The sequence below is a fragment of the Nyctereutes procyonoides genome, unplaced genomic scaffold, assembly GCF_905146905.1.
Source record: "Nyctereutes procyonoides isolate TBG_1078 unplaced genomic scaffold, NYPRO_anot_genome, whole genome shotgun sequence".
Lineage (NCBI taxonomy): Eukaryota > Metazoa > Chordata > Mammalia > Carnivora > Canidae > Nyctereutes > Nyctereutes procyonoides.
The window spans coordinates 26,949-171,127 of record NW_026575151.1 but is presented as its reverse complement, the minus strand read 5'-3'; the positions used below and the strand labels follow the sequence as shown (position 1 = coordinate 171,127).

At 35.4% G+C, this 144,179-nt stretch overlaps 1 protein-coding gene across 3 annotated transcripts; it reads left to right on the top strand.

The window, feature by feature from the left end:
• The first annotated feature begins 34,589 nt into the window (after window positions 1-34,589).
• MMRN1 (multimerin 1) lies at window positions 34,590-96,562 on the top strand. 3 transcript variants are annotated; one of them, XM_055313147.1, is made up of 8 exons: window positions 34,590-35,384; window positions 55,621-55,740; window positions 58,791-58,897; window positions 72,942-73,046; window positions 74,354-74,527; window positions 80,651-82,639; window positions 94,340-94,500; window positions 95,730-95,892. In XM_055313147.1, exons 1-8 carry the CDS (start codon window positions 34,810-34,812, stop codon window positions 95,766-95,768), a joined length of 3,270 nt encoding a protein of 1,089 aa, XP_055169122.1. In that variant the 5' UTR covers window positions 34,590-34,809; the 3' UTR covers window positions 95,769-95,892. The 3 variants fall into 3 exon arrangements, with proteins under 3 accessions (XP_055169122.1, XP_055169120.1, XP_055169119.1); XM_055313145.1 differs by having other exon boundaries at window positions 34,592-35,384; window positions 58,821-58,897; window positions 94,340-94,492; window positions 95,730-96,562; XM_055313144.1 differs by having other exon boundaries at window positions 34,592-35,384; window positions 94,340-94,492; window positions 95,730-96,562.
• Window positions 96,563-144,179: the final 47,617 nt, after the last annotated feature.

Below are 144,179 nucleotides of genomic sequence, written 5' to 3'. Positions count from 1 at the left end.
ACACTCGCCCCGGCCTCAGCCCGGCTCCTCGCGGGGCCCCTCCCCCTCGGAGGCCTTTTGTTTCTTTATTTCTTTTTCCCCGTCTTCCTACCTTGATAGAAGCGCGAACTCTTCTCACTGTAGCATTCCAGCTGGTCTCTCTTTAAATCTCAGGCCGAATTCGTAGATTTTCAGGATGATTTGAAGGTTATCTAGGTAATTTGGTGGGGACAGGTGACTTGGGGACCCTACTCCTCTGCCATCTTGCCCCTCCTCCTGTTTAGATCTTTAAATTTTATTTTCATTACTCATTATGAAAACAAAATGACAATTTAATTAAATCAAATACAATACAGAACTGCTAAAGATGTGTCAAATTAGTCAAAACTGATTTTTGCCAACTAAGAAACAAATATTCCTTTATACTCTGGCTTTTAGGCAAATTCTGCAGCAATTTTATTTAAAATACATGGTTAGAAATGTATCATTTATGCCGTGAAAATAATGAGTGCATTTCAACCATTCTAGTTACCATAACAACAGAGTAAAATTCATTTCCTTTATTTTAGTTTCAATCAAATTCATTTGGATTGTCACAATCAAAACTGAGAAAGACGATTAATACAGCATTTGTACTTTTCTACTCAGTTAAAGGCCTAGGTTTCTATATACACTAACTTTTTAATGTGGGTTACATAGATCTCTGTGTTGAGAAATGTTCAGGGATAACATCCAGGTAGAATGGAGAAAGGCACATTTTCTATAATCTCTTACAGTTTTGTGGGATATGAGATTAAGTTTTGGCCAATTAAATGTTAACATAAGTGTCACCCTCCTGTAAAGACATCTGCTGCACAGCTTTTTGTCTTCATTTCTTCTCCATAGAATACTTTGTTCTACTTCCTGAAATAGAGATATGGTGGGGAAAGGTCTTATTGCCATGTTGGACCTTAAGGACATGGGACACATACTGAGGATGGCAGAGTAGTAGATTAGATGTAGTTTTGATCTTTGAAACCTTCCAGAATGTAGTTATCATCCCAGCTCCTGACAACTTTGAATTTCTCCAAAAGAGAGAAATTGTTTTTAAGTGATTGCTATTTTTCATTCTTCTCCTTTTTTGCAATTGAAACTAATCATAACATACCACATGTCTATGAATAGTGGCAATAGGAAAGACAGCACTATGTCTTTTTCCTGAAAAATGAATCTTCCTTCATTCGTGTACGCATTTATGTGTCACCTGCAAGCACTTGTTTGCTCCTCCCGCTCCTACTCTTATTCTCTTGGTGGAAGCCAGACTGTGAATAGGACCCCAGCAGCTCTATCAGTGATGCCAGTCCTACCCTTCCTGAACTCCAGACACCACTGAGTTTTATCTTGGTTTATTCGTAGGTTTGTTTTTTAAAACATCATGACCTCCCAAGATAGTAACACTCCGGAGTTCTGCAACCAGGAATGGAAACTGATTTACTTAAGGCCTTTTGTTTTTATATCCTGGGAAAATAGATAAAGACAATTAAATCTTATTCTTGATGTTACTAAATCAGCAAAACAAATGCACATTGTTTATGGTAGAGTCAAAATAGATGAACAAGCCATTTATACAAACTTAGTAGAGAAGTGGCAATAGTGAAAGTGTAAACCACAGTGTGGGTATCTTCTGAGTTACACATGAGGGATATTCTGTAACAGAAAAAAAAGTATATTATTAAATGGGATTAAAACAGTTACATTCAAAATCCATTTTATGAAGCATAATCAAGAAGTTGAAAAGAATGAGGTAGGAGGGACCCCTGGGTGGCTTAGCGGTTGAGCTCCTGCCTTCCACTCAGGACATAATCCCTGGGGTCCAGGGACCAAGTCTCACATCAGGCCCCTTGCAGGGAACCTGCTTCTCCCCCAGCTACTGTCTGCCTCTCTCTGTGTGTCTTTCATGAATAAATAAGTAAAATCTTAAAAAAAAAAAAAAGGGGAATGAGGTAGAAAACATGGAAAAAACTAAATCTTTAATATTTTGCTAAGTAAGGAGAAAAAGATATATAATTCACTTTTGAGTGACAAACAGAAAAAGTACTTAAAAAAGATATAAACAAGAGAAATGGGATAATGATAGATCAAGAGAATATTTTAGGCTCAATTTCCAAAATGTTGTTCTAAGAAAAACACTTGGCACAACAGAATGATATATCACTGGCATTGCTGAAAGTGGGACAAAATACAACACATAAACAGATGAGCACTTGAAGTTGGCAACCCTACCTCTGGCCCTACTTGGCAGAGCCAGGATGGACCAGAATAAGAATAAGAGAATCATCAGGATAAAGTTGCTAACTAAACTCTTCAACCAAAGAACTTGTGTTTACAGCATAGTTTACAATAAATAAATCTGTTCTTCCTATACCAGACTGGAATATCTCTCTTCTGTGAGAATGAACCTATTTTTTTCCCATCTTTCTTCCTTCTTCTCAGCTCTTTCCCCATATGTTCTTCCCTAGACTATACTTCTTGAGGGAAAGAAAATAACAGTTTGGCAAATTTTATTGGTTTATTTTAATTTTTAGTGTTTATTTTACCTTTAGAATCCATGTGACCATCAGGCCTTGCTTAGGCTTCCTGATGGCTACCATGTTCTAGTGTACTTCAACGCAGGCTTTTCCCTCACAAACCATCATAATCTCTGCTCAGAGGAGATTATTCTAGGGGATTTTTTTTTTGTTTATTTTTTGTTCATTCTTTTTTTTTTTTTTTTTTTAGATTTTATTTATTTATTCCTGAGACACACACACACAGAGAAGCAGAGACACAGGCAGAGGGAGAAGCAGGCTCCACGCAGGGAGTCTGACGTGGGACTCGATCCCAGGACCCCAGGATCACACCCTGGGCTGAAGGTGGCGCTAAACCGCTGAGCCACCCGGGCCGCCATAGCTTTGTTTTTTAAGAGAAAGAGGGGGGGCAGGAAGAGAGGGAGAGAATCTTAAGCAGTTTCCATCCCTACATGAGCCCAACTCAGGCTTAAGCCCATGACCTTGAGATAATGACCCAAGTTGAAATCAAGGGTCCATCACTTAACCAACCAACTGAGCCACTCAGGTGCCCCCAGATTATGCTAGTTTTAAAGTGGAGTGTTCCAGGGTTATTAGCGTAATCAATTGAATTAAGAGTTTGATTTCCTTTGTTTTGATGTTAATGCCTCCAAAATTTAACCAATTGGCCTTTCAACTACTATCAGATATTAATTCTGAAAAAGCAGTTCTGCAAACGTTTTTCCTCAGGAATTAATGTCAGTAAAACTATATTGTTGAATTAAACCTAATTGTGTTTCTGAGGTTAAGCCAAGCATTGCATTATGAGTTTAAAAAAAAAAAAGTTTAAGAAAAAAAAATATTGTAAAGTGAATCTAGAATTTGATACTGCCATCTGCTGTTTAGAAACAAAGTTGCATGTACTTTAAAGCTACAATTTCTTTTTTAGTTTCCAAGAAAAAATAGTATAAGACTGATTTATCCTATGCTATCAATATGTTAAAAAAAGAGAAATATGTGGTGTTTTATTCATACTGTATTTCTTAATTTGTATTTAAGAGCTTATATCATTTCTTTTATATTGTATAACGTGTTATAGCTTTGAAATTTTTATAAATATAAATATTACATAACTATCTACTTAAAAGTTAGCAATGAGGGGTGCCTGGGTGGCTCAGTCAGTTAAGTGTTTGCCTTCCCCTCAAGTCATGATCCCAGTGTCCTAGGATGGAGCCCCACACCTGGCTCTCTGTTCAATGGGGAGCCTACTTCTCCCTCTGCCTGGTGCTTCCATTGCTTGTGCCCCTCCTCTCTCTCTCTCTCTCTCTCTCTCTCTCTTTTGCTTTAAAAAAAAGCAAAAACAACAAACAAACTGAAATCTTGCCATTTGCAGTGAAATGGATGGAGTTAGAAAATATAATGCTAAATGATATGTCAGTCAGAGAGAGACAAATACCATATGGTTTCACTCATATATGGAATTCAAGAAACAAAAACAGAAAAGCAAAGGGAAAAAGATAAAGAAAAGGAGAGAGAGACATATCACGAAACAGACTCTTAAGTACAGAGAATAAATGGTAATCAGAGGGGAGAGGGGATGGGGAGATGGGCTAAATAGGTGATGAGCACTAGGTGATGTACAGAAGTGGTGAATTACTATATGGTATTCCTGAAACTAATAAAACACTGTGTTAACTAACTGGAATTGAAATAAAAACCTTAAAAAAAAGAAATCTTCAAATACTTTATGTAATTAATCTTATGGATGCACACAAAACTAAGATTATCTTCACTGATTCACTAAAAGTATTTGGAGCTTTTATATAAAATCATTTCTATAAGAAATATATAAATATATTTTTAGTTATTTGAATGATACAAAAATATTTTTATTTTATTATCTTTAATTGCTATGACCTTTGTTTTTACTTTGCCAGAAGATTTTAAGTATTGATAATAGCAAATCAACTAATTAAATATTGTTATTCATGAAGAATATAATTCAAATCATACATCAACTGTGATTATTTGTTACTAAAAATTCTGAGTTTGTTAAAAAATAAAATAATTCCAGCATAGGATCTATATTTTGGATAAATAAGCAAATCCAAAGAAATGTATTAAATTCTCTGTTCCATTTTCCGTTCATAACTAGCTAATAGTCTTCATATGTAAATTATCTACTGCTTAATCTTTGTCATATTCATCTCCCCATTTAGTCAAAAAGATATTTTATATAATGAATTTGTTAACATATGAACAGATAAAAGAAAATCCAGGGAAGTTCTGAGCAATTTAGATTTGTGATATTATAAAAGGATCATTCATCTGGGCTACATTTCAAATGACTTTATGTTGTTCACAGAGGTAGTTTAACATTTACATGCTAAGTCATTTCAATTTAGTTCGTGTCAGGGTCTTTTCTAATGTTATTAAATTTACAAGTAGAACTGTAAAACTACTTTTTAGAATTGGATTCTCTTTAATAATTACTCTAAGAATACTCTAGAATGGTAAAAATAGAGGATTCCCAATTTTTTCCAGAATGTGCTAGACACTACTATAGCTTACATAAGGAAAGAGTTCACGAAGATTATATTCTTCTGTTATGTTTAATTCTAAATGAGATTCATTAGTAATAACCTCATTCCAGGAATAAATTTATTTTAGAGTATTTTAAGTATAACCTATCAGACCAGTACATGAATCCAAACGTTTAAAAAAATCTTCCATCCCTATCTCTCCAGCAGATAAAAACCCCAAAAGAAATTGAATTAGGAAACTTCTGCTTCTACCCAAGTTGGAGTTAATAGGGAGTGACTCTATCCTCTTGCTTGATACAGCTACAAAAAATCAGGAAGGATATATAAAATAATGGCTTTTTAGGCATTGGATATCAGGGAACAGTGATTGCTGACACAAGAGCAATTACCAAGGTGAACCTTGTGGCTATCCTAGATTACTGCCTGGAGAAGGTGCCCAGGCCATGGCACAGCAAGAGGATCCTAAACAGAGCACTGCATTCTCTTCAAGTTGGTGGATAGAATTGGGAATTGGAAAACCAAAGGTGCCTAGAGCTTACAGGACAGCATACTGGAGGGAAGAGGGCTATCCAGAGAGAAAACTGCAGAGTTCTGCAGAGGGCCACTTTAAAGTATTTAGTTGGATACTGCTGAATATAAACATATGAGGAAATATATGGGAAAGGACCATGGAGAAAGTGTGAAGGGGACAAACTCCTGAGATCACATAGGACCAGGAATAGTGTCTGTTCCTCATACCCAGAGTAGAAAACCACATATTTCACAAGGCATTGGAATACCAGGAATTATCTTGCCTCAGTAGTCAAGAGAAACTAGCCCTTAATTAAATGCTTCTCTGGTTCTCCCTGACAAAAATTAAAAGTGAGAATTAAAATGAGCACACTATTTCCGAGTAATTTAACCATATACCAGAACAACACCTAATATTTAAAGGAATACAAATATATCTCACACTCAACAGGAAAAATTTGCAATGTCTGGCATACTATTGAAATTTACAAGACATGCAAAGATAAAGGAAAATACAACTCATAATGAGAAGAAAAACAAATCAACTAAAAATGACCCTGAAATGACACAGAAGATAGATTTAGTAGACAAGGATATTGAACACTTTTAGCTGTATTCCATTCAGTCAATAAGGTAGAAATAAGGTTAAACATAGTAAGTGTGAACAGAGAAGATATAAAAAACACTCAAACAATGTCTAGGATGGAAAATACACTGGATGGGATTATTAATGCAGATAAAACATTGCAAAAGAAGATTAGTCACCTTGAAGATCTAGTACTAGAAATTGCCCATGATGAGACCTAGAATGAAAAACAACTGAAAAAGAAATAACACATTACTAGTGAACTGCGAGATAACTTCAAGTAGCCAAATATATATGGAACTCTCAAAAGTGGAAGGAGAAGGTATCCCTGGGTAGCTCAGCAGTTGAGCGTCTCCCTTCACACCCAGGGCATGATTCTGGAGTTCCGGGATCGAGTCCCACATTGGGCTCCCTGCATGGAGCCTGCTTTTCCCTCTGCCTCTGTCTCTGCCTCTCTCTCTGTGTCTCTCTTGAATAAATAAATAAAATCTTAAAAAAAAAAAAAAAAGAAAGAAATTGCCTAGGAAAAACTCTCAAAAGCAGCCAGAGAAAAAAGACACATTGTGTAGAGGGGAACAAAGAACAAAGATAAGGATGTCAGTACTTGTTTTTTCTTGCTTTCTTTCTTCTTCTTTTTTTTTGTCAGAAACAATGCAAACTAGACTTTGGAGTAACATCTTTAGACCACTGGTGAAAAAGACTACTACTTAGAATTATTCACTCAGTCAAAATATCATTCAAAAGTAATAGTGAATGAATCAGTAATTGCAAAATAAAAATAAAATAACAATAATAATAATAGTAATAGTAAAATGAGGCTTTGTTAGACATGAAAACTGAAAGAAGTCATCAGCAGCAGACCTGCACGATAGGAAATGTTAAAGGAAGCTTTTCAAGCAGAAGGAAAATGATACCAGGTGAAATTGCATTCCTATAGAAAGGAATGCAGAGCACGAGAAATGGTAACTACGTGAATAAATATAAAGGTTCTTTGTCTTATTATTTAAATCTCTTGAAGAGAGATTTTTTAAAAAAAAAAATTTATTTATTTATTCATGAGAGAGACACAGAGAGAGAGAGAGGCAGAGACACAGGCAGAGGGAGAAGCAGGCTCCATGCTGGGAGCCTGACGTGGGACTCGATCCTGGCACTCTGGGATCACGCCCTGGGCATAAAGGGAGGCGCTCAATCTCTGAGCCACCCAGGGATCCCGAAGAGAGAATTAATTCAAAAAAATTAACGATGATATTTTGTGTGGTTTACAACGTATGCAGAAGAAAAATATATAGCAAAATAGCACAAATTGTGGAAGAGCAGAAAATGCAGAATACTTTTGTAAGGTTTTTCTACTTTACAGGAAGTAGTATAATATCCCCTAAAAGTAAGCAGTGATGATTTAAATATGGATAATAACACTACAGAAACCAAAATGATGGGCAGCCCCGGTGGCGCAGCGGTTTGGCACCTGCCTTCGGCCCAGGGCGTGATCCTGGAGTCCCACGTCGAGCTCCCTGCATGGAGCCTGCTCCTCCCTCTGCCTGTGTCTCTGCCTCTCTCTTCGCTCTCTCTCTGAATGAATAAATAAATAAATCTTTAAAAAAAAAAGAAACCAAAATGATATTATAAAGAATTATTGCTAATAAGCCAACAAAGAAGAATCATGAAGTATATCTTAAAACATACTCAATCTATTCAAAAGAAGACAGGGCAAAGGAAAAAAGGCAAGGGTGGGGGATGTGGTGGCAAGGAACAGATGGGATGAATAGAAGACAAATAGCAAGATGATAAATTTAAATCCAACTATATAATAATCAAACATAGTGATGAGTCTAAACATCCCGATTAAAAGGCAGACATCAGATTAAACAGTAACTATATGCTGTCTATGGTAAATCCAGATTAAATACAAAACACAAGCAGATTACAAGTAAAGGATTGTAAAAGACATTCTATGCTAACATTTATCAAAAGAAATGTAAAGTGGTTTTACTAACATCAGACAAAGTAGATTTCAGATCAAAGAGTATTACCAGCAGTAAAGAAGTTTGTTTCATAATAATAAACCTTCCAATTAATTATGAGGACATAGAAATCTTAAATGCTGCTTTGCATAACAAATTACTTCAAATGTAATGACTTTAAAACACCTATATGTTAGGTCACAGTTCTATAGGTCAAAGTCTGGGCACAGTGTTCTCTACTCAGTTTCAGATGGTTGAAATCAAGGTGTCAGCTGGCCATGTTCTAATCTGGAGGTCAGTGTCCTATTCCAAGTTGACATACTTCTTGCAGAATTTACTATCTTGTGGCCACAGGACTAAGGTCCCCATTTCCTTACTGAATGTTATTGAGAGGCCTCTTTCAGCTCCTAGAGGCCCTCTGAATTCCTTGCCACATGGACCCCACCACCTTCAATGCCAGGAACAGAGAGTCTCCCTCATCACAGAATTCCTCTCATCCTTCAAATCCCTCTCACTTGAACACTTGTCCCCCCCCTTTTTTTACACTTGTCCCTTTTAAAGCTCACCTGATTAGATGAGGTCCACCAAGGAAACACTCCAAGGATTTTATATAGACAGGTACATCAGGGGCAAGATCCCAGGTCTTAGAATCTCAGAATTTCAAGGACTAATAGACAAATCCATAATTATGGCTGTAGACTTCAACAGTCTTTCCTCAACAATTATAAAATACCTAGACAGAAATTTGGTTAAGGATATGAAGGACTTAAATAACATTACCAGTAAACTTGACCTAATTGATATTTTTAGAACTCTCTTCTCCGAATCAGCTGCATATACACTATTTTCAAGTACATATTGAAAGTCTAACAAGATAGACCATATCCTAAGTCATAAAGCAACTCTCAACACATTTTTAAAACAATTAAACTCATACAAAGCATGTTCTCTGAACATAATGAAATTAAATTATAAATCAATGACAAAAAAGCTTCCCCAGAAAGTCCCTAAATGCTGGGAAATTAAATAATACATTTCTCAATAACACATGAGCTGAAGAAGAAAGAAATGGGATATTTAAAATATCTTTAAGAATGAAAATGAAAACACAGCACATAAAAATTTGGGAGTACAGATAAAATAAGGACATACCAGCACTAAATGTCTATATTAGGGGCTCCTGGTATGCTCAGCGGTTGAGCGTCTGTCTTCAGCCCAGGGCATGATCCTGGGGTTCTGGGATCGAGTCCCACATTGGGCTCCCTGCATGGAGCCTGCTTCTCCCTCTGCCTGTGTCTCTGCCTCTCTCTTTGTGTCTCTCATGAATAAATAAATACAATCTTTAAATAAGTAAATAAATGCCTATATTAGAAAAGACATAAAACCAGGAAAATAAGTGCAAGTAAAACCAAGATTAAGCAAAAGGAAAGGAAATAATAAAATCAGAGTGAAATCAATGAAGTAGAAAATAGAGGAATACATTTCAGGAATAAAAGAGATGACATTACTACATAACCTACAGATATAAGAAGGATAATAAGAAAATATTCTGATCAACTTCTTGCCAATAATTTCAAAAACCTAGATTAAATAAATGAATTCCTAGAAAACCATCAACTGCCAGGTCTCACTCAAGAAAAAAGTCACATCAGTAGATAACCTAAATTGCTCTATATTAATTAAAGAAATTGAACTGAAATTATAGTTTAAAATCTTCTGAAAAGAAATCCCAGGCACAGATGACTTCACTGGAGGATCCTATCAATCATTTAAGGAAAAAATAATATCTATACTACACAGACCTATTCAGAACATTGAAGAGATGTGGATGCTTTCTATCTATTCTGTGAGGCCACCACAACTCTGATACCAGAAACAGACAAACATATTTAAAAAGCTAACATAAACAAACATATATGTAAAACTTTTAAAGAAATAAATCTACAAGTATTAAACTCTTGTAGTATATTTTTTGATATTTAAGAATATCTACAATTTAAAAAGACTGACCAAATCAAGGATGGTCAATAATGTGGAACAACTGGAATTCTCACACATTTTTGATGAAACTATAAAATGATGCAACCATTTCAGAAAATAGTTTGATAGTTTCTTAAAAGTTAAATATACATCTGCCCAAGAAAAATGAGAGCATATGTCCATACAAGGACTTATATATGAATATTCAGAGCAGCTTTATTTAATAGCCAAAAAAACTTGAAACAATCATATGTATATCAATAGATAAAAGATTAACAAATTGGAGTGCATGCACAGAATAAAACTGTACTCTGAAATAAAAAAGAATGAACTACTGATACATGGATAATTATAAAAATAATTATGCCAAAGGGTGCCTGGGAGGCTCAATCAGTTAAACATTCATGATCATGATCTCATGGTCCTGGGATTTGAGCTCCGAGTCAGGCTCCTTGTTCAACAAAGAGTCTACTGGAGATTCTCTTTCTCCTTCTCTCTCTGCCCTCCCCCTGCTCTCTCTCTCTCAAATAAATAAATAAATCTTTAAATTAAAAAACAAAAAGAAAATCCAAGTAAGAGAATCCTTTTAATGAGTATCATTGTGTTCATCTAATCAGTTTTTCTTATCTTTTTGCTTTCTCCGTCTCTATACACTTTTGCTATTAAACCTCTCTTATTTAAGATCTGTTTCTGGTTCTCATATTTGTTGAAATGGGGACCTGACCCCATTTGTGCAATATTATACATGATGAAAATATTGTCTCAGCATTTAGGTACAAGATAATTCAAGCATATATTCAGGTGAAATTTCAGGGGACGCCTGGGTGGCTCTGCTGCTGAGCGTCCGCCCTCGGCTCAGAGCGTGAATCCGGAATCCAGAATCGAGTCCCGCATCGGGCTCCCTGCGAGGAGCCCACTTCTCCCTCTGCCTGTGTCTCTGCCTCTCTCTCTCTCTCTCCCTGTGTCTCTCATGAATAAATAAATGTTTAAAAATTTTTTTCAGAAAATATGAAAAAACATAGAGAAATAAGGATATTTCAAAGACTATTTCTGTGAAGTACAAGATCATATATGTGAAGTACAAGTGAAGTACAAGATCTGATATTTATTGGACCAGCACTTTAAAATTAGGATAAAGACCTTGGTTTCAGAATTTTTTATCCCCTCCCCTTTTTTATTTTTTATTTTAGTTTTTTTTTTAAGATGTTATTTAATTATTCATGAGAGATACAGAGAAAGGCAGAGACACAGGCAGAGGGAGAAGCAGGCTCCCTGCAGGGAGCAGACGTTCAAGCAATGAACCACTCAGGTTTCCTCCTCCTCCTTTTTTCAATAGTGATTAAACAATTCCATATATCACCCGGTGCTCATCACGCGAACACTCCTTATCCCCATCACTTAGTTTACCTATCCCATGACTGACCCCCTCTGGTAACCACTAATTTGTTCCCTATAGTTAAGAATCTATTTCTTGATCTCTCTCTCTCTCTCTTTCTCCTCCCCTTTGCTTGTTTGTTAAGTTTCTCATATTCTGCATGTGAGTGAAATCGTACAGTATTTGTCTTTCTCAGACTGTCTTCTTTCATTTAGCATTATACGCTCTAGCTCTATCCATGTCCTTGAAAATGGCAAGATCTCATTCTTTCTGATGGCTGAATAATGTTCCATTGTAAATATAAAAAGGCCTTCATCATTCATCATTTTCACATGAAAATATTTGTCACTGGGATGCCTGGGTGGCTCAGCAGTTGGCTCAGAGCATGATCCTGGAGTCCCAGGATCGAGTCCCACATCGGGCTTCCTGCATGGAGCCTGTTTCTCCCTCTGTCTATGTCTCTGCCTCTCTCTGAGTCCCACATGAATAAATAAATAAAATCTTTTTAAAAAAGAAAATATTTGTCATTTCTTGATTGTCACAGAAATCTTTTCTAAGAAATTCATCATAAAGTCTGAAAAAATAAAAGATTTAACTTTCTGAAGATGTTATTTTAAAACATAACTTTTGACCCAAGTGGAATCTTATGGTGTGGAATGTTGTATCAGATATTTTTGAACAAGAAGATGGTTTCTGTGCTTTCTGGTGACTTTGAGCCAAACCACACTTGAGTTGAACCACACTGCTCTTCTTCTGATACTCCCTCAGTCTCAGAATCCTTGCCTGGTAATCACAAATGAAAGTATAACAATTGCTGTATTTGTACCATTCTATTTTTAAAATCTGCCCTATAAGTTTATTTAGCAAGTACTTGAAATATTATAGAGATTGCAATAGGAACAAAATTCTGCCTTCATGGAATTTACAATGTTATGGAGAAGGAGTGGGCAACACATACAATTATGAGTTTATTGTAGAGTACATGATGCAATAATAAGTGCTGAATAAGAAAAATACAGCAGGGAAACAGATACAGAATATTGGGGCAAGGCAGGTGGGTGTTCCCATTTTGAAGAAAATGATCAGATCTGATGCATAATGTGACTATAGTTGATAACACTGTATTGCATAGTTGAAATTTTCTCAGAGAATAGAACTTAAATCTTTTCTCTCTCTCACACAAAGATAACTATGTGTAGTGATGGATGTGTTAATTAACTGGATAGAAGGAATCCTTACACATACACATATCAAATCATCACCTTATGCACTTTAAGTATCTTACAATTTTGTCAATTATACCTCAATTCAAAAAATAAGTAAATAAATAAAATAATCAGGGAAAGCCTCAATGAGCCAACATTTAAGGAAAGACCTAAGAGAATGAGGGGGCAAGCATGAGGATCCCTGGAAAAGAGTGTTCCTGATGGAAGAAACAGCTTACGTAAAGGCCTTGACATAAAACCATTCAGGGAGGCCAGCATGCAGTTTACAGTGAGCAAGAAGTAGTCATGGTCAGATGTGGCTAGACCAGAGCTATATGGCCATATATGCCATTCTAAAAAGGTAATCAAGTGATCTTGAAACAATGACACACAACACTCATCCCTATGGAGGGATTCTTCTGTTGAAATCATTTTCTGCAAGAGCATAACATAAATAAGCAAAATGGATGGCATTTAAAAACTATTAAACATATTTCTTTTTTAATGCATTTCCTAGCCACCAATTTTTCATTGCTTTTACACTCAATTATCCTTGTAAAAATGTATTAGAAAAAGAGAAAATAATAAAATAAAGTCCAATACCAAAACCAGAGAATCAAGATTTTTATAAAATTATGGATATTTTATTCTTTTTCCTCTTTCCTGAAATATTTTAAGGCAATTCCAGATCTACTCATTGCACCCTTATACATTCATTTGCATTGCTAAAAATAGAACCATATTCTCATGTAACTGTAAAACCATTATCACAGATAAGTATATCAGATTATTCCTGTTCATTTAAAATAGTTCATTACCAAATTTCTCTGATTTTTCAAAATGTCTTTTTGTGACTTGTTTGCACCAATACCCAAACTCAATGGCACTTCCTAAAGAGTAATGACAATTTTACTGTCTATGCGGTCTCACCTTAAATCATCTTATTACTAAAATATTTTTGTCTTCTTGACTACTAAATTAGAGAATTAAGCAGTTAATTATAATTACAAGCACAAATTCTATACTGTGTGTGACTTTAAATGAAGATGTTCAAAATTAATGCATTAGTATTAATTTTATTGCTGCTATTACTAAATCAACTAATTCATTATACTATTACCTAAATTGTAGATCTGTTGTTTTATTATTATTTTTTTAAACTATAGAGGGCTTAGCTTACATACATATAGCTTAGATATATTCAAACTTTATGCGAAATCACTACAGGAAATAAAATAGGAAAAGCAGTCCAGGTGACAACAGCATAGAAAATAAACTGGAGAATATTATGCTGAGTGAAATAAGTCAATCAGAAAAGGACAATCATCATATATTTTCACTCATATGTGGAATATAAGAAATAGTGAAAGGCATTAAGGGAAAGGAGGGGAACTGAGTGGGAAAAATTAGAGAGGGAGACAAACCATGAGAGATTCCTAACTCTGGGAAACAAAGGGTTGCGGAAGGGGAGGTTGATGGGGGGTAGGGTAACTAGGTGATGGGCACTAAGGAGGACACTTGATGGGGTGAACACTGGGTGTTATACTATATGTTGGCAAATCGAACTTAAAACCAATGTAAAAAAAAATAAAGCAGAGGTCTTGAAGTGACCTCCAGGTTAATACTTCTAATTAATTAATTAATTAATTAATTATTTTTTAAAAATGGTCCCAGTAGGGATAAGTGGAGGCCCAGTGTCCTTTCATTTTTTTTTAATTTATTTATTTATGATAGTCACACAAGAGAGAGAGAGAGGCAGAGACACAGGCAGAGGGAGAAGCAGGCTCCATGCCCCGGGAGCCCGATATGGGATTCGATCCCGGGTCTCCAGGATCGCGCCCTGAGCCAAAGGCAGGCGCCAAACTGCTGCGCCACCCAGGGATTCCCCCAGTGTCCTTTCAAATAAGGATTTATTTTGCATATTACTATTAGGAATGTTAAGCCTTAGTTCCAACATTATTGCAATACATTTACAAACCAGCATTTGATTTAGGTCATACGAATCTGTAGCAGAATTTTTACAAAGCTTCAATTTCCCCTTCATATATTTCTCTGAAGCTTACTCATGCATTTTTATAAAAAAATAAAAATTTCTCTCCTGTTTTAGTTCAAAATCAATGATAGCATCTCTCTTTTGCTTCATGTATTTGTTGAGTTTTGGCCTTCCTTTATTAAATATTCTTCAGTAGCAGATCACTTGGTGTAAAGAATGTAGAAAATGAGTTGATACTGATGGCCCCATTTATCAAATACCCGGAAAATATGATTTTGTGTTATCTTCAAGTATACATTATTGAAACTTAACTGAACAAAGGACACAACTTTAATTAACTCTCCTCTCCTTTCCCAAAAATCATATACTGACTGATGGTAAACTTTCCGGTGTCCTTCAAGTTCGAAGGAGAGGGGATTTGAAAATTCTAACATATTAAAGTCACACATGTAAACTTTTCATAATGGAGGTTGATCTCTGACTGACATTGAGTACCATGACATTAACTTCCCACAACTGGAATCATTTTTCCACCTTCACAAGTATGCCTTTTTTAAAAAATATATTTTATTTATTTATACATGAGAGACACAGACTGAGAGAGAGAAGTAGAGACATAGGCAGAGGGAGAAGCAGGCTCTCTGAGGGAATCCTGATGTGGAACTCGATCCCAGAACCCTGGGATCACTACCTGAGCAGAAGCTGACGTTTTACCACTGAGCCCTCAGGTGCCCCCACAGGTATGCTTTAAATGTAAAATATAGTGTAGGTTTTCATTGAAGTTTAGGGACACAAGGTTGAAAACATGGGTTATACTAGTCTCATTATTTTGTAAATAAGTAGTATGATCTCAAGAATTAGGAAAAACTGAAAGATCCAAGTTAACTTATGATAGGTTTGATATGTTCTCCCATTATCTCTCAATCATATTAGTTTGCCTAAAAATGATCACTTTCCTATAATTATTGATTGATTGATTCAAATTTCAAAACAATGTTTGAAGCTCTGTGTAATTTACTCAGTTAGCACTTAGGTTGGATGCCAATCACTGGAAATCCCCATTAACTGTGGCTTAAATTGTATAGAAGTTTACTTTTCTCTCTATTCAAAAAGTCTGGACATGGTCAGTCCAGCATCAGAGAGATATACCACAATGTCAAGGACCCAGGCCTTCCATGCTCATACTTCTCCCCACATGGATTTTGTTTCCAAGCTATTCTCTTGATTCAAGGTGATTGTCAGAACTCCAGATATTTCATCCAAAAAGAAGGAAGGGGCAAAGAAAGATGCAAATGCAATTCTTTAAGAACATTTTCTGGCAGATCGACACAATCTCTCATTACAACCCACTAAATTTAGTCACATGGCTGTAGTAGACTGCAGGGAATACTAGGACATGTGGCCTTCATTCAGCTAAAATGAGGGGTCCTTTACTATGGAAAAGGGGAAATTAGATATTTGCAGATGTTACAGTTCAATGTCTCTGGGAAACAGATTATAAAATGCAGATTAGGGGATCCCTGGGTGGCTCAGCAGTTTGGTGCCTGCCATTGGCCCAGGGCATGATCCTGGAGTCCCGGGATCCAGTCCCACGTTGGGGTCCCAGCATGGAGCCTGCTTCTCCCTCTTCCTGTGTCTCTGCCTCTCTCTCTCTCTCTCTCTCTCTGTGTCTATCATAATAAATAGATAAATAAATAAATAAATAAATAAATAAATAAATAAATAAATAAATAAATCTTTTAAAAAATGGAGATTACTTCTAAGGGTGTATTCCTGAGAGCAACAGTTATGGAAGGCTGAGGGAGTAGTTGTGGGCTGGGAGACAAGTTGAGATGCTTTTTAGTCCCAGTAAAGACCTAGGTCAATCTATTCAGAATTATCGGTAGTCAGCTTGAGGAAGCTGAGTCTTTATATTTCAACTTTGGTCACTTGCTGTGGGCTACAGTTGGGAAAAGGTCCAGCCCTGAGCAAGGCAGTTATTTTCAGCTGAGATAATTCCCAAAGAAAGTTGAGTTTCAGGCTTTCTTCCAGCAGTTGGGGGAATAAATTCGTTATTCCTGAAGAGGAACCTCGGTGGCATCTACCACAGCTGACTGCAGATTGGTGCTATGGACAACTGAAAAAAAAAAGAAAAAAGAAAGAAAAGAAAGAAAGAAAGAAAGAAAGAAAGAAAGAAAGAAAGAAAAGAAAGAAAGGAAAGAAAGAAAGGAAAGAAAGAAAGGGAGGAAGAGCACATCCTGCCCTGTACACTTGAGGACTTAATGTGCCAGTTATATTCCAAATAGCTCTAACACAAGTAGGAAGGATTAAATCTTTAAAGAGAAGTACAAATAAAAAGCTATGGGAATTCAGAAGTTACTTTTCATCTACTCAGTTACAATTCTTATCAAGAACCTACTGTATGTTAAATCTCATGCTAGGCAATGAGATAAAACAAATGAATGCGATTAATGTGTTCCTTTGCCATCATGGAATTTCTCCCTTTGGGGGAGAATGATTGAAAACAAATAAGTGAAATAACAGCTAATTGTGATATGTGGTAGGAAGGAAATGAATATTAAATAAACAACTAATTGTGAAATACATATTTGAAGGAGATACTTGTAAGGGAGAAGGAACAGTTGAGAACTAATTGAGAATTGATGAGAATAAAGCAGCCTTGGGAAGACAGATTTCTAGGCAAGGGGCTCCCAAATGTTCAATGACAAAGTAGCAAATTTGAGACCAAAGGAACATCGGCATGACTGGGACACAGTAGGCAAGGAAAAGAGTAGTGTAAGGTGAGATTGAAGTAAAATCATTAGTGTCCTGAGAATCTGGGTTGCATTTTAGGCATTGTAGAAAAGTCAAGAATTGAACACAGGAACACACCTGATCTGATTAGACTTTTATGTAAATTACCCCTGGCTGCAGTAGAGAAGGTGGTATTTAGGGATTGAGAAGGCTTCAGAAAACTTAACATTACTTTTTTTTTTTTAAGATTATTTATTTATTTATTTGAGAAAGAGAAAGAGCATGAATAGAGGTGGGGGGAACAGGGGGAAAGGGAGAAGCAGGGAGCCTGCTTCTGAGTCCTCTGTTGAGCAGGGAGCCCAATGCGGGGCTTGATCCCAGGACCCTGATATCAGGACCTGAGCAGAAAGCAGACGCTTAACCCACTGAGCTACTTAGGCACCCTAACTTGACATTACTTTGGAAAACTGCTTTCAACAATTATTCTGGAGATGCAAAATAATGATGAGATCAAAAGAAAAATTTTGACTCATGAAGTTTCTTTTCCACAAGGAGATTCCCTCTCTCTCTCTCTCTCTCTCTACTTACATACACATACCAGCACATAAATTTATGAAAATCAGTATGGAAGAAAAGTAACCTCTGAATGACTCCCATGTCTCTTTATTTTCTATTGGCTCTTTAAAATGCTTATTCCTTGGGGTGCCTGGGTGGCTAAGTCAGTTAAGTATCTGACCTCAGCTTAGGTCATGATCTCTGAGAACTGGAATTTAGCCCCACCTTGTGGCCTGTCAGACTTTGCACTCAGTGGGGAGTCTGCTTCTCTCTTTCCTCTCCATCTGCCCCTCCCCTGCTCATGCACCTCTCTCTCTCTCTCAAATAAATAAATAAAATCTTTTTTTAAAAAAATGAAATGCTTATTCCTTTACTTTGTATTAGAGCTATTTGGGAGATACACACACACACACACACACACTCTCTCTCTCTCTCTCTCTCTTTCTCTTGTTTATATATATATATATTTCTTTCTCTTGTTTATATATATATAATTATATATTCTATATGCTATACATGTACTTATGCATATATACATATATACATTACGCATAGATACGATATATACATAACACCACATAGACATTACATATAATATACTATATACTAAATTATGTAAAAATAATGAGTTTTCATGTTTTTAAAAAAAATTGAGTAAGATACTAACTTTATTAGAATATTTTAAATAGTAGAATCTCAATTTTATCATGCCTAATGCTACACATATGCTCACACGATGTTTTCTGTTGAATTCACATACTTCTGTTTATATATTTCTGTGAAAATAATTTTATATTTTTCTTGTAATGAACAATTATTGTTTTAAATGCTTTTGCCTCTTTTTCAATTTTATGTGAAATTATATCCATCCAAGCATAATTTTTTATTTTACAATGCAATGTTTAAGTCATTTAGTGACAAAGCAAAAATATTTTTATTTATCTATGACTCATGATTCAATTCATTCTATTTGTGATGAGATAATACATTTATAAGGTATTTCAGGAGTTTTCTACCCAGACTATAAATAGGACAGGCTTGGGGAGCATAGAGAAGAGCTAGATACAATATTCCTCATGACATTGTATTCTTATAGAATTCTGGATAGAATTTTGAATTACTTCATGTGAGAGATTAATGATAGTATTTTATGGTTCTACCTACTTCTCAAAAGTTAGATAGCTAATGGAATACATGCCTCATTAAAAAACAAAACAAAACAAAACAGAAAAAAACCCACTGTGTTCTAGTTATTCCTTTTTTCTCTAAAAATGTCTTTGTTTATATTCTCTATATAATAGATATATAATTTGTCCCTCAAAAATAGACACTAAAGAACTCACTGAAATTTAGTTATAATGACATTTCCACCCATGTGCATCTAAACTTTCAAAAATGTTTCACACAGACACATTTGAATGCCCTAAAATCTGGAGACTCCTTTTTTTTTTTTTTAAGATTTATTTATTTATTCATGAGAGGCACAGAGAGAGAGAGAGAGGCAGAGACACAGGCACAGGGAGAAGCAGGCTCCATGCAGGGAGCCCGATGTGGGACTCCTTCCCGGGACTGCAGGATCATGCCCTGAGCCAAGGGCAGGCGCTCAACGGCCAAGCCACCCAGAGATTCCTGGAGACTGTTTTTCAACAATGAACAATGTGTTTGGTTAGGGAATCTCAGCTGACTGTAGAGAAAAATCTCTAAGGGAGCAAAATATACGTGAGGAAGAACTCAAACTTGTGTCAAAGCTTCCACTGCTTTTAGCTACAGAGGCAGGCACGACATATTTATTGATCACCTACCCTGTGTAAGATTGGTTCTGAGGATTTAAAAGACAACACAGAGCAGGGGTCCTCCCTTGGCTTGCATAAGATTTGTTTACTTTATAGAAGAAAGGTGACAAATGCTAAAATAGGCAGAAGCTGAACTGAGCGGATTCAGTTGACTGAAATCTATGTTCTAGAAAAATTTTGTCTGAGATGCAAACTTCGAAGAACTCATTCTCCTCCCACTTACAAGAGCTGTAGAAGAAACTATAGAATGTTCTAGCAAAGAATTAGATTTATCAGTGAGGTGTGGCTGGCTCTGAAATGGTCTCAGGAATGCAGCCCAGGGCTGCAATAATGGTGTTCATCAGAAAGCTAGAGCAGTTTACCCTAGTTTCCATTACAGTTTTTCTTGTTTCTAAATGGGATAGAATTCAAAGTCTAACTCTTAAAAACGATGATTTACATCTTATGCCTGCTTTCGTACAGGCTTAAATATTACAGATTAACGAAATATATTGCCATCAAGAAACTGAAGAAAAGTCTTAGCCTTGCATTATTTGGAACACATTAATCACAGCGGTGACTAAACCTTCATCTTGGGTAACACTTTTTAGTAAGAATCTAGGATTAAATGCAACACTGAAAGGACAGGAGGCGGGCCGGGGTCAGTGCCCTCAGGCATCTTAGTTTCTTGGTCTCTGGGCTTCTGTTGCTAGGCATTCACAGAAAGAATAATGGCAAGGCCCTCCTAAGGGTGCTTCGCCCCCTGCTCTTCTTAAGCTCCTGTTTCTCTGCTTCAGCAAACAAGTGAATATTTGTGGAGACAGCCTAAAGAGAGTCCCACAGAAGTTTCCACATGTATATATCCTGTGCAAAGGATATTAAGGTAAGAACGACCCATGATTTCTTTTTTTAATCAACATTCTGCCTGAAAGAAAAAAATCCTAAAGATAGAGAAGTTTGCTATTTACTGTTGCTTCTAACAAGATTACTGGTCACCTTTGAGTTATTAATAGTGTTAGCACTTCTGTAACATACAATGAAAAAGAATTTTACAGCATTTTTCCTTTAAAATGTGTGACACATTGTAATCCAGTAGGAATGTGTGTAGATAAAATCTTCTGGTCAAATTTCACGTTATTTATGAAAATAGCCTGAAGAAAAGCATTTCATTGGAAACTGTTGTAAGGTTATTATCACTCATGGTACAGTCAATTGCATGGCTATTCTTTTAGTTGATAGACTAACTCATCTACTAAATCAATAGTCTTTGTTTCATGAAACTGTTACTTTTTTGGTAGTCGTGTGTTGCTGCTTTAATTTCACAGATACTCTGCTCTGGGTGTAGAAGCCATAGGGAGAGACAATTAGTATGTTTGCAAATACGGCTGCTTTCTTTTGAAACCAAGCTCTGTGTTCATTGTTTCTACTATTTCCCTAATGTAACAAGAAGTTGACTTCTATTGTTAACAAAAGTTAAGAATCTAAATTAATATGTGAGATTAGGTTAACCTGGGAGAGAAGGTTTAGTTTAAGCTGTAGGCTTAAAGGATCTGGATTCAAATGGCAGTTCTGTCATTTTCCAGTAAATACCTTGGCCAGTTACTCGATTTCCAGGTAAAATGGAGATTGTGAGTCACATGTCACATGTCTTAGAGAAATTGAATAGGATTAATTTAGTTTATGTGGCACTCGATGCAATGCTTAGCACAGAATCAGTGCATAATGAGCTAACAATCATAATTGTCAGGAGAAGGCAAATCAGTGTTAATCTGTTCTTCTATTGGCCTAACATGTGTCCATTGAGAGTTAATAGAACAGGGGAGCCATACAGAAGGCTTTCTAGTGTGTAGAGTGAGAATAAGGTTTAAAACAAGCAGGGATGGTTGGGTCCAGGCTCTTGTCTTGGTAGGAGGAGAGGAAATGTAATGGAAATTAAACAGAGGATTGGTAAAGTATAGCTCTGGTTTTGTGAGATAATAATATTCCAACTTTTATTAATATATGACTTTACATTGTATAAAATGGTCTCATAGGCCCTGAGCCATGTAATCATTGGAGGAAGAATACAGAGGAGGTAACTGAAGCTTGTCTAGACCAAGACACATGTCTAAAACCATACCAGCGGTACATGACGGAATGAGATGAGAAAAAGATCCTGGGTTCAAACCTGCAGCCATTTGACATGCTGCCTTCTTTCTATGCCCCCTACCTATGGTTCTAAAAAGAATAAAGGATTTAGAAAAAAGCGGTCCATGAAAATATGAGAGAAACATTGTGTTTTATTAGGCTAGATGTATTCAGGGGGGAGATTATTATCTCTTGGGATTTGGAGGCAGCAGCACTGATAAAATTAAGGGAAGGTTATTTGTTGGCTTTTTCAATGAAAATCTGGAGAATTTCTGTGCCTATATTCCTAGGAATGTTTTGAGCAGATAATACCCTTTTCTGGTTCTTTAATTTAACCAGTGATACACAGATTTGCATTCTGTAAGATAAACAACAAACTGTAACTACTGATAGAGGTAATTTCGTAATTTTATTGTTGTGTTGCTAGCATCTAGCTAAATTTAAATCAAATGTAAATTCTAATCTAGCAGATACATACTTCCAAACTAAAAATTTCATATGTAAATTTGAAGCAATACATTTATAACACATTTCTTAAATTTAGGAATTGCTTATTCTAAGGTACTAAAGGTCTCCAAGAGAATGTCAAGGTTTCTAAGTCATGACATACAAAATCTCTAAAATTTGAGAATTAATATCGGGTGTACTTGTTTTGTTAAAATGAGTTCTTCTAACTCTAAAAACAAGTGTTCTCGTTTTGTGTGAATGATAACATATGAATAAATTATATATGCCTTTTCTTTTCTTTTTTTAATGAAGGCCTGAAAAAGGAATATTAATGAAAGGTGTTTTGTGTTTGTCAGTGTTGCCCAGGGCGAATGTAAGATGTCATTCTAATCAGCACTGTTACTACAACTTTAGTAATGGTGGATCTAGCATTGATACATAATCCCACCCAGTGAAGTATTGTACACCTTCTTCCATCTACTGATGTATTGTTGCAAATTATATATTGAATCAATTTCCACAGGGCTTCCTTTCAATTTATAATTTTGCTTTTGAGAACTGAACAGTAATGATACAACTAATGAAGGAATTTGGTATAATAAGTTATGTGTCAAAGTTACTAAGAATACTTCAGATGAAAATGAAGTGTTTTGTGAGCTATTTTTGTTCTGATTATAACACTTCTTTACGACATCTGGCCATTTCCTAAATTTATTACTAATGAGGGTTTGTCAGCAGCTGATATATCTCCAAATTTAAGTTAAATTTATTTAAATTGAGGGGTTATATTAACCACTTTCCTGCTGGTTAAGAAAAGTAACCCTTGCAGAAAGATTACTTTCATATTTTGATGATATCTATATGTTACAGTGACATTTCAGTAGAACAAGCATTCTCCTTTAATTTAATTCTATAATACGGAGAAATATTATTGGCTTTTCATTTTTCTACCATAAATGGGTTTTGTTGTGATAAAAAACAATAATCATAATTGTTGGATTTATCTTCAACTACTTAGTATTAGGTCTTTTTGTTATTGCTGTCTTATTACAAAGTCATGCTCTTTAAAAAAAAAAAGATTTCATTTATTTATTCATGAGGGACACAAAGAGAGAGGCAGAGACATAGACAGAGGGAGAAGCATGTTTCTTTCAGGGAGCCTGATACAGGACTCAATCCCAGGACTCCTGGATCACAACCCAAACCAAAGGCAGGTGCTCAACCACTGAGCCACTCAGGCATCTCATAAATTAATGATTTTGATATTTAACCATTTTTACCAATATTTCGGCTTAACAGTAAATATAAATATGGATATATGTAATTAGACATGTGCATATATATGTATGTGTATGTGTGTGTAAATATATGTTATTGAAATGGTACTTTAACATTTTCCCCCATTAATAAAATTAGAACAAGTCTAAACTCTAAATTTAACTGGGCTTATGTGGTTTTAAGAGAATGTATTATGAAGACAGAGTTAAGTATAGAAAGACTACTGACTTGGTTTTAGAAAACCTAAATTTTAGTCCTGGTTCTAACACTGAAGTTTCCTTAATGTCCCACTGTATTCTTATCCTCCATTTCATGTCCCAGGCATATGAAATTTTTGGTAAATATCAAGCCAACTTAAGATGACTTTCTGTCCTAGAAATCATCTCTGCTTCACAGATGGATGTAAGAATTAGATTTGTTTTATTTAGAAAAGGAAAGATTGTATACTTAAAAAAAGATCAACTCGCTGCTGAAAAGAGGCAAACATTCTGGATTTCAAGCTTATTAAGTTATTTTTCTTACACTTAAAAAATTAATGTGTAGATTACATACCATAAAATGTTCAGCTCTTCAGTATTCAATTCATTGATTTTGACAATTGTATATACTTAGTACCCACAACCCAAAGCAAAATGTAAAATATTTCCATTATCCCAAACAGATCTTTCATGTCTGTTGCTAATAAATCCTCCTACGCCCACAGGAAGCTACTTTCTGATTTTTACCATAAATTAGTATTTCCTGTTCTTCGATTTCACATACACAGAACTGTAACATAGGTACTCTTTTCTGCTTCAAATCTCTCACTCAACATATTAATTTGGAAGTCATTCATGTTATTCACATACATCCGCATTTTATTCTTTTTTATTGTAGAGTTGTATTTTACTATTAGACATTTCACTCTTCATTTATACCTTCTCTTGATGGACATTTGAATTGTTTTCAGTTTGGGGTTACTACTACAAATAAGACTTTTCTAAATCCTCTTGAACGAATGTTTTTGTGGACATGTTTTTATTTCTCTTGGGTAAGTACATCAGTGTAAAATTCCTTGGTCACAGGTGAGGTACCTGTACTTTGTTGCAGGATTTCAGGGTTCTTGTCCCACGAAATCCAAGAATGAATCTCGTGGTCACGAAGGGTGAAGTGAAGTGAGAGTTTACTAAGTGCAGGTGAGAACAGAGAAGAAAGAAAAAAGCTCTCTAGAGCAAGAGGGGTCCCGAATGGGTTGCCACTGAAGATTGTCAATGGCAGTCTTTTATTGAGAACTGACTAGGAAACTTGTGGCCTTGAGACTTTTGTGCCATCTTGGTTTGTTCCCTTATCTCTATTCCCCTCTGTCTTACTGTCTTCACCTGCCAGGAATAGTTTCCTAGGCAGTCAGGGTAGGCAGGGGCCTCCTCTCTCTCCTGCCTACCACTTACCCTCTTCCCTACTCACGGGACCACATCTGTGGGCAGAAAGAGCTATCCTGGGATTGTGAGAAGTGATTGATTATATACTTTTTAATTAGTGTCGGTGAGGGATAGTCCCAGTCTCCAAAGAATATGAAAGCAAGGCTTTCAGGACCTCGAGGGGCCAGCTGCTGCCATGGTAAGGTTACTTTTAAACATAAAGGCACAAAGGCAGCCACAAATTCCTTGAGGAAAGTTATGCTCTTCATGTCTCAGGGACCTCTCAGTGCATGGCCAGCTGTAGGAGATTTTAGTTTAAGCTACATTTCCTTTGCCTTTATTTCCCACATCACTTTCAACTTCATAATTGCCACACAATTCTCCAAAGTGGTGGTACCATTTTATATTTCTACTGGAAATATGTGAAATTCTGATTACCTTATTCCCTTCCAGCACTTGGAAACAAAAACCTTGTTTTTGTTTTTTACTTTTAGTTTTTCTAATGTCTGAGAAATGGCACCTAATTATAGTTTTAATTGCTTTGCTTTGCTCTGATAACTGAATATATCAGGCACCTTTTCAGGTATATGTTGGCCATTTGTACATCTTCTTTTGTTATGTGTCTGTTCAAGGGGCTTTTGCCAATTTATTAATAGGATTGTTTGTCTTTTTATAATTGATTTATAGGAATTTCTTTTATATTCTGGATGAGTAATTTGTTTGAATATATAAATGCCTATGATTTTTATTCAGTGTAGGGCTTGCTATTCATTTTCTTAATTGTGTTCTTTAAATAGCTGAAGCTTTTAGTTTTGAAGAGGTTCAATGTATCACCTTGTTTATGGTGCATACTTTCTGTGCCCCAACAAAGAAATCTTTTTTAAGATCATGAAGCTATTCTGTTTGCTACTTAAAGGTTATGATTAGTTTTTATTTAGTATTTAGTATATGATCCATATTAAGTTTAAGTTTAAAGTGTATGAGAGGTGAAATTTCAGTTTTAAAATTTACATATTTATTTGCTCCTGTATCTTTTGTTAATAAGATGTTGGTGGGGGGCACCTGGGTAGCTCAGTGGGTTAAGTATCTGCTTTCAGCACAGGTCATGATTCCAGAGTTCCGCATTGAGCTCCCTGCTCAGTGGGGAGTCTGTTTCTCCCTCTCCCTTTAAGCCTCCCCCCCGTTCCTGCTCCCTCTCTCTCTCTCTCTCTCTCTCTCTCTCTCTCTCTCTCATTTTCTCTGTCTCTCAAATAAAATATTTTTTAAAAGATTTATTATTATTATTATTATCATCATTGAATTGACAGTGCTTTTTCTCAAAATCATTGTGGATTGATTCCTTGGCCCACTCTTTTCTTCAAGTGTTCTATTTTAAGAGAAAACTCTCTTACCCTTACATTATTTGAAACACCGATATTACACTGTTCTGATTATTACAGACTAAATCTTAAAATCAGATAGTGTGAGCAATTCAATTCAGTTCTTTTAAAAAAATTTCTGGATTATTTTGCACCCATTATATTGTGAACTTGCCTAAATTCACTGATTTGTAGAATTTTTTTTTGAAGATTTTATGGAATTTCTGTGTGCATAGTTATGCCATCTTATAAAAGCATTTCACTTTTTCCTTTCTAGTCACTATGCTTGTTTCTTTTGTTTACCTTGTTGGAATGGTCAAGATTTCCAGCACAATAGTGAATAGAAGTTGTCAAAGCAAACATTTTTACTTGTTTTTTATATTGGAGGAAAAACATTTAAAGTTTCATGATTAATAAAGATGTTATCAGCACATGTCTTGTTGATGTTTTACTATTTCTAGTGTGCAGAGGTATTTAATATAAACCAATATTTAGGGCAGCCCTGGTGGCGCAGCAGTTTAGCGCCGCCTGCAGCCCAGGGCGTGATCCTGGAGACCGGGGATCGAGTCCCACGTCAGGCTCCCTGCATGGAACCTGCTTCTCCCCCTGCCTGTATCTCTGCCTCTCTCTCTCTGTCTCTATTAATAAATAAATAAAATCTTTGAAAAAAAATAAATAAACCAGTATTTAATTTTGTTCAATGCTTTTGCTGTACTTATTTAGACACATAAACATACTTTTTAAAAGTTAACTTATTTTCTTTTGCTAATATGGTGAATTACATTGCTTGATTTCTAATGTAAATCAACTTTGGATTCTTGGAATAATCTCCATGTGGTTATGATATATTAGCCTTTTGCATAGTGCAATTTAGTTAGAGTATTTTGTTTTCATGTCTGGGAAGGATATTAGTCAATGGTTTTATTTTTATTGAAATATTTGGTATTGTAATAGTTGGTTTTCTTGTTTTTCTGGCTGCATAAATTGAGCTGGGATATATTATTTCCTCTTCTATGTTTGATAAAACTTCGTGAAAACTTGTGGTATTTCTTCCTTAAATTTTTGTTAGAATTTGCTAGGGAAGCTATTTGGGCCTGGAGTTTTCTTTGTTGGAAAGTTGTTTTTATGAATGGAGCTTTTTAGATTTTTGTTTCTACATCTCTATCACTTTTAATGATATACATTTCATTTAAATTGTCAATATATTGGTATACAGGTCTTCTGGAGACTAATTCTTTCAGGGTTTGCCTAATAAATATATCTTTATTTCCCCTTTGACAGATATTTTTATTAGATGTATAATTCTAAACTAACAGATTTCATTTTTCTTTGAAATCTTTAAAGATGTCATTTGGCTTCATCTCACATTGACTATATTTAATGAAAAGTCAGCCATAACTGTTTCACTCTTTATGTAATGATTTTTTTTTTTAATTATCGAGTGCTTTCAGTATCTTCTTTTTATTCTTGGTGTTTCAGGATTTTACCTGTGATATGCCTAGGCATAATTTCCTTCCTGGGGTTTTCTGAACTTCTTGATGTTTGAATTGATGTGCTTTATCAATTTTGGAGAATTTTTATCTATTACCTTTCAAAATTTATCTTTTGTCCTAATTTCTCTTTTCTCCTTTATTTTTGTCTTTATGTACTCCAATTATATGTATGTCATACTTATGAAAGTGTCTCACAGATCTCCAGCACTGTTCCTTTCTTTCATCTACACATTTATCTTTTTTGTCTTTCAGTTTGGATAATTTTTTTTGACCTGTCTTCAAATTAGCTAATTACTTTCTTTGATATTTCCACTGTGCTATTAAACTTATCAAATGAGTTTTCTATTTCTGATATCATGTTTTTTTATATCTAGCATTTCCATTTAATGTTTTTAACAATTTTGTCTCTGCTGAAATTCTCTTTGTGGTCAGACATACTGCCTGCATTCGCTACCACATTCTGTCATAGTTATGTTAACTTGTCTTTCTAATATACCTAATATCTCAATCTTTCCAGAATATTTGTCTGTGGATGTTTTCTTTCTTGACTACGGGTCATATTTTCTTATTCCTTCATTTGTCTCATAATTTTGAGAAGCATTACGTGTAAAAGATCAGTAGTAAATAAACTTTGTCTCAGATAAGAGCATAACCTTGGTCCTGTCAGGCCTTTAGTGTGGGGGCTGAGTCATCAATTTGTAGTTGAGCTAGATCTAATCTAGACTAAAGTTGTTTTATCTTTTATTGGTTTTAACTGAACATAGTCTTTAAATACTTTGACAGCATGATCAGGATTTTCCTTCAAACTAAGCATTCTGAACACAGACAAAACTCCAGAGAGTTCTTACCCTTACAACACAGAAAAAAGGCTCTCTGAACTGTATGTGGTATAAGGTCTAAAATTAAGGTGCAATATTATGTACTGCCTTGACATATGAAACCCAGAAGGCCTTAGATGGCCTAACCACAAGTTGCCTTCCCCACTTTGCTCTGGTGGATAAGGGACTCTGGTTAAACAATCCTCCTTATCAAAGGGACCAAGCACATTTCCTGCTTGTCTCTAAGTAGTGGGTTTCAATTCCCTGCCAAGCTGTAGAATTATTTAAACAAGCCAAGTGCATCCTCCCATCAAAGCCAGGAGACAGCCCACCCCTTCATTTTTACAAAGCCTGTTTCATATAGCCCTAGTTGTTCACTCTGTTTCTGAGTGCTACCTATGTGTGGGCCTGTTTGATAGATGATGTTGTCCTCTCCAGTGTATGTATGAACTGCTGCCAATCTCATACATCCGGTGTGAGCTACCGCCTTAACCCTAGGGTGGGAATTCCTCCCTCATCAGTGGGGTGAAGAAGAAGTGATTATTACACGGGGGAGACCTCATACTTTGTAGTAAGAAGCCACTTTTTAAAAATCTTTGGTGGGTTGTCTTATTTTTCTAGATATGCCTATGAATTTTTTCACCATGAAGATATCTCTCTGAACTTTTGCCTTATCTCCAGTCTTTTGGGGACCGTTGAAGTGTACTTAGTGAGGACCTGGAATGCCTCAAAGCTTTTTTTCTTTTTTTTCCCCAGCCCTCTTGCCCTTTACCCAGCCCTTGTAGGGTGATAGCACTGACTAGTCAATAGAGCTCCTTCAATGATGAAATTCCTGGCTTCTGTATTGGCCTTTTCTGACACCCAAGGGAGGGATGGGAGCTGACACCTTATTGCAACCTTATGAGGGTAGAAGTCTAAGGCTCTTCGTTCAGTCTTTGCTGGCAAGGGTGGAGATGGGATCACATTTTTTCTGTGGCGTTTGGTGGGGGTAGTGCGGCTATTGTCTGAATAGATTCCTGTCTTTCTGAGCTGGCCGTTTTTAAGTCCTTTTTGGCTTTCTTGGGGCTTTTGTTGTTTGTGTCATTGGTGTTTCTAGTTTGACAAATTCTCCAGCACTGGAAAAGAGACAAAAAGAAAATTCAGAGAACTCAGTGTTGTGCTGTTCCTGGGATCATCCGAGCCAGTCTACCTTTATTTCTCTACCTTTCTGAGTCTTCCTATGTTTGTTTTATAACTACTGTGCAGGATTTTTAGATGTACTTAGCAGGAAGAATAATGGAAAATTATATCTATTCCATATTTTTGGGAGAAGTCACTCAACAGATGTAAATTGGGAAATGAAATATTTTTCTTTCTAAAATTCTCAAAAGAAGTTAGTCTTAATTCATTTGAAGTGTAGTGCTCTACCTAAATGGGTAATTTAAAATAAGCATTAGGATAATGTTGCAAACTATCAATATAGACATTTGCTTATGAGGGATATTTGCTCTTGTTTTATCAATGTGTTTTTTATGTTCTTAATTATAAAGTTAAAAATCTAATATTAAGACAAACTATGTTTTCCTACTGACCCACTAAGACCTAAATTTTGTTCTTCATTTTAATTTGTTCACATACCTTAGATTGTTCTCTGGTGTTACCACTGCTTCATTATCCTTTATTACACAGCTCTTAGGGTTTGCTTTGATCCTCATTTGCCTGTGATGGCTTCAAAATAACCTACTTAAAATATATTTTGAAAACAGGTGAGGTAAAAACAATGGGCTTTCTAAATTTTATGTAGGACAGATTTACAAAAGACAATCTGGTTGAAGGGGTATTTTAGGAGACTTCTGAAATTCTATTTGTAAAGTAAGTATATCGTGCTCATTTAGACTGTTTTTTGTTTCTTTTGTGTGGCTATGATTTAGAAAAATAGATCCCCTTTTTAGCCCTCTGACAGGTGCTTTTACTGAAGTACAGTCACAGTTTCATCCATTCATTCATTTATTTAACAAATATTTATTGAATGCCAACTAAGCACTGTTCTAGATGTTGGGGAGGTTCCATTCTAACAAATAAAAGAAGTGTAGTATTGTGCTGCCGAAAATAAGGCAATGTCATCCCTTACAATACTGCACAGAAATTGAAAAAGGCACCCAACCAAAGAGAAAAAAAAGCAAACAAACAGAAAAGTTTAGACTAAAAGCAAACTTATAAAAACACAAAATTTCCCCTCTAATTCCTTAAACTCAAACTAATTGAAGTCATTAAATTATTAGTGTACCTCAATATACATTTTAGCTGTGAGATAGAAGCAAAAATAAAGAAGTTAAAAATCATTGAGGATTGAATTTGAGACAATGGCAATTATTTTCCTCAAATTTCTGTGAATTTAGAAGTTTTCTACTTCTTTTATGGGGTGTATTAATAGATGGTGGAAAGAATCAGAATAAGACATAAATATCTGCTCTGTCAATTACCAGTGTATTACTCTAGGAAATTATTTAACTTCCTTAAGCTTATTTTTTTATCAGCAAAATGAGAGTAGAATACTTACTTACCTATTAAGTATTCTATCTAATAATTAAATAATATGCCAAATTTAACTTATCTAGTACATTGTATGGCTTATCAAAATCTCACTTAAATCTGTTTCTCTCCCTCCCCTAGTCCATGGACAACTCCGTTTGTCTATATATACATTCAACAGATTTTCAATATTTTCAAGCAACGTAAAATTGAAAAAGGCTTAGAACATTGTTTTCTCTGATTATTTTTTGACACTGACAATTTATGGAAGAAGGTTATAATGAAATATTATTTTAAAAGTTTTAAACTATTTTTAAAAATAAGAATTTCTCATGTGAAAAGAAAACAAAGAAGCTGCTAAGAAATCCTATTAATCTAGTTACTCTACACCCCAACATTCTACAAGGAATAATACTCTTACAGCCATGTGCTGAGTGAAACAAGTCAAATGAAGAAGGACAATCATCATATGTTTTCACTCATATGTGGAATATAAGAAATAGTGAAAAGGACTATAAGGGAGGAGTGAAACTGAGTGGGGAAAAATTAGAGAGGAAGACAAACCATGAGAGCCTCCTAATTCTGGGAAACAAAGGGTTGTGGAGGGAAGGAGAGTGGAGGGATGGGGTGACTGGGTGATGGGCACTAAGGAGGGCAGTTGATGGGATGAACACTGAGTGTTATACTATATGTTGGCAGACTGAATTGAAATTTTAAAGAAAGGAAAAAGATACTCTTACACCCATAAAAGTGGCTTTAAGTAATATATAACACCATGTACAATGAAATCCTTAATCTAAGATTCTCTTTTAACTCATTTATATTTTTATTTCAACATAATAAACTTTTTTTTGTTTTTTTTCTAGTGATTAGAAAATTGACTAATGCATATTATAAGGGAAAAAGAAAAACACAATGAACCCAGTATCTCATTATCTAGAGATAACTCATTTTGCAATATGTATTCAATCCTATGTCTATGATACAATGAAAAATGACCAAAAAAATCCTCCTAATAGCATATAATATAATGAGTTTCATAGTTCTTTTCTTATAAAATTACTCAAAGTGAATAAATGGCAGTAAGGTAAAACATACTATAAGCAAGCTAGTGGTCAATGGGGAGGTGTAGCAAAATGATGGGATACATGTATATAAAACTCTGATGGTATAGTTTAATCCACAGATAGTATTTAAAATAGCTAGAAGAATGGATTGAGTACTCTCTAGGCAGTAATCGCAGGGATATTATTTTTCTTAATTGTTATTTGATGAGTATTAATGAGTCTGAGAAAGCAGAATTTGAGGTTAGGCCTCTGACAGTCTCTGGAGTACAGATATTTTATGTCTCCAATTACAGGATGATCCATACACCTAAAACCTCTAAATGAGCTCGGGATTCTCGGGGGAGTTACATGGAAAGATGGCTTGGTGGATTGATAATGAGATACAGAACCTTTAGCCTTTTGATCACAAGGTCATTTGTAAGCTAGGAAGAGGGTAACCAAAAGTCATTATTGGTCAATACCTTACAAGAGCAAAATGAATTGCTTAGCTCGGTTCAGTTTTTATTACCGTTTGAGAGCTATTTGTTACCAGTTATAGATCCAATGAGTGACCCTCTACCACTGAAGTTCACTTGTCCTGAACAGGATCAAGATGTGTTTTACAAACCATGAAAGAAGAAAAAAAATCTTTGTGTGCCATTATTCTGGCTGTTTTTTAAACTTCAGGATAGTCTATTCATCTACTTTTCCTAATCTAGAAGAATGGATTTAAAATTGTACACTAAGTAGAAAATTTTTAATTGGGTTTTTCTGAATTATTAGTTTGCTCTAAGCCAAGGCTAGTTGTTTGTGTCTTTTACAGATAGAGATGCTGTATTGTCTTTTTCTTAGTATTGAAAAAAACATGTTGTATCATGAAAATTAGGCAGTTTCGTTGCCCTTTTTAGTGATGAATTGCTGCCTGGATTGTCTGTGCTGGAACTATTTGCTCTTTTACTAATGCAAGGCTTGTAGGATTGTTTTGTAGTATATCCAAGAAACAGAGCCTTGTAGTTCATACCAAAGTTAATTGGGGTTGCTGCTGATTAATATGTGTCTTAGTTTAAATAACCTCATATTATGTGTCTCTAATTTGACAACAATTTACTTGTTTGTAGAAATAAATGGCAAAAACTAAGAGGAGAAAAAGTATTAAGACCAACTAGTTAATAATTCAGAGAAAAATTAGGCCTGGTGCTCTGTATACAGGATTAGGGACTGAAGTAATTATCTACAATAGTATATAACCCAACAGGCAAGAGGTTTCCGGTTATCCAATTCTGAAAGAAAAACTTCTATGAATATTCAGCAAGAGCCTAATGCCTGGCATAAAAATTAGCAGAAAGATTAGTTACACATAGATTTAGCTTTCAGATAATATAATAGACCATAAGCAAATAGAGAGCCAAGAATACTCTTGCTTTATAATCTCAGCACCTAAGAGAGTACCTTGCTGAAGCTGACTGAGGGTTGGGTAATTACTGAAAGAATGAATGAATGAATGGATGAACTGTTATAACATGTTATTTATATGTCCAAAGAGTCTGCTGTGGATTTTTTTTTACAGATGAGAGAGCTTAATTGAAGTCTGAAAATCAGAGATTTGCTTTAGTAGTAAAATCATAAATCCCATGAAGCATCTTTACTAGGAAAACAACCATAAGAAAGTCTTTGATCAATTTAGCTCTCTATTATCTGCAGCTAATATATTTTTGCACCACAGCAAAAGTACAAAAGCATTATATATGATTCCATTCTAATTTATTTTCATGTGACTTCATTTTTTTCTTCATCCATTATTACCCAAAATTCTGATTATTCATTCCATTGACTGGTTCTGGTAGAAGTTCTGAGAGCAGAATTTAAAACGAGTTCCATGTATACCTGTATAACTCAAAAATTTATACTTTTCTTTTTTGTTATCACTCACCATCATTGAGAATAACTTTTTTTTCCCATTGAGAATAACTTCAAGTAATGCTTTGGTTGAACTATATTTATAAAAATAGGGGTATATAAATATTTTTTTCATAATTTGGCTTGTGATGCATAAAAGGTTAGAGACTCTATCAATGAGTTTTTGTTTATGTATGTGCCTGTGTGTAAGCACTTGAACAAAATGTGATTCTCTGGATGGGGCACAATGGAAAAGAATGTCACATATTTTTTCTCAATTTCCCTGTGTAGTAGAACAAAATGTTAAATTCCTTGATTCAGCTCATCCAAACAAAATTCCATACTCCCTGTCATCAATGTGAAATTTCTCTTCAAAATCAGCAACAAATGAAACATGAGTCGACGTAGGAAAGGACGTGTTTTTCTCATCAGTTTTCCTGATAATAATTGCCTGTTTTCCCATTTACCCTTAGCCTCGTCAGAAACCCTTCACCACCTCCATAGATCCATCCTACCAGAGGTCACAGATCACACAAAACCTACAGAAACAGGAAATCAAACTTCCTGAGTCCACTACAAAACACAGAGACCTATTTCCTCTACACATCTCAAATTGGCAAAACCGTGTCTTAGCGGATTCAGTGTGGAAGCAGCTGTTGAAAAGACTAGGAGGACTATATCTCCCAATTTCACATGAGCTTTCTCACTTCAAACTACTGAGATGAAGGGAGCAGGGCTATTTATTCTGTTTTCTAGTTTATGGAATGGGGGCTTTGGGCTTATCGACACCACGGATACTTGGACTACCCCTGAGGGTGCAAGCTCCCAGGAGAACATAGCCTCTGCTACAGTTTCTCAAAATAAAATGCTACCAACCCCTCAGAGCACATCAGCTGAGATATCCACAATTCCTGAGGCAAGAACCTCTGAAGAGAGTCTTCTAAAATCCACACTGCCTCCTTCAGAGACAGGCACACCTCCTGAGGCTATGAGAAGCCAAACTCTCACATCCACAGGGAAGACAGAAGGGCTGCTGAAGTTACAGACTCTTGGCCTCCCAGTCAACCCTAGCCTCCAGTTGAATCCAAGAGCAGACTCAGTGGTCCTTACCAACTCTACACTGAAATTTCTTCAGACCTTTGTCAGAAAGTCGAACCAACAAGCGATCGCTCCCAACTCCATTGAGGGCAGCATGGGGAATCGATCCCCACGGGAAACGTACCTCAGCAGAGGTGACAGCAGTGGAAGCCAGAAAACCAACTCTCAAAAATCAAGTTTTGAAACAACAAGAGGAAAGTAAGAAACAGTCTTTTCTTTTCTTGTCTCTCCCTAACTGTAAAGTCTGTAAGATTGTAAACTAACAGTTAAACTGTCTCACTCTCAGAAAATGTTTTCACGTTCAAGATGAAATTGGATCACGTTTCAGTTAGATAAGGTAATTAAGCATTACTTTATCTAATGGAAAAAAGATGAACAAAAAAATGGAGCAATTTTGTTTTAATTGAACCAATCAAAGTCACTTATAAAAAGGCTTTTACTTGAGATATTCACTAACAGTGTAACACCACAGTGACTGTTAGTTGTTTATTCAACTCAAGGATACATTGGCGGTGCTCAGGACACCCACAACATGAAAGAAAAAATGACAATACAGTTGGGAAATGAACGGATTTAAAAACTGACATAGCCTGGCTATGCAGGGTATAGTTATGAAGATCAAGCCAAGGAGAGCTGGGGTGGAATCATGTCTCCAGTATTGCCTAGTTTTGTGACTTTGAGCAAGTTAATTGAGCTCCCTGAAACAGAGGAGTTTTTTTATATGTAAAATACAAATATAGTATAGGAAGTACAGATAAAAATACCAACTTCATGGGGTGATTGTGCAAGGTTCAGATTAATGAGATATACTTAGATGCCCCCTTCTCAAAGAACAGGTGGTAAGAAACATATTTTACTAGTACTGTTATGTTGAGTTATGCCATTATCATGAATGTGATGAATAGAAAAGCCAATTTTTCAAGTTGATTTTGATTTAAAATTCAAGCAAATGCTATGTGAACTGTTGAAGTAAAAAAATAAAACTTTAAAAAGGATTGTTAAAGAAGACGTGCAAAAGGACCAAAAAAAAAAAAAAATCCTACTAATAAAAAAAAAAGTATTGTGATTCAGGTCAATGTTTTTATTCATTTAATGTTCAGAGTGATCTGTTTGGAATGCTAGTAGTTTAGTGTTATGAAACTAAACTTTCAAATACCTTTTACCTGGAATAAAATAATTTCAAGACATCAAATAATGCCTTGGGATCTTAGTTAAGTTAAAAATCATACTAACTATATAACATAGTTTAAGTTAATGATAGGAGCTTACACCTGCTCTGTGAAAGGTATTGTGTCAAAGTTGTTGTTGATATAAATATGAGGAGACACTGGAAAGAGTCAATAGATTCAAATGTAATGTAGTCAGAGGTTATAGAATTTTTAAAAATATATAAGTAAATCTGCTTTAAACTAAATACTTAGTGGAATTTAGAACAATCCAAACTTACAGATTACAAAATGTCCAACTTATGGTTGGATAAACTTTCCCTATAACAGACATTTTGACAGATATGAATTAAACTTTTTCATGTTAAGGAGCAACAGAATGTGGTCTATTAAATAATGATAGCAAATGCCATGCCACTTATATGATCATTTCTATTAGTCATATTTTATTAGACTCTATAATTTTATTTTCAAACCAATTATATAGAACTCTTAGGCACTCATTGAAAATGATCATGAATTTTTGAAAGATGCTGTCATCAAGAGATTTTTCAATAGAATATGAAATAAAATCAAAACAAGAAGGGGAAAATTCACACTAAAATGTCACTTAAGTTTTATATAGAAAGTGGCATATAATTGCTTCATAATTAGAACTAGTAATTGATCATTTGAGAAATGCTAGCTTTTAAATAAATTCTAATTGTTTTATTATGTGCCTAAGACTCTTCTAGCTTCTAAGGATATATAAAATTCTAAAACTAAGAATGATTCTGCCTGCATTATGTATCTTATAAAAAGTAAGCAATAACATATCTGCAGGTTTTTAAAAACTCAATATGTGTTAGGAGGAAACGATATTTAAGGTGTAACCCGCTGAAGAGAACTTAGTCCATGGATTTTCCAATGAAAATAATTTAATTTTTTTCTAGAGAAAAGTACTGACTGTACTTATTCTATAGCCTGAGGCCCTGGAAAGCCTGAGGTTTTCTTTTGGTAATGCCTTTGGATGAGGACCTTTTCATCAGGTCCAAGATATATATATATATTTTTTTAGGTCCAAGATTTATTACTTGTTTTGCCATGCAGTTGAAATGGTGCTAGAGAAAACAGTTCCATGCCTTATGGACACAATGCTGATGCAAAGAAGCTTTGATGAAGTCTTTCATTTTTTCATTTGATTAGGAAATAATAACAATAGCAAACACTTTATGACATCTGTTCCTATCACTGTATTGCTCTGTATTGCACTTTTCAATTATTTAATCTCTATCATAACTCCATGAAGAAGATTAAGAGAGATTAAGTAATTTAACTAAAATCACTTAAAAGTCAATCTCAGGGCAGAGATTCAAGCTCGGGTTGACTGGCTTCAGGGACATAACTTTCAACCCCTACACTATACTCCTTTAGCAAGTGCAGTCTGTTCTCCCAAGTGGGTAAATGAGAGTTACGAGTTTTTTTCCCTGCTTCTGAGTCTTCAGAGGATATTCTTTGCTTCCGGAATAAAGCTCAGATCCTTACCCAATTAGTTATACAATGTCATCCTTGATCTGACTTTTGCCTACCTCCCCAGCATTGTCTTCTGTGACTTGCTGGCCAGTAAAATTTGTGAGTCTCTGGTCCACAATATGCTATTCATTAAACCTATCATTGTACCCTGCTTGTCCCTTGTCCCTTTGGCTAACATGGTTTTTTCTCATCATCTACTTCCTTTACACCCAATAATAATAGCTTCAGGAAGCCTTCTCAGGCTGTCAGGTGGACCTTCTAACTTTAATAGAGCTCTCCTTGAATTTTTCTATCACTACACTTACAGTAGTGTATTATAATTAGAGTGAACTTTGTGATCTCCTTTCTTATGGAGACATATTATGAATGCTAGCAAAGTCTCTGGTTTATAATAGGTACACAATAAATATTTAACAAGCTGGATGCAAAATTTAGAGATTAATATGTGAATATAAAGAGGAATCCTCCCCAAAGAAATATTCTTATTTCTCTATGATGAAATCTAGCTGATTCATTTTAGTTTTTTGTTGTTATGTTGTGTTTCTTACTGCCCTTGGAATTTTATAGTGATTCTAAGTAAAAGGAATACCTCTGTCTAAAGAGTTTTCTGGCATATTTTTGTCTCATCTTGTACTTTCTCTCAATTTAGTGCTGCAGAAATTCCTGGTTACCCTAGGGCTGTGGTTTCCTATCTGGTAGAGTGGTTGTTGGTCAGTGATCAAGCAAGCACTTTGAAATAAGCAGGATAAAAAACAATTAGAATTAACATATTTATACATTGAAGAATTATTTTCTGAGGACCTAATTTGTCTCCAGCATTATACTTGTGCTGAGGGTAAAATAGTGAACAAAAACTGCCACCTCTTCTGCCTTCATGGAGTCTACAGTCCAGAGGTGAGAACATTGGAAAGAAAAACAGTGAATCACAAATGCTGATATTGAATCCAAAGGGTGGTAAACATTCTGAATGAAGCTTACAGGAGTATGTAACAGAGTGAATGGCCTACTCTGAAGGTGAGTAAGCCTCCCCTAAGAGCATACTAAATAATATGAGGTATTGATAGATGTCATTGCCTATTTAAGTTCTCCCACAATCCCAACCCCTGCTCACATATATGTGAATCTTCACCATCCATTAAATCTCTAGTTCTGTAACTAGAAACCCTGGATATATCCTTGACATTTGTCTTTCCCTCCCAGCTTTTATCTAATCTATCAAGAAGTCTTATTGGTACTCCCTCTACTATATCCCCAATCCCTCTCTATCTTCCCTATACTCTCCTTTCCTAGCCATCATTATCCCCCATCGGAATCGTAGCTTGTCCACATGTGACCACTCTTGCCCCTTGTAATCCATGTTCCACACAAGCAAGAGATTCTTTAAACTTAAAAATAAATAAATAAATTTGACATATATCATTGTGTAAATTTAAGGTGTTTAAACTTTTAAATTGAAATAATGCATTTCTTTTAATGTAAGACTTCATCTTTTGTGATATTATTTATCATACTAATAAGAAAAATATATCACTATTTCTTACAATTTTTAGATTTATCTCTTAGAGGTTATTTTTATTTCTATATATACATGTCACTCTTGCATACTTAAAATGAAAAGATAAATGAAACTGGTCAAGGTGTTTCTATAGCAATGCAATAACTACTCTCTGACAATAGTGAGCGAAAAATACCATTGATTGTAAAATGTATTCTTGATTTCAGAGATATTGTCTTCAAATCTGTGGACTTTAGCATTTGGCACACTTGCTAAAAATCACTCAGTAGATTTCCATTCTATTTAGAATAAAATCCTAAATCTTCACTGTGGCCCACAGAGTCTTGCTTGTTATGACCCCTGACTATCTCCATGATCCCATCATCATCACACTCTAAGTTCATTCAACTTCCGTTCCTCCAGCCATACAGGCCCTCTCCCTGGGTACCGAACTTGTTCAGTTTATATGCATCTCAAGGAAGCTTCCTGTTCATTCTTGCTAGAATGCTCTTCTTTCAGTATATGGAAGGAGAGAATTCTTTTCCTCATACACCTTTAGCTTTAATATCCCTCCTCAATGAGAGGGATATTACCCTAATTACATCTAATTACCCATATGGAAATTTGCTGTTCTTATTGTATCACCTTTATCTTTTTCTTCATGGCACTCACATGAAAATATTGGATTTATTTATGTAGGTGGTTGTATCTTTTGTTTTTCCACAATAGAACATATATCCCCTGAAAATGGGAACAATGCTTTTCTTATTTTTTTTCTTTTTTTGGTTTCAGAGTAGAATTTAGTAATTCATCACTTACATATAACACCTAGTGCTCATCACAAGCGCCCTCCTTAATATGCATCACCCATCTGTCCAACCCACCCTCCATATCCCCTCTGGTAACCCTCAAGTTTCTCTGTAGGTAAGAGTCTCTTGTGGTTTGATTCCCTATCTCTTTTTTTCCCCTTCCCCTTTGTTCATCTGTTTTGTTTCTTTTCTTTCCACAGGATATTCTTTCCTGATTTGTTGAAAATTAGTTGACCATAGAGTTGTAGATCCATTTCTGGGTTCTCTATTCTATTCTATTCCCCCCTCCCTTGTATTTTAAAAACAAACAAACAAACAAACAAACAAATAAAAATGAACAAAAAACTCTCCTTAGTCAAGTGTCTATACTTCTATATTTTACAAACTTATATCTCTAGTCTTAATCTCTGCTTTGAACTTCACATCCATCCAAAAGTTAGCGGCAACTATGGCTAGTCAGAGAGTTTTCTACTTTTTATTATGTTATTTTATATACATAAGGGTCATCAATAGGGTAAAATGTTAATGAAAGATTCCAGAAGCAAAATAAAAGTTGAATATCAAGCAAGATGAACATTTTATTTGCTAAATTTAATGACCTTTCTTTTAGAACTTTATTCTTTTTCCATAAGCTATATAACTTGCTTTATGCACAAATAGGTAGTTTACTTTAAATGAATTATGACTTCTAATATAATGTATAAAATGCTAAGTTCTCCAAGATCTTTCACTAGACCACTTGTTCTTTTTTCACTAGACCACTTGTAAATAAACATTTTAAGCACCACATTTAAAAACATGATGCTTGAAATTGCAAAACTAACCATTAAATTAATTCTACTAATATAATGTGCATTTTGCTGCTTATATCTTTGAATTATGGGTAGGTTTTATGTGTGAAAAATTTGATCAATTAAATTTATGTGTTGTCTCAGTTCCTTGTGGCTACTAGACCAAAATAATACAGACTGGGTGGTTTATAAACAACAGAAATTTATTTCTCACAGTTTTGAATGCTGGACATCTGAGACTAACATGGGCAAGGGAGAGCCCTTTTCTGGGTTTCCAGATTTCAAACATGATGAAAAGGATGAGGAATCTCTCTAAGGCCTCTCTAATAAGGGCACTAATCCCATCAAGAGGCACTGCCATCTCCCAATGACCCCAGTCCCAATATTATTATATTGGACATTTGGATTTTAACATATAAATTTTAGTGGGACACAAACATTCGATCTATGTCATGTATATTTTGCAAAGTTATTATCAGACCTAATAGAATACAAAGGGATTGCTCTCACAATCTATAAAATTCTCAAGAGAAATGCACCATTATGTTACAGTTTTTTTTTTTATTTCCTTGGGAAATAAATGCATCTACTAGATTACTGCCAGTGAAAACTAACACTCAGTGGAGTACATTCTGTGTCTTAATTTTTTCTCATTAATCATTTCCTTTTATTTCATTCCTTTCATATTTCTCCTCTCTAAATTACTATTGAATATATAAATACATACTCTATTATACAAGCTAGAATTTAAGGAGTGCTTATATAGTCCTAGGTGGTTAAATGAGAAACTTTTGTATTTCCACACCTTTGGGCTTTTTTAATATGAAAATATTACTTTAAACATCTATTATTTAAGACAAAATGCTAAAAGAGTTAGTTTACAGGAACAACTAGAGTAAGTATAGAGCTAAGCATCATAGCATCTGTTAGCCTGCCTTTTCTGAGGCTTTCTGGTTTGCACACTGTGAGAGCCTGACACCTACTGGAGTAGAAACAGTTTACAATGTCTCCGAATAGGCTGAAGTCACAGTGTGGTGAAAAGAAACAAAAAATAAAAAAGTTAGGTGAAATACAACAAATTTATTAAAAAGGTTATATTTAAGTAACTTTAAGAATTATTACTTATAAATATACAATTATTTATATATGTTATATATTTCTAATTCAATGTGTCTCTTAAAAATATATCATTAACTTTAAACTTTAAAAAATAGTGGATCAAGGGCAGCCCGGGTGGCTCAACGGTTTAGTGCCGCCTTCAGCCCAGGGCCTGATCCTGGAGACCAGGGATTGAGTCCCTCATCGGGCTCCCTGCATGGAGCCTGCTTCTCCCTCTGCCTGTGTCTCGGCCTCTCTCTCCGTGTGTCTCTCATGAATAAATAAAATCTTAAAAAAAAATAGTGGATCAAAAAGCAAACTCCATACATATCCCCTGGAATGGACACATTCGATTCATTCTCCTAAAATTTGACACTGAGAATATTGTATATACACAATAATTTGTGACTCTGAGGCACTGTACAGTCATCTATCATCAAAAATTCAATTACATTTACCATACACTGCCCACGATGGAAGGCAAATTAATGAAGCCTGCCAAAAGACTTTAATTGCAAAAGTTGGTATATAAAGAAAGAGTTTCGTTTTAAAACCTAATTTAACCAGAAAATTAAAATATTAGAATACCAGAAATTCCCCATGATCTGAGCTTTGCATGATTGCCTTTCAAAATTTGTTTTAAACATTTATTTACATGACTCTTTTATAAAATTAATACTTCTATCCAAGTTTAAATATTATGTGGAATTTTGAGATAAAGATGGACAATATAAAGGTACTTGCACTAAAATATTAATGAATTACAAACACAAATTTTATTTGTTTGAAAATAGTTATTTTCTTAAGGAGATTAGATGAAAACAAGTTATTTTCTTAAGGAGTTTAGTATCTATATGAAATTACCTTTGGACTATTAGCCAAACTAAATGTAAAAAATCTAATGTTTTATTCATGTGTGATTTACATATCAAGAATCTTTTTACTAAATCTAAGTACTTACTTTCAATTTCTATTTTTTTCTTTCATATTGTGTATATATATATATATATTTCCTTTGGAGTACTTTGTCATTTATGACTCGTGAACTCATGTAAATTCTAGTGTCTCAAATTAATAATTTGATAAAGGTATTCTTGTTATAATTTTTTTTATTTTTTTTTAATTTTTATTTATTTATGATACTCACAGAGAGAGAGAGAGAGAGAGAGAGAGAGAGAGAGAGAGGCAGACACACAGGCAGAGGGAGAAGGAGGCTCCATGCACCGGGAGCCCGATGTGGGATTCGATCCCGGGTCTCCAGGATCGCGCCCTGGGCCAAAGGCAGGCGCCAAACCGCTGCGCCACCCAGGAATCCCTTCTTGTTATAATTTGATTAAAAAATAAAGACATAAAATAAAGATTTCATAACATTTGGGAAGTATTTATGTTCATAATTTTTTAAGACTATAGAAACATTTTAGGGTGCTTGGGGTGCCATATATGTATATATACATGTATGTATATATATAAAAGCAATTATGGTTAAGATAAATTTATCAGGTTATTAAAGAAGTAAAAAAGGAGCCGTGTCTCTCTATTTGCATATATGACAAAAATTGGGAGATATATAAATATATAGATAGATATACAGACATGTATTCCCTTTATAAAAAAATCCTACAAACCCTCTGAATCTTGTAATCTTCAGCAGCAGCAAGGGTTTTATATATATTATATTAATTCATTTGGTCTCACAACAACCCTGTGAGATAGGTTATATTATTATACTTATTGTATAGATGAGGAAGCCACATTTAATGAACAAGCTAATAGCTAAGAGTTGTAGAGTCAAAATCTAAAAGTAAGCAGTCTGACTTGAGCATAAGTCAACAACGATGTTCTCTCTCTAGTTAGGGAAATTTTTCCTTATTATTTTGTTTCGATTATGCAGGTATACCAGTCTCTGCTCTTCCTCTTCTGCTTCATTCAGGGGAAAAAAACAGAGACAAAAACTCCGGACACATAAATGCAATCTCTTGTTCATTTGCCCGCATAAGTGGAGTAAAAGAGAATAAAAATTTTGCTCAGGAGGTAGCCCTTCATCATCAGAAATGACCTTCTGAGTCTGACTTAGAGAAGTGAAAAAAGCCTGTGTTTGTGATGGCTATGAAGTTGAGACAAACCCCTCCTTCCCTTCTCTTCCTTTTCCTTCTTTTTTCCCTTTTCATCCATTCATATTATAGCATGTGACTGAATTCCCTTCCTTTTTAAGGCTGAACAATATTCCATTATAGATAGATAGATGATAGATAGATGATAGATAGATACCTATATATCACCTTTCTTTATCCATTCATCTGTCATACGCACTCTGTTTCTGTCTTTTGGCTATTGTTATTCATGAAATTTTAATGATGTTCTTAAATTAAGATAGTGTGCTAGAGAGAACATTTACCCTGACTGGTAAATCTGTTCTCTTTTTACAAACGTAGAACATATATTTATCCTCCGGAACTTACAATAGTTCATTAGCAATTGAACCAAATAAGGCTTTGTTTGATTGTTTTCCTTCCTAATTATTGACATCAATGAAATTAGACTTGTGAGGATATATTCTTAACTTTAACATTTATTTTCCTTTTAAAAAGTGCATTACTTTTTACTAATTTATAGAAGAAAGAAAGGCAAAAAGAGAGAAAAGAAATTGACTCCATATATTATTGAGAAATGAGTAGGTTGGATTTATAAAAGTAGTAAACACTTGTCATTAAAAACACATGACTGCTTTTCATATATTTAGAATATGTTCGTCTCACTTATCACCTTTCAATTTGGTGGGAATTTAATTGCTCTGTATTTGAGGGGTTTAGTGTACTACACCATAATTTTGCTGTTAAACAGTGATGGTCAAACTTAGCTCAGGTAGGGTTTTTTTGGAATCTATATTCATGTAATCAGCATCTTGTAATAAAAACAAAAAGGTTCTTCATATGATAAATTAGTGGCAACATGAATGAACTGGGTTTTTTTTGTGAAAGATTAATTAATTTTCTCATCTATAAATTAAATCCCATAGAAAACTTAGTCCTTTCCCTGAGGCATTTATGAACTCATTAATACATGTATACATTTTTATCATTTGTAATTTGTAGTCATCTTTAGGTACAAGGTAAAGAAGGTTCTCAAGTTAGAGGCATAAGTGGATGTTAGGTGAGGTGTCGGAGACTGACAAGAGAGTTACAAAATAATCCTCTTTGAGAATGCTTTAATTTTCAGGGGTATCCCTGTCTGTGTTTGAGTTCCCTCGTGTTCCTCATTGAATTCCTAAATCTATCTCAATAAGGAGATTGCAGGAGACAAAATCATAAAGATCCTTCACTTCATAAAGTCTCCCCAAACACAGAATCTTCCCCAACTACCTAGAAAAAAATTATATACCATTGGGTAATTTATGGTGAGGACTTTGCTGGCTTACCTTGATGTCTAGTGAATATCCTCAGGATCTGTTCCTTTTGTGCTATTGTGTCAATTTGAGCCACAGATTATCATGATCCAAGTTTAAACATTAATCCTTTTATGAATATGGTTGCAAGCAATTTATTAGTATGAGTTTTAAGGACTAGTCTAAATGGACATGTTGATTGTTATCTTTTATTTCTTAAAGAAAATATCTGTTGTGGTCATTATTTAAATGAATCCTTTGTTGCTCAGTCTACTCTTGGTTCAGGATAAGAATGGATATGATTGGGTCATGGTTTGGTCAGGGTATGCTTCAAATCACAAATCACTAATTAATGGAACATTTTTTAAAAATTTAGTCTTTTTACTAGCTCCCTGGAAGACTGGGTTTCTAAAACATTTCAATCAAAAGTACAGTAGATTGTTTATTTACAATGCTTCTCTTAGTTCATTATCCATGAGACTTTGAGTTGTGAAAGTCAAACTAGAATCCTTTTTCTCCCTGCTATTTTGTATGCTCTGCAAGCTAGGCTGATGTTCACAAACAACCAAAACTGCCTGGTTTTTCCTAGAACAAATCTTTTACCTATTAACTTGGAAAATCCAAAGAATCAATACAAGCTTTTTTTCAGTACACGTTGCTGCACAAAAGAAACAGTGTTATTACTCTTATAGAGAATCCCAAAGGCAGTATGCTGTTTGGAGGGTTATGACCCCATGGAAAGCTAAACACTTCAAAGTAACTGCTCACCATCCACCATAATCAGTCTGGAAAGGTACAAAGGATTTTTAGATTCAGCAAAATGCTTGTCTGGGATCATTTGATTTGCCTTTATACTGTCTGTCACCATTTTACCATCCTTAATTTTCTGTTTTGAAACTTATATTTTCTGATAATTTGGTTTTAAATTTTCTATTTACATTTTCAACATCCCTTAATGAGCTTATTTCATCAGTAGCATAAACCCAATTATGAGTCACACCAGGGGCTCCTTGGCTGTGGATAGTTCTTCCAATTTATACCGGATCAAAGATTGCTGGGCCATGAGCGATCTGCTGGTTTGCTTTTTCCCTACTCAACTCTCTCAGTCATGAGATTGTTTCAGAATTTGAGAATTTAAAAAATCTCTCCAGGTGACACTGGGATTTATTCTCACAAACAATATCTATATCTATCATCTGTCTATCTATCCATCTATCTATCATCTTTTTTCCAAAGCCCGGAATACATAGGGATGGCAGTACTTTATTTTTCCTGCCTCATACACCGCCCTCAACAGTCATGCAGCCAATTCATGTGACAGACTTTAACTGCTTTTGTTGAAGTTAGTGATTCTCTATAATTAGGATAATCAGTGGATTTGCATAAGAAATCTAATTAATTTTTAAAAATACCCCTTTTTTTGTGATCGTGTCCATTTGAAACCTTTCTTATTTATATTTCTTGCTTTTGCCAGTACTTTGTTTCATATTATTTTTGCAAGGATCACCCTGCTTTTATAAAATGTGCCAAATGGTCTTTATCTTTATGAAACTAAATATTCAAACTTCTCATTCAAAAGATCCATGCACAATAAACTATATGGTGCTCAATATTTTTGCCATGGGTGGATGAATGACTGAGTCAGCCTTATTTGTAAAAAAAAAAATTTGCCCAAGAAGCCTAAATACTCCAAACCAGATGCTTACTAACTTCAGTGGCTCTAATATCAGGAAAAACTGTTCCCCCTTTGGTCTTTTAGATTGATTTTTGTATTATTTTAATTATGATTTTTATTTTTAGGCAAAATAGATTTCAAATCTTCTACTGACTTAGAGGCATGTATGTCATACTGATTTCTACTTGTAGCGATTAGATTATACAGCCATACATAGAACATTTGTTTTAATACCATAATTTGTAAATCATTCCTGCCCCTTCCCCCCCCCAAAAAAAAAACTCATCCTAAGTGGGAGGGTAGAATATAAATTAAACATAACGAGCTGCATTTATTTACTATAGAAAAAAAAATAAGGAGAAAAAAAATCAGATCTAATCATTCAATTAACCTATAGCTATTAAGAATTTTCCATAGATTGGCACAGAGTCTTTTATGATAGAAGAGCTGGTATTGCACCAGGAGTGAAGCTGATTGCTCTTTTTCTAAACAGTATTTAGATAGATAGATGATGATAGATGATAGATAGATGATAGATAGATAGATAGATAGATAGATAGATAGATAGATAGATAGATAGATAGATAGATAGATAGATAGATAGATAGATAAATATTCTGCTGCCTACCTTTAAAAATTAAAGAGGGGATGCTTGGGTGGCTCAGCGATTTAGCGCCACCTTCAGCCCAGGGCGTGATCCTGGAGTCAGTCCTGGGATCGAGTTCCACATCAGGCTCCCTGCTTGGAGCCTGGTTCTCCCTCTGCCTGTGTCTCTGCCTCTCTCTGTGTCTCTCATGAATAAGTAAATAAAATCTTTAAAAATAAAATAAATAAAAATTAGAAAAGTGATTTATGTTACATTATAAGCACAATAAAAACACTTTCCAGACTTCTGCCTATAGCAACTAGATTCACCCATCTGTGCTAGATAATTTATTTTCTCATATAATTTGTTTAATAGCTTATTTTTATGCAATTGCAAATAATATTTTGTGTCTACTCTTATTTAATAGGTATTATTTAATTCTCTCTTCATCCTATACAACTCCATTTGTAGCACTATGTTTACAATTTAAAATTCCTTGAGGTAAAGAATATCTTTAAATATCTCTATTGCTTTGGATGGCTTCTAAATGTTTGAATATCATCTAAAAATACATACTAAAAATACAAAATAAAGGCTATTTTTGTCTGATCATGACATTTTTGTGGCAAATGACTTTGATGTGGTGAAAGCTTCCCAGCTATTTCTATACTATTTTATATGTTGAAGAGAATAAGGATACATGGATGGATATAAAGAAAGTTTCTTAGAAACTGGTTTGAAAGGCAGGAAACCACAAATGTTGGAGAGGATGCGGAGAAAAGGGAACCCTCTTACACTGTTGGTGGGAATGTGAACTGGTGCAGCCACTCTGGAAAACTGTGTGGAGGTTCCTCAAAGAGTTAAAAATAGACCTGCCCTACGACCCAGCAATTGCACTGTTGGGATTTACCCCAAAGATTCAGATGCAATGAAACGCCGGGACACCTGCACCCCGATGTTTCTAGCAGCAATGTCCACAATAGCCAAACTGTGGAAGGAGCCTCGGTGCCCATCGAAAGATGAATGGATAAAGAAGATGTGGTTTATGTATACAATGGAATATTCCTCAGCCATTAGAAACGACAAATACCCACCATTTGCTTCAACGTGGATGGAACTGGAGGGTATTATGCTGAGTGAAGTAAGTCAATCGGAGAAGGACAAACAGTGTATGTTCTCATTCATTTGGGGAATATGAATAATAGTGAAAGGGAATATAAGGGAAGGGAGAAGAAATGTGTGGGAAATATCAGAAAGGGAGACAGAACATGAAGACTCCTAACTCTGGGAAACGAACTAGGGGTGGTGGAGGGGGAGGAGGGCGGGGGGTGGGGGTGAATGGGTGACGGGCACTGAGGGGGACACTTGACAGGATGGGCACTGGGTGTTATTCTGTATGTTGGTAAATTCAACAACAATAAAAATTAATTTTAAAAAAAAGAAACTGGTTTGAGAAAAGTTATAGATACAGTATGGTCTAATTGGTAAGACGTGAGTATCAGAACAGCAAGTCAGCTAAATCTATAGGACATGATTTATTTATTTTACTCGTGATCATAACATTTTAAATTATGCTATATTTGGTTCATATAAAATTGTTGCATTATTAAATATAATTTTACCAAATATATAGGTATCATAACAATATACTATTGACTTTTATTTTTTAACTTTATATAAGAAAAAAGCATCATATTATATTTCTTCTGTAACCTGTTTGTGTCACACAAGTTTAATAAGCTATCCAATATACATTACATTTATATTCATTTTTCAATGGTGAATAATGCCCATTGTGTATATATTTCAGCACATATTTCTCCATTCCATGTTAAATAGACATTTGAGTTACTTTTAGCTTTTGATAATTATGAATAATGCCTGCTGCTATAAATATATATGATTACTGGTATACTTCTGCAATCGTTTCTCTAAAATATATAACATGAAGTATAACCACTGGGTCAGAGGAATTTGCATGCTCATTTTTACATAATATTAACAAATTGTTTTTCAAAATGGTTATCTTCTATCAACAGTATTTACGAGATTCCTTCTATTCTCTATCTTCTGAACATGTGAGATTGTCAAATTCTCAATGTTTGATTATTCTGGAACATAAAATATTATTCCATTTTGATCTTAATTTGCACCTTTTTGATACCAACAAAATGGACCTTTTTTTAAAAAAAATATGTTTAATGGTCATTGGTATTTCCTTGTATAAAAAGTTTGTTCAAATAGTTTGTCCACTTTTCTATTGTTCTATTTTTTCCTGTCCTTATCATACTTATTGATGAAAATTTGTTACATATTCTGAATGCTAAACTTCTGATTTATAGCTTCTCTCTCTCTCTTTTTCTAGAGAGAGAGCAGAGGGACAGAGGCAGAGGGAGAAGGAAAGAATATTAAGCATATTCTTATTCATATTAAGAATATTCACCTCGTAAAAAAAAAAAAAGAATATTCACCTCCTGCTGAAAACAGAGTTACATGAGGCTCAATCTCATGACCCTGAGATCATGACCTGAGCCAAAACCAAAAGCTGGACACTTAGCTGACTAAGCCTCCCAGGGGCCCCATAGACTCCTCTTTTCTCATCACTTCTGGTGTCTTCACATGAACAAAAATTCTTAAACTTTATACTGTTAAGTATTTTAGTTAGTACATATAAGTATAATTGATCTTCCTGTATATTTGCTTTAGATCTTGCTAAATTCACTATCTCCAATAGCTTTTTTTTTTTTGTAGATTCATCATTATCTTCTACATAAAACCCAAGTTTTCTGCAAGGAAACATAATTTTACTTATTAATTTTTAGTCAGGGTGACTTCACTTCTCTTTCTTGCCTTATTACACTAGCAAGAAAGCCCAGTTCATGCAGATATATGCCTTTGCTTTTTTCTAATAGTTTTACAGTTTTAAGTTTTAGCTCTTAACTTTAACTCTTTGATCAATATCTGAGTTGACTTTTTAGATCTGGTATGAGATAGGAGTCTAACTTTCCCTGCTTGCCTGTGGTTACCCATTTGTCTTACCATCATTTGTTGAAAAGAATATTCTTTCCCTGTTGAATTGCTTGGCACCCTTGTCAAAAATTAGTTGACCATAAATGTAATAAAATAAAGGTTTATTTCTGGACTCTGAATTCTATTCCATTGATCGATAGCACTATTCTTACGCTGGTCAAATACATTTTCAATTATTATAGTTTGTAATAAGCTTTGACATTGGACAGTGTGAGTAATGAGCCCTCTATTTTTCAATGGTGTTTTGGCTATTCTGAGTTTCTTGCATTTCCACATGAATTTTAAGAACAGCTTTAAGTTTCTGCAAAAAATAGCAGGAGGGATTTTGAATGGAATCAAAGCTGTGTTGAAGCTGTAGATAAATTTAGAAACTATTACCATTCTAATAATATTAAGTCTTCTATTCAGTGAATGCTTTCCATTTATTTAGGTTGTATTTTTTTCGATGATATTTTGTAATTTTTGTACTTCTTTTGTCAAATCTATTCCTGAGCATATGCTTCTTTTTGATGCTATTTTAAATGGAATTGTTCTCTTAATTTCATCTTTGAGTAGTTCATTGCTTATGTGTAGAAATACAATTGCTTTTTGTATATTGGGGTTCTTAAAAAGATTTTATTTATTTGAGAGAGAGAACAGAGGCAGAGGAAGAAGGATTAATCCCAGGACCCTGACATCATGACCTGAGCTCAAGGCAGACACTTAGAACTAAGACACCCAGGCATCCTGCTTTTAGTATATTGTAATCTTGCTGTACTTGCTTATAAGTTTTAGTAGCGTTTTTGTGGGTTTTAAATAATTTTCTAAATAGAAGAAATGAAAATACATAATTGCCTGACTAGAACCTATAGTAAAATGTTAAATAGAGTTTACAAGAGCAAACATTATTGTTTTGTTCCTGATCTCAAAGGAAAGTTTTCATTCTTTCAGTACTTAGTATGATGTTAATTGTAGGTTTTTCATGGATGTCCTTTATCAAGTTGAGGTAGTCCATTCTCTTCATAATTTGCTTTGTCTGCTTTTTTTTCTCTTTATGTTTTTTGTCTGGAATTTATAACATGCTTAAGGTAAGTTTTACTTTGTGGTCATTCTCCGGGATTCATTGAGCTTCTTAGATCTGAAGACTGATATTCTACCAAATTTAGAAAAATTTTAGCCTTTATTTCTTCAACTATTTACTCAAACTTGATCTTTCTGCTTCTCTTCTAGAACTTTAACTAATATATTTTAGACCACTTGAGTTTCTTTTCATTTTTACTTTAATAATTTTTCCTCCAAACTTCAGTTTAGGTGGTTTCTTTTGCCTTGCTTCCAAGTTTATTGATCTTAATGTCCAGAGTTCAAACTTCTGTTAATGGGACAACCTGGTGGCTCAGCGGTTGAGCATTTGCCTTTGGCTCAGGGCGTGATCTGGGAGTCCCTGGGTCGAGTCCCACATCAGGCTCCCTGCATGGAGTCTGCTTCTCCCTCTGCCTATGTCTCTGCCTTTCTCTGTATGTCTCTCATGAATCAATACATTAAAAATCTTAAAAAAATTAATAAACTTCTATTAAGCCCAATCCAGTCCATTTTTATTCATATCCTGCATGTTTTTGTTCTATTTAATGGTTCTTTTTTTTTTTAGATTTGCCATGAGTTTATGCACTATACTCATTTTTTCCCTTGATAATTTTGAAAAGGTTTACAATAACTATTTTAGTCATTGGTTACTAATTCAACATCTGTGTCATCTCTGCTTAGTTTTGTCCCTGTGTATTGGATTTCAACTCATGTTTGGTCCTATATTCCAGCTTCTTCACATGTCCAGTTTTTATCATGGTTTGTTTTTTATGCTGGGTTGCTATGTTATGAACAGATTTTCTTGTCTTCCATTAAAGAGCATTGACTTCTTTTCTGGCATGAAGTTATTTATATCAAGGGTTTTTTTTTTAAAGTTTTGTTGGGGTGAGTCTAGATTAGCCTGACCCTACTGGATGCAGACATTGTTAGCTTCAGGTGAATACTCAAATGTTTAATAAGAACTCTCTCTTTGGTGATCAGAATTCTCCACAATGGGGTAAAATCTGGTATCTCTGTTCAGCTCATGCAGCTTCATAATACTTGTTCTCTGGTGGCCTTGCAAAGACTACGTTTTGCAAGCACTGCATAGTATTCAACCCAAGATTTTTTAAAAATCCTGTGTTGACTTTTAAGATGGCATCTCTGTTACTCTCGCTCATTTTATGACCTTTATCCACATATTTTAACCACCTCTGTAAGCCCCAAACTCAGATCTCTATTTCCTTTACCCTGTACTCTCTCTCTTTGGGGCCCACCCATTTGTGATGTAGTTTGAAAATTGTTTGCAGGCAGAAAACTAGATTTAATATAGAATTCACATTATGTTGGTCCCTTCTCTCAAAAAATCATTTCTCTGCATTGTCTGTTGTTTAACATCTGAAATTATTGCTTTATATATCTTGCCCAGCTTTATAGATTTTACCAAGGGAAAGTAAATCTTTCCCATGCTCTGTTATGGCCAGAGCCAGAAATTTCTGAAATTCATGTTTTTTAGTTTATTACACAAAAAATCGAATAAGCTTATTAAACTTATATCAAATTAAGGGTTTTTTTGATATTTTATTTATTTACTCATGAGAGACACAGAGAGAGAGAGAGAGAGGCAGAGACACAGGCAGAGGGAGAAGCAGGCTCCATGCAGAGAGCCTGACGTGGGACTCCATCCCAGGACTCCAGATCACGCCCTGCGCCTAAGGCAGGCGCTAAACCTCTGAGCCACCCGGGCTTCCCTCAGATCAAGGTTTGACTTGAAAATGAACTAAATCTGTAGATTAATTTGAGGAGGATTGATACATATACCTTGGCTGTTACCATCCATTAACAGGATTTTTTTTTTTTTTTGCCACTGGGGGAAGTTTATAGGGAAACCTCGAGGGGCGAGCACAGGATGGGCAGGCCAGGGTGGGGTGAGGAGCAAGTGCCGGCTCTAAGAGGCAGAGTCTCCTCATACAGGAGGAGAGTCTCCTCATACATAGAGGCAAAAACTCCTCATACAGGAGTTTTTGAATATGTGAGATAATGCAGTAATATCTTTCAGGCTTTTCAATAAAGCTTAAAAGTTATATATATCTTATACTTCTTCATTGGATTTAACAAGAATAATGTTATTTTTGCTATTGTAAACAGTACCTTTTTCTTAATTGGAGTTCAATTTGCCAACATATAGCATAACACCCGGTGCTCATCCCGCCAAGTGCCCCCCTCAGTGCCCATCACCTAGTCAACCCAACCCCCCGCCCACCTCCCTTTCCACTACCTCTAGTTCGTTTCCCAGAGTTAGGTGTCTCTCATGTTTTGTCACCCTCACTCATATTTTCACTCATTTTCTGTCCTTTCCCTTTATTCCCTTTCACTAATTTTTATATTTCCCAAATGAATGAGACCATATAATGTTTGTCCTTTTCCGATTGACTTACTTCACTCAGCATAATCCCCTCCAGTTCCATCCTCGTCGAAGCAAATGGTGGGTTTTTGTCTTTTCTAATGGCTGAGTAATATTCCATTGTATACATAGACCATATTTTCTTTATCCAGTCATCTTCTGATGGACACCGAGGCTCCTTCCACAGTTTGGCTATTGGGGACATTGCTGCTATAAACATTGGGGTGCAAGTGTTCTGGCATTTCACTGCATCTGTATCTTTGGGGTAAATCCCAGCAGTGCAATTGTTGGGTTGTAGGGCAGATCTATTTTTAACTCTTTGAGGAACCTCCACACAGTTTTCCAGAGTGGCTGCACCAGTTCACATTCCCACCAACAGTGCAAGAGGCTTCCCCTTTCTTCACATCCTCTCCAACTTTTGTTGCTTCCTGTCTTGTTAATTTTCCCCTTTGTCACTGGTGTGAGGTGGTATCTCATTGTGGTTTTGATTTGTATTTCCCTGATGTCCATGATGTGGAGCATTTTCTCATGTGCTTGTTGGCCATGTCTATGTCTTCCTCTGAAATTTCTGTTCATGTCTTTTGCCCATTTCATGATTAGATTGTTTCTTTGCTGTTGAGTTTAATAAATTCTTTATCAATCTTGGATACTAGCCCTTTATCTGATCTGTCATTTGCAAATATCTTCTCCTATTCTGTCGGTTGTCTTTTAGTATTGTTGACTGTTTCTTTTGCTGTGCAGAAGCTTTAAGTCTCAATAATTCATTTTTGCTTTGCCTTCATGGATGTATCTTGCCTTCATGGATGTATCTTGCAAGAAGTTGCTGTGGCCAAGTTCAAAAAGTACCTTTTTAAAATTTATTGTTGGTACATTGAACTGTAACTAATGTTAACTACGTGGCTATACATTTTTATTAATTATAAAAATGTAACTTGATCTTAACTACATTGCTAAACTCATAATCATTTGCATCTAGACTATGTCATAGTTTTTTATTCAAAGTCATATCATCTGCTGCTAGTAACATTTTTTGTCTTTTTTTATTCTCACAGCATTTATTTATTTTCCTTTGTCTTACTGCACACTGTTCAATAGAAGTAATGGACCTAGGTCTGGGTCTCTAATTTAAGTACTAATACTGGTATTTGCCATAAGAGCAATCTTGGATTTTGACTTAACCTTACAGTGGAACAATACAAGTTCTGGTTTAACTCTTTTTTATTAACTTCCTTTCATCTTGTAGTGTGTCTTTACTTTTCATGTTTATAGCAATTCATTAACAAGTATGTTTTCTCTTGTCTCCAGATATTTTAAAGCTAGATACCAATTTTTCAAATTATCTAATCCATAACACTGATAGCAGTAGATGCAGGCCTATGAAAATAATTTTAATGGAAAGAATTCTTTTTGACAATGATTTCTTTTAACAAAAATTGTTTCTTCCTTAGGAATTGGTGTGCTTATGTACATACCAGATTATCTCCTACAGTGATCCTAGACAACCAAGTCACTTATATTCCAAATGGAAGAGGACCCTGTGGCTGGACCAGTGGATCCTGTCCTCAGAGGTATGTGACATTTTTTTTTAAACAGCCACTGCTTATATCGTATTCGTGTATGTCTCTGAATATATAGAGAAAGTTAATCATCTCAGGTATATACATATAATAGGGTCAGGGTAGGGTCATCACAGTAAATTATATGCATGATTTGGGGTAAGTTAAAATGCAGATACCAATAATACATGCCTCATACAGGAGTTTTTGAATATGTGAGATAATGCAGTAATATGCTTAGTAAAGGGACAGGTAATTTGCGAGTCTTCAATAAATGTTAACTTTCATGCTTATTTCCATTTTTACTATTACTTTTATTCTATACCTGATCAATAATCCTGTCCTTGAATTCTTATAAAATTCATACACGGTTTTAAGATTTTATTGATAATTTCAGCTTCATACTAGGTAAGAGAGAAGTCCATAACTTGGCAAGCCACTAATTGCAATGGTGCATGATAAAACAGCTAACTGAGGCCTTTCTTTATATGCCTATCTTAGTGATTCATGTTATTTAATTTCCATTTATTCATGTTATTTAATTTTCATTTTTTAAAAAAAACCTATTTAGGACATTTAAAAATTGTCCTCAGATGTGGGGCTGAGTAACTGATAAATTCTCTGCATTCACACAGTCACATTAGCTTATCTGAGGGTGTTTCAGAAGACCCTGAAATAAAAACTAAAATTATTATTCAGGCCATGATGGCTCATGTTATGCAAATTGTCATACAAATAATTCAGGCAATGAATCTGACACAGTGGCAATCAGGAACAATGCACAGTAAGGATATGTAAAATCAAGGTGTTTCTTACTCCCTGGAGGAATAGCTAAGGTTCATGGTCCAGAGAGCTAAGCACACCTTAGGGATTTGGGAGAGCTGAGCTCCAGTTCCGCTTTCAGCATTTACTCCCTTTGTGGCAATTTCCTCATCGACAGGAGATACAAAGAATGCATTGTTAATTCCTCAGTAATGAAAATATTACCACAGTAACCCCATTATACTGCCCTTCTGAGTTCAAGGTGAGTTTTTTTTTTTCTCTCTCTCTCCCTTTAAATGAACCAGAAATACGTATCTTTATTCTCATCTCTTATCTTTCTCTATCTTTGAATGGGTCTCTCCATTCATTCATTATTTCAATCTAAACACAGTGTTGGTAACTTTTTCTTTTATTATGTCTGAGCCACATTTATCAGGGATCCAGTTTGCTAAAGCAGGGACTCTAATAATAATGCAGCTAACTGCTTGAGTTCATCCTAATAACCTCTAAAGAGTCCTTTTCCAAACAGCCTTACTTTCTATTCAGCTTTGGCTACTGGACTGGAGATATTTCACTGACAAGAGTTATTTACTGAATATAATTTCCTGAAATAAACACAGATAAATGCTAATTTATCTAGCCTATTTTTAGAAATGAAATTTATAGCTCATTTTACAATTAAGAAATAACCTTACCCATATTGAATTACCCTTCAAGTCACAGCAGAAACTAAAACCCAAGTTTCCTAAAGCCCAGTGAATTCCAGCACATTCCCTTCACATGATCAGCGTTTATCCATGAAACTGACTATTGTTGTCTCCATATAGTTGTATGGGACACGCTCTAGATAATAAAACAGAGACTAACCCAAGCAGTATGCATTAAATTCCCGCCTTGATCACTTTTAGATTCGAGACTTTAGCAAGTTATTTCATCTCTCTGTTCCTCAAGTTCTTCATCAGCATACCAGGAGAATAATATATTTTCCACATAGAATTAATAAGAAAATTAAACAAGATATTATATAGTCATTTCATAGGCCCACTTGATAAATATTAGCTAAATATTGAAGTCACAGGGGTAAGGATAATATGGCCAAATTGTATTTGTGATTTATATTTACATATACAGGGCCTACAATTTAGTACTATTCACCATTTTATTGATCGCCATGTTAAAATGTTACCATTTCTTCATTTCCCTTCCTTTTTTTTTATTTTTTAAATTTATTTATTCATGAGAGATACACACACACAGAGAGAGAGAGAGAGAGAGAGAGAGAGAGAAGCAGAGACATAGGCAGAGCAACAGGCTCCATGCAGAGAGCCCAACGCAGGACTCGATCTGGGGACTCCAGGATCATGCCTGGGCCGAAGGCAAGTGCTAAATCACTGAGCCACCCAGGGACCCCCTGCTTCCATGGTTTCTTCTCAGAAATATTTTCTCATGTTGGATCCCTTTCTTTCTTCCTCTCTCTCTCTCTCTCCTCTTCCCCATTTCTTTCTATCAGAGACAAATAGCATATGACAGAAATAGTATTAAAAATAAAAATGTTAAAACTTGAGAAAGGAAAAAGTGCAGGTTAAAAATCATAGTGGTTATCATAATTTCAATGAGATCACTGATATACAGTTTTTATTTTTTTATTTATCTTTTTTGCTATACAGTTTTTAATGTTTGATGTTGATCTGTTTGATGTTGATCTGGGGGAAAACAAATCTTTTTAATTATAAAGATACAAGGAATAATAAGAATTGAAATAAAATAAATTATCCTCATAAGCTATTTTAAAAATAAGATTAAATAAGTTTTAATATTGGTTTAATAAAAAGTATTATCAAGGGAAAAGCTATACTATGTTTGGAGAATGTAAGGATAGGTATAAATTTAAAATACCAAATAGCATAACTCTTCATGCTTTTTGTAATTTATTTAAAGAAATGTAAGTTTAACAATAATACTGATGAGGGACACCTGGTTGCTCAGTTGGTTAAGCGTCTGACTTGATTTCAGCTCAGGTCATGATTTTCAGGGTTATAAGATTGAGCCCCACATCAATTCTGTGCTGTGTGGAGCCTGCTTATGATTTTCTCTCTCCTTCTCCCCCTACTTCTTCCCCTCCCGACCCACTGTCTCTCTCTAATAATAATAATAATAATAATAATAATGTTGATGAAGATTATAATAATAATCACAGATAACATTTACTGAATGCTTCTTGTATTTTAGGCATTGTCTCCAAAACTTTAATTACCCCAACTGATAATTTAATGTGAGACAATAATTGCTCTCCTCTCCAGATCTCAGAAGATATCTAATCCTGTCTACAGGATGCAACATAAAATTGTTACCTCATTGGAATGGAAGTGCTGTCCTGGATTCAGTGGAGCAAAATGTCAGCTAAAAGGTATATTCTAATAGTAATTTTATAATAACACCTAGAAGCATAAAACTTATGAAGAATAAGCAACTAATTCTAGTGAAGAAGAGTTGTATTTTCCCTTTTGAACCACAGTTAATGAACAGGTGGCCAAATCATTAAAACTGTTACCTCTTGAGAGCTTCCTAACTTTGTAGCTACTCTAATATCCTAAATCTCATAATGAGATATCTTATATATTCTTATAGTTATGTTAGTTTTAGAGGATGAGTAAGTGGAGATCTCACTTTTTCTTAACTATATGTTGTGGAGGCATGTCTCATTAAAATATCAGAAATCCTAATTTTGTATTTTAAATAATCACTAGTAATGACCCTATATGAAAAAAAAAACTACCTTCTAGTTTTGTTCCAGTTCAATTATTTGAAATAATATTATGTATGTGAACAAATTCAGTTTTAAAGAAGGGCACTTGATGGGATGAGCACTGGGTGTTATACTATATGTTGGCAAATAGAACTTCAATAAAAAATATATTGAATTAAAAAAGAATATACAAATGTGGCATGAATAATTGTGCTTTTCTTCTTAAATCCTAATAGAGCCATTTTATCAACTGTGATTTTAAGGATTTTCTGGTGGCAAGGCTAATCAAACACATGGTAACCTGCTGTGGGCTAACATCCATGTGGCTATTATTTTGCTTTTGGCTTTAAACAGGTTTCCTTTGAAAAATAAGATATGGCATCAGCATACATATTTTAAATGAATGAATATTACAAGGAAGACCATTAGCAGTGGTGAGGAATTCAATCAGCAGTATGAGAGACTGTGATTAAAAATTAATGTAAGTGTGGAGAAACCATTATGATTCACATTTGAAAAAAGAAAGTTGTAATACAAAATCTCTAGGAAACTTGCGGTTTCGTTAGGGATGTCATAAATGGTTTTTCTAGCCCATTCAGGAGAATCTGTAGGCAAATTCAACTGTAATGTTATTTGTTCTGGGTCTGGCCTGAATTTCAGAAATGTTCTACAAATATAATACATTTTCAGGGTCTAGTATGAATATGTACTTCATTCATAATCAGGTAAAGTAAACTTTTAAATAAAATATCATCTATACCAAAAGTATTTAGAAACAAGGTAATTTAGCATATTCTAAAAAAGTCCAAATATGATCTCACTTTCAAATGATTCCTGAATTTTGTTAGGTGCACAAATAGATTCACAGTGGTAAAACATATTTTTGTATGATCTATATATAGCAGATGTTTAAAAGTTCTGAACAGTATTTAGAATTGTATTTCTAAAATCTAAGACTAGTTTTTTTTTTTATTTTCCTTCTTCTACAAAGAAGGACATCTTAGGAATATATGTTTTTAAAGATTTTATTTATTTATTTATGAGAGATACAGAGAGAGAGGCAGACATGGGCAGAGGGAGAAACAGGCTCGCCGTGGGGAGACCGATGTGGGACTCAATCCTAGGACCCCGGGATCACAACCTGAAGCCAAAGGCAGACGCTCAACCACTGAGACACCCTGGTGCCCTCATTTTAGGAATATTAATTCCATTATTATTTCTTAAAGATTCAAGTGTTTGTTCACAGCATACTTTACTAGAAATTTAGAATGTCATTACACACCCTATTGCACCTAAGGAACTGAATGTTCACGTATGGCAGAAAACAAAATTTTTATGTCAAAGAATGCCGTGAGCTGCGGCTAATAAGAACTGCCATTATGTTATACTTTGTCCTTTTATATCTACTAATCTACAGTCCACTAAGGTGGACAGTATACATCTGTGAGGAAAAATCATAGAAATCCATCATTATAAATGTACATACAAGAAACAAGGCTAGTTGAGAGTTTTGAATATCTACTATATATTGTCATCCTCTTTTTTTTTCAAAGTATCACATGGGATATTTAAATTAATTCAAATAGTTTAGCTCTGATTATTTAATGACATCTCATGTTCTAATTGGAAGTAACCTATGGATATTTTTAATACCAGATTTACAAATCATTATCTTTTATATCCATTAACAAAAATGTTCCAGAACAGATCTGACAATGACTTTCTGTTACATTAGTGTAATTAGAATTACTCATGATTCAGGCATCCGCTGATTAAGCTGTTGTGGAAAGGTCATCTTTCTATTGAAATCTATGGTAGGAATAACTTCCTGATGGCAGCTATGCCCATTGTGTCATGTCATACAATCAATTCGTTATAACAGTGATTCCAATAAAACCTACTGTTGCTCCCTATATTCTGACCATCCCGCTCTTCACTTTTATCACAGTACATAAAAGCTATTGAATTTTTTATTAGTGTGGTTGATGCACTGGTAATATCAAGAACTACTGTGTCCCTTTGTCCCTTGAATCAATCGTGATTATTTCATCTATCCTGGGCTTCTTTTTCTTCCTTCCTTCCTTCCTCTCCTCCTTCCTTCCTTTCCACATTTTCCCCCTTCGGATTCCTCCCCTACTACATCCCAAATCGTCCACCCCCCACCCACTCACCGTATCACACTTTATATATGTGCCAATAATTTTGTTCTTATATGGAAGTGAAAATTGTCAGGTTTCCTTTGACAACACTCTCCAGCATTGTCTCATATGACAAGCAGCCCCAAATATGACAAGAATAATTACTGTGGCTCATCCATTCTTTAAACTTCTTCAGAGCCCTCACAGGTTTGGAATAACTGGTCATGTAGCTACTGTGATAATTTCTTCAGTGCTAGTCCTTCACATCAGGAGATTATTTTACCCATAGAAAATTTGTAAAATACTATATAAATTTTACAAATCCCTACTTCCCCAAAATGTTCATCCCCACAAATAAAATAAATGTCATAAAAGAAAAGTAACAATCTCTTTTTCATTGAGAGTGCAGAAGGGAGATCTTTTTAAATATACAAGGAAGATCCATAGAAGGAATAAAATGGAAGAGCTAGCAATTATATTCTCTTTTATTTCTCCTCCACTTCTCTACATTTTTCTTTTTCTTTCTCCCTCCACGCCTCTATAACTCCATCTCCAACTGTTAGAAAGGGATGTTTGTGATTAGCAATCCATAAGGCAATTCCTCCTGTTTTCTTACTCCACAATATGCTGTTTCTAATATTACTGAACTCCCATACATGCTCATTTTGCTACAATTTAGATAATAAAAATTCTGGCAAAATGTTCTAGATTCGCTTATTAAGAATATTAGTCATACTATCAAGAGGAAACATATTTGTAAAAGTCTAAGTGAATAGAATATTGTTGAGAAAAAAGGGAAGAAGTATTAAGTCTATTAGCAAAGTAATAGTTTTGATGTATTTTACATTTGTTACACCTTTTTAGGGATCAAAGAATTTCAGAAAGGGAATTCAGAAAGGGACCTAATTTTGTGATGTGGGATACAAGACTTTTTTTTGGAATATCAGCAACAATATACTTTTTAAACCAATTTTATGAAATTTGCAATAATGTGCTTTTCCAGTAGATGTCTCTAAAATGTTCTGAAGTAGAACGAGGAAATTGTGGCTTGCCCTAATGACACAAAAGACAGGAATTTAAGTTCAAATAATGTTAGTTTAGAGAGGAGGAAAGAAAAGCTTCTTCATAAATCTGTTAAAAAAAATATCCAGTCAGCTTTAGTCAGATGCTCCATTAGGAAAATTATGTTTTATAAAATGTATCACAGGTATTATGAATGCTGAAAAATGCAATCATGCAGTTCTTGAAATAAACTGACCCCTGCCACATGTTATGAATATATAAAAATATTTCATTTTACAAATGCTGTGAAATAATTCAATAAATTTTAGAAGCTATTATAGCTACTATTTTAATATGGGACTACACCAGTAAAATTATTTTAAAATATTGCTTCAATTAATATGATTATTTAAAACAGAAAATAGTCTCTATATTTCCTCTGTATTTGTATATCTAATTCATTGTGGTGGCGTTTAATGTTTTCCCTTTAAGACAGAACATGATCTCCTGTAAGCATCTAACTCAATTATGATACATTTAGTCAAAAGTCACCATGTATCTTAGTTCTTTGTTGCCTTAAATTGCTTTCTTTGATTTGATTGCCAAATCTCAATAAATCTTTATATCTGTACTGAACATCACCAAGTGAGCATTCACCTGGTATTGCAGGATCAGTGGGAAACTGATCTGGTCACACAGGAATGTTTCTAGTTCTAAGAGCAAGCTTCCTCATTTCTGAGTTACCATTAATGATCTCCTCTATATGCCTCAAAGGTCTAGGGAAAAAAAAGAAAACACTCACAGATAATATCTGTCTAATAGGAGGGGGGAAGATGAGGGGGAGGGGGAAAAGAAAGGAAAGGAAAAGGAAAGAAAGGAAAAAACACCTAATAAGGAAGTTATTGCTCTTGACACTCACTGACCTTGCTTCTCTAAGTCCTTGATCCACCACGGTCAGAGTTTGCATACAGGGGAAAAAAAGAGTAATTGTATTGAGGAAATAGAAAAAAAAAAAAAAGGAATCTTATTTTTTAAATACATTGCATTTTTTAAAAAAAAAAAATCTGGACATTAAGGAGGGCACGTGATGTAATGAGCACTGAGTATTAGATAAGACTGATGCATCAGGGGATCCCTGGGTGGCGCAGCGGTTTGGCGCTTGCCTTTGGCCCAGGGCGCGATCCTGGAGACCCGGAATCGAATCCCACGTCAGGCTCCCGGTGCATGGAGTCTGCTTCTCCCTCTGCCTGTGTCTCTGCCTCTCTCTCTCTCACTGTGTGACTATCATAAATAAATAAAAATTTAAAAAAAAATTAAAAAAAAAAGACTGATGCATCAGTGACCTCCACCTCTGAAACCAATAATACACAATATGTTAATTAACTGAATATGAATAAAACTTTTAAAAATCTGAAATGCATAAGGATCTTTAAAAGTTATTTGACTTAAATAAATGTCCTTCTGTCCCAGTGCCTATCTTTCAGAAAGAACCAAGAAAAAGAGACTTAGAAATCCGCTCTATAGAACAAAGCAAAGGTCTGTGCTGAACTGCGAGATAAGATTGCCTGGGAAATCTAGAATGTATAAGAGTCCTTGTGGTAGGGAATACATTTGCTAAATGAAAAAATAAAAGAGCATCGATCAACCAGGAACTTTATCACAGGAGAGTAACTGACTCCACTGACAGCGATCCTATCAGCGGATCTCCATGGCTAAAACCCATGCAATAAGCTGAGATGAATGCAAGTATTGAACTCCAGGCGACAAACAGAGCTAAGAAAAGATAAACTATTGAATTTGTTAAACAGGCATGTCAAGTTTTTAACAGCCTTGGTAGGGACCCATGATCCAATGAATTTCAGAAAACAGAGATTCATATGACAATTGGATCTCAAGGATCTTAGTGTGATGGTTAACAGTTGTTTCTTTTACTTAGGAGTACAATTTCCTCACCTGGTTCCTCTTAAAACAATTACTTTAAAAATAATTATTTTAAGAGCAAATGGAAAGTTTTACATGCGCGCACACACAGAGTCACAGTAGTTTTTGTTATTTAATATTTAAAGTATTTTTCCAATTACATTTTCTTTAAAATCAATCTTAACTCTACAAAAATATGGAGAAAATTTAATTTTTCTTCTTTCATGTCTATTATGTTTTCATAAAATGAGGAGTGAATTACTGAAGATTAGTAAGCAAGAATACAAAAGCTTTCACTTGATACTTCTATGTATAATTCTTTGTCTTCTTTAAATAGCTTTCTTTTTTTCTCTGATAGTTTTATTTGCTTTCTCTTCCATTTGTCACTGATTCTACAGGGTTTATTTTTTTGTCTTTTTAGTTTTTATTTCTAATCTTCTGCCTTTCTTTAGCATGTCACTTTCTATCCCCTTGTTTACAATGCAGTAAATAACATTTTTCCAGATTGCGTGAATGGTATTTGTCTGAAATACTTTTGACCCTAAGGGAAATAGAAAATCAGACTTGAATCCTCTTCATTTACTTCCTTTTTATTCTTATCCTTTTACTTTTTGCTCAGATTTGTTTTTCCCTCTTGCACATTTAGGATCTTGCCTGGACCACATGACACTGAGAGAACTGTGACTTAAGGAAGTAACTGACCAGTCAGATATGATTCTAGAAGGCTTAAAATACCCTCTACCTCCTTCTATGTGTGTGATATTCTGATATGCTGGTCCTTCTCAAATGCGAAAGGATACTAAGTGAAGTAATGTTATAATCTCTACATTAAATTTGCAACATGTAATACGAAGAGTGAGATACAGAGACTTGATCTCACTGGAATATAATACAACAATTAAAAATAATGCATTACTATTTATAATTAAGCTTTAGCAAAGTATTTTTAGCCTCTGGAAATAAACCCTTTATAAAATGCTGTCATGATTTTTATTGTGTTACTCCACTCCAAGATGATGAGCACCCAAGCTGATCTGTCTCTTGATTATGATGATGGAGTGAGAAGGAGCAGGGGCCATATTCAAACATATTAACAACTAATTTAATAATATCCATTAATATATAAATCAATATAAAAATCAAAGGTTAAAAATGTATTACTTTTATGTTAATGCATATATTTTCAATGCATAAATATATTTCATAAAAATAAATATTGTGGATTATTTAAATAATTAAATATTTAATGGTAATGATTATATTTAATAATTGAATATTTATAAATATATATTTATTAATTTAAAATAAAATATAAAATATAAGGTAAAAGAAACCATGACACAAATCATTCATCTTATTATTCTAGTAATTCTTAAATAATTTCTTAATTTTGGGACATCTGGATGGCTCAGTGGTTGAGCATCTGCCTTTGGCTCAGGCTGTGATTCCAGGATCCTGGGATTGAGTCTTTCATTGGGCTTCCCACAGGGAATCTGCTTCTCCCTCTGCCCATGTCTCTTCCTCTCTTTCTGTGTCTCTCATGAATAAAATAATAAAATCTTAAAAAATAATAATTTATTAATTTCTAAAACTTACTGGCATGCTCTTTTTTTTTACATGGGTGATACCAGCTAAATAATATCTCTATTAGAGAGATGATTTAATATAGAGTATCATCCTAAACTCCTTTAAAGAATTCTCCATCAGATTTAGAGACATTGAGTGGTATCAAGACTCAGCAAGTTGATCATTTCTATTAACATTAATGATAGTGCCATCCTGCTGAATTATCTATTAGTCTTTACTGAATTAACAATGATTGCATTCAAATTTTATCTAGCCCTTAAATACTATGCATATCTTTAAGTATTCAATGTATTTATTACTAACTAAATCATGAAAATTGTAAGAATGTCTTATTTAATTCAGTCATAGAGTTTTGCAAATGTCATTTGGTCTAATTTGTGGCACAATAAATCAAGGAATGTAAACATTCATTACATTTTTTGAGTTTTGTCATATAAATATTATTTTCATATTAGAAAAATTGAGCTTTTCTAATGTAATTGATCACTTGTTAATTTTTATTTCAAATACTCTATATACATTTTTCATGTCTGAAATGTCTTTCAGTTTTCAAATTATCTCCAGTTTAACAAGGTGACTTTTTTCCCCTATAGAGTTAAAAAAGAATTGACATCTCGAGTAGAATGTCATTTCTGGAAGTACCTGGTGGCTCAGTGGGCTAATCAATCTGAATTGATTTTGGCTCAGGTCTTGATCTCAGGGTGTGAGATCAAGTGCAGCCCCTGTTCAGTATGGAGTCAGCTTGAGATTCTCTCTCTCCTCCCTTTGCTACTCCCCTCCACCCTGCTCATGCTCATTCTCTCTCTCTCTCTCTCAAATAAATAAATGAATAAATAAATAAATAAATAAATAAACAAGCCTTTTTTAAAAAGTGTCATTTCTGAAAAGCAATTCTCTACTTTTTTAAAAGCAAGGCTTATTATCCAAATTCTAAACATAAATGGTAATGATACATCTATATAGAAATTATATTAAGTAAGTTCTATAATATTTCCTTTTTTAAAACAATCTATTATTCAAATTATATAATGTTAAAATTTTAATTTTATTGCTTAAGCATTTTCCTTTCTTTTATAGATTTTTTAATTAACACTATTTGATAAAGTGTGGAAATTTTTTATTATTTCAAAAATTTTGCTTTACTCGAAAATTTTTATTTCAAAAACTTATTTCATGAGACTAATTCCACAAAGTTCTTTAATATTTTCCTCTTGATTGCAAGTGAACTTTAGCAGAAATTGATTGTCATGAACAATAAATCTACTAATTTTAATTTTAAAAGACAAAAATCTAGAGCATTATTTGAGTCAAAGTTTATATAGCATGTAAAAATCCACAAATTTTTATTGAAAATAAAATCAAATTAATTTCCATTCCAGAATTACATCATTTTATATTTAATTGATTTTTTATATCAATTGATGTTTTACATATCAAAAGATGTTCCAGAATTATGTATTTTTCTTTAAAGAGAGAGAGAAGTGGTGGGAAAGGCTCCATATCACCACCCTGAGGTGTTGGCCTAAACTGAAATAAGAGGAGGGGAGGGGCGAGATGGCGGAAGAGCAGGGTCCCCAATCGCCTGTCCCCACCAAATTACCTAGATAACCTTTAAACCATCCTGAAAACCTACGAATTCGGCCTGAGATGTAAAGAGAGACCAGCTGGAACGCTACAGTGAGAAGAGTTCGCGCTTCTATCCAGGTAGGAAGACGGGGAAAAAGAAATAAAGACACAAAAGGCCTCCGAGGGGGAGGGGCCCCGCGAGGAGCCGGGCTGAGGCCGGGGCGAGTGTCCCCAGGACAGGAGAGCCCCGTCCCGGAGGAGCAGGAGCTGCACCAACCTTCCCGGGCGGGCGGAAAGGGGCTCGCAGGGAGTTGGAGCAGGACCCAGGAGGGCGGGGATGCCCTCGGGCTCCCGGGGACACTAACAGACACCTGCGCCCCGGGAGAGTGCGCCGAGCTCCCTAAGGGCTGCAGCGCGCACGGCGGGGCCGGAGCAGCTCGGAGGGGCTCGGGCGGCGGCTCCGCGGAGGGGGCTGCGGGGCGGGAGCGCGAATCCACCAGCGCAGGCCCCGGGGCACAGGGCACCAGGACACAGCCCAGGATCCGGCCTCCCCCGGGACAGGTGGAGGCGGGGAGGGCCCAGGACAGCGAGGACGCTCCTGCCCCGAGCTGAGCACATCAGCGGCCCCGCCCCGGAGCCTCCAGGCCCTGCGGACGGAGAACCGAGAGCCCCGAGCCCCGTAGTTCCTGCGGAGGCTGAATCCAGGCTTCCAGAGCTGCCATAGCAACTGCGGCTGTTCCTCCTGGTGCCCCACGGGGTAAACAACAAATCAACTGAATGAGATGCAATCCAAACTAGAAGTCTCACGATAAGGGTTAACGAGGTGGAAGAACGAGTGAGTGACATAGAAGACAAGTTAATGGCAAGAGGGAAACTGAGGAAAAAAGAGACAATTAAAGGACCATGAAGACAGATTAAGGGAATTAAATGACAGCCTAAGGAAGAAAAACCTACGTTTAATTGGGGTTCCCGAGGGCGCCGAAAGGGCCAGAGGGCCAGAATATGTATTTGAACAAATCCTAGCTGAAAACTTTCCCAATCTGGGAAGGGAAACAGGCATTCAGATCCAGGAAATAGAGAGATCCCCCCCTAAAATCAATAAAAACCGTTCAACACCTCGACATTTAATAGTGAAGCTTGCAAATTCCAAAGATAAAGAGAAGATCCTTAAAGCAGCAAGAGACAAGAAGTCCCTGACTTTCATGGGGAGGAATATTAGGATAACAGCAGACCTCTCCACAGAGACGTGGCAGGCCAGAAAGGGCTGGCAGGATATATTCAGGGTCCTAAATGAGAAGAACATGCAACCAAGAATACTTTATCCAGCAAGGCTCTCATTCAAAATGGAAGGAGAGATAAAGAGCTTCCAAGACAGGCAGGAACTGAAAGAATATGTGACCTCCAAACCAGCTCTGCAAGAAATTTTAAGGGGGACTCTTAAAACTCCCCTTTAAGAAGAAGTTCAGTGGAACAATCCACAAAAACAAGGACTAAATAGATATCATGGTGACACTAAACTCATATCTGTCAATAGTAACTCTGAACGTGAATGGCCTTAATGACCCCATCAAAAGGCGCAGGGTTTCAGACTGGATAAAAAAGCAGGACCCATCTATTTGCTGTCTATAAGAGACTCATTTTAGACAGAAGGACACATACAACCTGAAAATAAAAGGTTGGAGAACCATTTACCATTCAAATGGTTCTCAAAATATACCCTAAAAACTATAGAACACTTCTGAAAGAAATTGAGGAAGACACAAAGAGATGGAAAAATATTCCATGCTCATGGATTGGCAGAATTAATATTGTGAAAATGTCAATGTTACCCAGGGCAATTTACACGTATAATGCAATCCCTATCAAAATACCATGGACTTTCTTCAGAGACTTAGAACAAATTATTTTAAGATTTGTGTGGAATCAGAAAAGACCCCGAACAGCCAGGGGAATTTTAAAAAAAGAAAACCATATCTGGGGGCATCACAATGCCAGATTTCAGGTTGTACTACAAAGCTGTGTTCATCAAGACAGTGTGGTACTGGCACAAAAACAGACACATAGATCAATGGAACAGAACAGAGAACCCAGAAGTGGACCCTGAACTTTATGCTCAACTAATATACGATAAAGGAGGAAAGACGATCCACTGGAAGAAAGACAGTCTCTTCAATAAATGGTGCTGGGAAAATTGGACATCCGCATGCAGAAGAATAAAACTGGACCACTCTCTTGCACCATACACAAAGATAAACTCAAAATAGATGAAAGATCTAAATGTGAGACAAGATTCCATCAAAATCCCAGAGGAGAACTCAGGCAACACCCTTTTTGAACTTGGCCACAGTAACCGGAGAAGGACAAACAGTGTATGTTCTCATTCATTTGGGGAATATGAATAATAGTGAAAGGGAATATAAGGGAAGGGAGAAGAAATGTGTGAGAAATATCAGAAAGGGAGACAGAACATAAAGACTTCTAACTCTGGGAAATGAACTAGGGGTGGTGGAGGGGGAGGAGGGCGGGGGGTGGGGGTGAATGGGTGACGGGCACTGAGGGGTACACTTGACAGGATGAGCACTGGGTGTTATTCTGTATGTTGGTAAATTGAACACCAATAAAAATTAATTTATAAAAAAAATAAAAAATAAAAAATAAACTGAAATAAGAGTTGGTTGCTTAACCCACTTAGCCACCTAGGCATCCCCACTATTGATAAAATTTCTGTCATTTTTTCTTTTTTCAAAAAAATCACATTCATATGAAGTGCTTCCAAAATTTAAACTTTTGTCTCTTTTACAATGTTTTCAATAATATATATAAATTCCTCAATTATGTTTATTAAAATTACTTCCTTTATATAAGGCCTACTTCTCTACGGCATGATTGGAGACTCAAAGTTGTCATTTATTAGAGTTTTAATACATCATGTCTTGGGACACCTGGGTGACTCAGTGGTTGAGCATCTGCCTTCAGTCCAGGGAGTAATCCTGGAGTCCTGGGATTCAGTCCCACATCAGGCTCTCTGCATGGAACCTGCTTCTCTCTCTGCCAATGTCCCTGCCTCTCTCTGTGTCACTCATGAATACATAAATAAAATCTTTAAAAAAAATAGATCATGTCTTTAACATATGTTCTTGCTATCAACAGGCAAGTGTGGTTGTTTAAAAGTCTATGAAGATCAATTTCTACATTACAATTTTAATATAAAAATATCTGGCCCAGGGCATGATCCTGGAGTTCCGGGATCGAGTCCCACGTCGGGATCCCTGCATGGAGCCTGCTTCTCCCTCTGCCTGTATCTCTCTCTCTCTCTCTCTCTCTCTCTCTCTCTATCTGTGTGTGTGTGTGTCTCATGAATAAATACATTTTAAAAAATCTTTAAAAAATTAAAAATAGAAAAGGAAATGGGAATTGTCACCTTGTTTGTATGCCACAAAACAATATAGTCTTTGCTTTTCCTATAATTGTGCATTGCTTCTTAACAAAGTACCTTCTGTCTACCGTTTTATGGAAGGCCTTTAAATGCACCAGCTCTTTTTGTTTTCTTACTTTTTGGTTTTGTTTTCCTGTGATTTGATCAAAAAGTTAAGCAGTAATAAAATGTGAAGATCATTTGTTCATCCTATTGAAGCTGCATGTTCCTTTTGCTGTAACTACTTGCCCGTATTCTGAACCTTCTTCCACTGCTTTGAGAAATAGGGAAGGGAGTGAGGTAGGCAGTTGCTAGGAAGACCTTCATGCTTTACTCCAGTGGTTCTCTAACTTCAGCGTGCATTGGAAACATCAGCAAGGCTTGTTAAAACACAAATTACTGCCCCACTCCAGACCTTTTAGCAGGTCTAGGATGGGGCCTAGAAGTTGTATTTTCAGAAGTTTGCAGGTGAAAAAAAATGTTACTCATAAAAGAAAAGTTGGTGATGCTGATCTAGGGACCCTGTTTTGAGAACCATCACTTCACTTTTGAGTCACTCTCTTGCATAGCCAGAAAAATGCTTTGTACATCATCTAAAGAGGAAACTTGATAAAAATCTATGCAATTACTTAATAGACATATTTATATGAATTAATTTGAATTTAGGCTAAAGGAACCTTATTGCTAGAATCTAAGAGAAAATGAACACTTTTTGCCACTCACTGCAGCCCAGAAATAAGTATAATTTCCCCAAGCTGTGGATCATTTTCTTCCAAATAAATCAATAATTATACAGGACTTTATAATACAGTGAAGAGAAAAAAGAAGCAATATCAAAACAAAAACTGTGAACATGAATGAAAATTTGTTAGTTTACCTCAATGCCCTGAAGAAAAGCAATGCAAAATTCAGTCTAACAATAAAGACTAGCATTAATGACAAATACATTATTCTTTCTATGGAGTAGAGATCCTTCAGTACTATTGTCAAAGCTACATATGCCTTAGGGAGCATAATTTTTTTAAGAATATTTTATTTATTTATTCATGAAAGACACACAGAGAGAAGCAGAGATATAAGCAGAGGGAGAGGCAGACTCCCTGTGGGGAGCCCTATGTGGGACTCGATCCCAGAACCCCAGAATCAACCTGAGCAAAGGGCAGACGTTCAACCACTGAGCCACCAGGTGCCCCAGGAAGCCTAATTAACATGTGCCCAAGGTACAGTTTCATTGCTACATAATTTCACATGGGAAGAAGGATAGTAAGACACCAAACACTTGTTTTCTCATGTCTGATATGCAGACTTCAATGAATACATTTGTTTATTAAAAGTCTGCAAATTACAGACCTACCTTACTTGATGTGTTCAAAATGTTTAATAAATTTTCACTCTAAATTGTGTTCTCCAATGAAAAACTATATTTCCATCTGAAATATTACCTGGTTCATGGGAAAGGGGAACCAATTCTTTAACAGAGTAGTTTTATAAGAATTTCTATTTTTCTGAAATTTCACTGATCCCTTTGAGACTTGCCATGTGATAGTTTACTTTTACCTGTAGTCCTTATGTTTTGAGTCTATGTATTTCCTAAAAATCTAGGAACAACTCATTTATTTAAACAGATATTCTTTCACCAAGGAACCTATAGCTTTCCCTTATTTCCAAGGAGACATCAGTTGGAAATTGCATTGCTAAACAGACAGCTTTTGTGGCAGTCCACTTATAAAGCCACTATAGCTTTTAACACAGCTGATTAAAGTCCCCTCAATTTTGCAGGCAGGTTACATCAGCCAGTTTGCACAGCTGCCACTAACTACCATCCATTTTCTCCTAAAAGGAGACCAGAATACTTTCTTTTTTTCCAAACAGAATTAGAGTCCAGCACTTCCAACACAAAGTGGAAGCACATTGCCCTCCGGGTGGGGGCGGCGCAGCTCACTCAGCAATCATCACAAACCATCATGCTTCAGTACCCGCCATTAATGAATGGTAGCCACAGCACTGCTCAGAGAGGGAAAAAAATGAGGCAGTCCTCATGCTTAACCCTCTCTCTTCTCTTTTTGTGTTCATCCAGCCCAAGAAGAGCAGCACTTGATACACAGCAACCAAGCTGAGAGTCACACTGCTGTTGGCAGAGAGACAGCTGAGAAACAGCAGCAGCAAGACTGTGGTGATCCAGGTCACAGATTATCACTACTAACACCCCTAACCCAATTATTGTCAATGCTATTTATAACAACTTTAAAACAAGAAATCACTTGGCTGTCAAATGTTTGATGCTGACACCTTAGCGTACCCCTGAATCCTTTTCTATGGGTACCCCATGTTGGGAGAGAAACTGGATGAGCCATAGTTTCCCAGCCTGAAGAGACCACGTAAATTTTGAAACCCTGTGTACAAAAACAGAAGACAATTGAAAATGCTGTTATACTAGTTGTAAGGAAATCACAGTTTCCCAAATTAAGGTAAAACTTTTTCCTCTAAAGAGTACAATCATGGAAGAATCTTGAGGTAGAAGGAATGAGGTGATCATTTAAAAGAGCTGAGACAGCTCCTGTCCATTGATTGATAAGAGATCACCGAGGTTGTGGATCACTGACTAGGGAAAAGAATTGTGACTGAGAACTTCACGTTGATCCAAAGTTGGCAAGCCACATATTTTTCATCTTTCTAATCATAAATATTTTACTGTTTCTTTTAGGCCTAACTTTATTTCTTAGAGACATAAGGTTGGTTACCACTGAAAACATCTCTATGTGTTTGCCGCAGATCTAATCATACCAAATAGGGCACTCAAATTGAGAAATGGGATTTAGGGGGAATAAAGATGAATATATCATAAAAACTGTACTTTTTTTTTTTAGAGGGATTGGAACTCAGTATCTTCATAAAATACTATAAAATCCTCCTTGAATTATTGAAGTGCATGCATAAAAGCATGGAAAGTATCATTGCTATGTTAAATGATTCAAACTAAATCTGAATCTTTATCACTCATTAAAGAATACCTTAGTGAAAAATAAAATCCTTAGACTGCAGAAATGACTACATACATATATATAGTTACACATATTTAATTCTGTAATGTTGGATTTGAAAGCAGAAGATGAGGTATTAGCTCTGCAACCTAAAACAACCAGTTACTTTGGTTTTCTGTCCCTTGGTTTCTTCATCTCTTAAGAATATAACAATAACTCTTTGAAGTTAAAAAAAAAAAAAAGACTGAAGATTCCGGGCAAAGTTAAAGCATTTTAGAAATCTAATATAAATATATATATATATATATTCTATATTCATACATTCTATATTTATATAGTATAAATGTTCACCCTTGGTGTGAAATTCAGGCTACCATTTGCTAGGTGCATATACAGCAGTCTGTATTTTCAAATATATAGAACAAAACATGATTTATTTGTATATATATGTATATAAATATGTATACTTTTTTAAAATACTTCCAATATTCTTTTCTTCTACATGCAGCAGTGACACAAAAGATGACTGAGCGGATGAACTACCAGGCAATGAAACTGACCCTTCTCCAGAAGAAGATTGACAATATTTCTTTGGCTGTGCGTGATGTAAGGAACACATACTCCTCCCTAGAAGGAAAAATCAATGAAGATAAAGACAGAGAATTTCAATCTTTTCTAAAAGGTAAAAGTAAAATATTCATTCAGTTGAGACAAAAATTAAATGACTCATTTATCTTTTCTCATATTTTGGAATCTTTGCTTTAGATTAGGTGGTATAAAAGTCTAAGACATATTTTTGGAATAAGATATTTGTAAATCAATTTCTAAAATAATTTGAAACATCTAAATTTATACTGCATAGCCAATCTTTTACTCAATATTTCACCTGATTTATTTTTATTAAGTACTAATTACAGCTTAACTTATTTCTTTATAGTTAAAATTAACCGTAATTAATTTACTTCCATTGTGGTTTCCAGTTCAAGATGAAGATGAGGTTAAAAAAGGATTACCAAGGCACTAGATAATATGGTTGTATCAATAATATTGATGAAGATATTGAGGATAAATCTAAAGTATGTTATTACCCCAGAAATTATCTAATTTATAGAATATAATCAATAAAATATATCCTAAAACATCTCAGGTAATAGAAATAATTTCTTTATAAATGTGAATCAGTTTTGCCCAACTTTTGTGCTCTTAAAACAGCAGGCTGTATTTCTTCCTGGAGGTTTTATAGGATAATCTATCTCCAGTTCATTCCAGTTGTTGTCAAAGTTCATTTTCTTGTAGTTGTGAGACTGAGGTCTTATTTTCTTGATTGCTATAAACTGAGGCTTATTTCTAGCTTCTAGAGGCCACTACATTTCTTGGTTCATGTCATTTTTCCTCCATCTTCAACCACCAGCAACACTGCTGAGTGCTCATGGTGATGTAGGAATGACTTAAGGGCAGATGGGGCTAGGCAGGGAAAGATAAGGGAAAGGGCCAGGGTCAAGATCCCAGAAATCTGTGGGCTCCCATAAACCCTAAGGACACCAAAAGGCCCGGGTCAGGCTCCTACCCATCCCAAGAAAACAGAGATAAGCTAGTAAAAACAGAAAAATAATAAACCTGGCTCCCTAGCTCCAAAATGTTAGGGAGTATCTCCCTATAATGGCTACTAAGTAATCACAAAAACACCAGACCACAAAGAAATGTGTCATTAAGGGATTATCAATAGTCCCTGCTCAAACCTAGACTGCACAAGAAATCTCAAGGCCGTGGGCTCCCTGGCTAGGTTCTCAATAAAAGACTGGCACTAAAAGTCCTCGGTGGCAACTTTGTCAGGACCCCACTCACTTCTGAGAGCCTTCTCTGTATCTGGGCTTAATAAATTTCTATCACACTTTACTCACTCTGTTGTCCGCAAGATTCATTCTTCTACTTCATGAGACAAGAACTAAGCTCTCCCGTATCAATGGCATATTTCAAACCCACTCTTCTACCTTCCTTTTCCTCTCTTAAGGGCTCAGTTATTATATTGGGCAGACCTGAGTAATCCAGGATAATCTCCTCGTCTCAAGGTCTTTAACCTTAATCACATCTGCCATGGCCCTCTTGCCAGGTGAGGTAACATATTCACAAGCTGAGGAATCTAGGGTGGGGACATCTTGAGTAGAGCAGCATTATTCTGCCTACCATGGGGATCTGTATGTAGATAGTGAGTAATTGGTATAGTAATGTTATACACAGGGTACAATGTGACCATTTGATAGTTTCAACAAATCCAAGCTAAGGACACCAGAGAAGACTTCTACAAAAAGAAACCATCTCAACTAAGAAGCTAGGGTCCAGGAGGAATTAATTAGGCAAAGGAGTTTCAAGGAGGACCTGGATTTTTTAGGCAAGGAATTTTGTCACTAGGAATATTTCAGTTCTCCGGATTTATTGTATGTTTCCAAATTTCAGGATTACTGTTCCCTTTTACTTTGTTTTATACATAAGCATATACTCATTGTACAACCCCATGACTATAATGTTATTTTTTCTTTATTTTTCATCTGTGGTTTGCAGGTAAAAGATAAGGTGGAGGTTTCCATATCATCTACCAGTATGACAGCAACCATGATTATTTTTTTTTAATTTTATTTATTTATTCATGAGAGACACACAGAGAGAGGCAGAGACACAGGCAGAGGGAGAAGGAGGCTCCATGCAGGGATCCCAATGCGGGACTTGATCCCGGGACTCCAGGATCACACCCTGGGCCGAAGGCAGATGCTCAACCGCTGAGCCACCCAGGTGTCCCCATGATTTTTTTAAATTATGTAAATATTTGATGCTATTAAGCCCCTGAAGGCAAGACCCTGCCCTACATTTCTGGCATGTCCCCCCTATGGCCAAACTTACCAATGACAAGCATGAGAGAGGAATATATTTTCTCTGAAGTGATAACATGAGAAAGAAATCGAATAGAAACAGTATATCATTGACTAACACTGCCATAATGAAAAATTTTAAGCAAAATTTGGTTATCATAACCAAAGAGAATTAGAATTAGGCCTGTCAACAGCTTTTTGTGAAACTACTAACAAAAATTCTGGTAATGACCTAGAAAAAAACATTCCATTCATAAGAGCAACAACAAAATTCTCCCCTCAATAGAAGGCATTAGTTGTGTACTAAGCATAATCAACTATGAAAACCAGAGAGGGACACCTGGGTGGCTCAGCAGTTGAGCCTCTGCCTTTAGCTCAGGGCATGATCTCCGTCCAAGGATCCAGTCCCACATCGGCCTCCCCACAGGGAGCCTGCTTCTCCCTCTGGCTGTGTCTGTGCCTCTCTCTCTGTGCCTCTCATGAGTAAATAAATAAAATCTTAAAAAAGAAAGAAAGAGGGGCAGCCCCAGTGGCGCAGCGGTTTAGTGCCGCCTGCAGCCCAGGGCTTGATCCTGGAGACCTGGGATTGAGTCCCACATCGGGCTCCCTGCATGGAGCCTGCTTCTCCCTCTGCCTGTGTCTCTGCCTCTCTGTGTGTGTGTGTGTGTCTCTCATGAATAAATAAATAAAATCTTTAAAAAGAAAGAAGAAAGAAAGAAAGAAAGAAAGAAAGAAAGAAAGAAAGAAAGAAAGAAAGAAGCCTGAGAGCTTTGTAGTTAATGAATGTTCATTCAGATAACAGAAACTAAACTCACCCCAGGGTGCTGCACTTGGCCTAACAAAACCACAGCCTCTTCTCTTTCTTACTCTACAAGCACAGAGAGGAATCCGGCTTATCTACTAGTAACCACAGAAATTGTCCCAATTCCTTAAGACGTACCTGAGTGTTGTTAACAGGCCATACATTCACAACCACAGAGGGACACACCCACGTGTCTGATAACATATCTATGGGTTTGATATCCTATGAGTCACATGAAGCAGAATCAAATAAAGTTAAAATTATGTCCCCATTTCAGATATTGACATAAAGTACTTTGATGTATTTTTGCAAAATCAGGTTCTTGCAGACAATTTTTTAGCAATAAATTATAAAAATGTTATCTGAAAATCTCCTTTTCCAGAGAGATCTATTTTTAAAGCTAATAGTCTGTTTGATTTCAGACACTGCTGTGATTTTACCCTTTATCCAGTGTATTTTTCCATTAAAGATTTAAAATATAGTAGCTAAAGCACCTCCTAATTTCCATATTCACCATTTACTTTTTTCCTAGTTACTTTGATCAAATACTCTAAGCTTTGCCTATTTGCAGTGCTTTTACCTCTCATTCTTATTTTGACTTTCAGATCACATAGTTGGGTTTTTTTCTTTAAAGATTTTATTTATTTATTTATTTATTTATTTATTTATTTATTTATTTATTTAGAGAGTGTGTGTGCACATGAGCTGGGGAAGGGCAAAGAGAGAGGAGAGAGAGAATCTCAAGTTCACACTCCACTGAATGCAGAGCCCAACCAGGCTGATCTCAAGGCCCTGAGATCACAACCTGAGCTGAAACCAAGAGTCAGATGCTTACCCCCTGAGCCACACAGGTGCCCCAGATCACATTGGTTTTTGTTGGCTGAATTTAAACAGCTATTTTTATTGTCCACAATTATTTAATTCAGTTATACTTAAGTTTTCAATCTTGAAAAACATTTTAAGCCAAAATGATATAAATTCCAAAAAGATCTGATCCCTAACCTTAAATTTTTTATTGTATTTCATCAAGTTCTCATGAAAATTTAAGACCATTTTAACCAACAGGAAATGACTAAATGATCTTGTGGGAAGTGCAGTAAAAATAACTTTGCTATTTAGTAGCACCTTATACTGAGTGAAGCTAATATATTCTATTTATAGTATCAGAAATCTAATTTTCCAAATTTTGTTTTCTGTGTAGTATGCAGAATTTGCTCAGTGAAGATTTGTTATGTAAATGGGTAACTGACTAAATGCTAAGTAAAATTTAGAAAATAAAAATACTTTTTAAAAGTCTTTTAGTGTAAAAAAAAAGTCTTTTGGTGTGATTATTCATGCTATTGCATACAAAGGCTAGGACTCTTTCAGTATAATTTATCTTATTTGTGACTGCTTAAATTTTTCTAATTAATTTAACCTTTCCTTAGTACTTTGGTGCTGTGTCATTATTTAGTGTTCCCATACTTCACATTTTTACTATTATTTTTTCCATTACATACAAGTTGATTTTCACTTACTTATATTTTTGGACTTTTAAATGTATTTCAGGGGCAGCCAGGGTGGCATGGTGGTTTAGCGCCACCTTCAGTCCAGGGCGTGATCCTGGGGACCCGGGATCAAGTCCCACATGGGGCTCCCTGTGAGGGGTCTGCTTCTCCCTATGCCTGTGTCTCTGCCTCTCTCTCTCTCTCTCTCTCTGTGTCTCCCATGAATAAATAAATAAAATCTTTAAAAAAAATAAATGTATTTCAGTTTTCATTATGTCTAGAAATGTAAAATATTATATTTTTCTCTGAAAATACTATTCACTAAAGATCAATTAGCAATATTGACCTGTAGGATTTCCAGGGAAATATTTGTTCATGTAAACATTTACAGCTTCTTCTTTGTACCAGATTAATATCAGGATGCTCAAGCAATACATCATTCTATTTGTTATAATTGATCTTTCATGTACTTTTTATGCAAATCTCTCGTGCATCTCAGATACTTTTTAAAACTTGCTTACAAAATAGAGATATGTAGAGACTGTATATTTTTATTCTACAATTACCTTTCTTAAATAGACTTTAGGACAGCCATAATTCATTTCACATTTATGCAGACCTTCCTGTTCAAAATGCTTTGTAGTATGTTACCGGTATTTTACATTACAGTCATTAGCTACATTTTGGATTGGAGTGGAGATATCTTCCATTTATATGTGCTTCATAGCTAGGTTCTATAAATACACCTAAAGCATTTGTTTTACTTTTTCCCATTTTCTGTATTTGTATGTAACAGGTTTGGTTGGTTGTTTTTTTTTTTTTTCCATTTTTAAATATTAATTTCCCATTCTGAATAGTTCTGAGTTCTGAGTACTTCAGGATTCTTTTCCTTTTTTTTTTAATGCTACTTTTAGAGCTGACCATAATTCTGATTTATGATCAGTCCATGCTTTCTAATTCTGGAAATACCAATATGTGTTTCATTAATGGCAAGTTTCCTTTTATTTTTGTTAAGAATTAATGTCATATTATGGTAATCAAGCAAATCTCGAATTCCTATTTTCATTTGACTTTGTTTTGTGATCCCCAAACCTCTCATTATTATTTTATTGTTGCTATAAACTATTGTTGAATCTTGTAACTATTACTTCATATTGTTCCTTATTTGAGAATCTCATTAAATTTCTCCTCTGCAGTCAATTTATTAGTTTTTATGAGCTCAAAATACAAGCTCTGAAACCTAATTACTAGCAACTTAATAACATAGTCATGAGCTAACACCAGGTATTATTTACTGAACCAGAAAGCCCAAAGCCATTTATTTTCATACCAGAGTAAGACTAGACTTAGAATCATAATGTACAAGGATCTATTAACTAAAGTTAGTAGCAGTTCCTTCATGTCTTTTGTTTATGGTTCTGGTATGTTCTACATCACAATTGATTTCTCCCCTTAGACTTATCAATTAAGAAAGTCATCACCTTCTATGAACTATAGTAATTTTTAAAATTTCAGAAGTGTAGTAAAGATGTATTCTTATTATTACATGTTATTACTTCTTAATCTCCAAGTTTTTATCTTTTAGAGATATCTGAATTTTACACAATTAAAATGGTATATCATTTATTGTTGTTTAATATTTCTTTCTCTAGGTCTAAAATCCAAAAGTATCAATGATCTGGTAAAGAACATAGTAAGAGAGCAATTTAAAATTTTTCAAAATGACATGCAAGAGACTGTAGCACAGCTCTTCAAGACTGTATCGAGCTTATCAGAGGACCTTGAAAACACCAGACAAATAATCCGACAAGTTAATGAATCTGTGGTTTCAATAGCAGTCCAGCAAAAGTCTGTTTTAATGCAGGAAAACAGGCCCACTTTGACTGATATACTAGACCTAAAAAATCACATTGTGAATATAAGGCAAGAAATGACTTTTAAATGTGAAAAGCCTATTAAAGAACTAGAAGCAAAGCAAACTCATTTAGAGGGTGCTTTAGAACAGGAACACTCATGGAACATTTTGTATTATGAATCCCTCAACAAGACTCTTTCTAAAATGAAGGAAGTGCATGAGCAGCTTTTATCAACTGAACAAGTATCAGATCAGAAGGGTGTTCCAACTGCTGAATCAGTTAGCAGAAATGTCACTGAGTACATGTTTGCTCTACATGAGAATATAAAGAAGCAGGGTTTGATGATGCTGCAAATGTTTGATGATTTGCACGTCCAAGACACCAAGATTAACAATCTCACCATTGCTTTGGAGATGGAGAAAGAATCTGTCAGGGGTGAATGTGAAGACATGTTATCCAAGTGCAGAAATGATTTTAAATTTCAAATTAAGGACACAGAAGAGAATTTACAAGTTTTAAACCAAACATTGGCTGAAGTTCTCTTTCCAATGGACAATAAGATGGATAAAATGAATGAGCAGCTAAATGATTTGACTTATGATATGGAGATCCTTCAACCATTGCTTGAGCAGGGAGCACCATTTAGAGAGACAATGGTACATGAACAACCAAAAGAAGTCATAGCTACAAGAAAAAAAGTGGAAAATCTGACTAGTTCTGTCAACAGTCTAAATATTCTTATCAAAGAACTTTCAAAAAGACACAATTTACTTAGGAATGAAGTTCAGAGTCGTAGTGATGCCTTGGACAGACGTATCAATGAATATGCCTTAGAAATGGAAGATGGCCTAAATAACACAATGACTATTATAAATAATGCTGTTGATTTCATTCAAGATAACTACATGCTAAAAGAGACTTTAAGTACAATACAGTATAATCCTGAAGTCCATCATCAATGTACCCAAAATATGGAAACTATTTTGACATTTATTCCTCAACTCCGATATTTGAATGATTCTATTCAGATGTTGGTCAATGATAATCAGAGATACAACTTTGTTTTGCAAGTTGCCAAGGTCCTTGCAGATATTCCCAAAGATGAAAAACTAAGTCAGTCTAGCTTTCAGAAGATTTATCAAATGTTCAATGAAACCACTTCCCAAGTGATAAAATATCAGCAAAATATGAGTTATTTGGAGGAAAAAATACTCTCAGTCACAAAGATTTCCAAAAATTTTGAAACTAAGTTGCAAGATATTGAGACAAAAATAACTAAGACACTCATACCTTATTACATTTCACTAAAAAAAGGTGGTGTGGCTACAAATGAGAGAGACCAGGCTCTTCAAATGCAGGTACTAACTTCCAGATTTAAGGCACTGGAAGCAAAATCCATTCACCTCTCAGTTCACTTCACTTCACTTAACAAAACTCTGTATGAAGTTTTAGTCATGTGTCATAATGCCTCTACACGTATCTCAGAACTGAATACAACCATACCTAAGCAGATAAAAAGTTCTTTACCAGATATTCAGCTTCTTCAGAAAGGTCTCACAGAATTTGTGGAATCAATAACTGAAATAAAAACTCAAATTGCCATATCTAATTTAACTTGGTATATAAATCAAACACTGTCTGATAGTCTTGCAAATGTTGTCAGGTCTCAGAAGCAAATAAAACCATTGCTGAAGAAACCCAATTCACTTAAAAAACCAACAGTGAATCTTACCACTGTCCTGATAGGCCGGAACCAAAGAAATACAGACAACATTCCAGTTCCTGGTAAGCTATTGGTAAAATAATAATTTTAATCTCTCTTTCTATTTAATGGGTATTTAGGAGATCTGTGGGGTTTATCAAGACCATAAGATATAAAAGATACTTTCTTGAACTTGGGCAAATAGTTAAGAAATTCAAAGGTCACTAAAAAACTATTTGAATCTGATTCCATATTATGTAATTAGGCATCAAGTGCTTATGGTTTAAATATTTGTCTCATTTTCTTAACTTTTTTCTGACACATTCCCTATAATACAATCAAACTTGCCCGTAGAACATTTATGCTTTCATATGTGATTAAGGAAAGCTATTAGATAATGAGTTTCTTAATGAAAATGACCAGACAGAGTCTTATTCATTTTGGCATTCTCTGAAAAAAATGTCTGGTATACAATAGGAATTCAATAAATATCTGTTGAATAACTGAATGAGCACAAAAGTCAGCAGGAATTCTATTTGTGTAGATCACAGCAAGCCACAAATACCAGGCTAAGCATTCGGGCTACTGTAACAAAATACAAAGACCAGGTGGCTTCCAAAGAACAAAAATGTGTTTCTTGTGGTTTTTGAGACTAGAAAGTCCAAGATGAGGGTGTCAGCATGGTTATATTCTGGCGAGAGCCCTCTTTCTGGGCCACAGCTGGTGACTTGCTATGTTCTCCCATGGTAGAAAATGTGAGAGATCTCTTTGGGGTCTCTTTTAAAAGAACACTAATCCTGTTCATGAGGGCTCTACCTCCCCATCTTCTAATAACTTTGGGGTTTAGAAATTTTTCTTTCTTTTTTTTAATTAAAGATTTATTATTTGTTTGTTTGTTTATTTATTTATTTATTTATGAGAGATGGGGAGCCCAATGCAAGATTTGATCCCAGACCCTGAGATCATGACCTGAGTTAAAGGCAGACCTTCAACCACTGAGCCACCCAGGTGCCCTAGAATTCCAATATATGCATTTTGAGCAGACACATCATAACACTAAGGCATTTAGACATGATTTTGTAAGAGTGATCTTTGAAAATTTGGAGCACGGTTATACATGGTGGAAACTGTGTCTCAGAAACATGAAGCTAGCAGTAGTAAATAGCACGACTACAAAGAATGAAATTAGAGATACCAGTTAGGACAGTATTAGCAAGATCAGTAAGAGCCAGATCTAAAGAAGAGTAAATTGAAACAGAGGGGACAAATGTGAAACATGTGAAAGTAAAATTAACAAGCAGCAGGAGAGTGGAAAAATTGGTGATCCAAGGAAGAGCAAAGCATGATTCTGGTCCTGGTTGTTTCAGTGATTTCTCTGTAAATTTAAGCAAGTTCACCTCTCGGGGTCTCTGTTTCTTTCTTTTCAGTGATGGGATTGCAGTAGGTATTTTGCTGAGCTCATTAGTAGAAATATGTTACCAAGCACATTATTGTAAAAAAACGTGAGCTGTTCACAGTCTGAAGGTAAGGCACTTGCAGAGGAAGTGATCTAGAATACTCTGAAGTTTAGGATTTGGGAAAAGAAAGGGTAGCAGTATCATTAATAGACGTTGTAAACACCAGAGGAGAAGCATAAATTTGGGAGGAAGGAGGAATCCAATGCAGTACATATAAACACTCAGAAGTCCTTCTGTATGAAAGAAGTGTTTCATGAATATGTTTGGTGTATAAGTAATACTAAATAATCTTTCCGCAATGAAAAGAATAGCTACTGATTCTTACTAAAAGAAATGGCAATATTTCTCTCATATGAGTCTGCTATTAAATTATATGTCCAACTGGATGAATTTTTTATTTTATTACTTTCTAATTACAGAAGAGTGATCATTGTCCTGACATAATATGACTCCATATTTAATCTCTGAATGTTTCAATAATATCAAAAACCACAGACTAATACAAAGCTGCATTGTTTCTTGACTACTTAAATTGCTGTATTTATTTATGACTTCTTTTCAATTAGTCTGACCCAGGAAGACTGATCTTGTCATGTGGAATCACAGAACAAATGATTCAGATGTACATGTTTCCTAGAGAAAGGTAGTAGTAGTCCAATATGAGATGTTCTTGTAATAATAATTTTAGGAAACATAATAACTTGTTCTTTTTCCATTTTATTACAATCTTTAGTCTTCCCATGGATGTTGCAAATGAGTTTCAGTGAAGCTCTACTGCAGCATATGTGATCATACATCAGGCAAACCACGTCATTTTTTTTTCTTAAACCAAAAATGCCTGGATCTGTAGAGTAAATATAAAATTTAAATAGCTTCAAAACTAATTGAGGTAAAAGGTTTAGTAGGACATAAGAACTTATAAACTTTTATAGTATAAAGAATGCATGTTAAGAGTTTATAAAAATTGTATTTGGATGTTATATAGTAGCTGACTCAATATTGGGCTTAATGGGTTAATAATTAACTTAGTTCTGATTCCCTTTTTTTTTTTCAATGATGCCCTGATAAAATTGATTCCTGTTCTTTTATGTATTGGAATTAAAATTTTTATAGACTTATCTACCAAAATTAATAATTAATTTAAAGTTCTTTATTTCAGGAAAGATTGTCAACAATGTCAGGGCAATAAAGATATATTGGCCTAATTTCATGACCTGGGTGGATATTCACTTTATGTAGAACCAGCAGCATAATGTGTAGGACCCTTTTAGTGGGTGTGTAGATATGCATGCTCATTAAGCCAGCTTCTGTGGGCCATAAAACTGACAGCATTCATTGGCCATCTGAGCTGGTGAAGTCTGTGCCTGGTGAAGGAACCTGTGGACTCAGAGTAAGTTCTCCTGTAAGACTAAACAAACTGTGGGCACCTGGATGGCTCAGTCAGTTACCCTTGGCTTTGTCTCAGGTCATAATCTCAGGGTGGTGAGATCAAGCCCCACTTTGGGCTCTGGGCTGGACATGGAGCCTGCTTAAGCATCTCTCTCTCCCTCTGCCCCTCTCCCCTGCTCATGTTTTCTCTCTCTCTGTCTCTCACCCTCTCAAAAAAAAAAAAAAAAAAAAAAAAAAAAGAATAAACCAATTGCAATTAACTCCTTCATTTGATACCCTGTTTCATACCAGGTGTATGTGCCATTGGCTAAATTTGTCTGTGTTTCCTTTGACCTCTGCTATTACACTATAAATACCATGTAGCCATATTACTCCCCTACCTAACTAACATCGGAAGATAATTCATCATCACCTTATGAACTGCACAATATTATTCAGATTAGAACCACTATCATTTGCAGAATAGTAAGTGCATTTAATAAAATGAAAAAAACTATGAATTTAGTTTTTAAAATGTAATCTTAATTTTAATACTGGTAACTTCTTTTGAAGCCTAATAATAGTAGTATTATAGTAACATAATATTGGATATTTCTTATTAGCCCTATATCATAGGTGCTGTACAAATTATACTATATATGTTAGCTCATTTAACAACACTTAGGAAGTAGCTATCATTATGGTTTTTTGAATATAACTAACTGTCACAGAGATGAACTGACCTATTCTGCTTAATTAAGGTCATGCAACTGGTTAGTGATAGAGCCTGAATCCTGGTCTGTTAGACTCAGGGCTCAGTCATCAACTACTGTTCTCAAAGAGATTATGGAGTATGTTCACCAGCCTTTCTCTTCCTTCTCCTTCTGTTCAGTGCATCAGATCTATCTCAGAGTCTGGCCATATCTGAATATTCCAGATGGTTAGAATCAATACTCCAAGAGAATTTCCCTTCTTGAGGATCCCACAACTGCTGTTCATTTCTGCACTTACCAGGAAGTAAAGGTGCTACTTTTCAGTTTGGATTTTCTGTGATATGGCTGATGGGCAGTTGTCACTGAAAGTGACCATAAATTATTCACAAGATCTTTTTTTGACTGATGCAGAAGGGCAAAATTCAGAGTCCTCATCTCTGTCACTTCCTGTGAGGCATCCCTAACATTCGGTTATGTTAATTATGATTCCTCCTAGGCCATTGCTGATAAGCTGTTCCGGTTGAATCACTAAATATTTGATTTGTGTCTAAACAATATTCCCATAGACACGGAGAGGGTTTTATTTCATCTTTGAAGGTTTGTTTGTACAGCAATTGGCCAACTCGTTCCTGCAGAGAGGGTTTAGCTGCTTGCCTTCTAAGAGGAGCTGAATCGTGCTGTAACACATCGGCAGCAACATTGCGGAGGACAAGCACTTGCTGCTCGTGAGACCACTGACTTTTTATTGTGACCATTTCCCAGTATTTACCAGATATACTTAACTCTCATAATAAACCTCTTTTATTCGTAATTGCCTCCTTAACCACTCCTTTTAAGAAAGACCACATTCTAAAAAAAAAAAAAAAAAAAAAAAAAAGAAAGACCACATTCTATATAAGACTTGGGAGTGTATAAAAACACAACTTCTTAAAATTATCATTGCTGAGGATAGAAGCAATCTAAAAGAGAAAAATAGGAGCCAAAATTTATAACACATGGCCTGACAACAAAGGAAATGGAACAGAACACCAAGTCCCATCTACGTAGACACTCAACAGGCTGAGGTTTTTTAACAAGAGTCACAGCTATTTCTTAACAATTAGATTATTTCTTTAGCACTCAGGAGTCGAAATCAAATTTGATTATTAACTAATCTACAATTAAATACAATGAATATCTAGATATCTTTCTCCTAGTCATCAAAACCACTATAAATTCAAAATTTCCCATGTGGTATTATTTTGTGTCATATTGCCCATTAAATATGAAAAGTTATTGGGATGAGTAAATCACATATTGTGAACCTACTTTTTAAAATCTAAACTCAGTGACTTCATGTAAACTAAGAAATTTGCTTGAAAATCTCAAATTGTAATGGAAAAAAACCTCCCTTCCTAGCTAAAAAAAAAAAAAACAAAAAACCTCAAATTATGTATCTACCTCTACATCTTTTAAAAATACCTTCCTAGATTAAAGGTGAAATAAAAGTACAAGACAATTTATATTATTCAGTGTGATATTAGCTCAAAATGTGCTCAAAGATGTTTAAGCAGTTTTTTTCTTAGGGTCAAATAGATGTCTTTAGAGTTATTACTGTTATTTAAAAATAGTAATAATTCATAATTGTTCAGTTCAAAACAACAAATATAATTGAGTGCTAAATGGAATCAGATACTGTTCTAGATACCTCACATACATCACAGTGTTTTTTAAAAAAAGTTATCTTCCTAGAGTTTACACTCTTGCAGTGGTAGAGAAAAAAAACCATAATAAATAAATATATAAATTATGTTATATGTTAAAAGGTAATAAATTCTATGTATAAAGGAAAAAGCAAAGAAAGGTAAGGGAGTCTGTACTGTGGGATGTACCAGAGTATGCTGAGAGCAGCTTGCAGCATTATTAAATAAGATGATAGGATAAACTTTAATTGTGGACAAATAGTGAGCTCGAATAAGTGGGACTAAAAAGGGAAAGAAAGCAAGGCCCTGGTTCAGAAACTTTGTAATTTTATTTTAACAAGAGTTGATAGTGGAGGATGTACCTATACAGCAATGTGATATTTGGTTGTTGTTCTATGTATTTTTAATTTCTTAAAAATTTTTCATATGTCTATGAACATCACATTGTTATGACTATGTTGAATATGAAAGAAATATACCAAAGCATGTACTAAGCTCTTAAGGAGTGTTATATGTCTCCATTATTATGAGTTGAGTTTCTTATTGAGAACTAGGTGTTTGGGCAAATATCATGTAAGAGGTAGATTAGGGCTGAGTATTCACTCAATCAATCATTTATGTCTGGTGTTGAGTGTACTATGTTTAGATTCATTCTGCTGGTAACCAACATTTTTAAGCAGGAATATGGCTAATCATGTATGTGCGTTTTTAAGTTTTTGTTCTTCAGATAGACCAATTAGAAAATCATTATAATGGCTCTGGCAGGAATTGATGAAGATCTCAACTAGGTGGCAGAGACAGAAATAGAAGCTGGGAGTGTCAGTTAAATGTGAATATATATTTAGTACAGAACAGCTAATTGAAAATACTAAGTCTTAGAATGAAGAGTAACACCAAAGTTTGAATAAAGCATCAGTGATGGGAAGTTGATCTTTCCTCTAATGGAAGTAGGAACGTTAAGGAAGAAGTACAAATGTATACAGGAAGACAAATTTAGTCTGTGATTCGTTAAAGATCCATTATCTCTATGGAAAAGTCCATAAATTAGTTAGTAATGTAGGCCTGGAACCAGAAAATTGCTTGCAGGTAAAAGTTGGAAGTTACTTGCACAGAGGAGATATTTGAGGACACAGAACTAAATTAGATAGCGAAGGACAGAGAAAAGAAGATAAAAACATGGAGATTTCCTATATTTGATGAAAGTAGGGGAGAGAAAGAGAGAGATCACTGAGGGAGAAGAGGAGTGATAAAACCTAGGGATGTGGAAGGATATGGCAGACTGAGTTTTGACAAATGCGGTCACGTAATCACCACAACAGTCAAAACAAACGACATTTCCATCACACCTCAAAATTTCCTTATGTATCTTTGTAGACTCTACCCACACTCCCGTCACTGTCAATAAGTGGTCTGTTGTCATCTCTCGCAGTTTCATCTTTCCCAGAATATTTTATAAATGAAATGCATGTACGAAGGCTTTTGAGTCTGCCTTCTTTCATAGTATAATATGTTTGAGATTCATCCATGTTGTTACATGTATTCCTTTTTATTACCCAGTAGCATTCCACTGCATGGACATACCCCAGTTTATTCATCCATTTACCGTTGAAGGTATTTGGATTGTTTCGAGTGTGGGGTGATTATGAATAAAGCTGCTATAAACATTCACACATAGGTTCCTGTGAGTATACAAGTTTTCATTTCCCTTGAATAAATATATAGTAACAGCATATCTTGCTTATAAATAAGCATAGCTTTAATAAGTAATGGCTAACCACTTGCCATTTCCACTAGTAATTAATGTACAAGAATTGTTCCACAAGCTTGCCAATACTTGACATTCTCAATATTGTTTATTTTACCATTTTAATAGGTGTGTAGTTGTATCTAACTGTGATTTTATTTTGTATTTTCCTAATGACTAATGATGTGGAACAAATTTTATATATTTTTCATTTTTTAAATAGTGCTTTTGATTAAAGGTTATAACTTTTAAGAAAAAGGTGAAAAGAGTTGATAATATCAAATAAAAACATTTCATTTCCTAGGTCATGGCTTATAATGATACATGAATGATAATTTAATGACAAAGGTTAGACTAAATCTTCTGGGACAGGGCTAATACATTTGGTAATGATTTCTTATATGATTAAATGAGCTTTAAAATTATATTTGAAAAAAGTAGAAAAAATATATTTGAAGGGCTGAGAAAAAAGATCCCAGAAGCAATATTAAGAACAACAGATGATGTGATTTAAAAAGAACAAAAATAAGAACTAATCATTTGAAGGAAAAAGTAGTAAAGATTGTTGGAAACAATATTTCTATCCATCTATATGGCATGGACAGAATATGAGTAATTAGAACAATGCATTTAGAAATTTAATATAAACAAATAATTATTCACATTTCTTGAAGTTGTTGGAAAGGAGCATATAGAGTATTTTTAGAGCAATGGAAGGATAAACCTTATTTGATAGGAACAATTTTGATAAATGGGGACACAGCATAGTGCTGAAAGTTAATGTATCCATAAGTGGAAGAAATCGTTTTAAAAAGGCGAAAGATTTATGCGATCTGAAGAGAAACTAGAGGATTGGAAGAAATGATTTTAGAAAGCATCAGAATTGGGATGAAAAATAAAATCCTAATGTTGTGTGGACATGTTACCTTGAGCAAAGTAGTGTAGTGGATTTGTATATAATGTGTTTCTCCATGTCTGACAAAACTGGCTCAGGGCAATGCTAGGTTTCCTCACTAATCTATTGGAAACTCCACTCTGCTCTAAGCAGAGATCAAGGTGATCTGCCTTCTGTAATGTTATTGTTTAATTAAAGAAAGAAAAAAAGAAAATATTGATGGTAAAACAAGACTATGTAAAAAAAATACTAAATAAAATAAAAATAAAATATATTATATAAAACCTATACATTAGTTTCAGATGTACAATATAGTGATTCCGCAATTCCATACATCACACTGTGCTTTTTTATTTATTTTTAAAACGACATTTTAGTACTTGGTATGTGGGGTGCTGTGCTAGTTAGTAATGACACAAAGTTTAGTAGAGGACCCAAGCCCTGACTTCACAAAAGTTCACAATCTAATTGGAAGTCAGAAGAACATGGGAGCAATTACAGTGGAGTGTGATGAATTCAACAAGAGAACTTCTGAGCATCTGACAATAATTGAGGGAATTAACATAATTAATTCAAATGACAGGGATAAAAGACGATTTCAAAAAGAAAATTATGCTTTTGTGGGGGTCTGATTTTTGTTGTTAATTCAAGAAAAAATTGCCTTTTGAGTACAAATATGTACAGAACTTATAAAGATGCCTAACCATTTTTAAGTATTTTAGTAATAAAGCAAAAATATATAAGTTGCATGATGTACAAATGTAGATTTTTAGCTGATTGCATATCAAAATGTACAAAGTTTCAATTTATAAATCAATGCCAAACCGTCTTTAGTTGCTCTAAAGCTCTATGCTTGACACTGATTTTTATTAGTGACTTGGATGAACACATAAAACATAAATTTGGAAATGATGAAGTTGGGAGAGTTAATTAAAACATTGTACACAGAAGTAAAACAAAGAACAGTTTCTATGGACAAGTGATATGTCGAGTTTAATAAGATAAATGTAATCGTTGGTAATGATTGTAAATTCATGCTAAGATAAATTAAATAAATATGAGATTTTTTGACAATTTCAGTGACATCAGGGCATAGAAGACCTGTTTCGACACAATGTAATACAGATGCAAAAAATAGACAATGAACACTTAATGCCTATATAATGTTAACAGAAGTATAAGGTCACTGCATTTCAGTACAAGATCATACTGGCAATTGTTACTGTAGCCTGCTCTAATTAGAGTCTATTCTAATATACCCAGTGTTCGGAGCCATGGGCATAATTTTATGTATCATAATGTGAATTATTTAGGCAGTGACTTGGAGACCAGAGCTGTCTAAAATATCAAAGAAGGCAAGAAAGGAACTTAAAACATGAGTGACAGAAGCAGGTGCAGACAAATATGTGAGGCACCCTGGACAGGAATTCAGTGGGAAGATGAGAGGTGCCCCAGAGGCAAACCATGTGTACTCTCATAGTTCGAGCTACTACAGCAATAAGAGATAGCAGGCTCCAAGCAAACTTAAGTGAACCCTTTCTCCAGATGAATGACCCGGCAAAGAAATCAGAATAAAGGACAAAATGGTATCCTCTAAAACGACTCAAAGAGAACAAGGAAATACCCCATTCCTAGAAGTAATGGAATAGAGGGAGGAAAAAAACAAAAGGTGCATCCTAGACATTAAACAGAAGGCAAAGGACCTGGTCATGTAGAATCAGAGTAGAGCCAATAGCAACACAAAATTGTACATTTCTGTTTGATCCCTGATTCATGCATGGGGCAGAGTCTACAGGTGAGAGTATCATTTCCCCATCTGGGAAAATAAGAATTACAGAGTTAATCAGATTGGATAAATAATTCAGTGTCCCCCTAGGCCCACAGTATAGTTGATTAATTCCTAAGGGAAACACAATAAATGAACACTACCCTGTGAGTCGATCACTGTTCTAGATTCAGAAAATGTGAAAACAAATGAAGCCAGTGCTTTGACATCAATAATTCACATTTCCATAGGTAATAAAGAATCATTGAAGTTTTTAAAGCTAGGAAGTAGTGGGCTAGGTTTTAGAATGATAGCTAACAGTAAATGGAATGGTTTAATAACCTATTCGTTTGGTTAGGAAATGATGTTAAAGAAACATAAGCCAGTTTGAAACATTTTTGAAAAGATATTGCACATATGTAATGTTTTCCATATATGTCTTAATGAGCAAAATAGTTTATGGAATATTGCAGAGAATATACCAAAATAATGTAAACAAGTTTCTAGTTGCATAAATAATATCTATTTTCTTTGCAAAAAATTCTAATAATACATGCATGTAGTTTGGTCACATTCTATGTGAATTTGAATTATTTAAACATGAAACATAATGTATATAAAATATTTACAGATCTCACTGCTTGAGAAAAATGTTAAACAAAACAAATAACCCTAGATTTAAAAATCATCAACAATTAGGATTTGAAATGAGTGAATTAATTTTAAACTGTTTACACTTTTGTCACGAGGTGGCGCCATAGTGGTAACTGTGGCCAGAAATGTATTCTTCCCCAATCTTTTTTCTGTTTACATAATTATGTATTATGTTTATAACCATATTCATAATTTGAGGTTTTCTAAATAATTAGAATTACTGAGTATCTAGTGTGTGAACTGAAGCTTGCTGCCTTCAGTAAATCAAACGTGTTGGGGGATCTATCTCATTCTTTAAAACTGCTGTCTAATATTCCCCAGGGGAAAAAAAATACTTATAATTTATTTAACAATGAAATGGTCATTTAGGTGTATCACAATTTTTCACTAATGCAAATTATGCCGTAAAGAACATTTTTTAGCAATTCTCTTTGTATATATAGGCATCTCTGGAGTATATCAGGATATAGCAGGCTCCAAGTCTGCTAATTTTAATTCTGATAAATATGGTTAAATTGTTCATTCAGAGGTTCTAACAATTTAAGCTCTAATCAACATTGTGTGAGAATGCCCATTTTCTTCATGACTGAATATCTTTTTGAATGTTGGCACCTGATATTAAAATGTTGGTGGTGAAAATGTATTATTCCATAATTAGCAATGAGGTTGAATAGGCTTTAAGAATTTTGATTAACTTTTGAGGTTTTGTTCAGTAATAGGCCAATTCCTATCATTTGCCCATTTTTCACTTTTTTTCCCACAATCTTTTAGATTGGTCAGAATTTCTCATGTTATAGATATTATTCATTAGATCTTTGTGTCTGTCAAAACATTTTTCTCTTACTCTGTCACTTATATTTGAACCTGATAATGGTGATTTTCACTGCAAATGTGTTTTAATACTTAGGTGGTCAAATGTCAGGACTTTTGTCTTATGGCTTCTGGATTTTTTGTTTTGTTTTGCTTTGAGTTCTCCAAAATTTTAAAGCGCTATGAAGATATTCTTTTTACTTGATTGTAATACAATCATATGGGTTATTGTTGTTTTTGTTGTTTACATTTAGTATTTTTGTACATGTGGAAAGCATATTTTTGTGCATATTCAGTTATATTAGCACCATGGATTGATTAAACATTTTTCTTCTCCAGTGACTTGAAATATTACCTTTATTATGTATCAGTTCCAAATATATATAAATCTGTGTCTGAAACCCTTTTCTGTTCTATAGTTGACCAAAATCTTAACATTTTCACACAAAGACATGCAACGGACTATCCCCATTCTGAATATCACAAAATGATCCCTACTTCAAAGAAGCAGTAGAAGGAGCTCAGAGAGTTAAGAGGTTTATATGAAGTCCTGTGACTACGCTGGCAGCCAGCCTGGACCTGGGGACCCATTTTTCTTATTTCTACTTCAGTGTTTTTCAGTGTTCTGTTGCAAACCATAAGATCAACGAGAAAATAGGTCACTCTCACCCTCTTTTATCTTGGTTCTTTTTCAGTAACAGAGGAGTATTCAGACTGTAGTAGCTCCCCATGCCAAAACGGGGGCACCTGTATAAATGGAAGAACTAGCTCTGTCTGTGCTTGCCGACATCCTTTCACTGGCGACAACTGCACTATCAAGCTGGTACAGGAAAATGCTTTAGCTCCAGGTATGAAAGTACGTGCATCCTTGGATTTGCTCAGTATCCTACACATAAACACTTTCTGAAAATACTTACAAATGAATATTGAAACCTGGTTATCTGGACTCATGTAAGGATTAATTCCTTTCACTTCTGAAATTGACTGAATAATACACATGATTTACAGGTGGAAATGTCTGTCAGGCAAATCCATACACTTGTTGACATTTTCAATACTGATATGACAGAAGCAGTCTTTTTTTTTTCTTGTGGATTTTGAAAGAAAATACAGATATATATAATAGATAGATAGATAGATAGATAGATAACTGATTGGTATAAACTCTTTTTGAAACAAGTCGATAAAGAAATATATCTTTGATTTGTATCAGATATGATTATTTAAATGAAGATTTTAAAAGTAATTAGCAGTATGTCTTCCATGAATGTTAAGCTAATAGTGTCTTTTTGCCTGGGTGAGGACTCTTAGAACATGCTCAAATGGATTGTGTAGGACAAAATACTTTTTTTGTCCATTTCCCTTCATAAATATTGCTCATTATAAACTAGCTTAAAGAGTGTACCATTTCTGATTTCTATATAAGAAAATATGTGCCACATTTAAAATACATTTTCTTTATTGACTGCAAAAACATATTCCAAATCAGGCTTTTCTTAATAATACACTGCATAGCAAAGAGTAAAATTTTTGGCCTATTATTTAAATCTCAGCCTTTGTAAGTACATTTGGCATTAATTACGTGGAAAATTGCTTTTGTCTACTTCTCTATAGTACGTATGACTTGGTTTGGTTTCCGTTTTAGCCTCTAGGAACTGTTTGACAAGGTGCTGGAAAAATTGTTTCTACATCATGTCAGCTTCAATTCCTGCAAGGGGCTTTAAAACACTCTGGCATACCATAATAATCATAGAGCGCTTTGAATTCCTTTATCTCTGGAGAGATCAAAGCAACATGCAAATTAATCTTTGAGGCATTTCTATGAGAGATGTATCAAGCGCTATTATCATTCTATCTTGACAGAAATAGAGAAACTGAGGCTCACAGAGAGCAAATGATTTCAGGTAATTCAGCCAAAAGAAGAGGCAAGAATCCAGACACCTATACCCTTGTTAAAACTGATGAATGATCTTTTTTCCTTCTGATAACCCTTTTTATAACTGAAATAAAATGATAAAGAAGTGAAGAAAGACAAAACATGATAAAAAAAACATGAAACCTGACTCCATTTTTTTCCTCCAACAGATTTTTCCCAAGGATCATACAGATATGCACCGATGGTAGCATTTTTTGCATCTCACACATATGGAATGACGATACCTGGTCCTATCCTATTTAATAACTTGGATGTCAATTATGGAGCTTCCTATACTCCAAGAACTGGAAAATTCAGAATTCCTTATCTCGGGGTGTATGTGTTTAAGTATACCATTGAGTCATTTAGTGCCCATATCTCTGGATTTTTAGTGGTTGATGGAATAGACAAGCTTGCATTTGAATCAGAAAATATTAACAGTGAAATACACTGTGACAGGGTTTTAACCGGGGATGCCTTATTAGAATTAAATTATGGGCAGGAAGTGTGGTTGCGACTTGTAAAAGGAACAATTCCAGCCAAATTTCCGCCTGCTACTACATTTAGTGGTTACTTATTATACCGTACATAAATTAGTATGAAAGACAGACTATCACCTTTACTGAGAAGGAACCAGTGTTTTTACTTATCTTTGCATGCACATCTGCTCTGTTTTTGGCTTTTCTACATGAAATGAAAATTAACTTCTTTTTTAATCTGAATGGGTCCATAAGTTTATGTCATAAAATTATTTGAATATCTTGTGGATAACCTGTATATAAAGAAGTTCTTGCTCCTAAAGAGATTTAGTGGCAGAGACAATGAAGTGCATTTAATAACATAACGACTTTTATTCTCTTGTGTTAAGTCACTTTATTGTAATGTAATATGACTAAATGGCAATCATTCAATTGTGTTGGTCACAGTAGTCTTTCCAATAAAATGTTTACCTTTTGTTTATAGTTCCTAAATTCACAATTCAAATAAATTACTCAAAGACCAAGGAGTGGGTTGTTTTGTTTTGTTTTGTTTTTAACTTTGATTTTTACTCTTCACTCTTGGGTTGATCAACTTTATATATTTAAATTTTCATTTGTAATCAAAATTAAGAAAGTTGTACTTGAAACTTAAAATATGCTTACCTATTGTTATCCACCTATAATAAGAAGTCAATTAAAGTAATAATTGACAAATAATTAAAGATTTACATCTCTATTTTATTGCCTCCATTGTACAATATCTCCAGAGAAAAAATAAAGGCTTCCTCTAATGAATATTTTTCCAAGGCAGTTCATGCAAGCCTGCTCATATTCTTATAAAGGGCACATAACATTCCAAAGTAATACTATGATTTATGAATGTTCACTATGTCCTGATTCTCTTCTAAAGAACTTACCTGTAATGTCTCATTCATTCTGCACAAAAACTCTTATAAAGAGGATATTAGTATTATCATTTTTACAGATGAAGAAACTGAAACTTTGAGAGATTAAGGAATGGACCAAGCTCCACAACTAGCTAATACTGAGGCAGGATTGAGAACCAGGCCAGGTCTCTTCCAGGGCCACCTGTCACACTTTGTCTATATTGCCTCCAACAGATATACCACAATTTATGTAATAATCTCTTTAGATTGTTTATAGTGCCTTTTTTAGGACTTTATTTATTTATTCATGAGAGGCACAGGCAGAAAGAGAAGCAGGCTCCCTGTGGGGAGCCTAATACGGGGACCGGATCCCAGGACCCTGGGATCACGACTTGAGCCAAAGGCAGATGCTTAACCATTCAGCCTTCCAGGCATTTCTATAGTGTTTTATTATAACAATATTGTTGTAGTGGACACCCGTAAAGGTACATTTCTTGCATATTTGATAAAGTATTTCTGAAGGATAGTTTCCTATAAGTAATAGTAAAAATAATAATGGAAAAGAATTTTGGCATGGCAAGCATTTTTCATGAATTAATTTATTTAATGTTCACTATAATCCTATGAATTACATATTAAACCTATGAGATACATATTAAGTGTTATTGTCTTTCCACTACCAGGAAACAGAGATACACAGAGGGTAATTACAGCAAGTTATGGGGAATTTCTGGAATAAAAGATAAACATATTTTTTAAAATTTTGATAAGTACTATCAAATTGCCCATGAAAAGTTTGTGCCGATCCAAAGTCCCATTTTGCCCAAGAGAAAGAGTGTTCTTTATTCCCTCTACACCCTCATCAAAATTGACAATTTTTAAAATATTGCCAATCTAGGTGAAAATGGTATTTTCTTATAGCAGAAGCTTGAAAAGATTTCAGATCTCCTTAGAGGGGATTTTCTTTGTCATTGTTCATCTGTTTCAAAGTTTAAGTTTACTGAATCAAATGAATTTCCATTTTTTTTAGATTATTTATTTATTTATTCATGAGAGACACAGAGATTCTTGGTTTTGGTCTAAGTCATGATCTCAGGGTCCTGGGATCAAGCCCTGCATTGGGCTCTGCACTCAGTGGGGATTCTGCTTGAAGATTCTCTCTGTCTGCTCCTCCCTGCACTTGCAAGCTCTCTTTCTCTCTCTCAAATAAATAAATGAATGAAATCTTAAAAAATATATTAGCAGAACAGAAGAAAGTAAACCATTTGACAATATTTGACACTGCCATGCACAATTTAGTTAATTGATTTTTTAATTAGATAATTAAGAACACTTAGCATTAAATGATGCTTTGGTGTTCAGAATTTTAATTATTAATATAATTCTTTATTTTTATACATATTTTAGAAATATACATATGACAAATTGCTACCAATAGCAAAGAGACATTGTAGCAACTTTTAAGTTGCTGTGATCTTGTTTGGCTATTTTTTTTAAATCCACCCAATATAATGTATTTCTAATTGTCATGGCCAAACTTATCCATGTGTAAAAAATACAGCACTGGGGTTTTCTCAATTTCTCCTATGGAGACAGCAACTTACATGGATATTATTTTGTAGTTAAATTCTGGAGCCCTTCTCTAGTGCCAGATCCTCCTGCCCAGCAAGCTCCTGAAGTATAGTTGGACTCTAGTTACTGATGACAATCTCATATCCATTCCTTAATCAATTATTTAATAAATACCTACTTTGTGACAGGCAGGATAAATCATATTTTTAAATAACATAAAAATAAATATCAAATAAATCAGTACAGACAGATGCTGCATTTGAAATACATTATCCAGACTCATGCTGACATTTATTACCACTGAAATCATAAGTAGCTCTGTAAGGATGGGAAATGTATCTTTAATAACAATCCCCTCTTTTTTTCTGCCTCTGTGACCAAGCTCCCATTGCCTCCTTTGTATCACTCCAGGAATTGAAAAAGTTCATATTCAAAGCCAGGTGTGCCTAAGTTGTTCTTCCTTATTCTTTTGTATCAGTCAAAACTCTTCTTTTGGAAGAATGAGCTAGTATCATTTGAGCATTAAGAAATGACAATTTAAATTTATTAAAATAAGCCATCTTGATTTTCGGTTGACTAGCCTATTTAATCTCCTTAGAGGGGATTTTCTTTGTCATTGTTCATCTGTTTCAAAGTTTAAGTTTACTGAATCAAATGAATTTCCATTTTTTTTAGATTATTTATTTATTTATTCATGAGAGACACAGAGAGAGAGAAAGGGAGAGAGGCAGAGACACAGGCAGAGGGAGAAGCAGGCTTCATTCAGGGAGCCCGATGAGGGACTAGATCCCGGGACTCCAGGATCACGCCCCAGGCTAAAGGCAGGGGCTAAACCACTGAGCCACCCAGGCTAATTTCTGGTTTGTAGAAGCTCAGTTACATTATATATAATTGTGTTATTTATAAATATATTTGTATTAATATTATATATGCATTCAGTCATAAAACTTAAAATTTTCATTGATCTAATATATATTTAACATAAATATATATTTATCTCATATATAAATTATAATATATATTTATGAAACTTAAAGTTTTGATCACATACTTTTCATTCAAGTTTAAAGCAAATGTGTTGACAACCTTTTAAAAAAAATACTGCTACTATCAACTTTTTCTTTTTTTTTTTACTATCAACTTTTTCATATTAAAAACTAGTTGAAAAAAAACTAGTTGAGGAATACTCTTCATCTTCATTAAAAAAGATCTTTAATGTAACAAAATTTTCCTTATTATACAAACTGTTCCTCTGTCCTCTATCCTTGCAAGGCGCGTGCAGGACACATTAAAGCTAGAATGCTAAGCCTGCCCTCTTAGACTGTACAGTTAGTTAGGTGGATCTCCCTTGTCGGAGGCAAAGATGTTTGCTGCCCCAGTGGTTTCAAATCTGAGGTTTCATCAACAAGCCAAGGAGAGTTATAAAGCCTCTTCCCTTGAGAGCTTTTATCACAGCTCAGTGAGAATCTTCAATGAGCTATACTGTGTTTGTCTTTAGAGAAAACAACAACAAAGTAGCATTCATTTCTCTGGGCTGACATCCTAATTAAACAATCCTAAACTCTGGAAAAAGTCCAAATTTTGGAGTTTTCATTACTTCTTTTCATGGATTGCTTCATGAATTGTCAAAGGCTTTAGTCAAAACATCTTACAGTTATCAAGCATTGAATGTAGTAATATTTAGAATATTTTAAAATGTTATTTTCATAGTTCAAAAATATCACTCTATAGTAGATTCTGGTTGTAATGTGATTTCCTACTAGAGGCAAATAAATACTTATATCAAGCCCACTGAAGATCACAGTGAAAATGCTCCATGACATAATCTGGGAGTTAGTTTTTTTGTTGTTTTTGTTTTTGTTTTTCTTCCAGTGTCTTTTCAGTGTATCTGAAACTAAATCCAAAAATTTGGATTCAAATACTTATTTGAGTTTCCTCTTTTTTGAATTAAAATTAATACTGTTTCAAATTATTCAAATTAAGGGTGAGAATACTACATGACACTACCCAGAAGGTGGGTTTTTTTTTTTTTTTAAATACTGCTTTACTTTGCTTACTTCAGCCACTAATGAAAAAATAACTCACTAGATTCTTACCAGGATATGATTACAAATGTTTTCTAAACTTTTTTTTTAATTTACTTACCCTCATTTATCTTTGCCACCACCATCACTACCACTAAATCATTAGATGGTGCATAATTTGTATAAAGGGAACCACATGTCTATTTCTTTATCTCTATGAAATCTGTAGATTAGGATGACAGTAATTTGTCAGAAAAAGTGTAGGGAAAATTCATTTATTCATATTACCTAGCCATTTCCAAAAGTGATTTGAGGTTGCTAGATGGATAACATATGATAAGAGAAATATTAAACTTTGACAAAGATAGTGGCTACTTATACATCAAATACACATCAAAAACACTTTTTAACCTTAATTTCATAGATATATTCACATGCACTGATTTTCATGATTTATCACAGAGTTATCTTGCTGTTAAGAGAATATCCCACAGAGATGCCTCCCATAGTCTCATTCTCTTTCAATTCCCTACTATCCCTTACTCCCTCTCTCATCATTGTAGATTTGCTATTTAACGAATATGTTTAGATCTCTTTAATCCTGCTGAGGAGCCAGCTAAATAGTGTGGAAATTATTCTGTAGATGAAATTTAAAAGACCCTCCAGAGATCACGTGTCTTTTTAATGTGACTTTCCTTGTCCTTTCTGAATCTTGTCATTAAATCTTTTGAATCAGGATTCTATTTCATATGCTCTAATGTTATTTCCTTTAGATCGTCAGCACACTAAGAGGTCATCAGTGGGTTTTAGTCCATAACACAGCTGTCTCCACATTCACAGCAAACTCTGAACTCTACCTTCTGCAATGAATGGAAGTAATAACGAAAAAGGATCACAGCATTTCTGTATCATTTTGACTTCTCATATGCAAAGTAGAACATGTTTGGGAAAACAACAACACCTATATAACCTAAAGACATTCTTGAGTACCATAAAAATATTAATACATTGTAGATGTTATGGAGCAATATTGGTATAAGAAAACTGATTTTGCAGTCTGTTCTGAAAAATGGACAGATTAAGATGTCTATATAGCCTCTGAAAATTCCATGAGGCCTATTGATAATGTTCTTGGCACTACAGCTAGTGGAAGGTCATTGATATTAGTAAATGCACAGAATGTGCTGAGGTTGTGGAAAGAATGAAATACTTTAAATTCATTAAATTAAATTTTAGAAATTTAGAAAATTTTCTAGGAAAATTAATTTACTCAGACTAATGGAGATCTACTTGAATTTGTAATCATCAATCCCAAAACTATTCCAATTTTTCTTCTTTTTTAATTTGGAAATTAAAAGGTGACATCTGTATTTGGCTAATGTTATCTTTGTTAGAAGTTTTAGGTCTATGATGACAACATGAAATTTTCTTGAAATGCTCTCATTCTGGGATGTAGCAAATAGCTACTACATGCTCTAGATATAACCTTAATATATTCATGTAGTTTTGACAACGAGATACATCTTTTTCACACCAGTGGAAAATTATCTTGGCAAGTGACCTTGTGAGACAACTATTTGCAATACGGCCAGTTACCACCTCAGGGAAAATTATCACTTTCAAGAGTAAAGAATTAAAAAAAAAAAAAGAGTAAAGAATTAGGCAGAATTTGGTCTGCCATTTTCTTTTATTTATTTATTTATTTTTTAATTTATTTATTTATGATAGTCACAGAGAGAGAGAGAGAGAGAGAGGCAGAGACACAGGCAAAGGGAAAAGCAGGCTCCATGCACCGGGAGCCCGATATGGGATTCGATCCCGGGTCTCCAGGATCGCGCCCTGGGCCAAAAGCAGGCGCCAAACCGCTGCGCCACTCAGGGATCCCAGGTCTGCCATTTTCTTTTTGAGGTACACAAGACCTCAAGTTACTAATCTCTCTTACATCACTACAGTTTACAAGTTATAACATCATTTCCCCCTACAATTATAAAGTCAAAAGCAATGCAAACTTCAGGGAGAAAATTCCTATGTATTTTCTTTCCCTTTTGCTTCTGGTAGCTGTCAGAAAATAGCAGAGATATGAAGAAGAAGAAGAAAAAAGAACAAATCAGAAATAAGGAGGAGAAAGAGGAAGAAGAGTGGGAGGAGGTAAGTGTCAATGAGAGGAGAAAGGCAGGAAGAAGGAAAAGAAAAACCAAGAGCTAAATTGGAAAAAAAAAAAAAAAGAGCCAAATTGGTCAGTGGTGAGAGACAGATAAAGAGTGAAAAGCAACTGAGTTGTAAAATACTGCTATCACTTCATCAACTTCTCTCTGGCCCAGATAACATAGAAGACTAGCAGAGGAAATTTTTTGATTTTTTTTTAAAGATTTATTTATTTATTTGAGAGAGAGTTAGAGTGAGAGAGTGAGTTCATGAGTGGAGGGAGGAGCAGAACTCAAAGCCTGACATGGGGTTCCAACCCACAACCCATGAACAAAAAAGAATCTTATGTTCAACCCAGGGGCCCCCAGAAGAAATTTATGATAAGGAAATTACTGCCTCTACTTACCCCCCAGCTGCCATTTTGAAATCTTGTGAATTTCTCTTGAAAAAAATTTAAGACATATATTGGCCTTTTGACTTTGGGGAATGCTAGTCTGAGTAATTGTAACAATAGCCTCACAAACTAGGAAGGAAAGGAACACGGATTACTCCCTAAATCCCAAGATTCTTTGTGGTTAATGTGATCTTATTTTTTCTTCCCTTGTTTTTTTTAAATATGGCAAATTGTCAGACAAAGTGTCTAACAAGAGAGAAACTTAACACCCCACACATATTCTTTTAGTAGAATCCCAAGATAACATGATTATCATATGTTGTTCAGCATACTTCTTGAAGTCCTATGAAGCAGCTCTGTAAGTTAAAATAAAAGTCATAAATGGGGAAAGGGGGTACATTTTTTAATAAATAGAGCTTAAGCTCCAGTAATGGAATTGCTAAGTTTCTACACAGGCATTGTAGGAAGTAATGTAGGAAGTAAGCAAATTTAGATTTTTTATGTTTTCTGAGCTCTAAGTGAAGAAAATGCTATAGAATTTTTTTTTAATTTCTTAGAGTAGCAGCTTTAAAATGAATATACACTGAGTTCAGATTTCCATTAATATAACGTAGGTTCAGCATAAAAATTGATCAGAAAATGGCTGTAGGGCAGCTCCCGTGGCTCAGAGGTTTAGCGCCGCCTTCAGCTCAGGGCGTGATCCTGGAGACCTGGGACCGAGTCCCATGTCAGGATCCCTAGGTGGAGCCCGCTTCTCTATCTGTCTGTGTCTCTGCCTCTCTTTCTGTCTCTGTGTCTCTCGTGAATAAATAAATAAAATTTTTATAAAGGAAAGAAAATGGTTGTAATAATACATATTTCTCTCTCTCCAAAACAGCGCTTAAAAGAGAAAACTTCCACCTGAACTAAAATTTCATCGAATTCACCTGCATCTCTTTTGGAAAAAGGAGAGAATGCTTGTAAACAAACATTGAAATAAATAACTGTGGGAGTGGAGCTTGGAAGGGGAGGTTTTTATAAAATCTCAGAACAAGTATCAGAGGCACATTCTTCTGATTTTCCCTTCCTGAGACAGAACACTAACCAAGATTAAAATGACAATTTTTCAGGTTGAATGGAAAGACATTCTGGAAGTTACACTACTTTTTTTACAAGCCTTTGGTTGGAAAAAGCAAAGAAATAAGAGTAATTGTTCCACTTCTGCCCACTTTACATCTTACTAGGACCTCTAGATTCACTCTCCCTGTCTTTCCTCAGGAGCATCTCAAACCACTGCATTTACCCAGTCACCGGGAAGCTTCCAGGTGCAGACAAAGGGCAAACACAGTACCTGAGAACTAGCCAAGACCTAATTGCCTCTCCCCAGGTCCCATTGGCAGGAACTTTTATTCATTTCTGCCCCCCACACACACATCCACTCTTTTCTATGAAAGCAAGCCTCAAGGCAGGATATCACCTTTCCATTACCCAACAGCTTGATTCTCTACGTGAGCCTCTGAACATCCGCAGAGAATGTCTGGCCTTGCTCTGGAAAGGAAAAGCTTTGGTCTTTAACTTTCATGACTGCTTCTTTTGTGACTCCTTTCTCCTCTTTCTCCTTCCCCTTTGCCCTTCCTCCCTGCCTCTCCTTCTCCTGTTTTCCCCTCTTGTTTATCTTGTTCATCTGACTATATTTTCTCTGCTTATCTCTGTATTCCTCTTCTTTTTCGTTCTGTTTTCTGCTCCCTCCTGTCCTTTTTCCTTTCCACTCTGCATTGCTTACACACTTTCTCACAAAGCATTATCTAAAGAATGGATAGATTATAAAACCTTGATGTTCATTTTGCCAATTTTATTTTTACCCCATTTTTTCTAAGGTCCAATAATAATTCAAAATCCTAGGAAGTACTGTGTTTTCAATGAAATTTATTTTCGTTGTATACAGTACTGAAGCAGCCCTACCTGTATTTTCTTTATGAAGGTATCACTGCTAATGTGCTGCTCATAGGATTCTATAGCTATCTAAATAAACTGCTATCTGAGCAGTATATCTCAAAGAAATAATTTAACATCATTATTTACAAATTGTATCTAGTTTAAGAATAGATGATATTTTACTTCTGTAGGTGAAATATCTATCTGCCATGTGCAAAAAACAAACAAAACTTTTTTGTTTTGAACAACAAAAACAAAAAAAGATTCTATCTATAAAAAACAATAGCTACCTTTTAATCAAGTAATATGAACATAATACACAACTAAATAAAATCATTTATTTATTTTTAAAGATTTATTTATTTATTCATTTCCTAGAGAGAGCACATGCACATGTGTGCACACAAGCAGGGGAAGGGCAGAGAGAGAGAGAGAGGAAGCACCCTCTTTGCTGAGCCAGGAGCCCCACTTGGGGCTAGATCTCAGGACCCTGAGATCATGACTTGAGCTGAAAAACCAAGTGTCCCATGCTTAACACACTGAGCCACCCAGGCTCCACTAAAAAAAAAAATTAGTTATAATGGTGAATAAAGAAGTCCTTGGGGTAAATTAGCCATTATACAAAAAAAAAAAAAAAAGTCCCAGTAAAAAAATTTATTCCTAAGTATCAGAAGCCTTTGAGTATACAGAGCTCACATTACTGAAAATCAGGACATTTCAATTGATGAAGATTAAGCATGATGAATGCTTGATTGTCTCCGATAAAATCACATGTGCTGACAGGACATCTGTTACAGCCTCCCTTCTTGTTATTTTATTGCAAATTTACAACCTATTGCAATTAAAATAACATGATTAAAATCATAGACATTTTGAATAAAGGATAATTTATAGACCTCTCTAAATAATCAAAGCTACTTTGCAAATGACTGAAATTTTTAAAAAGAAAAGATTTCTGAAACCCTATACATACTGCTTTTCATGACAAAGAAACACTGGTATTTAGTATTTATATTCAGCATAGCTACTGCAGAATTTTTTTTAAAAGGGGAGGAGGGAAGAAAAAGAATCCCAGAATCAGAAATCTGCAATACCTACTTCTTTGTTATTTTTTATTTTTCTTGATGTTTGCAATATTCACAAGGTTCAGCCCAGTGGCCAACATATAGCAGGCATTTGTTTACTATTTGTTTACTGAATGCTTGACTTGAAAAATAAATGTATGAGTGAAGTGTTCATATGACATATGTTTTCGTTGTGCACAAATATGTCATGTTGCCTAAGAGAGTAACTAAAATTACCTCCCCAGAAAGATGTCATAAAAATTGCTTGATTTATATATACAGGTGTGTGATATAGTAAAAGTCATATTAAATGTTCATAAAAACTACCTTTCCCTATAACTGCAGTTCCCTGTAATCCTCTGTCTGTTCAGTGTAGTAATTAAATTAAATCCATGGAACTGGATCAAATCCAAATAGAAGGCTATAAGAATCATTTATATACTGCAGTTTGACTATTTGTGTGTTGCTAAAAGTTTTTATTTCATTATTTCTTACCTTATGTCAAATTCTCTGACCAGAATTAATCACAGATTTAGGTGCCAAGAAAATCAGGTGTTCCTTTCCTAACAAGGCCAGAAATTGAGACAGGGAAACTGAAGGAGCCCCCTAAAAATCCACTTTTTTTGCTCCTTTTCCTACTTCTATTCTTACTAGGTTCTACACCCCTGCCTCCACACACCTTATACAATAAATTATGTTCTCCAGATAAAGGTAAAAAATTTAATGATTTTTTTGGAGTCTTCCAGAACAATAGATAACATCTAAGGAGTGCCTGGGCAGAGTCACCATACACGTCTTCCAAGACCACTGACTCATCAGGACCCCTGCCTCCAGGGTACAAGTGACTTATGGAGAACACCTAAACACTTGTCTTTGTTCCTGGATGCCTGACAAGAAGGGTGCACTAGACCACCACCCTCAATAAAAAACCCAGACCCCGAGCAAAGAAGAGACTTACTTCTTACTCTTCTTAACTTTCTATGTCTTCCAGACACTCTGTTCACATCTACACTCTCTCTACATCATTAATAAACTTGGCTCCCACTTCCTGTCAGCTCGTTTGATTTCCATCCTGCTCAAAGCTTTGGACTCTCTTGGCTGGTCATGCTGGATCCCCTCTGGGTTCTTGGAACTGGCCTGCTGGCATCAAAATCAGCTGTCAGTTGGTCAAACCCAAAGGTCACACATGGTTTATGTGAGAGGCAATCTATAAAGGATGGGGGATCTGAAGAGCGAGGATGGACTGTGTTCAAACTCCAGCCTTCGGTCATTTGACTTGAACTTTTCTGTGCCTCATTTTCTTTATTTGCAAATAGCCATAAAAATTAGTTCCTACTTATTACTAGGATTCTCATGTGTATGACAATGCATGTAAAACATTAAACACAGGGATCCCTGGGTGGCGCAGCGGTTTAGCGCCTGCCTTTGGCCCAGGGCGTGATCCTGGAGACCCAGGATCGAATCCCACGTCGGGCTCCCGGTGTATGGAGCCTGCTTCTCCCTCTGCCTGTGTCTCTGCCTCTCTCTCTCTCACTGTGTGCCTATCATAAATAAATAAAACAAAAAAAAATTAAAAAAAAAACATTAAACACAATGACTAGCACTTAGAAACTCTCTGATCAGCTAGCATGGTCATGCTAGGAAGAAGATGGTGAAGGGGACATGGGGGATGCACAGAAAAGTAGAGGTGATCAGCAAGCTCTCCATAACTCCTTATTGTTGGATTTGAGTTTTAACAAAGAAAAAGAAAAGTAACAAAATGAATAGAATTAGTAGAATAAGAAAGCTAGTGAAAATGAATAGGGCAAAAAATGCCACCAGATGTCACCAGAAAAAACTTGCTCAAGCATCATGTGACATTGAAAAACTGAAGGGAAAAAAAAAAAAAACAGATAAAAAGATAAGTCCCGCAGGCTGGATTGCATACATCTGAAAGCAGACTTTCCCTCTATTTTGACCATAGTCTGTACTTATTAACTGATTAAATTCTTCTTCCCAGTTTATCTCTTACCTCAGGCAAAAGACAGGGCAGGCTAAGCATCCTGTGACAGAACTGAAACAACCCCCTCCAGCAATAGGGACTGCACTGATGTCAGCAAGTCCCCACGCGATTGACCTCAAGACAATGAAATACTTGACCCTCACTGCTCACCTGCAAGTACTAACCGACCTTTGATCCATATATAAAACTTCTTTATATAAACCTAGAAGTATTTTCAACACTGTGGAGACATTCCTTGAGACGTTAGTCCACTGTCTTCCGGGGTTGGTCTCACCGAACTAAATTCCATTCTTGTTTTACCACCACTCCTTTCTTTGCATTTGGGTTCTGTCAGCAGCCAGTGACCCAAGGTGATCTGTTTGGGGCCCCCAGCCAGCTGTTCTTCTTGCACCTTGAGCCCCAGTTATAATTCTGAAACGAAATAGCCTGTTACCTCATCCTGAACTAACACATCAGTGTTTAGGGAAATGAAGATATAGGAAGAAGAAAATACAACAGAAAATTATTTGTTGAATTTTAGGTGCTGTATTAATTCACCACTTTTCTTTATGTTTAGTGACATGTTTTAACTTTGCAGGGATATAAAAAAATTGGTTAGTCATAGAAGAATATGAAAAAAAAATCATTGCTAAGATAAAGCAAAATCTTCACATGAATAAATTTGTAAAATCTACTTTTAGCTTGATGGTTGTCTTTTTAAAAATCAGTATCATTATAGTTTTCATAGATTATTTAGGTGTTATATGAATCAGAAATGTCAAAAAAAATCACATAGAAGAGGTAGAAGCTAAAGCTGTCCAACTTCAGAAGCTGTTCTAATGCATCAAAATTGCACGAAAATTAAGGAAATCATTTTATATCACTAAAAATTGTTTGGTTCAATATTGGTAAAATCCAATATTGAACTTTGATTGAACTATCTAAAGTAAGAATTTTCAAATGTTGGATAAAAACATTTATGCCCTTCTCTGGCACGCTGGAAAAGATACAAAAGGAAGGCAGATTAAAAGGTTTTAATAAGCAGAAAGCATAATGGTCACAAGTAAGGATGCTTAGCTCAAAACCTGGCTCTGCCACTTACTTGCTGTGTGACCTTTAGTTAGTAACTTAATCTCTCTGAGTCTCCGTTTTATCTTCTGTAAAATAAGTAATAATAATAATAATATGTAACTCCCAGCTTTGGTGCAGGGATTGAAATAATTAATATGCAACATTTAGAATACCAATTGGTACATGATCAGTACTCTTGGAGTATTTACCAGTAGTGTTTCTGGAATTCTTCACTTAAAAAATGATGGCAAGAATTATTTAACAACCTCGAAGTAAATACGATGTGATACAAACTTTTTGGGTGTCAGTATAGTGTTGCTCAGACCTGTCCACTTCAATTTATTATCTAACAAAATTTTTTTTCTTAATTTCGAAGAGACATCTCTTTGAAACAAATATTTTGAGATTCTTCAAATCTTGCCTGAAACAAATTTAAGGACAAAGCTATATAAAATATGTTTTAAAGAATCTCTTGAGTAAGCCAATGTAGAACAGAAATACTCCAGTGCTAAAATCAATTTCCCACTCATGATTCCCTTCTATCTTTGTTGCCCTGCTAAAGCTTTTTTTACATGATGAAGTTCCTTGCCTATGTTACAGGTAAATCACAGGGTTCAAACTTAATCCACTTGGATTCCTGCATGCTTGATATAGTTATCTGTCACTGAAGCAGAAGGTCAGAAATGTTCTGATTAGGTATTTCACAGAGTGGGTAAATCCACTTGTGATGTGGATGATATAATGAGAAATGAATATTTGGTCTTTATCCCAGGTTCCTGGCACAAAGTCCCTAAAACCCTTGTAATTTCTTGAGTGATATGGTTGAGAGGAGTGTCTTTTGTTATTCATAAGCCTGGTTCAGCCACACCTGAGTTTATATTAGTTAGCTGACTCATGGCTGGAACCTACAAAGCTTCAGGATGAGGGCTGGTTGCCAGAGGAATCAACCATGTGATTAAGGGGTTGAAACTTTCAGCTCCACTTGTTTGACCTCCAGGAGGGAAGAGGTGCTGAAGATTGGGTTAATCATTAAAGATCAACGATTAAATCAATCATGTCGGGGATCCCTGGGTGGCGCAGCGGTTTGGCGCCTGCCTTTGGCCCAGGGCACGATCCTGGAGACCCGGGATCGAATCCCACGTCGGGCTCCCGGTGCATGGAGCCTGCTTCTCCCTCTGCCTGTGTCTCTGCCTCTCTCTCTCTCTCTCTCTCTCTCTCTCTCTCTCTGTGTGACTATCATAAATAAATAAAAAAATTTAAAAAAAAAGAAAAAAAATAAATCAATCATGTCTAGATAATAGAAACTTTCATTAAAACCTTAAACAAAGGGGTTCAAAGGGTTTCGAGGGTGATGAACACATCTGCATGTGGGAGTGTGGTGTACCCCAAACTTTATGGAAACCGAAGCTCCTGCACTTGTGACCCTTCCATTCCTCACCCTATGTACCTCAAAATCTGACTGTTCATCTGTATCCTTTATAATAAGCTGGTAATAGTAAGCAGAGTTTTTCTCCTGAGTTCTGTGAGCCACAATAGCAAATTATCAAGTCTAAGGAGGAGGTCATAGAGACCCCCAGTTTGTAGCCAAGTTGGACAGAAAAGTAGGTAATCTGGGGACCTATTACTTGTGATTGGCATCTAAAGGTGGGGAGGCAGTCTTGTGGGACTGAACCCTTAACCTACAGATCTGCACTAATCTTGAGTAGTTAGTCAGAATTGAATTAAATTGTAAGACACCCCAGTTGGTGTCTACAGAGAATATAGAATTGCTCGGTGTGAAAACCCTACACATTTGGTGTGTGAAGTGTTCTGTATACATAAAACACAGATCAGAGTAGTAGACCACTGTAAAAAGGTATTGGTGAGTAAAGGACTATTCATGAAAGAATAAGCATATTAAAACAACCCAACATCCACTGACAAAGAGTATAGATAGGTAGAGCAGGATGGGGCTAGAATTAACTAGGTTAAGACTGACTCAGTTGTGCTATTGTATTACTGATTTTGGTAGAGAGAAAGAAAAGCAACACGATGAAAATTGACAATGAATTAACAAGATACTATGGTTTTTCTGTCACATGTATATACATATATATAGACATATATATATATATTTATGTATACAAATACATCTGAAAAACAAATATTGGGGGGAAAAAGCACCAAGAGAAAATGGTATTGTTCTCTGGATTTCCCATCTATTTCTGAAATGCAAATGTGTCATTAACCTCTAGTAAAGCAGTCAGTCTGTGAGGAGGAAAAAGCTGGATATTTAAAATGAGAGTATAGACAAGGGGAAATGTAATAGGAAATTATTTTCTGAAATTCAGAATTCCACTTATTTTATGCAATTGTATAAAATAAGTGAATATCTTGTTCTGTTTAGAGTTGAGAATAATAACACTGGCATGAATTATAACATGATTATAGATTAAAACTATATAAAAAGGCCTGATTTTGAGAAAAAAAAATACCATGATAATATTTTTTAAATTGTTTTAGGATATGTGTTCACTTAACTATAACAAAATATTGGAGAAAAATTCACCTTAACATTCAGTATGAAGAAAGGACCAAGCTACTTGTCAGGTGTAACAGTATCAACCTGCCAGGAAGACAGGTGTCAAATTCGTTTCCCTTTCTCCTAGTACTGGCTCCCTCCAGATGAAATCTAACTCCTGACTTCAAGATCCTATGCAGGGAACATGACACCCTGGGGAATCTATTTCAGTCACACTTCTTAACCCTCATCTCCCATCTTCTTCCCTCTTATGCCTGCTTTTCTCTTGGAGAGTGGCTCCCTCGCACAGGCCTTTCTGTATCATTGAGAATAAAAATTTCTTCCTTTGGTCTAGTCATTTGATCTGTCATGAATTAGGAGACAATACAAAGAGTAGATATATAATCAGAGTGGGGCAACATTTTTGATATTTTTTAAAAAAATCCATCTGCTTAGTATGGTAAGATATAGCTCTTATGCCACACAATGGACTGCACAGTTGATTCTCTGGTGAAAAAAACAGGGTGCATCAGTATATAGTGTCTTTTATATTGAGGAGAACACAACTGCATAATACAAAAAGAAGTCATTAAAAAGAAGTTCTCATGCTGATTTTTAAATTATTAAATTAATAATAGTAACAAATTAAATTTAATAATAAATTAAAATAATAATTTCATAGTAAATCAATTTAATTATAAATTATTAAATTAAGAATAATAATATGGCAACTAGCCTATTGTATTTCACAGTCTTTGACCTTCCAAAAACCCTGGATGCCTTCAGATATTAAAAGGGCATGCAGCTTTGCACATAACTACAGGGTTCTTTTCTCTGGGTACAGACAAATCAGTAATTGCATGCAGAATTTAGATAATATGCAAATAATCCAGTTACATTAACAGAAATTAAAAGAGAAGAGTATTTCAGGGAAGGTGGTCTAGGGATTATCCTGCCTCCAAATACTTTATTGGGTGGTGGGGGTTATTACATAATGAGAAGCCCATTCTATTTTAAGGCACATACATTGTTCTCAATATTAAGGTAAAATGCATTTCCTGTTATTCTCACAAGTGAGTTTAATTCTGTTACCAGAGTCACATAGAAGATAATTTCTATGGCCTTATTATTGTTCCTCAGTGCTTCTTTCAAAGCGTCATACCCCAAAGGGAATGCTGTATTCCAAGGAACAATTCAATGTCATGTGGGAGGTAACCCAGAACAGGAATTGTCTGGGTTGTCAGACTCTTGATACTGAGATTGCCAATGTCCACCTCTCAAGACTTTCAGGGTTTTTTTTGTTTTGTTTTGTTTTTTTAAGATTTTATTTATTTACCCATGAGAGACACACACAGAGATAGAAGCAGAGACACAGGCAGAGGGAGAAGCAGGCTCCATGCAGGGAGCCTGACATGGGACTCATCCCAGGTGTCCAGGATCATGCCCTGGGCTGAAGGTGGCGCTAAACCGCTGAGCCACTGGGGCTGCCCAACACTTTGTTTTCCTGGAAGTGGCACTCAAAGGTCATTTGAGATAAGAGCATAGGCATCTTTCCCCACTTTTGTGGCAGCTAAGATCTAAAATGAGTCTAGAGCCATGTCACATTATTTAAGACACCTCTAGAAATGAAAATGAAACACTGAACCTAATGATAAAGGTTAACAACTATAAGCAAACTCTATTAATCGTATGATAATACACATAATTCATATAAAATATATTGTTAGCATTGAACTGTGTGCCCCCCAAAATTCATATGTTGAAATCCTAACCCCCAATACTTCAGAATGTGACTGTATTTAAGAGATAACTAAGTTAAAATGATGTCTTTAGGGTTAGCCTAATCCTTTGACCTATGTCCTTGTAATTAGAGGGCCACTCTCTCAGAGGAAAGATCATGTGATGGCACAGTGAGAAGGTGGCCATCTGCAAACCAAAGAGAGAGGCCTTAGAAAAAACTAAACCTGCCAACATCTTAGATTTCTTGCTTCCAGATAAAATAAATTTCTGTTGTTGTTTAAGTCTACGGAATTTTGTTATGACCGCCCTAGCAAACAAATACATATATATTATATATAATATCATTTATATATGTATTGGTTATCTACAATGATAAATTAATATGTAATATTAATATTATTTATTAACACAAATTAATATGTAATATACAATATTATTTATTAACATTATATCTATGTCTATATCATCTGTACCTATAAATGCTTCAGTTGAGTGAATTTCCTTGGAGGAGATATTGAGTTCAAAATAACTTATTTATGTCAGCAAGCAAATTTTATAAGTATTTGTCTAAAGTGGAAAACACTAACTGTGAATTAAAAAAATAATAATAGAATACAGAGATCATTTCTCATAGATAGCCTGTATGGGATGTTTAATTCTACTTTGGTACCAAACAATTTGCCTTCCCCAGGCAAGAGCATTTTAAAAAGAGCTGACAACACACTTACACAATTGCCTCCAACCTAACAACCTTAATGAGAAATTTCTATCTGTGTTTTGATCTTTCCACAGCATGATGGCTGCCTCTTTCAGAGTATTGTACCAATCATTTGTTCAGGTATGCTGATAACCGCGTGTTGTCAGTTTCCACGTTGTTGGGCCTGTCAGTTGTATTTGACATACTTGATCATGGGTTCACACATTTCTATATAACATATGTTATTGTCTTAAATAAGGTTTATTCTTTACTCATGGAGTTTATATAGCACCTTATTGCTAATATTGCTGAAAATTTTCCCATTTGTCTTAAATGTACCATTAAGATCTGTGGGATTTAATTATTGAATAAAGGTGGCTCTGGAATTGTTGCATCTAAGTTATATTCTCCTTTTAAGGCCATAATTCTGAAGTATAGTTTCAGTTGACATTGTTATGTTTATGATATATGAGTTTATTTTTAATCTCTCAAAAAGCAATTTAAAAATTGATTAAGTGACCGAGTGTCATTTGTAAAGTAAAATTGTGAGCATCCATCCATCACCTGGATGGTGCTTTATAATTCTCACTTTCACATGAGTTGTATTTATTCCACAGCTAGAGGGACATTTTGATTCATATATTTAGTGACAGCAAGAAACTTTACTGGATCCTACTATAGTTCAGGTTGAAAACACTTTGGTACTTTTTTTTTTCTTTTAAATGCTTCCAAAAGTGGCATCTTGGAATAACATCATATTAAGACATTTTATATATAACAATGTAAAACTCAAAATGAGTCTACCAAGTAAACATTGTTATTCCTATTTTACATAAGAAATTACTGAGGCACTCACAAAATTTAGATTATCCACTAGTCTGCACTGGATATCACAGGGAGGATATGAGCCATGTCTGATGCCAAAATCCACTCTCTTCCCCATTATGCTACACTAACACATAACTCCCATTAAAATAATCAGGAATGAAATCTAATTGGGGTTTGTACCTGAAGATTCATTATTTTAAGGTTGATGTTACTCCATAAACCTGGTGTTTCAAAATAGTCATTTAAATTCATACGGCTGGTTGATCATGTGATTAATACCTAGCATTAAAAATGGTTGTGTAAGCCCTACTATAATAAAAAAAAAATCAGAGATTTTATTTGATACTAAAAGTAGGGCAGCCCGGGTGGCTCAGTGGTTTAGCACCGCCTTCAGGCCAGGGTGTGATCCTGGAGACCTGGGATGGAGTCCTATGTCAGGCTCCCTACATGGAGCCTGCTTCTCTCTCTGCCTGTGTCTCTGCCTCTCTCTCTCTTTCTGTGTCTCTCATGAATAAATAAATAAAATCTTTGATACTAAAATTAATCATTGGCCCACGTACAAAAATGACACTAAGAAAGTGAAAGGCAACCTACAGAATGGAAGAAATTATTTTCAATACATATATCCAACTAAGGATTTATATTTGGAACATACAAAGAACTCCTAATAACCAACAAGGAAAATACAGCTTAAAGATATTTATTTATTTATTATTTATTTATTTAATTATGTATTTATTTATTCATGAGGGACACACAGAGAGAGAGAGAGAGAGAGAGAGAGGCAGAGACACAGGCATAGAGAGAAGCAGGCTCCAGGCAGGGAGTCAGATGTAGGACTCGAACCGGGGGCCTCCAGGATCACGCCCTGGGCCAAAGGCAGGTGCCAAACTGCTGAGCCACCCAGGGATCCCCGGAAAATACAGCTTAAAAGAGAAACGGGCATAAGTCTTCCACAAGACAAGAAAAGGATATTCAAATGGGCACCGAACATTTCAGGAATGCACAACATCAGGAAAAGCAAAGTAGAAGACCATGAAATAAGTGTACATACCACTGAATTACTAAAAATAAAATTATTGAATATAACAAGTATTGGTGGAATGCAGAGGAATGAAATGAAGAATTTTCCTGAGTATAAAATCAGGAAACAAGAATCAAAACATGGTATTTGTCAAAGCTCATCTTTCAAGAGTGGTGTGGTGGGGCTGAACACATTCATATTTGGAAAAACTTCCTCAATAGATACTCACAACTGTTTCAAACAGCTTTAGGCCTCACCCCGTTATTGTCAAGAAATGCCAATTTTATCTTTTCATCCCTCCCTCTGACAGCTTTGAATGACTGTGGAATATTCAACTTAAATTTGCACGTTTTTCTCTTATACTGTATGCTTTTTCACCTAATAGGACTGATGTAAAGGCTGGAAAAGTTTGCAATGATGACTGGCAACAGAAATTTTACCACACTGGTACTCCCAGTGGTATGACTGAATCATCTAAGACACTGTTTTTTAGCTTTTTTTTTTCCCCTCCCTTTGGCTAGGAAACCTTATTTTGGAGTGTAAACAAATAAAATGGGGGGAAAAGCGTGCCTATCTGACTGTAAAAAATGGTTTCAGAAGCCTGAAAACCCTGCCAGTCTTCCCTGCAGCCTCACCAGGGAGTACCTTGGCCACAGAATGCTTAACTCTGTCTCTCCAGGTAATTGAGGGGAAATAATATTTAATTTTCTGAATGACTAATACACTGAAATGTGAATCTATACCACTGCTTCCAAATACTGTTTTTCTTTAGAAGAAAATTTTTCAGAATCCTTGGGAAAATTATCCCAAATCCCAGTTGATAAACATTAATGGAAGATACTCAACTCTGACTCTGACAGAAGGTTTTGAATTACGAATTGGTGCTATAAATGAGAAGCTTCATCTGTATAACTGTGAAAAAGAGTTTGTAGGGTTATCATTGAAACCAAAACCCGTGATTTATTATTTCTTCCTAAATTTTTGATCCCCATTCTCTGTGTAAAGTTTGCCTGTACAAGCCCAGTTTCAGAAAACAGGAAAATGTGTCACCTGCTTCTAATTTAATGTGAGCTGTCTCCAGCAAGGAGGCTGGCATCTGGCTTCAGCCCTGTCCCTGATGAAGTGTGTGCCCAAATAAGTTGCCTCAACTCTGCCTCTTAGTCCTTCATCAGAAAATGTTACACTAAGTGATCTCTGAGGACTTGTGTAGGCCAGATAGCATGCCTCTCTCCCAAACCTAACTCCTAGAACCTGTAAGATTGATCTCATGTAGAAGGTAAGGATCTTGAGATGTGGGAATAATCTGGACTGTCTGATGGGCCCTAAATGCAGCCACAACTTTTTTTTTAAAGATTTTGTTTATTTATTCATGAGAGACACAGAGAGAGAGGCAGAGATATAGGCAGAGGAAGAAGCAGGATCCCTGTCGGAGCCCGAAGTGGGACTCATCCCAGCCTGGGATTACGCCCTGAGCTGAAGGCAGATGCTCAACCACGGAGCCAGTCTGGAGTCCCTGCAGCCACAATTCTTTATGGGAGGGAGAAGAGGGGTATTCAGTAAAGAGGAAAATAGTATGCGACTAGGTGAATGAGCCAGCCATAGCCAAGAACACCAGAGTGACAAGAAGCTGGAAGAGGCAAGAAACAGATCCTTCCCTAGAGCCTCTGGAGGGAGTGCTGCCCTGCTGTTGACCCCTTATTCTGACCGGTGATAGCTGATTTCAGAACTCTGATCTCAGGAACTGTGAGAGAATACATTTCTGCTATGTAAAGCTGTCAGGTATGCGATCATTTGTTACAGCAGTTATAAAAAATTTACACAGGATTCTTCCACTAATACGGGATCCTTTAAAATTGTTTGACTGACAAAAACAAAATGAAGATGTGAAAGTCAGTAGGCATTCAGAAGAACTTGCTTTTGCTTACCAAAACCCTAAAGTACAACTGGGAGTTAAGAGCTTCTTTGACATCTGTGACTTTGATAGATGGAGAGATTGGCTTTGAATTTTGTTAACTTATAGTGAATGCTTTTCACTTGAAGTATAAAACCAGTCATTTGTTGTTAGTCTGGTACTGGCCTAATGTCTAATTTATGATATTTACACTCTAGTCACCTCTGATATGGGCCTTTCCTGACCTTTGTCATTTCCTATCCCACAGTTTATCCTGTGGTCTGCTCAACATCTCACACTTACTGAGGGACCCATTGGTTGTTTGAACATCTAATTCTCAACAACTACTTCTCAGGAACTCACTCTTTCTCTGTTTTCCATCGTTGTCTGTAATTTCTCACCTCCTTCTCCCTCTTTAATCTGCTTAGCTCTGGCTGTCGCCCTCACCTTTCTGACAAACTTGTTTTTCTAAATGTCTCTGATACCCTCCATACTGCCCCTTTTTTAGCAGGTTTGTGCTTTTCTGGCCCTGCAAGATGCTCTAGAATCATCCTGTATTTTTCCTGCCATGGCTTCTCCAAGGGGCTCTGCTTTCTCGTATTGGAGAATGCATTTAAAGATCCAGGTCTGGACATTAGATGTACTCTTTGATAATGAACTTAGTCACTGCTTCTAGACCCTCTCAGTGTTTGAAGCTAGGAAATATATGTATATCAACTCTTACACACCTACATTTACATTTATTTATATAACTATCTCCTTGTAGATATGTATTTTTAATTAGTTGCTACTGACACCGATCTAATTCAATATCATTGGGTCTCATCCTACCTTTTGCTTATTTGTAATCCCTTTCTCTGGCAGTGAAAAAAATACTGAAAACCTTTAAAGGGCTTTCCTTTATACTCAGAATAATATTATTTTTATGGGCTACAAGTCCTACAGCCTCTACTGTTACTGTTATACACTCTGCTGTGACCTCATTGGCCTTCTGTCCCTGTCTTGAAAACCTTTGTTTTATTGCAAATCTAGTTATTTGCTATATAAATGCCTTCCTTGTGTTCTTTGTCTTACTGGATCAACTCAAATGTCACCTTTTCTAAGAGGGATGCCATTTCTAGCCTTGACCTAAAACTGACCCTCTCCTATACCTTTATCATATATCATCCTGGTGACTGCACTCAACAGTAACTAAAATTATTTTTTATACTGGTTAACTTGTTTATAGTCTGTCTCCTCAATTGGAATAGAAGTGTCATGAGGGAAAAAAAAATCCCTCTCTGTTTCTTTACAGCTATATCAGCAGAGCATAGAATAACTCTTGACACATAATAGAGACTTAATACCTAGGGGACGACCCACAGAATGACTGCCAGTCAGCAGTGGGAGTCTGTTCATCAAGATTGGATGCCCTGAATTTACTATAGTACCAATTTGTGCAATTGTAAGAATTCGGTATCTCCTGTATGGGATAGAAAAGTGGAGTTATGTTGGCCCAATATTGTTATTTTGCCAAAATGAAACAACAAAAAGATAATAAGGTAAGGCTATCATGAATATTGTCAAGAAAAAAAAAAGCTAGGCAGCAGGAAGAGGGAGACATAAAGCATGGAGGATGATGTGGATATAAGCTTTTCAGGGTTATTGGTCAAAGCAGTATGCTGCTGGTACAGGTAAGGAGGAAGAGTGTAGAAGGCTATGGGACTTCAACCTCTCTGAAATTACATATTCTGTATTGAACAGTTGGATTTATGGCTAAACCATAGCACAGATCGCCAGTGAAGGATGTCACTTGTAACTTCTTGGTCTCTACAAAGTTTTGGAAAAAGTAACAGTCTCTGATACTTGTAGAAGGAGGATGTCTTGGGGCTCTGTAGGAGTAAGCATTGGTCAGCTTCTGAATTCCAATTAGTACATAGCTATCTTGGTAGCACCTTAATGCATTTTCATGTAAGCGGCTGTGATAAGTTCAATTTTTGTCTTCCTCCAACACCTGTGGAGACGCATCTTGCTGGGATGAAATTTGCCTGGTGGCCACAATTAGATCAATCAATGCAGTCCCTGCCTTTTCCTGCTATAATTAACTATGTCTGGTCATTTTCCAAGAATCAGTTTTGAAGTCATATGTGTTTAGATGAAGACAGTGCAGGCAGATGATCTGTGAGGTTAACAGTGAAAAAAAATAGAGAGAACAAGACTGATCCTTGACTGGTCCTAAAGGGAATAAAACAAACAAACTACAACAATGAAGCAGCTTAAAAGACCCAAACTGCCCAGAGTGTCCAGAACCTAACAAAAATAATTGAATGAGACATAGATTTTTTTTTCTTCTAAATTTCATGATCTCTTTCAGGCCACTAAAGTACAATTTAGTTCACTAGAAGTAATTTACTAAATGTATTCTGGAGGAATCCCTGAGTCCATGTATCACTGAAAATGAGCAATTTGTTCCTTTCTTGTAGTAACAGGCCCAACAAATTATATAGAAATAGGGGAAGAATAAATGTCATTAAATATATTGAACTGGTTGAAGTAGTGGTTTTCAAAGTGTGTTCCAAGGTCAGAGGCGCCTTTGCAGAAGGGCAAAGCCGAGGAAGCTTCAAATAGATAAGCTCCATTTTTATCTGTTTTTTATATTGAGCTTCAACATGGGATTAAATTTAAAAGCAGGATTCTGCTTTACAGTAAATTAGGAAGTCATTGCTCTTCTAAAGATAGAAAAGATGGAACATCTTTAAAGTATACCACATAGCTATGTTCATATATACAACATATCAACGAATATAATATTTTAAATTTCTGTAGCTATCATTTAAAAATAATTTCTATACATCTACTTTAGTAATTTAAAAAAAAGAAGTAAGAAAGAAAAAATGAGAATGGGAGAGGATCATAGGTTAGGCTGGATTCCAGTCTCAAATTTATTCCTTTTTTTTTTAAGATTTATTTTTTTATGATAGAGAGAGAGAGAGAGAGAGAGAGAGGCAGAGACACAGGGAGAGGGAGAAGCAGGCTCCATGCTGGGAGCCCGACTTGGGACTCCATCCCGGGACTCCAGGATCGCGTCCTGGGCCAAAGGCAGGCGCCAAACCGCTGAGCCACCCAGGGATCCCCAAATGTATTCCTTTTTAAAGTAAAACATGGATTGGCAATTCTTAAAGTTTATGACTATGTGAAAATAGATTTTAACTAGACGTGATTATTTCTTTTTATTCATAAAGGTAATAAAACATTGTTTTAATAAAAATAAAATCTCCCCAGGAGGAACCAAGTGATACTAAAATTGAGCAGAACAAAAAATAAATAAATAAATAAATAAATAATAAAATAAAATTGAGCAGAACATACTGGGAACCCTATGAATATTTTTTAAATACATAAATGGTGAATAAGGTCTAAGGAAAAGTTATAAAACAATCATTTCATTTATTCATTCAAATATAAGATGATAATTGAAATTTTGTGAAAATACATATTTCTACATATTGTTATGAAAATTTAAGAAAAAGGGGGAGATCCCTGGGTGGCGAGGCGGTTTAGTGCCTGCCTTTGGCCCAGGGTATGATCCTGGAGTCCTGGGATCGAGTAATGCACAAAGATATGAGAAATTAAAAGGAACAAAATGTATTAAAAGGATATTAAACAGGGCAGCCCAGGTGGCTCAGCAGTTTAGCGCTGCCTTCAGCCCAGGGCCAGATCCTGGAGACCCAGGATTGGGTCCCATGTCAGGCTCCCTGCATGGAGCCTGTTTCTCCCCCTGCCTGTGACTCTGCCTCTCTCTCTCTCTCTCTCTCTCTCTCTCTCTGTGTCTCTCATGAATAAATAAATAAAATCTTTTAAAAAATAAAAGGAAAATTTTTACCTTTTTCTTGGTTCTCAATAAAAAGACTTATTTGGCTCTCTCTTTTCAAATCTCTTAATTTTTAAAAACCTTAATTGGTGAGATTCACAAAACATAATATTTTGAAGTGAACAGTTCAGGAGGATTTATTCCTGGATTCACAATGTTGTGTAACACCTAACCATATTCAGTTCCAAAACATTTTCATCATCCCAGAAGGAAACCTGTACCCACTAAATAGTCATTCTCTGTTCCTCTCTCTCCTCAGCCCCCGGCAACCACTAATTTGTTTTCTGTCTCGGTGGATTATCTGTTCTGGATATTTCATATAAATGAGATCATGAGTCATATGTGACTTTTTTGCATCTGATTTAGTTCATCCACTATAATGTTTTTGAGGTTCATCCTTATTGTAGTATGTGTCAATACTTCATTCTTTTTTTATTACTAAAAACATGTCACTGTATGGGTACCCCACATTGTGTTTGTCCATTCATTGGTTGAAATATTTGGATGGTTTCTACTTTGGGCTATTGTAAATAGTACTACTCTGAACCTTCATGTACAAATATTTTGTTGAATACCTGTTTTTTATTTTCCAGGGTATACATCTCCAATGATATTGCTGGTTCATATGGTAATTCTATTTTTAACTTTTTGAGGAACAGCCCAACTGTGTATTATGGTGGCTGCACCATTTTACATTCCCTGCAGCAAAGTATGAGGGTTTCAATTTCTCCATGTCCTCACTAACAACACTTATTCTCTATTTGGCTGCCTTTAAAATCAAACATTTCTGTGATTAAATATAATTACTGATTTTATAGGAGAAGAAATATTCGAATTGAATTTCCTTTTTCATATAGTAGCTTTGCTGTTTTTCCAAAATTGAAATCCTTACTCTTCTTCATTTACTGTATATAAAATAATAGTTTCTGGCTTTATTAAGGCCCAAATGTAGAACATTATACTGTGGGGACCTGCTTTCCTTAAACAGAATGCCAGGACTCATCAGGAGCCCCCGTAACATTCCTAGTAGTTTTTATCTCTTCTCCATTCGTTCCCATAATGCCATATGTTTTCTTTTCTACTAAATGCTTTCAGTGTGAAGTATCTAGGTCAGTTATAGTGAATGTTGGGAAAGAACAGGGAACAGAAACACGAAGATGTGAATTAGAAAATATTTCGAAAAATCACTGTTTACACAATTATATCCATACTATATGCTGTTTCACATATGTATACAAAATTAGTTCATAGCATGAGAAAACATATGTCCCAGAACAATAGAAACAAGGATATTTTGGCCCAGCCTTGGACATTTTATCATTATTCCATTTGGTTTTGTTGGTAATTTCACTTTTTGTTCAAATTTTATTTTTCTGCTCCTTTATCATCTAGAATTGGTTGTTTAGGTGACTCTAATGTGGCCACATAGCAGCTTAATATATTTCTGCTCAAGCAGTGATCAGTCACACACCACCTGCCAAGCATTGTAAACGATCACCAAGTAGACAATTTTGACAGGCTACTCCCAGGGGATTCCTGTGCTGTTTTGTAGCAGGCGGTAGCCCAACGGGATCACGGTCGAGGAATGCTAACCCAAAAGCAAGTATGAAAAAAGAGAGAAATGAGAGTGAAGGTGACTAAGCACAGGTAAAAACCTTTAAAACCAGAAGTGTTGAAAGATTATAAAAACATGAACACCGGAGAGAAACAGATTATTAGTTTTCCCTTAGAATGACAAAGAAATTTAAAAGACTACAGCATAATGAATAATGTAAATTAAATGCAAGACACACAGAAATGCAGGAAATGACAAAGGGGAAAGCATAGCATTTGGCAACTGCTGCCAAAAAAGTTGGAAGGGTAGAAGATATGAAGTCCACGTAGCAGAAGTAAGCAAGGAAGCCCACGATGCACATAAACAAAGCGATAATTCCTAAAGGCTATAGTTCGTTCATTGATAGAACATGTACCTTCCCTGTGTGGGGCTGGGGTTTCCATCCCATAAGCAGCCGTTTATGTACATTTGTGGGAGCTCAGTCAAGATTATTTCATTCTATAAGAAAGAAAGGCATGCTACATAGAACTTTTACTTTTGTAAAACATAAAGAAAAAAAGCATTTGTTTTTCCTTCTGATCTGTGGAAAAATGTTAATTTGCATTTATTGATATTTCTTGAATATGTCCGCCCTCTGAGACAGAATGATGTGTCTTTATACTTACCAAGAAATAGCACTAGGTAAATTATATAACTATAACCAAAAGAAAGATTTTTTCTTTAAGATTCTTGTTAAGAGTTGTAGGCTGGACTTCAAAAGCATGATGTGGACACCCAAAGTTTTGTTCCCATTTGACTCTGAGTGGTGTGGCAGGTGGGAGGACTACAGATACACTCTGCTTTCTCCTGTCACTCCGAACAGCTTGGAGAACTGTTGGAAATCAGGGCTTGGAGAAGCAAGGAAACCAGGGCTGTTGCCTTGAATCTTGTTCAAGAGGAAGACAATGGTGCCTTTGTTCTTGCTTCTGCCCAAGGGAAAGTCTTATGGGCACGGGATCTGTTACTGAAAACCTGCTTAGAAGGAAAACATATTTGAGACCAGACTCTGAGTAATTGGAGATTCAAGCTTTTGTGAACTAGAACCTACAGGGGACAGCCCTGATTTGATTGGTAAATATCTGCTCTCTTTCAACCGTGTGGTAATATCTTCTTTTGGTGAAGATACTGAAACTGGCTTTGTGATAGGAAACTATTCTAGTGTTTCTTTCACTCGTTCACCTAATGTTTTTGAGTTGCAAAATGGAACAAGATAAAGTCACAAAGACAGAAAGTCCAGGGACACAGAAAAAAAAAAAAAAGACTGAATAGTTCTTTGAAGAGAGGATGGAAAAGTATTGCTGAGTTGTACTAAAGTGGGGGTGGTGGTTAATACACCAGAGTCACAAGAAGTTTGCAGGGCTCCTGGCTGGCTCAGTCAGGGGAGCATGTGACTTTTGATCTTGGGGGTTGTGAGTTCCAGCCCCATGTTAGGTGTAAAGATGCTTTACAACTAAAATCTTTAAAAAGTAAAAATAAAATAAAATAAAATAAAATAAAATAAAATAAAATAAAATAGAAGTTTGTATAAGGGGTGTCAAATAGTTATTTATTCTGCCTCTTTAGAAAAATAATGTTAAAAGAATTTAAAAGAGTGTATCCTCTAATTCTAGAAATTGCACCAAGTAACATAACCCCTCTAACCCTAGGACCCAAGGGTACAAAATGGGACTATACCATTCAGAGTCATGTGAAGATTTGCGACACCTTTCTCAGGACCTGGTGCAGAGTGGGTAATTGATAAGTGGCAAGTTTACTTTGGTTCATTTTTTCTCTTTCCAGTTGTTCTAAGTTCAATCTCAAAACTGCAATGATTTTCTTTCTCAAATCTTACTGACCCAATTTGTATTACTCTATTTCTTAAATATTTCTCTATTTCTTAAATTGTTGATACTAACATCTATGTAAGAAAAGGAATTCTGGCAGCAAGGGTCTATCAAGTGTGTACAAACCATTGACAATTCCTGTATATACATTTCTCCCACAAAATACCTTCTTCTGTAGCCACAGTTGAGGGCTATTCAGTATTAATTTATTGTGGGAAAATAAAATCTTTCTAGGCTAAGTGTGGCTTGAACATACTAATAAAAATGTCCTTTACTAACATATTTAGTGTGTCTTCAGTATTTCGGAGGCAGATTAATTCAAAAGCTGTTTCTTTGCTAAATTCTGTATTATCAATATTTCATTAACTATGTGAGATCTACCAGGCATGTTTTCATAAGTATAATCCATGTATCATCTGGAGTTTTATCACTGCTTTGAAACCCACTAAGATAAACCTGAACCCTATTTTGTGCACATGTATAATTTTCCAAGATTTAAGAAAGACTTATTTGAGAATATTTGCTAAGATTGAAGAACATTCTCAAGAGCTTATATTTAAATGGTCAGTTCTATCTCCAGGGTTTTATTTGCACACATACTATGTCAATCCGTTTGTGAATCTCAAGCTTATATCTTAATCTTCACTAAAATGACATCACTCATTCAGGACACATGCATGAAGTAAACTTAATTAAATACTTTGGTAAGAGTGGTGGAGTTGAGGGAGATTTACACTGTAACCACATCAACCATTTTCAAACAGACATTGACAACCAAGTTCTTTAAGATTTTTCTGGCTACCATGGTACTTGGGGTTTCTCATTGACACTTTGTTCCATAGAATGAATACCTATACATAAACTACCTCACACAGTTCTCATTCCACTCCATTGTTTTCTGTTGTTATTTTTTTCTTAATTCAGTCCCTCCAATTGTTTACTTAAAAAGGCCTTTAATGTCAAACATCATGGTATTATCAAAAGCCTTTGGTCAGCAAGTCATTAAATTACTTTAGTTAAGTTTTGCTTTAGCTTTCTTTGCCAAAAAGCCATAGTTGAGCCTATTTGGTCTTGCAGTGGGCACTGTGATGTGCCACCAAGGTTCCCTTTCAGGAACAAACTTCTTCCCTAGCCACTGGTGATTTCTCTGTAAGTCCTGGAATTGGCTCAGGTGAAGAGCCCTTCCTTGGCCAAGATGGTGCTGCTATTCTAGGGATAGCTCAGAACTAATAAGTGGTCTGGATGGACATATGAAGGCCTGGCTGCAAACTTACACTCAGATTTTGACAGGCCACCTTAGCCCCGGTGCTCCTCTTGTGACTAGCTGACCAACTGAGCTAAAGTCTTTGCTTTGACTGTGTTGCTGTCACTCAAACGCTCCCTGCGCTCAATCCTGCTTTCCTCCTTTCCTTTCCATAGTTGTTATTCCAAAGACCACTCTCTCATCAACTTTCTAAATGGAATTTTCATCTTCAAGTTGAATTCCCAGACAATAAAACAATAGTCTCTTATCAGGAATACATAATAAGTAAAAAGATATTTGAAAGGGATGGGGAAACTACAAGTGTGGAGAGACCTAAAAAAAATTAGGATAAGAGAGGAAGAAGTATGAAGTGGAAAAACCAAGGTTGTCAACACTTAAGAAGGAAAATTTTAGTTTTAACATCTTGGCAGTATCAGTCTGGTAATAGGAGAGCAAGTAGCAATCAATGGAGATGAAATAGAAAGGAAATGCTCTAAATCCAAGTGTTATTACACTAGATATTTCTGTACAGCAGTCAAAATGGCATAGTAGGATTTAAATTATCTTATGCTTCCAGTAGTTTTGAAATACACAATGTTGTACTTTCACAAGACAAGTTTTAATTCATTGATTACAAGTCCAAAGATTCTTACTTCTCACCTAAATATAGAAGCAGAGGTTAAATGCCTAATTATACAAACTAGGAATATTTTAACAACCTATTTCAAAATGATTCCCAAAAGACATTGGCTGTGAAAACCATTGAAAGATATTTCCTTGGGTTTGCTCACGGTAAGTTTACATCTGGCATTTGGTCAATCACTCATTAAATATTAATTAGCATTATTTATGCAATTTCAATGCTCTTTTACTCTTTTAATGGGAGAAATTTTGAAGGAAAGGGATCTTCCAAGGATAGTTAGGTTCTTTTTTACTGACCTGTCAATTACTTATCCAATTTAAATAAATTTATTTTTTTTCACATTTCCCTTTGCTCTATTAAGGCTGAAATAGAAACTGAATTAAATGCAAAGAAAAGGACTTTGTTTCTCATCTTGCAACTTCCCTCCAAATAAAGAAAAGCTTATCCACATAATTGCTATTCATATGAAGAAGAAATGACTACACAATTTAGCATTTCTTGAGTTTGCATTTTCAGGGATTTTTAAAAAAAATATAGAATAATTTTTAGATACAAAATCCTAAATTAAAGGAGTTTTATTCACGAATAGATAGCTTATGTCTGGCAACTGCTAAACATGCGACACAAATTTGGTTCATCAATGTACCAAGAGTTTAAAAACCATTCAGTGACAATGTAGGGATTTGGAAATATTTTGGAATAGGACATTGTCTCAAGGAAGTCATATAATTCTTTTTTCCCCAATACACTTTTGAGCCTCTGTTATATGCCAAGCATACATGTAAAGGATTTCAGTAGTAAACATGACCTCCTGTCTACTCAGCAGGAGCTCACCTTCTATGAAAATTAGCAATTATAGTGAAAAAAAGTACTGTGGTAGGTCTCTGCATGGAGAACAGAGAAAAGAAAGGACTAATCCATCCTGATGAAGGGGGCATTGGTAAAAAACACTTGCTTATAGAGCCTAAAAAAACATTAGTCTTGCACAGGTGTGAAGTGAATGAGAGAATAACCCTCGGATAAGAAGGAAAAATATGTTCAGAGTTGAAAGTTGTGAGGGATCCTGACACACTCTGAAAACATCAAGTGTGTCACATCATTGGGGATGTGTGTGTGTGTGCATGTGTGTGTGCAGGCGTGTGTGTGTGTGTGTGTGTGTGTGTGGCGACAGATGAGAATGAACATGCATCTCACGAGAAATTAATGAAGGGTCTTGTATGCTCTGTTAAGAATTTTAACTTGATTCTGAAGCCCATGGAGACCCAGAGAAAGATACTGTAAGAATTTTATTCAGGAAAGATAGAAGCAGCTACAGCTTTAAGAGATGGATGGATGTAAATCTGCTCCATACTGATGGCCCTGAGCCAGTATTAGGGGTCTGCCCTGCTAATTGTTTTCAGTGGCCCTGGCTATGAACAATAGAAAAAGCCAGATCTCCTTATATCACCTTATTAGAGATTCTCAAGGAAAATCACCTAAATATGTGCTTTAATCTGTCCAAAGAGGTCTCTGGGTATTGATATCTTTGTTTAAGGTTTTATTTATTTACTTATTTATTTGAGAGAGAGAGAGAGAGAGAGAGAGAGAGAGAGAGAGAGGAGGGAAGCACAGAGGGAGAGGGAGAAAATCTCAAGCAGACTTTGCACTGAGCACAGAGTCCAACACCAGGCTTCATCCCAGGACCCTAAGAAGACAGTGACCCTGAGATCATGACCTGAGCCAAAATCAGATCAGTCAGATGCTTAACCAACTGAACCACTCATGTGCCCCTTGGTATGGGTATCTAAAAATCTCTTTTAGTGACCCTAATGGGCAGTAAAGTTTGGAGTTGCCAATTTTTCTGAAGTCATGGAAGGTAATGAATTAATACAAAATGTGGTGAAGTTTATAAAGAATGGGGAAAAAATTGAGTGATATTAAGATATCTGAGATGTATTTATCCCCCCATAGTCTAATGCTTAATGGGTATTAGATAGGCATTGTAGTAAATAAAGGCATTTTAAAAGAAGGTTTATAAGCTGAAGTAAAACAATTAGATAAAGTCAGTGTTGAAGATTCTCATTCCTCCAGGACACTCTACACACACCTTTCTTCAGACATCCTCTGCACGTTTATGAATATGTGCCTTTGCCACCTAGAATAAACTGTTCACATTGAAACATCCTACCCATGCTTCAAGGCTACTTTGTGGGATCTTTCCTAACACCTCTTTCTCATCCAGGAAAGAACAGATTGTTCCTTTGGCCAGTTTCCTCTAACAGTTTTATTACACTGATAAAGCAGTAACTTCATCGTGTCCACTGTCCTTGCTGGACTGTGCATGACAGGAAGAGTAACCCCTTGAATGCCATCTGTGGTGCCTAACAGCCCATGTTTGCTGAATAGCTCTGAGTATGGAAAGGGGGATAAAGCAAGTTGCGGATTATAAACTCAAAGATGCGTAATGGGGAAGGTGCGTGAGCAGAGAACAAAAGGGATATATGTCATTCTGAGAAGTATTTTGTCTGATTGAGAGACTAGATAGAGAGTTGGAAGAAAAAGAGCATTGATTATTATGCAGTCTTGACAGGGAGGGAAAATCATTGCTCATTTCCTATCTGTGGTGGACTTGGGCTGTTACTGATCCGAGTCCAAAGCGGTAGAAGGAACCCCACAATCTTGGTCCTCATTTGCATCAAGGCTGTGTGGAATACAGAAGTGAGCAGGTCCTAGAGGAAATTCTCAAAGCTTTATGTGACTTAAACAATAAGCAATTACTTGGCAGAAATTGGAATAGTTCAACTGCTACTGTCAACTATTCTGTGGCTTCTGCAGAGCAAGAAGCTATTTGTTTGTTTATTTATTTATTTATTTATTATTTATTTTATATATATATATATATATATTTTTTTTTTTTACTTGAGACTTTTGAGAGCATAGATAGGCAAAGAAAAATCCAAAAAACACCCAGAAAATCTCTTGTACCACTTTGGACAAGGAAAACAAAAAACAAAAAACAAAAACCAGAACCAAAACCACTACATGCTGTTACATTCATGTGCCTGGAAGCAAAAGTTCAGACATTCTCTAACTGCAGCCATGGTGATAGGGCACATTATGTCACTTCCACATCTACGGGTGTAGATAATTTGGATGGCCTTGTATTAGGCATTCTGTCTTCTGTTTTCTTGTAATTTATTTCTGTGATTACAAATATCGAATGAAATCTATTCTTTACTTTTCCTTAACATGTGCTGCAGCTATGCTGGGAAAGTAGAATATTCTCTTTTCTTTAGGATATTAGTATCTCTACCATCTGAAGATTACCAGTTTTGGAAATAATACAAAATCTGCATCATAGGCTATTTGTAATGTGCTAGAGATTAATAAGCTTCCAAGCTATTGTGATACTTGATAAAGTGAAAGACATATAGATTTTATATATTTTGAGATTCAAAATATACAAACATAATATGTACGACATGATCAAACCTATATCTTCAGATTTTATTTTCTACAAAGCCACCATAAAAGATCTTTTTATTAAGGTAGGTAAAACTGAATAAAAAGCCAGCTTCCTATTTTGTTCTTCTTTCCTGCTGATCTGATTTTAAAATGAAGTTCAGATGTCAAAGCTACTGTTGAGATAAAATAAGAAGTTTGATTTGATTCTGCCATCGATACACTGTGCAACCATGGAGTAGGCCTTTAACCTTTTTGAAATTCGCATTTACTATGTCAAAAAGGACTTTATTATAAGGTTAATAAGATCACGTCTGTTGAGTATTTTAAGCTCTTTTATTTTCAGAATGTTAAGCAAATGTGAGGTTTTATTATCATTATCATTATCATTGACTTCAAAGGGAATTTGGCTTTCATAGCTCGGTGGGGTGAAAAAAGATAAGAGCCTGGCTGCTGGTGTTCAAATAAACGTCAGGGTTAAAAATTCAAGGAGAAGGTGAAGAGACAGGGAGAAAAGCCTCATTTCATTGATACATCAGTGATGAGAGATAGCTTGAGCAAGACTGAATCCTAAATAAACCATCAGGGCAAATTATACTCATTCTCTCTTTCTCTTTTCTCTCTCAGGTTCAATCTTCGAAATTCATTCCTCTGTTACTCAATTTAATATATTACTCATCCTCCTATGTTAAATTCAAAAGATAAGTAAAATCATTATAAATGTATTCCGTACTGCTTTTCTTAGGACCCACATTACTAGAATTTCCCTACATGTTTAATGTTGCATATATTAATAAGAAATACAGCAGACCACTTCTATTAGATTAGCCCAAAGCACAGTTTGGTGCTAAGAAGTACCATCTATAATCTCCCAGTTTGAAATGGATGGTAATATTAAGAGGGGAATCTTAACTTTCTATGGTGTTGGGTACTCCTGTGGTAGTGAAATCAAAAGTGACACATTTTTAACATTAGTTTAACATTTGGTTTTTTAGCTCAATGAAAAGCAAAAAGAAAAGTCTACCCCGTGTATCTAATACTGTTCACTGAAATGTAAATCACAGTCAATGATACTTGTAGAAAAAAATGGACAAACAGCAGGAAAAATAAAAATGTATTACCTCTATACAGCCATTTATCTTCTGATAGCATGAGTAAAGCTTAAGTCAGATACAATTAAATGGACTGAAGCTTTAACAGTGACTTTTGAACTGCTTGAATTAACAAAATCAATCCTCATAAATTAAGCTATCAGTGATCTATGATACAATTAAGTTCCATAATCAAAAAACGCTACAGTGCATGCAGTGTCACTTGTGCTATTTCTAACACTGAATTTTAACTGCTGCTGGCTACCTCTTCCTGCAGGGCTGTGTAAAACTCCATCTGGCACACTAGACACTAACATGATACACGGTTTCTTTTCCATTCTTCAATTTAGGCTGACATCTGGTGGTCTAGGGAAATGACAAGTAATGCTTCTGAATGTAAACCGTTCACAAATGTGGCACTTTTTTTTTTTTCCAGTTTTCCCTTTGTCTTTCTGAAGTGCTTGAAATTGCAACCAAACTGGTTAATTACATGGAAATTCACATAGAATAACAATTTAAACAGCTGAACAATGAGAGAGAAAAAAGTGACCTTTGCGTGATGAATTATATACATATATCGGACTCTGTAGTGACTAAAAAGCATCAATAGAAAGCACCATATATTGGCCAATTAGACCCACTCAGAAAGGGTATTATTTAATGGCACCACACTGGAGATCATAAAGGAAATGTTCTACATGTAAGATTTCCTTCTTTCTGTCTCCTTGTCAGGATAGTTGGAGGGAGGGAAATGAAGAGAATGAGGGGGAGGGGTGGAGAAACTACTGTGTAGAGTCAGAAATTGATGTTTAAACAGGCATAAGGTGGTGTTCAGAAGCATTTATCTTTGATTTTTTTTATTTTGGGAGGAAGGGGGCACTTCCAGCAGTTAGTGGCAGTCCAAATGGCAAAACACATTGGGCCAGAAGCAGGAACAATTTCACTTTCCCTATGCCTAGGATTAAAAAAAAAAAAATACTTCCAATTAATTTACTGTTGGTATATTCCACTAATTACCAAATCGTGGAGGAACAGAACGATACACTGTCAACCCCATGACTTTCATACTATTTGTACAATTTACCAGCACAGAAAAATAGAAAAGAAAAAAGCTCTTCTGGCTCTTCTCACATTCAGTGCTTAACTATATCGTTCTGTAGTACGTGGACTATGAAGAGGCTTAATAAATGGGCATTTTTGTCATCAGATTTTGACTACTATTTCTCCACGTCTCTTTCGATGTTTGTAAATAATACAGGTAATACATATAATGTTCAGTTGACTTTATTCTGTCTCCATATTTATAAAAGTTTCTAGATTGGCAGAATTGTGGATACACCACTCTGTAATGAAAAATGACCACAAAAGAAACCAAAATTAAACAAAAACAAACAAAAAAGACTTTAACCTTGTCCATGAAAGACCAATGTAGATGTTTGGTTTGGTCCCTGTTTCCACTTAACCTTATGACTCTTCAAAAGGTTATTGGAAGGAGTGCCAATTATGTTGGTGCTTTTGAAATATGGCCAGGTCCTCTAGGAGGTAGCCTCAAGCTGCCAATACCTAATCTCATAAAGGTCACTGAGAAGTTCAAATGAAATTGCTTTTAGTTGCTATAAAACTCACCTGAGTTGAAATGAGTACACAAAAGGTAAAATGTTTCCATCTGCTCTACCAATCCTTTCTCCCTTTTTAAGGGTGAAGTGTAGTCCTAATCAGCAGCCGTCAGATTTCCCAAGAAAGATTTTATTTTCTTTTAATAAACTTATAACTACTTATAAGCTTTTTTAAAAGGAGAAGAATGAATACATATTCTATAAGAAAAATGCCTATAACACATCATCAAGCAGAAAGGCAATGCCTTTCTAGGAGACTTCATGTGACTATTACATTTATTAAATGATTAGGGCAGAGAAAAATTTAGACTGTGATTTTAGGAGTCCTCAAAGGGTCTTTGTATCTCTCACAATTATGTTACATTGATTACTATTGAATGAGATCTCAGACTGGAGATTGGTTCTTTTGGCTTTGGACTTTGCAGTGTCCCTGAAAGTATATATTTTTTCCTAGGAATTACTTCTGGAACTGTCACATTTTTATCAACTTATTTTTCTTTAGAAAAACAAATTCATAAATTTAACTTCCATTTCTTCTAGTTACTCTGGTCCAGGTATAAAAATGGTGCCATATTCAGTGTAAGTAAAACTATTTCATTGGAAACATAATACAGTAGTATCTTTAGCTTCTTCAAAGACTTTTGCAGATGTTAGGCCGAGTCCCCCAGAAGTCATTCTTGCATGCTTTTATGTGAGACCTCCTTTGGTAAGTAACCCACAAGAAGCATTCTTATCGGCTGTATCAGCACCACTACCCACTGCCACATCTCCTACCAACCCTGTCACCACTGCTTCCTGCTGCTGCTGAAGTGGCTGGTACCAAGAAAAATCACAGATGCCAGCCCTAGACTGGTCAACATGATCACTTCTGCCATTGCCCGTTGAAGGTATTGTGGTTTTGGCACTGGAGCACAATGGTAAAAATCCTTTCCTGGTTTCAGATCTAGATTTCTTTCCTTTCTTTCCTTTCTTCCTTCTTCTTTTCCTCCCTCCCTGTTGTCTGCTGCTTTGTTATGATTTCAAATCCCCTTGTTTCCCACTTAAGCGAAATTACTTTGATCCCAGGATGAATTTGTTTACATTGAGCTGTGTCAAGATGTTGTCATCAACATCTATTGTTGATAAGCACTCAGTAGCTCAATGTTGATTCAGTTGGGCATCACTAAAGACTATGGATAATGTATGGAAGAGCTCTTCTGATGTAACGAACACTTTGGTTTTAAACACCAAGAATTTGTGAGGACTAACCGAGAGTGTTCAGTCTGGGCAGTCTACTCTTTGCTGAGCTAAATAGCTCTTCAAAGATCTTGCAGCACTCTCCTCTGTGGCGGGCAGGACACTCCTGGTCGGTAGTGGTGCTAAATCATGCAGTAGTCTCAGGAGGAGAAGGGACATCCGTGCCTACGTTGGCGAGGCTACTCCTCGTAGGCAGTGTACAAACTGTGTAATGGTCCTTGAATAACCTTCAGGGCACTTACTTTGCCTGCCACTCGAGGTCCGTCATCTGCTAACTGTGTACCCAGCAGTGAGGGACCGACACCAGCAACAGATCCCCAGCTTTTAGATGGAAGGGCCAATTCCACTGAGAATCAACTAGTAGAAAGGTATGGCTCAACTGAAGTTGGAATTTAGATCTTTCATCTCCCCTTTGCCTGGAGCAGGAGTGTAATTAACCTATCATTAGTTTGCAGTATGTTATTTCTTTATTGGCTTATTAAGAGATATTATCCTCTATGCTACTGGCTTGTAAAATATTGTAGCTTTAAATTATAATTCTCACAGCGAACCTGTGATAAATTATTGGCAAAGACAATCTCTGTCTCTGAGCATAATTTGCCTCAAACAAAACACTCCTTTCTTTCCTTATTAAGAAAAGTATTGCTTAACTAATATGTATAGATGCTAAGCTCTGTAGATAGAATGGAAATGCAGTTACCAAATATTTTGTAATATGGTCTCAAGTTTTTAAAAATAGAGAAGACTTTCAGAAGTAAGCAGAGATCTATAAAATATTGAGGACAAGAGCCAAGAATGAATCTTTTCCTTCCTAGTGGAGTAGAGCTAGATCATTTTTAAATAAACATATTTCTTAATTAGTGATGTTTTTGTTGGGTGATACCCTGGTAATTCTATTCTAAATTTTGTTTCTTAGAACTGCACAGACCCATTTTCAAACTTAGATGATAGCATAATAAAATACATCCTGGGCAAAATTCAAGGTCAAATAATATACTATTCTGTTTATGTATATGAATTATGTTCTTCCCCTCTTATTTTTCTCAAATCTTGAATGAAGCATGATTTACAAATGTTGCCAGTTGGAATACTGAAAAAGAAAGGAGAAAAGGAAGCACTGAATGTAGTACATGCTTTATCTTTTTTTCACATTGTTCCCTCAAATCCTCATGAGGAGAGGGAGGAAAAATATAAGAGTGATTTCAATAGAATTCTTATTGGAATAGTTTCATTGCTTCTTTATTATAAGATATGAAAATATCGATCACATTATAGGTATATCACTTTGCTGTATATAAAAATAGTAATAAAAAGAAAACTAGTGGAATTATGTCTTTAAAAAGTAGTTTTAGGGAAGCCCAGGTGGCTCAGTGGTTTAGTGCTGCCTTCAGCCTGGGGCATGATCCTGGAGACCCGGGATCGAGTCCCACTTCGGGCTCCCTGCATGGAGCCTGCTTCTCCCTCTGCCTGTGTCTCTGCCTCTCTCTCTGTCTGTCTGTCTCTCATGAATAAATAAATAAAATCTTTTTTTAAAAAAGTAGCTTTACTATTGGTAATACATTTTAAATTTGGTTTTATCCAAAAATATAAGGAATATGTTTAAAAGTTAAAAATGATGTATAATTTATATACTCATTAATGATTTGAATGTCATTATTCTAAAATAATCATTGTTTCATTTTTTGTAAATTAAACTTGACCCTTTAACAAATGAAATTCAGTCTATCAGTTAATAGGTATTAGGGCTCCATTCCAGAAATTTAGAGTATTTTCTGTAGCTCTAGCAGTTGGGCCTACTATACCAGGACCCTGGTTTTGGGCCAGGGATACTCTGCCAGTCTGTCTGGATGTCATACACACAAGGCGGCTCATCTTAGCAAACAGATTCCATTTCCAGATGGTTAGCTTGAGTAGACAGTGAGATTAGATGCCTCTCTTGTCAGGCTGCCAAGAATTCCTGGGATGGTCTACTATTTGCGTTTAGGAAAAGCAGTATCTGGATAAAGGTAGCAGTCATGGCCGCTGAAATTTCCTTGGTACAGAGGAAAAAATGTCACTTCTTTGTTGAGAGGTGGGATTTTTATTGTTATTCTGTTGTATTTTTTACCTGCATAGTCACAGCAAGGATTAAAATCGTTGGCATTTGTTTATCTCCTTTGAGAGCCAGTACTTTCCCTGCCCAGCTGTCTGTAGTTCCAGAAGTCATCATGCATGAGGTTATAGAAGCCAAGTAGCAATTTCCTCGATTTTTCCCTGAGAACTTTTCCTTCTATCCTTTTTCATTCTTAGATGTCCACATGGCCTCATTATGAGAGCCAGAACTCAGAAAATGAATCAGCCAAAAGTGGATTGAGGTTTCCCAAATGTGGCAGTTAAATAGCAGTGATTAGATTATCTTAAACACAAGTGAACGGTTGAAAAATATTTATTTTCCTACCTACGGGAATGTAACCTAGAATTTCAATTATTAGAATCATTATTTGGTTGAAGGTATAGTCTCTGCAAAAATAAATTATGCACTAATCACTATTCTAGGATTGGAGGTAAAAAATGACTAAGGAGTTGTCCAGTCATTAGTATATGATGATGTAATGCTTCAACAGAAATACACAAAGTACTGAAAAAAGACAGTCTCTTTAACAAATGGTGCTGGGAAAATTGGACAGCTACATGCAAAAGAATGAAACTGGACCACTTTCTTATGCAATGCACAAAAATAAACTCAAAATGAATTAGACACCTAAATGTGAGACCTGACCTGAAACCACAAAAGTCTTAAAATCCCACAGGCAGTAATTTCTGTGGCATTGGTCATAGCACATCCTTCTAGCTATGTCTCCTGAGCCAAGGGAAACAAAAGCAAAAATAAACTATTAGGACTACACCAAAATAAAAAGCTTCTGCACAGTGAAGGAAACAGTCAACAAAACTCAAAGGCAACCCATAAAATGAGAGAAGGTATTTTCAAGTGACATTTCTGATAAAGTGTTACTATCTAAACTATATAAAGAACTTATATAACTCAAGACCTCACAAAAACAAATAATCCAATTTAAAAACAGCAGAAGACATGAACAGACATTTACTGAAGAAGACATACAGATGGCTAACAGACACATTGAAAGATGCTCAACATCACTCACCATCAGGGAAATGCAAATCAAAACTACAATAAGATGTCACTTCTCACCTGTCAGAATGTCTAAAATCAAAAATCCAAGAAACAACAGGTGTTGGTGAAAATTTGGAGAAAAAAGAGCCCTTGTGCATTGCTGATGGGAATGCAAACTAGTGCAGCCACTGTGGAAAACACTATGGAGATTCCTCAAAAAATTAAAAATAGAACTACCCTTAAAAAAATAGAACTATCCTATGATGCAGTAATCACACTACTGAGTATTTACCCAAAGGATATAAGCACATGGATTCACAAAGATACATGTACCCCTATGTTTATTGCCACATTATTTTATAATAGCCAAATTATGGAAGCAATATATATATATATATATATATATATATATATATATATCCCCATGAACACTTGGGTTGCTTCCATAATATATATTATATATAATATATAATATATAGGTTAAATGTATATTATAAAATATTCATATTTGTAATATTGATATTCATAATATATTATGGTTGAATATATTATATATTATATATTATGGTTGAATAATATTCAATCATAAAAAAGAATAAAATCTTGCCATTTGCAACAACATGGATGGATCTATAGGGTAAAATGTTAAGTAAAATAAGTCAGTCAGAGAAAGACAAACACCATATGATTTCACTCAAATGTGAAATTTAAGAAAGAAAACAAGCAAAAAGAAAGAGTCAAATAGGAAAACAAACTCTTAAATATAGAGAACAAATTATGGTTACTAGAGGGGAGGTGGATGGGAGAATCGATAAGAGTATACTTATTGTGCTGAACACTGAGTAATGGATAGAATTGCTGAATCCTTGTATTGTACAACTGAAGCTAATATTGTATGTTAATTATACTGGAATTAAAATAAAAAATACTTATGTTGAGAGCAAAGTATTAAAAAAGCAATATACACAGTACTGAGAAATAGAAAAGGATGAATTTGCCTAAGAAAGAGGATAGAGTCAGTGAAACAAAGGCTGAAGAATTAGTGCACATGGGGAGAGCAGCATGGTGTTTCATTAAAAAGAAGGAAAATACACAACCTATGAAAATAATGGGTATGAGACAAGTGTAAGGCAAAGTCAGAATATGAGGGGTGTGTGTGAATGCATAAATAATCTAAATTATATCCTATAGTTTTGAGAACCTGCTGATGGATTTTAAGTCAATGAATAGTGTGATCAGATTTCCAGCAACAAGGAAGATACATTTGAATGTTGAAGGCTAAGACAGCAGTTAGGACACTGATGCAAAGAACTGGCTGAGATGGACAAGTGCCAATGAACAGGAGAAGGGCCACAAGTAAGAGGGAGACCAAATTCTACACCCAATTCTGATGTGTGTGGGTGTTTTGTTTTGTTTTGTTTTGTTTCCAAAGATTTTATTATTTATTCATGATAGACAGAGAGAGAGAGAGAGAGAGAGAGAGAGAGAGGCAGAGACACAGGCAGAGGGAGAAGCAGGCTCCATGCCGGGAACCTGAGGCAGGACTCGATCCCAGGACTCCAGGATTGTGCCCTGGGCCAAAGGCAGGTGCTAAACCGCTGAGCCACCCAGGGATCCCCTGATATGTGTGTTTTTAACAAACCACCAAACAATTCTCTGACCCAGCTGGGTGTCCTATATTTCAACCCCATTCTGACACTGTCTACTTGGAAATAGCTTCAGAGTTCACAAAGACTCAATGCCACAAGACTGCCCCAACCTCAGGTGCCAAACACAAGTCCAAATTATTACCTATGTTTCTGACCAACTGGGAATCAGAGGTTCCCAAAACCCACCTTAGTTTGATTAATTTGCCAAAGTATCCCACAGAGCTCAAGAAATCAGTTCACTCACAAGATTACTGGTTTATTACAAAGGATATTTAGAGAACATAAACCAACAGTGAAATGAAGAGATACATGGGACAAGGTCCAAACTAAGGAACTTCTGTCTCCATAGACTGGGGCCCGACACAGCAACATACGGATGCACTCTGGTTGGCCAATCTGGAAGCACTCTGAACCCTATTATTTTGAGTGTTTATGGAGGTTTCCTTACATAGACATGATTGATCAAATCATTGACCATTGATGGCCAGTTCAGTCTTCAGCTTCTTGCCCTTCCCTAGAGATCAAAGAGATAGGGCTGAAAGTTCCAACCCTCTACTCACAAGGTTGGTTCTCCCAGGAATCAGCCCTGCTCTTCAGTGTCCAAAAGTCATTTCAATAACACAGATTCAGGTGTGATTGAAAGGGCTTGTTATATATATCAAAACAACTTTATCACTTCTATGACTTAAGAAATCCTAAGTTTTAGGAGCTCTCTGCTGGAAACAAGGAAGATCAAATATGTATTTCTTCAATATATATTGTTATAAATCATAATACCACAGAAGGAATCCACATTTTGGAAAACATCCATGAAAAGAAAAAAAAAAAAAAGAAAAACACCCATGACATAGTATGAGGTACATATGCTTTGGATCAGTCACCTATTAAATTGCAGGAATTGAAGAAATATAGCAGTTTATAGGTAAGTTTAAGGGACAAGATTGTAAACTAGGACTTTTTCATGGAAGGGAAGAGATACCTGACTTGAGCATGCAGGAACAGGGCAGTAAGGGTATCAAACTCATATATGTCTGCAAAGAAATCCGGTGTGAAAAATATCTGTTTCCCAATTGCACAATTATATTATTGTACTAAGAATTTCCATATAATAGCAGATTTCTCAGATAATAACATTTTATTATTTAATTTTTAATTTTATAGCAGCTCATGGTTCACCTTTTTGTAGCCCTTTTGCAAAGTTTGAGAAAAAGGAAACCAATTCTTGTGAAGACCATTTTTTCCCCAAATCGAGTAGGTAGCATTGTGCTGGGGGTTTATGAAGAGAGCATCAGTATTCTTTTTTTTTTTTTAAGATTTTATTTATTTATTCATGATAAATGATAGACTCATGATAGATAGATGATAGATGATAGATAGATAGATAGATAGATAGATAGATAGATAGATAGATTCATGATAGACATAGAGAGAGAGAGAGGCAGAGGCACAGGCAGAGGGAGAAGTAGGCTCCATGCAGGGATCCCAATGTAGGACTCAATTCCGGGACTCCAGGATCATGCCCTGGGCCAAAGGCAGGCACTGAACCGCTGAGCCACTCAGGGATCCCCGAGCATCAGTATTCCTAAACAATTTTTCCATCAGAATCAAGCCAATGAATAATTTTAAGTATTGTTTCCTATCAACATTACACAGATAAACTATTGATGTGAACACAAAATGCACATAAAACATAGGATGTGGAATTAATTTAATGTGAAAGCCAATTCTCAAGGTTATATGCCCTCTCTGCTGCAGGGAACATTTCAGGGAAACATTTCAAATAATTTCCATGAAGATATTTTCCAAATGATATTTTAGATTTCTAGCTGAAATTGAATATATTTGAATGCATTTATGGCTAGTCAAATCAAAGGAGCGGAACTGGTAAATAATGTGCTATTTAGTCTTATTCCAGTATCTCTAAAAGGATTCAGCAAATAATGCTTCCTCATCTTTCTCATAAACAAATGTACTCATGGTGGTATTGGTAGGCAGAAGGAAAAGATGACCTTTGGATTAAGATTCAAATTGTTAGGGAAAGCTTTCTCACTTTAATGCAGTGGGGTTATCTCAGCTCACAACATCCCATTATTTGAAGTTTTGTTTAGTTTAAAATAAGAATGTACTTTTCTGAATATGATACTTGATTTCTATTTCAGCAATGCTATCACACTAACATAGTAACAGTACAGACAGTATTTGCACATAATGAGATGGAACGCTTCTTTTCATTCCCAAACCATGCTCCCAGTTCAGGACCTCATTAATTCTTGTCTTACTTGCTCCAATAACCTCCTGACTGGTCTCTTTACCTTTAATCTCTCCTGACTTGAATCCATCATTCTTCCTGATTAATCTTCTGTTAGTTCCGTTCTACTCTCATCACAACCCTTCTCAAAAAGCTTCAATAACTCTTGACTCTACACCTGAAAAAAATAATTTAAATTCTTTACATCAATTATTTCTAGTATTTTGGGTTCTTGCACCAATAAATCTGCTAATCTGCTGAAAGTTATGGGCACTTTCCCAACAAAACTGCAATTATATTTACATCTACATCGAAGTTCTATATAAGTTTCAGCTAATTCACAGATGCTCTGAAATACCTAGGAATTAGAACCCCTGTCTTTCATTCATTCCACAAGTATTAGTGGGCTTTTACTAGATGTCAGTCACTGTTCTAGGTGCTGAGGATAAAGTAATGAATGAAACAGACAAAAATTCCTACCTTCATTTGGCTTGTGTTCTGGACAATAAAGAGATAAATAAGTAAGAGAGATGCACGTATGCAAGAAAATAATGGATACTAAGGAGAAAATAGAAATCTGGGAGATGGAATATAAAATGCTGAAGTGCAGATGCAAAGTTGAATAGCTTAACCAGGGAAGCCATCACTGACAAAGTGGTTTCTGAGTAGAAATCTGAAGAAAGTGAGTGAGCAAGTCATATGACTATTTGGGGATAGTGTACAGCTATTGAAATTAGCAAATGCAGAAACCCCGCAGTAAGCATGCTTGGCAATGTTGAAGCAAAAAAAAAAAAAAAAAAAACATTAGAGCTGCAATGTGAAGAATAAGGTGAGTAGTTACAAATGGAGTCAGAGCGTAACACATAACACCTAACACATAGCTATATGGAGGCTTGTAAGACTTGATGTTTATTAGTGAGATGTCAGCCTTTACAATAAATTCAACCAAACTCTCTTCAGTCTGGTTTTAACCAACTTACTGTCTTTACTATGACTAGTCTCCAAACCATCTAACAGAATTTTTTTTAATCCTCACAGTATGAAGTTTAACTGCTTACATATATGCATATATACAGACACACACATGTGTATATATGTATATGTACAGACATATACATATATACACATATTTCTAAGTGAATATGTAGATATGTATATAAAATATTTCTCTGACATTGATAACTAGTAATTAGCTCATTCAAACTAAAATTTTTAAATTAACACATGCCAAAGTAATATTTTCATAGCATATAAATCATACGCAATTTTAAGAAAATAATATTTTTCACAGTTACCAAGGTAGAAAGAAAGAAATAATAGCAGATAACTCATGTTCTAGTAAATAAGGAAGAAAAGTTGTTTCTTAGAGAAAACACTAGTTTTCAGCGATTAATCCAACCACATAATATTATATAACCATTAAATAAAGATTTCAAAATTCTTCAATATTTATTGATCATCTACTATGTTCCAGGCATCTTGCTAGGGACTTGAAGATACAATGATATATCAATTAGATTTTGCTGCATAACAAACTACACAAAAAATGGCCTAAAGCAACAAACCTCTCTCATGTATCTGTGGATCCATTGGGCAGTTCTTCCAATACGAACTAGCTTGGGTGATCTCTGTGGTCACATAGTGTCTCTGCTGGGCTGTTTGGTCTAGGATGACCTCATGAGCATGTCTGGTTACTGGCAGTGTACGTGGCCTTGAGAACAACATCTGAGAAAACTCCCCTTAGCTCTCTGTGGGCACATCTTTGAGAAAACAAGTCTGGACTTCTTTACAGGGGTTGATCACAGTGATCCTAGGAGCAGCAAAGAGAGGAAATCCCACAGTTCAAGTGGTTTTCAGGTCTCAGCTTAAGTCATATTTGCTACTGTATTGGCTAACACAAATCATGCTGCCAAGCCCAGAGTCAGAGTGAGAAGAGACAATTGGGAGCCATTGCTGCAATAGTTCACTACAAATGGTGTGTATTGTTAAGGTGACATTATAATAGACTCTCTCACTTACAGTAGTAGCAATTAGACATTTGATATTGCAATATACATGACTGACATTTTGAAAAAAATACAAATTAAACCTTATAAAACAGCTTTTTAAAAGAAAGATACTTTTCAGATAAACATGTTACTAAGAACAGCTTCTGTTTATAGGTTACCAAGTGCTTGACATACATTTTCTAATTTTATATTTCCAGAAAGTCTGCCATGTAGCAATTATTACTACTTTTAGATAGAAAATAATTTGAGGATCAAGAGGTTAAGTTACTTGTCCAAAGTCACATAGTTATGTTATGAAATTTGGGTGTAAACCAAGGACCTGCTGAATATAAAGTCTATGTTCTTTTCCCTGTCTCTTCTGTAATGGAAAGAGTTTGGGCTAGAAAGCCAGCAATTGGATACATTTTTGACTACACAGACTTTCTTCATGTAATCAACATTTTACCCCCTAAATTTCTCTGCACTCATTCTTCTGCTATCCACCTTGCCTATTAGCTCCTTAGTCCAAGCTGCTATCATTTGCAAGGGTTATTACAGCAAGGAACACCAGTGATATTTTTTCAAAACTTAAATCTGCTTCTGTTCCCTTTCTTACAACTCTTTAATGGCTCCTGCACCCCCTTTTTTCACCGTATCTTAGTTACAAAAATGTCACAAGCCTCTGCAAGGTCTGGTCCCTAAGTACTAACTCTCTAACCTTTGTTCTCCAGACACAAGCTTTCCTTCAGCAATCAATAAATCAATTAATTCAACCAATAAATATATTTTGAATGACTATTCTGTATCTGTCCATGGTATTTGGTATACATCAGCAAACCAAACATAAAAATTGCTGCCATTGACAAGAATATATA

Coding starts and splice junctions, on each gene's coding strand:
- MMRN1 (XM_055313144.1), top strand. CDS start 34,810: ATGAAGGGAGCAGGGCTATTTATTCTGTTTTCTAGTTTATGGAATGGG. Junction 73,047..74,353: donor GCAAGACTGTGGTGATCCAG/GTCACAGATTAT, acceptor TTCTACATGCAG/CAGTGACACAAAAGATGACT. Junction 74,528..80,650: donor ATTTCAATCTTTTCTAAAAG/GTAAAAGTAAAA, acceptor TTCTTTCTCTAG/GTCTAAAATCCAAAAGTATC.